At 48.4% G+C, this 126,789-nt stretch overlaps 5 protein-coding genes and 1 long non-coding RNA gene across 11 annotated transcripts; 3 read left to right on the top strand and 3 right to left on the bottom strand.

The window, feature by feature from the left end:
* Positions 1-12,187: 12,187 nt before the first annotated feature.
* Positions 12,188-51,234, bottom strand: Iqgap3 (IQ motif containing GTPase activating protein 3). 2 transcript variants are annotated; one of them, NM_001033484.1, is made up of 38 exons: positions 51,144-51,185; positions 49,218-49,305; positions 46,930-47,086; positions 45,881-45,958; positions 44,266-44,342; positions 43,508-43,575; positions 43,306-43,419; positions 42,920-43,098; positions 42,422-42,500; positions 41,602-41,765; positions 40,737-40,824; positions 38,489-38,652; positions 36,177-36,334; positions 34,797-34,918; positions 34,216-34,379; positions 32,520-32,610; positions 31,641-31,808; positions 31,419-31,558; positions 31,169-31,339; positions 29,093-29,176; positions 28,864-28,935; positions 28,701-28,770; positions 25,516-25,724; positions 24,723-24,875; positions 24,266-24,429; positions 23,740-23,964; positions 23,101-23,241; positions 20,848-20,932; positions 20,406-20,638; positions 20,004-20,136; positions 19,787-19,889; positions 19,186-19,312; positions 18,245-18,332; positions 17,120-17,332; positions 16,290-16,456; positions 15,936-16,037; positions 15,452-15,560; positions 12,188-13,073 (listed from the first exon to the last, which is right to left on the bottom strand). In NM_001033484.1, the coding sequence occupies exons 1-38, from the start codon at positions 51,178-51,180 to the stop codon at positions 12,960-12,962; spliced, it is 4,899 nt and encodes a 1,632-aa protein (NP_001028656.1). In that variant the 5' UTR covers positions 51,181-51,185; the 3' UTR covers positions 12,188-12,959. The 2 variants fall into 2 exon arrangements, with proteins under 2 accessions (NP_001028656.1, XP_006501706.1); XM_006501643.3 differs by having other exon boundaries at positions 12,194-13,073; positions 41,602-41,760; positions 51,144-51,234.
* A 3,697-nt stretch (positions 51,235-54,931) lies between these two features.
* Positions 54,932-63,826, top strand: Ttc24 (tetratricopeptide repeat domain 24). The gene is made up of 10 exons (NM_172526.3): positions 54,932-54,966; positions 57,719-58,415; positions 58,582-58,785; positions 60,151-60,279; positions 60,401-60,513; positions 60,831-60,929; positions 61,890-61,975; positions 62,108-62,205; positions 62,825-62,915; positions 63,128-63,826. The coding sequence occupies exons 2-10, from the start codon at positions 58,313-58,315 to the stop codon at positions 63,207-63,209; spliced, it is 1,005 nt and encodes a 334-aa protein (NP_766114.1). The 5' UTR covers positions 54,932-54,966; positions 57,719-58,312; the 3' UTR covers positions 63,210-63,826.
* A 10,867-nt stretch (positions 63,827-74,693) lies between these two features.
* Naxe (NAD(P)HX epimerase) lies at positions 74,694-76,716 on the top strand. 2 transcript variants are annotated; one of them, NM_144897.3, is made up of 6 exons: positions 74,741-74,909; positions 74,998-75,106; positions 75,205-75,315; positions 75,399-75,512; positions 76,103-76,250; positions 76,460-76,713. In NM_144897.3, the coding sequence occupies exons 1-6, from the start codon at positions 74,746-74,748 to the stop codon at positions 76,660-76,662; spliced, it is 849 nt and encodes a 282-aa protein (NP_659146.1). In that variant the 5' UTR covers positions 74,741-74,745; the 3' UTR covers positions 76,663-76,713. The 2 variants fall into 2 exon arrangements, with proteins under 2 accessions (XP_006501580.2, NP_659146.1); XM_006501517.4 differs by lacking the exon at positions 76,103-76,250 and having other exon boundaries at positions 74,694-74,909; positions 76,460-76,716.
* A 525-nt stretch (positions 76,717-77,241) lies between these two features.
* Gpatch4 (G patch domain containing 4) lies at positions 77,242-90,130 on the bottom strand. Of its 3 annotated transcripts, NM_025663.4 has the most exons (9): positions 90,057-90,130; positions 89,635-89,769; positions 81,947-82,074; positions 81,490-81,563; positions 81,299-81,391; positions 81,118-81,204; positions 78,776-78,867; positions 78,483-78,533; positions 77,242-78,278 (listed from the first exon to the last, which is right to left on the bottom strand). In NM_025663.4, the coding sequence occupies exons 3-9, from the start codon at positions 82,023-82,025 to the stop codon at positions 77,507-77,509; spliced, it is 1,248 nt and encodes a 415-aa protein (NP_079939.3). In that variant the 5' UTR covers positions 82,026-82,074; positions 89,635-89,769; positions 90,057-90,130; the 3' UTR covers positions 77,242-77,506. The 3 variants fall into 3 exon arrangements, with proteins under 3 accessions (NP_079939.3, NP_001273786.1, NP_001104279.1); NM_001286857.1 differs by having other exon boundaries at positions 89,443-90,130; NM_001110809.2 differs by lacking the exon at positions 89,635-89,769.
* A 9,953-nt stretch (positions 90,131-100,083) lies between these two features.
* On the bottom strand, positions 100,084-102,378 carry Gm19439 (predicted gene, 19439). The gene is made up of 2 exons (NR_166128.1): positions 102,200-102,378; positions 100,084-100,967 (listed from the first exon to the last, which is right to left on the bottom strand). It is a non-coding gene; the product is annotated as a predicted gene, 19439 (long non-coding RNA).
* Positions 102,379-105,724: 3,346 nt separating this feature from the next.
* Hapln2 (hyaluronan and proteoglycan link protein 2) lies at positions 105,725-112,678 on the top strand. 2 transcript variants are annotated; one of them, NM_022031.2, is made up of 7 exons: positions 105,725-105,851; positions 106,296-106,351; positions 108,765-108,906; positions 109,118-109,471; positions 109,596-109,712; positions 109,833-110,015; positions 110,411-111,486. In NM_022031.2, exons 3-7 carry the CDS (start codon positions 108,819-108,821, stop codon positions 110,692-110,694), a joined length of 1,026 nt encoding a protein of 341 aa, NP_071314.1. In that variant the 5' UTR covers positions 105,725-105,851; positions 106,296-106,351; positions 108,765-108,818; the 3' UTR covers positions 110,695-111,486. The 2 variants fall into 2 exon arrangements, with proteins under 2 accessions (NP_071314.1, XP_006502211.1); XM_006502148.2 differs by lacking the exon at positions 105,725-105,851 and adding an exon at positions 105,938-106,041 and having other exon boundaries at positions 110,411-112,678.
* Positions 112,679-126,789: the final 14,111 nt, after the last annotated feature.

The following is a 126,789-nucleotide window of genomic DNA, read 5'->3' as shown; positions in this document are numbered from 1 at the left end:
TCCCATGCCCCTCCAGCCTGCTGGGAGTTATCTGTGACCCATTCTTGCATATCCCTTCAGTCTGTCTTGTCTCAACTGGCTCTGTGCTAACCTCTCTGTTCAGCAGCAGTTACTGCTTCTGCTGCTTCTCCTCCTCCCCCTCCTCCTCTCCCTCTTCCTCCTCTCTCTCCTCTTCATATTCTTTCTTTCTTCTTCCTCCTCCTCTTCCTTGTTCTGTTCTTCTTAGTATTATTCTTGTTCTTCTTAGTTTGTTTGTTTGTTTGTTCTTTGAGACAAGGTTTTTTTGTTTAGCCCTGGCTATCCTGAAAGTCACTCTGTAGACCAGACTGGCACAGAGATCTGCTGGGATTAAAGCATGTGCCACGCCCCCCCCCATTCCCTTTCCAGATTCTTAACCCACAAAAAATTATTGTCAAACCCAGCATCAGTGACCCAGGACAACTGAGTGGCAGAGGACAGTTGGATGTACCATGCCTTTGGAGGGCACTTGCTGTTGGCTGCTGGTGGAGTGGTTTTGGTTAGCATAGACACTGGGCCTCTCAGGACTGCCTCTTGGGAACTCTGCCCACATAAGAGAAGCAAAGTAAGGGTACAAAGTTTTTCTATTTCAGGTCCAGCCTTTGTCTGCCTGGTCCTAAGTCCAGTGTAGTTTCTCTAGGAACCCGGTTGAGACAGAAGCAATGCTCCTGAGGCTCCTCCCAATATGATCTGTGTGGGAAGATAGCCCAGTTCACACCTAGGCCTTTTGGGACCTTGTTCCCACATACTGACTCCTAGTACCTTGGCAGGCCCTCCCTACAGCATCACCCCAAGAGTTTCTAGGGTGCTGCTGCAGGGTGGAGAGGAGGCATGGTTACTAAGCAACAGAAAGCATATAGGAGGGGTCCTGGCACGGATGGAGGTTGAGGAGCCTGGAAAGAGATGAGTGGGCCAAGTTTATAGCTCTCTCCTGCTTCCCTGTAGCTACAGAGCAAGGATGACCACAGCTCTGCGAGCACTGAGGAAGAGGGATATGAGCCTTCTCTAGCTTGGTGATAGCAGATGCCAGTCTCAGACACTCACAGGACTATCTGAGGGCCTGGACTGTGCTGGGCTAGGACAGGAGCTGTAAGGTTAAGCTGCAGTAACCTGGTTGAAGAGTGCCTGGGCTTTAGTGTCACTCAGGATGGAGCATTTGCCTATCAAAAGTGGAGACCTCTGTTTAAAAGCCCAAGGATGGCTCCTGGATGGAAGCTGGTGACAGCTGGCAACATCTGGTCCCCTTAGTACAGCATAGACTAGGCTGCCTCTAGTGCTTTTCGAATCTAGCTTCTCTACCACACCACTGCCTTTCCTTAGTTATTATTTTGCTTCCTAACTTAGGGTCTCTCTCTCTCTTTAAAATATTTATTTATTTAATTTTAAGTATATGACTACACTGTAGCTGTACATGGTTGTGAGCCACCATGTGGTTGCTGGGATTTGAACTTAGGACCTCTGAAAGAGCAGTCAGAGCTCTTAACCGCTGAGCCATCTCTCCAGCCCACTTAGGGTCTCTTGTAGACTTGGCTGGCAATGAACTCAATATGTAGTTGAGGATGGCCTTGAACTTTTGACTCTCCTACTTCTCAATTGCTGAGAGTGTAGCAGGATGTCAGTTGTGAGGTTCATTCCTTTGCTTTGTGTGTGTGTGTGTGGGGGTGTATTTTGAAATAGAGTCTTACTCTGTAGCTTAGACTTGAACTCGTAGGAATCCTCTTGTCCCAGGCCTTTGAGTGCCAGGATTACAGATGTATGTCACTACGGCCAGCTTTGTTGCTGTTCTAGGGGATAGGATCATATACTGTAACTCAGGCTGTCCTGGAATTTGTGATCCTCCTACCTCAGCCTTTGAGGTCTAGAATCAAAGGCTGTGCCTCTATGCCAACTCCTATTTTCAGGTTGGCTGCACCGTGCCAGCGATGAGCAGGACCCATCTGCTGGAGGGCCCATGGGTCAGGGCTGTCCTTCCTCCCCTGGCCTTCACTCAAGTGACTGTGTCTTTGGCAGGACTTTGATCCAGGGCTAGCATCACTCTCTTGCTGTGCTTTATTTGTTTTGTTTTGGTTTGGTTTTGGTTTTTTGAGACAGGGTTTCTCTGTGTAGCCCTGGCTGTCCTGGAACTACTCTGTAGACCAGGCTGGCCTCGAACTCAGAAATCGGCCTGCCTCTGCCTCCCGAGTTTGCTGTGCTTTATAGGCTCTGTCTCTCCTGATGAGATTGCTAAAGATTTATTTATTTTATGTATATGAGTACATTGTTGCTCTCTGCAGACACCCCAGAAGAGGGCACTGGACCCCACTACAGATGCTTGTGAGCCACCATGTAGTTGCTGGGAATTGAACTCAGGACCTCTGGAAGAGTAGTCTGTGCTCTTAACCACTGAGCAATCTTTCCAGCCCCCCAAGAGAGCTTTTTTTTTTTTTAAAGATTTATTTATTTATTATATGTAAGTACACTGTAGCTGTCTTCAGACGCACCAGAAGAGGGCATCAGATCTCTGTTACAGGTGGTTGTGAGCCACCATGTGGTTGCTGGGATTTGAACTTTGGACCTTTGGAAGAGCAGTCAGGTGCTCTTACCCCCTGAGCCATCTCACCAGCCCCCCCCCCCCCAAGAGAGCTTTTATTCAACAGGCCTTAACTGAGTCAACCCACTGGTCAAGGTATGGGAGACCCTCGAGGACATACTGGGTGCTCATACCCAGCTGGTTGGCACCTCAGTAGGTTTGTTATACAATGAGATCCCACATGTGGTACCTGCTGGCTACCAGTCTTCTGCCACCCATCCTGGTATGGCCTCTGCCTCCTTACTCTGTAGCTTAGACTTGAACTCCTAGGAATCCTCTTGCCTCAGGCCTTTGAGTGCCGGGATTACAGATGTATGTCACTACGGCCAGCTTTGTTGCTGTTCTAGAGGACAGGATCATATACTGTAACCTCGTGTAAAAGGACATGAAAGCTGAAGTCCTGGTCTCACATGCTCTAGACTCAAGTCGGAGCTGACTGCTAACAAGACATGAGGCAGTAAGAGAGCACTTTATGAAGAGAAAAAGTTGAGGACCGAAAGGTCTGAGTGTTTATTCTTTTCATTCCTGCTTTATGCCCGGCAGCCTTTTGTACCATCACACTGTCCGTGACGGCTTGGAGGTCTCTCAGACAAGGATGCTTGAAGATTATAGAAGCCAATGGGTTCTCTCATGTTCAACAGGCAACAAGTCCTTGTGGGACTGGATGGCTCCTCATGCTTAGAACCCTAGCTCTCCCAAGTGTCATGATTTGAATATACTTGGCCCAGGGAGTGGCACTATTAGAAGGTATGGCTTGTTGGAGTAATGTGTCATTGTGGGTGTGGGCTTTAATACCCTCATCCTAAGCTGCCTGGAAGTGAGTATTCTGCTAGCAGCCTTCAGATGAAGATGTAGAACTCTCAGCTCCTCCTGCACCATGCCTGCCTGGATGCTGCCATGCCCCTGTCCTGATGATAATGGACTGAACCTCTGAACCTGTAAGCCAGCCCCAATTAAATGTTGTCCTTATAAGAGTTGCCTAGGTCATGGTGTCTCTTCTAACTGAGACATCAAGGTTGGGGCAGGAAGACTGCAGAGAGGCCAAAGTTAGTGAGACTCCTGTCTCAGAAAATGAAATGAAACAAAACTCAAAAAGTATCTGTGGGATTCCCATTCAGTACCTCACGTGCCCAGACAAGAGTAAAGGGTACAGGGGAAACCAGCTCAGCTCTCACCAATGCCAAGGAAGAGAGCCGGCACTCCATGCTCACAGTGGCACAGAGTACAGAGAAGATGCTGGAGAAGCACTCAGGCACTTAGAACAAGACCTTACAAGCGCATGGTACAGGTGGGCAGAATGTTTGCTGATCCTTCAGAGGACCGGACTTGCTCAGTTCCCAGGACAACAGGTCACACGTGGTTGTTTGAATGAGAATGTCCCCCACAGACTCATATTTGAATGCTTGGTCTCCAGCTGGTAAAACTGGGAAGGAATAGGAGATGTGGCCTTTCCGGAGGAGGTGTGGCTTTGTTGGAGGAGGTGTGGCCTTGTTGGAGGAGGTGTGTCACTGGAGAAGGGCCTTGAGGTCTCAAAAGCCCACACCAGGGCCAGGCTCTCTCTCTCTCTCTCTCTCTCTCTCTCTCTCTCTCTCACTCTCTCTCTCTCTCTCTCTCTCTCTCTCTCTCTCTCTCCCCCCCCCCCCATATCTTTCCCCTCCCTCTCATCCTGGTGCTTGGGGGTCAAAAATGTAAGTTCTCACTCATCTACTGCCCCAGTCCCTTGCCTTCCTGCCTGCTGCCTGCTGCCTTCCTGCCATGATGGTCATGGGCCCACCCTCTAAATCTGTAAGCCCCAGTAGACTCTGTCTTCTGTAAGTTGCCTTGGTCCTGGTGTCTTTACCACAATAGAAAAATAAGGTATCAGGTGACTCAAAATTGCCTGGGACTCCAGAGTCAAAGGATCCAATGCCTTCTTTCCACCTCTGAGGACAAATACACATGCACACACACAAATTATATATATATAAAATTTTAAATTATATTTTATGTCTATATGTGTATGCTTTCATGTATGTTTTGTATAACACATGCATGCAGGAGTCCACAGAGGTCAGAAGAGGCATCAGCTCTCCTGTTCCTGGAGTTACAGGTTCATTACCATGTGGGAGCTGGGAACCAAACCCAGGTCCTCCGCAAGAGCAACCAGTGCTCTTAACCGATGAGCCATCTCTTTGGGCCCTAAATAATAAGTCTCTAAAAAAAAAAAAAATGAAGAATGCACACACATCCACAAAACCTCCAGTCTGATCCCGTGGGCTCTCAGAGTTGCTCATATGTAGAAATGAGAAGGTTGGGTCAGACCCTTCTGGGATCCAGTCCCAGCACCCTCATTTCTAGTATGAGCTTGGGTGAGTCACTGACTCTCTCTGAGCCACGGTTTCTCTAGTGCTGTGATAAGGAGAGTTATTCATAGAGGGCTGAAAAAACAACAGCAAATAATGTAAACAAAGTGAAATGCCCACCGTTGCCTAGAAACGCCTGTAATACTTTTGCTTGCGCCTCCTGCAGAAGACATGTCACTAAAGTCAGATTCAAGACCTCTTGGTGGAAGGCAAGAGACAGAATATGGAGTCATGTTTGGAGCAAAAGTTCTCAAGGGGGCTTGGAAGCTAGCCTCACCTGCAGGAGCAGATGGGTGCTAATGACCAAGGGTGAGAGCGAAACTCCCAGCTCCTCTTTCTCTGCTTCTGTAAGGCAGATGTTGAGAAAACTCAGAGAAACCAAAAGTTGTAGATATGAGAATGAAATCTGCAGCCCCTTTAGCTCCACGACTTCCTGGCCCAGCCCTGTGCAGTTCCCCACGTGCTATGAGGGAACCTGCCCAGGTGGCCATGTTGACAAGTTCTGCCCTCCTCTTTCCTCCCTCCCCTCTGCTCTCTGCTCCTCCCCTCCCCTTCCCCACCTTCCTCTCTTCTATCTTCTTTCTGTCTATCTCTCTTAGCTTCCCCTCCCTTCTCCCTTTCTCCTAGTTCTCTTGAGATTTTCTTTCTTTTGTGTGTGTGGTGCTGGGAACAGAACCCAGAATCTTGTGTGTGCTAATCAAATGCTTTACCACTGAGCTGTATCTCTCTAGTGGTTTTGTTTGCTTGTTTGCTTGACAGTTTTTTGAGACAGGGTTTCTCTGTGTAGCCATGGCTATCTTAGAACTTGCTTGTAGACCAGGCTGGCCTCGAACTCAGAGATCCAGACTCACCTGCCTCTGCCCCCCGAGTGCTGAGATTAAAGGCGTGCGCCACCTCGATCTCACGTTCTTCTTTTTTTTTTTTATAATTTTTTAAGATTTATTTATTATTATATCTAAGTACACTGTAGCTGTCTTCAGATGCACCAGAAGAGGGCGTCAGATTTCATTACAGATGGTTGTGAGCCACCATGTGGTTGCTGGGATTTGAACTCAGGACCTTCAGATGAGCAGTCAGTGCTCTTAACCACTGAGCCATCTCTCCAGCCCCCTTGTTTTGCTTTCCTTTAATTAAATTTTCTCTTTAAAATAATTAGCCAGGTGGTGGTGGCGCACACCTTTGGTTCTAGCACTCAGGAGACAGAGTTAGGCGGATCTCTGAGTTCAAGGCCAGCCTGGTCTACAGAGCAAGTTCCAAGACATCCAGGGCTACACAGAGAAGAAACCCTGTCTCGGAAGACCAAGGAGAAAAACCATTTATTTAGTGCTGGTCATAGTGGCACATGTCCTTAATTCCAGTACCCAGGAGGTAGAGGCAGGTGGGATTCTGTGAATTTGAGGCCAGCTTGTTCGTATAATGAGTTCCAGAACAACTCGAGTGAGTTTTAGGACTACACAGAGAAACCCTGTCTTGAAAAAAAAGATGATTTTTTTCTTAATTAAAAAAAAAATAAAAGTAGGGCTGGAGAGATGGCTCAGAGGTTAAGAGCACCGACTGCTCTCCCAGAGGTCCTGAGTTCAATTCCCAGCAACCACATGGTGGCTCACAACCATCTGTAATGGGATTTGATGCCCTCTTCTGGTGTGTCTGAAGATAGCTACAGTGTACTTATATACATAAAATAAATAAATGCTTAAAAAAAAATAAAAGAATTTGCTGCTGCAAATGCCTTTACGCCTTGGTCATCACAGACCAAGAGTCACTTGGAGCTCCCTGCCCTGGCTGCCAGCGAAGGGCCCTGATGAATCCCACACTTCTAGTGGTAGGAAAGTCTTGAAAAGCAAACATTGTAATAAGTTATTTTCCTCTGTGTTGGCAGTGCTGGGAAGGCGGAGGTAAGAGAGTCAGGAGGTCAAGGTTACCCTCAGAGACGCGGGGAGGTCAAGGCCCAGCCCGGGATGAATAAGTCAGACCTTGTCTCAGAAATAAAAATAAGCTGGGCAGTGCTGATGCGCATCTTTAATCTCATCTACAGAGTGAGTTCCAGGACAGTCAGGACTACACAGAAAAACCCTGTCTCAAAAATAAAAAATAAAAATTATAAAAAGGTTTAATATTTCTGGGGCCAGCATTTTTGAGAAATGCTGCATGACACACCTGAATTTAACAAGGCATTTAAGTAGGTTTGCTTGTGATAGCTTTTATTTTATATTTCTGGAGAGAGGCTCTTACTGTGGAGCCAGTGAGATGCTCAGTGGGTGGGTAGCCTGAACTACCACCTGAGTTGCGTCCCCAGAGTCCACGTAGTGGAAGGAAAGAACTGAAAGTTGTCCTTTGAGCACCTCCAGGTGCTCATCGCAGCACGCATTTGGCCACCACACAAAATCAGTAACTGGAGAAAAAATAATTCTTCGGAGGCAAAGTTGCACTGTCTAGTCCTAGGTGGCCTGGAACTTACTACATAGACCAGGCTAGCCTCAAATTCACAGAAATCTACCTGCCTCTGGCTCTCGAGTACTGGGATTAAAGGCATGTGCCACCAACACCAGCATTTACTTTTATTTTTTAAAAATGATTTATTTTATTTATATGAGTACACTGTAGCTCTCTTCAGACACACCAGAAGAGGGTATCAGAACTTATTACAGATGGTTGTGAGCCACCATGTAGTTGCTTGGAATTGAACTCAGGACCTCTGGAAGAGTAGTCAGTGCTCTTAACCGCTGAGCCTCTCTCCAGGCCCGTAGTAAGTACTCTTAATGGTTGAGCCATTGCTCCAGGAAACACTTGTTTTTCTTGATCTTGACAGATTTGCTCTCTCTTTTTTTTTTCCTGGTTGAGAGTCCTTGATAACCTCAGTTGTCTACGGCCTGGTGTTTTATCTGGAGCAGCAGAGGCAAGGGGACATATACAACTATGTACATGCCTTGGAATTTATTAAGTGAGTCTAAAAATAGTAAGGACAGCCAAATCACATGTCAGGTGCTGAAATCCTGGGAGGTGCCCATCGCTGAGGCTGGGTGCCTCCCAGCTGGAGTCTCTCACTAGGAGGTGGCCACAGACAGTCACAGCAGCAGCAACAAAGCTAGCTGAGGCCAGCCTGGTCTACACAGTGAGTTCAAAGACAGCCAAGGCTATGCAGAGAAAGCCCATCTTGGAAAAAAAAAGTATTATTATAAAAATTAAGGGCTGGGCAATGGTGGCACACACCTTTAATCCCAGTACTTGGGAGGCAGAGGCAGGTGGATTTCTGAGTTTGAGGCTAGCCTGGTCTACAGAGTGAGTTCCAGGACAGCCAGGGCTACACAGAGAAACCCTGTCTCAGAAAATCAAATAAATAAATAAATAAATAATAAAGTTTTTGTCCTGGGAGGTGGGTGGGTGGCTCAGCAGGTAAAAGTACTTGCTGCCAAGTCTGGTGACCTAAGTTCAATTCCTGCGACCCATGTGGTAGAGAGGATTGATCCCTACAAGCTGTCCTTTGACCTGACAGGAGTCTGCCTCCCTGATCTTTCCCCAGCTTAAAAAAACAAAACAAAACAAAACAAAACAAAACAAAACAAAACAAAACAAAAAAAACCAGAGCTGGAAGAGGGCTGGCTGTGCTGGAACGATGGCTCAGTGGTTAAGGACTCTGGCTGCCTTTGCAAAGGATCCGCACTGAATTCCCAGCCCCACATGGCAGCTCACAACCCTCTGTTACTCCAGGTTTAGGGGATCTGTCCCCCATGATGGCCTCCAAAGGCACTGTGGTACACAGTGACATACACACTGGCAAATCTCAAACACTTAACTTTAAAAATAAGGAAATGTCCTGGTTAGGTTTTGTCAACTTGACACAAGCTAGAGTCACCTGGGAAGAGGAATTTCAGTTCAGTAAACGCCTGTGTCAGATTGGCCTGTATAGGCATTTTCTTTTTTGTTTGTTTGTTTGTTTTTGAGACAGGGTTTCTCTGTGTAGCCCTGGCTGTCCTGGAACTCACTCTGTAGATCAGGCTGACCTTGAACTCACAGAGATCCACCTGCCTCTGCCTCCCAAGTGCTGGGACTTGGAATGTGCCACCACCTAATTTTTTTTTTAATCAAGAAAAACACCAAAAACAAAGGTTTATTGAAGTATAATTAGTACGTCATAATATTCAGCCCTTTAAAATATACAGTTGAGTGATTCAATATTTAAAATGACCAAAGCCAAATAACCTTGCTATAGAAAATATTTTCTCTAAGAATTTGTTCACTATTTTTCTTAAAGGAACTATTTTCATTTTATTACTAAAGTTTGTAGTTACTCTCATTCAAAAAATTTAAATTATAATACTGAAAGGGATTTCTCAACACTGTCTGGTGAAATGTGACAAACAGCCCTGTATCTTCCATTTACAATCTAAATAAAGGTTCATTATTTAGATTGCCATTATCACTATCCAATTACAGAAAAAATATATATATACACACACACACATTTTTCCCCCCCAGTGTCTAGACAAACCTAGCACCATGGGTTAGGCTGGTAATCTCACTGACTCACTGAGCTATAGTTCTGCACGACCCCCTGAGACAGACACTAGCTTAGGCTGGCCTTCTGCTCCTCCTGCTTCGGTATCCTGTATTTGTGAGATTACAGGCTTGCACCACTGAGGCCAACTCTAATTATAAAATGTTTTCATCATTCCCCATGCCCTAGGTGCGTGCCTTCCTTTTCCTGGTGACTTGTCATTGACTTTCTTTTGGTGTCATGGCTCTGTCTGCCTTGGGCATTTCACATGGGAGATCTAACACATGGCTGTCCAGGCTGACTTGATTTGTGTGTCAAGCTTTGTCTGTGCTTCAGAACCCTGCTGCTTTTGATGGCTACTACCCCACTGTGTGGACGGCTCTCCTTGAGTTTATCCAGGTATCAGTTGGTGGATATTTGGAGCTTTTACAAACAATGCTAACATGAATACTTATGAAAGACTTTTGTGTGAATATATGAATGCTCTTTTTAAAGGCTTGCTTTTATTTGATTTGTTTAAGTGTCTTGCTTGCATGTATTTATGTGCTCTGTATCTGTGCAGGCCAGAAGAGGGTACCAGCTCTTTTGGAACTGGAGCTACCAACGGCTGTGAGCCACCATGTGTGTGTGTGTGTGTGTGTGTGTGTGTGTGTGCGTGTGTGTGTGTGCTGAGAACTGAACCCAGGTCCTCTAGAAGTATTCAACTCCTGAACCATCTCATTTAAAATATGTCCTTCCAGACAGGGTTTCTTTGTGTAGCTCTGGCTGTTGTCCTGGAGCTTGTGCTGTAGACCAGGCTGGCCTCAAACATGAACTTTTGGTTCCTCTGCCTTCAGATGCTGGGGTTACAGGTTTACACCTCCACATCTGTTTTTATGCAGTGCTGGGAATCAAACCCAGAGCGCTGTGCTTGCCAGACAGGCTCCCTCCTAGCTGAGCTGTAACCCCAGGTGTTTTCTTCTAAGGGTTTCTATAGTTATGTTTTTTCATTTAGATCCCATGAACCACACTGAATTTTTTTTCCCAACACTGGGGAGGCTAAGACAGGAAGATCACAAGTTCAAGGACAGCTTGTACTATGTAGTGAGACTCTGTCTCAAATAATAGCATTTGCAGGTTAGAGAGATGGTTCTCAAAAAAAAAAGGATACAAGTAAAGATTAAAATTAAGAGTGGGAGAGCTAGAGATGGCTCAGCGGTTAAGAGCACTGACTACTCTTCCAGAGGCCCTGAGTTCAATTCCCAGCAACCACATGGGAATTCAACTACCATCTGTAATGGGATCTGATACCCTTTCTGGCGTGTCTGAAGACAGCTACAGTGTACTCATATCCATAAAATAATTCTTTTTCAAAAGAATCAGCATTTGCATATGTTGTATGACAGGGTTTTAGGGCTCAATGCCATTGTTTTCTAAAAGTGTGAATTTCTGGTTTTTCTCAGGACCATCTACTGAAGTCAACTACCTTTCCTTTGCAGGGATTCAGCCTAAGAACTTGGGCAAACTAGACAATTACCAGACCAGAGAGCCACTAAATTATATACCATTAGCCCCTGGGGCATTGTTTTGTTTTGTTTTGTTTTGTCTGAGACAGGGTCTCATTTACCCAAGCTAGCCTTGACTGTGGCGTGTAGTCAAGGCTGGTCTTAAATATACTGCCTCTACTGTCCTGTGCAGAGATGACAAATGTATGCCATCATGCCTGGACTAGAATACTTTTTCTGCTGGTTGGCACTTGGTATTATTTTTGATACTCCCACCTGCAGGGTATGTCAGATTGGGCCTTGGAAGGTAGGCCCAGGTGAATCAGCTTGGGCTTACTGGGGACTGTTGGCACAAGGCGGGTGTGTGTGTGTGTGTGTGTGTGTGTAGCCAGGGAGTGGTGGAAGGAGACAATCAATGATGAAGTCCTGTGATGCCCTTTACGGCTTAGCCATTGTGACATTTCTCCGTGTGGTGTGTGGGGCTGAGATCGTGACTGCCGTGTATTTGTGGGGGTGGGGTGTGTGATCCTGCAGCAGGGCAGTGTCAGAACTACTTGGTGAGTGTGAGATTTTTTTTTAAAAATGTTCCTACAACTGAGCAGGCAGAGAGACTACGATCCTGGTACATTTCACTGTCACCCAGGGCAAGGCAGCACTTGAAGTTTTTACTGTGACATGTTAAGGAGGAGGAGGAGGCTTTGAGTGAGATTGAATGTGACAAGGACACAGATACTGGGTGACAGAATGGAATGGAGCAGAGGCAGGCAGGCTGTGCCAGGAACATGTGGGCGCCCAATAGATGCTGCTGAGTTCAAGGGTCAGCCAGGTGTCCATCATCGTCCCATCCCCCACAGGCCCCGGTAGATTCCCGAAAGCAGGGAAACTTTCTCCATGGAAAGGGGACAGAAGGAGCTGTGGCTCATGTGGAATGTCCAGGCTTAGGCACGGCACAGACTGGAGCTGTGTACAATGTGTATGTGGGAGGTGGGGTGGGGGGGAGGAGGAGCCGGTACTGGGCTCTTCTCAGCCTTAGCTGTTAGAGTGGCCGGCTAACTGAATCAATCCTGAGCATGCCTTCCTCCTCTCCCTCTCTGTCCCTCTGTCCCCTGTGGTGGAAAGAGAGAAAGAGACGCCACTTCCCCAATGTGTGCAAGCCTGGGCAGGCAGACATAGTGGGCCTGTGCCCATGGCGGGGAGAGGCTGCTGAAGGATGCATCTCCGAATTCTCACAAGCTGCACCCCAGAACCTGATGGCTGTACTATAGCAACAACGCAGGGGTTAACATAGGAAATAACATTTTATTAAGAGGAAATCTAGAGGGCAGTGAGGCAGGAAGATGGGAGATGTGGGGAGGACAGAGATGGCCAAGGCTGGCCTACAGGTCTATGAGAACCACCTGGAAGTCAGCTCTGAGGTGACGAGAAGATGGCAAGACAAGAACTCTGAGTTCAGAAAGTGAGAATTAAAACCATGATTAAGGCCACACAACAATCAGGTTAGAATAAATACCCCAGTGACCCACATAAGAACCACCACAAGTGGGGAAAGGAGATTTGAGGTGTGCACTCAGCTGTCATGGACATCAGCAAGTGCTGCACCAAGTCAAGGCTAGGACAGGATGATAGAGGTGGCTGAGGGGCACAGCACAGAGGGACCTGGGCTGTAGGGGACAGCGACACCCATGGCTTATGAAGCGGAGTTGGGCAGACAGCCTGGCCCGGGCTTTGGAAGCCCGTGGAAAGGAAGGGAGATAAGGCTGCTGGGCAGTGCTAGGACGACTGGCGGACACCGTGGTGACCACACGAGAGCAGTAGCGACACAAAACCATGGTTCTTTGCAGGACTGAGTGCAGGCTCCTGGTTCCCGGGGATGTGGTAAAAGCCACCCGGCCGGACCTGGAGCATGGCCCACTTCAGCCAAGTAGGACAATTCCTCTTGGGCGGGAGGGTCAAGCATTGTGGCCCGAGCTCTGGTCTTCGGAGAAAAGAGCTGGGTAATGGAGAAGCGCAGCAGCCAGTCAGCTGAGAGGCCTCAGTTCCGCCTGCATCCGTCACTTCCGAAGGAACTTCTTGTTGAGCAGGAAGATGAGGAGATTGACGTTGACTTTGGCTTTGTTAAAGAGTTTCATGACAGCCACACCCTCATACTGCAGCTGCAAGAGGTCCTAGGAGGGAAGAGACAGGGAGGGGGAGTTAAGAGCTTCTGGGAGTGGCTCGGCCAGCCCGTGAGATGCTAGTGTCACACAGCCTTACACCTGCCAGAGCACCGGGCACTGAAGCGGGGCGTTCAAAGCCCACTTTGCAAATGAGAAAAACAGGCCCAGGGATTTGAGCCAATGTCAGGCCAAGTGGAGCCAGGACTTGAAAGCGGGTTTCTTACTCAAGGCAAACACCGGAGAATCTGTACTGAAAAATCACGGCTCCAGATCAAGCCATGGTGGCACACACCTGGAACTCCGGCACACATGGGGAGAACGTGGCAGGATAGTTATGAATTCCAGGCCGGCCTGGGCTATAAAATAAGACCCTTTCTCAAAAATAAAGAAACAAACAACAGGTAGGGCTGGAGAGATGGCTCAATAGTTAAGAGCACTTGCTGCTCTGGCAGAGAGCCTGGATTTGGTTTCCAGCACCCATATCAGATGTCTTACAACTGCCTGTAAATCTCGTTCCAAGGGGTCCTCTTCTGGCCTCCCTGGACATCTGAATGAATGTGTGCATACATATACACAAGTAAAAAAATAAAATATATCTTAAGAAAAACAAACAGTAAATATGTCTGGGCATGGTGGTGCCTGTCTTTAATTCTAGCATTTGGGAGGCTAGCCTGAGCTACAGAGTGAAACGTTGTCTTAAAAACAACAACAAAACAAAGGAAAACAAATAAATATAAAAGCCCTGGTTCACATTGGATGTTCACACTGGTGGCGCAAACCTGTAAGCCCAGGAGGCTGAGGGAGGAAGATGGCCTTGAGTTTAAGACCAGCCTGAGCTACAGGGGACATGCTACCTCAAAAAACAAAAAAAGATAGACTGGAAAGATGGTTGAGATGAGAGAGAGGCCTTGCTGTTCAGTCATGAGGAGCAGAGTTCAGATTCCAGCACCCACATCCCACAAATGACTGTAACTTCAGCCGCCAGGGATCTGGTGTCCTCTTCTGGACTCCATAAGCATATAGGTGCAGGCACTCACCCATCCACAAATAGATCAAATATACCCTAAGACAGACAGACAGACAGACAGACAGACAGACAGACAAGGGGTCTAAGGGTGTCTCAGCAGAGATGGCGCTAGTGGAGTGAGAACCCGAGTTTGGAGCTTCAGCACCCACAGTGGTATTCGCTATAACCCAGCACGGGGAGGCAGGGACAGGTAGAGCCCAGAGGCTCCCTGGGTAGCCAACCTACTCAATACAGTGAGCTGGCAAGAGAGAGACAGGTCCACGTGAGCGCATCCACACCCTGCACCCCATCCACATCCGCACACCAGCAATGGAAAACAGGGCTGGGATATAGTTCAGCTGGCAAAAGTGCTTATCAGAGACCTGAGTTGGATTCCTAGAACCCATGTAAAAATAATACTTTAAAAATATGGGCTTGGGGTGTAGCTCAGTTGTCTAAACTGTGTGAAGCCCAGGTACTCCATAGATCAGCTGTGGTAGCACACTCTGCAATCCCAGCATTTGGACAGAGGCAAGATAATCATAAATTCAAGGCCATCCTCAGCCAGTGATGGCCATCCTAGGTGACAGGAAACCTTGTTTCAAGTCAAAACGAAATCACTGTTTCCCCGAACATCAGCTAGGGCTTCGGTCAGTTCCCTTAACCTTTTAGCCTCAGAGACTATAGAACAGGTGAAGGCTGCAGAGTGGGTAGGAGGTTAAACAAGGCAGTGCAGGGAACTGAACCTAAAGCCCAAAGGGGTATTTTGTTTTCCAGTGTTGGGATTTAACCTTTGATACCATGTGTGCTAAACAAATACTGTACAGCTGAGCTATATCTCTAATCCCTAATTCATATTCTCATTCTCTCTCTCTCTCTCTCGTTATATATTTATTATATGTATGTGAGTACACTGTCGCTGTCTTCGGACACTCCAGAAGAGGACATCAGGTCCCATTACGGATGGTTGTGAGCCACCACGTGGTTGCTGGGAATAGAACTCAGGACCTCCGGGAGAGTAGAGAGTGCAGTGAGAACACACCTGACTCTGCCTCCCAGTACAGAATTAAAGATGTGTGGCACAGGGGAAGAGAGAGCTTTATCTGTGCGTGTGCATATACATGTGGTCATTTACGCCACAGTACATGTGGAGAGGACAGGGGACAACCCACCGGAGTCAGTTCTTTCCCTCCACTGTGGGTGGCCTTAGGGATCAACACCCAAGTCATAGGCTTTTTCAGTAAGTAGTGTCATCAGCGGAGCCATTGCCAGCTCTGGGCCTTGAAGTTTTGATCCTCCTGCCTCAGCCTCCTTGGTGCTTGGATTACAGACCTGCACTCATGGGTTCGGCTCTGGCAGGTAATGTAATTAGTGACCTTACCTGGTAGTGGAGCTGAAACTTCTCCATGTCCACACCCAGGAACTTGGCATTGACGAAAAACCTTCCTGCCTCGTCTCCAGGAGTGATGTCAAAGATGACGTTTCTGAAGCTGTGAGGGATAAGACTCAACACGGGGCTCCTCTGTTCAGAGCCCCACCCCCACTCCTCTGCTGCTCATTGGGGCGGTATGGTCCCATACCAAGCTTCTCCTTTGCCAGGCAGGGCCTGCTCTCTCTTCCTCTGGTTTGAGCTCTGCCTGTTTAGTCTTTTTGCGTGGTCCACCAAGCTGTTCTCACCTCCCAGCAGCTTTCCCAGAATCCTTACTAGAGCAGGAATATGCCCACTGCTCTCCGCTCTGCTCCAAGATGCCCCATTTCCCCACCTCCTTCCTTTCAACCCAGTGCCCCTTTCAGAGCTTCATTCCAGCATTGTCCCTCTCTGGAGACAGGAAGAGTCTGACATTCTGTCCCCCAAGGACACATACTGAGAAACAGGGAGATCTTCAATTTCCACCAAGACGCCCTTTTCTAGGAGCTGGGCGGCTGTGTAGTGAAGAGACGGCTGCTTCTTCCCCTTCCCAGAACTCCTGTTTAGAAGAAAGCCCGGAGACAAATGTTCAACACTGGCTGTTGGCTCTTGGTGGCTGGCAGAAGACACCAGGCCCCAAGGAACCTCCCTGCTGTGGGAGGTGATCTGGAACCACAGACACCAGGGTCAGGAGCAGGCAGTACCACACTAGGATGAATTCCTAGCCAGGGTTGGGAGATGGCAGGGCAAAGGTGGATGAGGAGTGGTGGGGAGGGAACCAAGAGCTTAGGGTTGGGTTTCCAGCACCTACTTGGGTTTGGGGGCCAGGTGGTCAAGGCAGGCCTGGATGTATTGGTTGTAGTAGTCACCCTGTTCCTCATAGAAGATGGTTTTTGCATCTAGGCCCTGCAGTGTGGTCCGGAGCCTCAGCATCTCTGCCTTCCGCCGTTGCCGGTGCCTACGCTGGTTGCAGATGTCCTGAGGATGGGGGTGAGGAAGCAGGTCAGCACCCTTCATAAATCCTAGAACACCTCACAAGGCTTACTGTGAGGACATTCAAGAGAAATAGAAAGAGGTTGTGGGGCAGGAGTGGCTTAGGGCAGAATGTCCACCTAGCATACAGGTTCCATTCCCACACCAGGACATGGCCACCCGGAAGGCTGCTTTACCCAGGAGACAATCTAAGCATACTGTACACACCTAACAGCCCAGGCAGGAACTCAGAGCCTCTCTCCAGGTTACCATGTCCCAGGGGAAGAGAGCTGGGAGGAAATCTGTCTGTCTGCTTAGTCCTAGGACCTTTCCTTTAAAAAGAACCCTGGAAGGGGATAGGGCTAGAGAGATGGCTCAGAGGTTAAGAGCACCATCTGCTCTTTCAGAGGTCCTGAGTCCAATTCCCAGCAACCACATGGTGGCTCACAACCATCTGTAATAAGATCTGATGCCCTCTTCTGACATACAGGCATACATGCAGTATAGAACAATGCATACATAATAAAATCTTAAAAAAAAAAAAAAGGAACCCTGGGCCTTTCTCAAGTTGGAGGCAGTTTGGGATGGCACCCACTGGAGAAGACTGCCTTTGGAATGCCAGCACATGGCTTTACAGCAGCCCCACGTAGTCCTGGCTTGGGTTATCACCTTGGCCAGCTCGTCTACAAGTCCCTGGTAGCAGTCACTGGCCCTGACCAGCCCCAGGCCCTGTAGCCGACGCAGGTTCCGCAGAACGCGTTGCTGCTTCTCCGACAGTGACAGGAGACTGTGTGCCATTAGTGAGTGGTGTCGTCGAAGTGGCTCTGGTTTCTGGGTGTCACAGGCTTGGCGCCAACACATCAACCGACGATGGGCTTCTTCCTGGGAGGGCAGCAGAGACGATGAGGGGGTCCTGGGCCCTAACATCCTACTTCAGACCCCAGAGCCTGGGAGCCCTATTCACGTTCTACCTTCCCAGCCTAGGTCCTGGGGGGTGGGGGTGGGGTGGAGATGGGGATGATGGAGAACACACAGGCAATGCCTTTAATCCCAGTACTCGGGAGGCAGAGGCAGGCGGATTTCTGAGTTCGAGGCCAGCCTGGTCTATAGAGTGAGTTCCAGGACAGCCAGGGCTATACAGAGAAACCCTGTCTCAAAAAACCAACCAACCAACCAACCAACCAACCAACCAACCAAACAAACAAACAAACAAACAAACAAACAAAAAAACCCAGACATAGAAGAGTCTTAAGGATCATCTATGGTGGCCCAAAGCATTTGTATAGACCAAGGAGACACTGGCTGCTAACAGCTTCCCAACCCAGCATGGTGCTCTCTGTGGGCATAAAGTGTAGGTGGAGCCTGCCTAACTGTTTTGGGCCATGCCTCTGCCTGCCACTACCACTTTTACTCAGGGAACTAACTCCTGGTTTTGCCCTTACGCCAACCCCTACAGCAAGTCCACCTGGCATCCTCTCTTGCCTCCAAACCCTCCAACAGCCTCCATTTCCAGAGCAATTCCCTTATGTGGTTCTCAGAACAGACTGCCCCTCAGCACTGTCCTAACCCCTGCACGGTACAGGGAGAGACTGAGAGAGAGACAGAGAAAGAGAGAAAGAGAGAGAAAGAGAGAGAAAGAGCGAGCGAGAGAGCTGCTTAGGCTGCTCCTTCAGCTTGTGACCCTTGGCATCAAGGTCTGAGGCTTGGCCTTCTATGTGCCCACTGGTCTCTGTGGCAGACTAAGGGTGAGGTGGTGTCTAAGGCTTAGCTGTCATGACTGTCCTGGCTACTCACATGCTCTCTGGGAGCCGAGGAGGTCAGGATCTCTTCCAGGGACTCCCCAGGGTGGAACTGGATGAGGTCGGCCAGCATCTGTTTGGTGCTGCAGGGAAGGGCAGGGTGAGGACCAGGAAAGGTCTGGACAGGGTAGGCCAAAGAGCCAAGGATAAGTGGATCCTGCCCCAGGTCTGGACTGTTGGGGATGCCCAGGATGCAGAGAGAGGGAGGGTCCAGGGGGAGGCGGTGTCCCTGAGAATACTCTCCCCTAAACTGGCCTCCTCTGATCCCTCAGCCCAAGTATTCACTTCCTCCTGGTAGCCACCCTCATGTCTGCCCTCTCCCTCTGGGAAGCTCTCTGCTTGTGTCTCCAACTCTTGTTGACAGCGACAGCGTGTGAATGAGTGGAGAGCTGGTTCAGGGAGCTGGTGCCGCTAACTGGTGCAGATGACCAGCCCAGCCCGCCGTGCTGCTTCATTCCGACTGAGAGGCGTGAGGTGAATTCCTGGCCTGCGTTGATAAGGCAGCTGTCCGAAGTCTGTGCAAGCCGGACACTAAGTTCCATGCCCCAGACTCACGTAAAGATGGAAGTCATTCAGAAGAACTGAGTGCACAAGGCTGTTCTGGCCTCCACACGTGTGCCGTGTGACATGTGCTCCTCCAATCACACATGTACATACACAGGAGGTCCCGTATCCAAAAGTAAGTGAGCCAAAGCATAGTCTGCAAGCACCCTGCTGCCTCAGGCTCCTGATCGTCCCATGCCTTCAGCTACAACTCCAAGGAAAGGCTGAGCACTTGCCCAAGACTATTCTGAGTACGGAGATCGTGAGCTAGGCTTCAGGGAGAACTTTCTGAAGAATGGCGGTAGGGGAGGGGTGGCAACAAGGAAGTATGACAGCCCTCTCTGAGTGGGGGCCCTGTATAGGGAGGAGGGCTACCTGGGCCTCCACACCCACCTCAGAAGCAGACTTTGGTTGCTGTTGTGGTCAGCATCTGTCTCCAGCCCTTCAAACTTGTTGGTGAGTGTCAGGGACACTTCGAGCCTGCTCAGGTCCACATGCCCGTCTGTGGCTATGTTGTCCCCTGCGATGGGGTGAGAGATGAGTGAGACAGGCACGCAAAGATGGGGGTCACAGTAGAGGTGCTCTTCTGTATACCTTTGAGGAAGCCCTCCCACACTGTCCCATGGGACCATACCATGCCCTCAACCTTGACACCCACGGACCTGAATTACCATCACCCAGCCTCTGTATGATCTCACTCTGGGTACCATGCAGCTTAGAGGTGTTGGTATCATCCTACTGACACTGCCCCTCCAAACCCCTCTCATCCCAAGGTTCCAGAGCTAGACACCTAGACCAGACCTAGTCGACTTTGCCCTCATGTCTCTTCTGATGATTGTGCGGCCATAGCTTGGTCTCTTCTACCATCAACATCTGTGCACTGGCCACAAGGCTGTGAGTCTGTGTACATCAGTCATGGGGAACAGAGAGGGGTACAACGAGCTGCCCATTGACAACCACCCCTGAAGGCTCCAGAAGCCAAGAAGGCACATACCAATGAGGTCAGAGATGGTGGGTGGCTCCCCAAGGTCTTCTAGGAGCTGGTGCAGTGGGTCTTGGTGACCTGGGGCCAGCTGGTCTTGGTGTTCGAGCAAGAGCTGTGGATGGTAGAAGGAAAGAGGGTGCAGAGATAAGCCAGGCTTGGTTTTGGGGGGTGGGGCTCAGGGCTGTGTGTGGAATTCCGGCCTAGCCCTCTGGTGCTGACCCCTTACCCTGTGTGTGCCGATGAGCTCCCCTACAGTGATGTACACCATGGGTTTGGCCACAGCCACCATGTCTGAGTATTCATCGATGGCGAAGCGCTCCTCTGGCTCTGGTACCCGGCAGGCTCTGCAGATGAACTTCCTGTCCCAGAGAGAGGACATGCCAGAGTGAACTGGGATAATGTGTTTACCATGGGGATGGCCACCACCCACATCAGGTCAGTTCTTGGTCCCCGCTCTGCTCTTGTCTGCTCTCAGTGTGCCACCCAAGCTGGCTTGCTGATGCTCCTCTCTGTCTCTGGGAGGCTTTCTGCTGCCTGCCACTACCTCCCATAGACCCTGTGCCTCTGGAAGTGAACCAAGGGAAGTGGAGAGAAGTCCAGGGAGGAAAAGGGTGATAAGAGTTGAGACCTGAACTTGAGATGCAAGTCCTCCAGGTAGTCATTCAGGACTCGAAGGTGCCGGCTCTCCCCAGAGAAGATCTGGCCAGCAGCAGCGTGCTGTAGGAGCTGAGCCACGGCTCCCAGCGCATGGCGCTGTGGGGCGGCCAGGGTGCTGCCTGCCGCCATGGCCACAATGTCAAAGGCATCAGGAGCGACCACAGCTGGGTTCAGGAAGCGGTAGTACAGGAGGTTCCCAACCACCTGAGTGCAGAGGAGAAATTCCAGAAAGGTCTGGAAGCCACCTGGACAGCCGTGGGTCCACATTCCCCACTGGTGGGCAAAGCTCGGGGTACAGGATGGGGCCCAGTTCTTCCTTTAGATACATATGACATCATTTGTCATCCTGTCTGTTTGGGGATCATTGGCAGACACAGGAGGGTCTTGGAGGTGGCAAAAGAGACAACACTTGCCTTATAGATGTCCCTCTCGGTGGCATTGGGGAACTTCTTCTCCAAGGTTGTTTTCAGGACTTTGGCCATATACCTCATCCCATACCTTAGGGACAAAATAGGGAAGTTATGGCTCTTCTCAACCTCATCCCTGACTCAAGGTACGAGAGACTAGCAGCCCCTCCCCTCTAAGCTCAGCCCCTCTAGAGCTGAGCCCACATACATTCCACCTTCTAGTGCTCCCTATGGCAGACCTCTATCTCCTGGTGCTCCCCGTTGCAATCTTCCACCCCTGGGCCTTTGCCCTTCCTCCTGTCCTTATGTTGTACCAGGGACAGGGCCCTAATTGGCCCCCTACAGCGCTCCCTGCCTCCAACTCTTTGTTTTTGAGACAGGGTCTTGCTATGTAGTAGAGGCAGTCCTCAAATTCATGATCTCAACCTCTGCCTTCCAAGAGCTGCTACAGTTGTGTTGTGTGCCGACATATCCAGCCCGAGAACCTTTTACCTGAGACCCTCTTATTTCCCCACTGACCGCCTCTGCTTACTATATACCTCACCATCCCTAGGGAGGCATGCTATGCTGTCTTCTGGGTACTCAACGGCCCAGGAAGCTCCAAGGCAGCCAACTTTGCCAGCTCCCAGAGGTCCTGAGTAGCCTGGGCTGGGGCAGGGCCTGACTGCTTGCCTCCTCCTCTCAGCCATTTCCTTCCCAACTGCCCCTGTCTCCTGGTGAGGAAGACTGGAGTGAGCACTCAGTCTCTCGGGGGTTTTGTCAGAGCAGTGGTGTTATTCCAACCTAATTTCTTTGTCAACTCCTGTGACAGGTTTGCTACACAAACCTAATCAGACTGTGAGGTGTTTTTTTTTTTTGGGGGGGGGGGTTGGTTTTTCAAGACAGGGTTTCTCTGTATAGCTCTGGCCATCCTAGAACTCACTCTGTAGAACAGGCTGACCTCGAACTCAGAAATCTGCCTGCCTCTGCCTCCCAAGTGCTGGGATTAAAGGCGTGAGCCACCACTGCCCAGCCTCAGACTGTGTTAAAAGCTATCTCCACACCTAGCGAACAAATGGAGATTTAAAACTCATTGTGTATCTCTCTCCTTAGACTTCAGTCGTTTCTTACTCCCAATTGCAAAGCCTCAATCCATCTCAATCCAGTTTGGGGCTGTTTCCCCTTTGGCACTCAACCTTGTCCTCAGCACTAAGAACCAAGTCCAGTGGCTGAAGGATCTAGACGATACTCGTTCATAGTTTCTTCTCTATTTCTTCTGAGTCAGGGTTTCTCTGTGTAGCCTTAGCTGTCCTAGAACTCATTTTATAGAGTTCTCTGTGTAGCCTTAGCTTCGAACTCACAGAAATCCTGTCTCTGCCTCCTGAGTACTAAGATTAAAAGCACCCACCACCACACCCAGCTTCAAATAGTTTTCGACAAAACATTTATTGAGTGATTTTGTTTTGTCTTGTCTGGAGACTGGGGTCTCATGTAGCTTAGACTGGACTCTAACTTGGAAGTTTTATTTGTAGTAAGGTTTGTTTATAGCCTGACTCCCCTGCATCTACCTCCGGGTTACTGGCCGATTTTTAAGAAGAGAGCTGGGGGCTGGAGAGATGGATCAGTGGTTAAGACCACTGGCTGTTCTTCCAGAGAAAGATTCCCAGCACCCGCATGGTGGCTCACAATCACCACTAACTCTATTCTCAGGGGATCGCTCTGTCCTGGCCTCTGAAGGCACCAGGTACACACATGGAGCACAGACATGCATGCAGGCAAAACATCATCACATTAAAAGGGCCAGATGTAGTGGTATATGCCTTTAATCCCAGCACTCGGGAGGCAGAAGCACGTGAGTCTCTGTGAGTTTGAGGCCAGCCTGGTCTATAATAGCAAGTTCTAGGACAGCCAGGGTTATGTAGAGAGACCCTGTCTCAAAGAAACAAAGTATGGGAGGGAGGACTGTAACCATGAAGGACGTTACTAGATTGAAATACTAATCTTTGACTTTGTGGGCCAGAGAACCCCATCTTTTCTCCAATTGTTCTCAGACAAAAGTATCTCTCTGTTATTTTGGACTCCCCTTTGACCAGTGACGTAACACCCACACAGACCCATCTGTAGTATCCCAGGTCAGTTTGCTGGCAAGGGCTTCAACATACCTGAAGCCGCTCCAGGCCCCTCTGTCTGCCTCCTTTCCCACCCGCTTCCCTTAGAATATCACGTGTGCTGTTCTCCCCTGCCAAACCAGCCTGGCCCTGGGGAGGTGGTGACACATACGGAATGTGGTCCACAGATGAACTGATGGCGACAAAGAACTTCTCAGTCAAGGTGAGGAGACTGCGCAGGGAGATGTCTAATCGTCTCTGCACTTCAGAGTGGCTCAGAGCCTGCTCAGGGGTGACGTCATAGGGGAGATGGCTGTGGGCAGAGAGATGTGGTAAAGCTGGTGTCCCCTTCTGTTGCCTCCCTTCCCGGGCTTTCTCATCAATTTTTCTATATGGGCTTCTACAGATAGGCTCAAGACAGACCATTCCAAGAGAAGAGCCAGAGAAAAAGGCAGCACTCAGCAAGAACTATAGCAGTGAGGATTCACAGCTTAGGAGGGAGGATGGAGGACAGCAGCAGGGAGGATACACAGGGAGGAGGGAGGACTGCAGCAGGGAGGATACACAGGGAGGAGGGAGGACTCAAGTGCTACCGAGCAGCTGGAACAGAGCAGGGAGAAATGCCTGCCAGACCAAAGGCAGATAGCAAGGTACTCTATCAAAATCATCTTTGTAAACTGTGGTAGCAGAGAAAGTCATGGCCCAAGTCTCCTATAGGCGGGGCATCACCTCTGCTTTCGTATGTCACCTTCAAATATTCCCAGGCTTGCCTACAGAGCAAAGCATGCCCTCCCACGTCCTGCTGGCTCACCTGCGCTGTCCAGTCTGGGCCTCCTCCTGGTTGATCCAGCTCTTATAGATGTGGACAGGGTCTGTGTGGATGCTGACTGACCTGTCTTCTAGCACATCCTGGATGACCTTGCCAAGGATCTCCTGCAGAGCGCTCTGTCCCCGCCCATTGCGGTAGAACCTCACCACCAGTCTCACCACTGTGGGGTTGCCTGTCACCACATCCTGGGGCTGTTCCACCTTTGACCTGTGGTGCAATAGGTCACTGGCCTCATGCCTTTAAGGAGGACATAGCTATCTTTCTTTTGTCTTCCAGATTTTGCCTGTTCAAGCCAACTCTAGTGCCCACCCTAAGAATGGTCCCGCTGTCTGGATGTCATCCTTCCTGCTGACAAGTCAGCCTGCCACCCCTGCTGTGCTGTTGCAGAGCCTTACATACTTCCTATAAGGCGAAGAGTGGACTCCTGATACCATCCTAGGTGTGTAACAACAGCTGCCATCTCTGACCCACCTTCCCTGTCCCCCACACTGGAGTCAGGAGAGCATACTTTATTTCCTCCTGGAGCGCCGTCCTGAACAGCTGGAGCAGAAGGTAGGCCTCCCGACGGTTGGAGGCATAGTTGTACAGACTGAAAATCACACCTTCCATGAACTTGGTAGTTTTGTTCTGGGGCATCTGAAAGATCAGCTTGGCCAAATAGATGGGCTGAGTCTGTGAACGATCAGGGAGACAGAGGGCTAGGAATGGTCTTGGAGAATTAGCAATCAGATGAGTTACAAAGGTTTTCCTGATGTGGAGAAAGTATCACCTTTCCCAGGGCACTGGAACAGGGCATGAAGAAAGGCAAAGAAAAGGCCCTATGCTCAGGAGGTGATGGAGGCTTCTTGGATTTTTTTAATTGCTTTGGATTCTTAGTGTTATGTGTGTGCTGAGCAAGCACTCACCACCGTGCTACCATCCCCCTACACCCCCAAGGCTCCTCCTGGGAAGAACTTTTTGCTCACCTGCAGCAGGTAGAAGAGGTGCTGGTAGGCTTCTAGCTTCTGCCGTTTCTCTCTGCTCAGTGACTTTAATCCCTTCTGTTTGTCCAGGATCATCATGTCCGACAGTTGCTCCTTATTCTTCTTGGTCAGCTTCTTGCAGTGGGAGACTACCTCCTGGATGTGGGTGTAGGGGCAAACCAATGAGGCTGGACTGGTACCAAGCATGAAACATATGGTCCAGACTCAGTGACTGGGAGAGCCAGGGCTCATGAGAGGTGAGAAAGCCCTTGCCACTGCCCACAGCTCCACTTGGCGCCTCTGTTTTCATAGGTGGGGCTTCAGAGCTCTGGGCTGCCAGGCAGAGGCCCTGTGCCTATTGGGGCTTTTCCTTTTATTTCTTATCGACTAATATACAATCTCATGGGGGAAGACGTGACAGCAGCATCAGCCTGTTACTCCACATCTGAATGTAATTTATAGGAGCTTCCGTATCTGTCTCTGCATTCTGCCAGGGAAGAGATCAACTCCTTATTCCAGCGAGCTAAAGGGGAGACAGACTTTGAGGTTAACTGATTGATCTCAATCACCCATGGCCCCAGCACTAGGACTCGGCAGAGCTGGCCGTTCATATTCTACCCGCAGGGTTCTTTCTTCTGCACTACACACATCCAATAGCTGACCAAGGGTGGAGAACCATAGGCACAGGGGCCTGAGCCAGGTGGTAACCTACACACATCTGAAGGACCGACTGAACTACCAGTTGAAGAAGGGGCAGGGCTCTCTCTCAGGAGCGGCAGGTCTTGGGGCAGCTCACCTGCAGGGTGATGCGGTTCTTGACGAGCAGACCAATCTTGATGTCCATGAGGTTGAGGTCCTGCTCCAGCTGCTGGTTAGAGCGGATCTTCCTAACCACTTCCTCTTGGAGCTTTAGCAACTCCGATTCAGCTGAGAAGTCCTCCTGACTCTGGTTCAAGAGGTGAGCGAATTTTCGGACTACACAGAGGGGAGGATGGCGTGCGTGCACTGGCAGGAGGGGAGACATTGGTCAGGCAAGTGTCAGCAAGCCTCTGCCAGCACCTGCCCCATGACGACCCCGTGCCCAACCCCAGGCCTCTCCTAACTGCTAGGTCTACCGATAAGCTTTGTCTCACATCTAGAGATGTCACGGCTGTTCTCTATACCCTTCATGTACCAACCATGCTGGCATCTCTGGTGACTTTTCCCACCAAACCAGGGCCACAACCCTTCTCCATGGTCTGCAAAAGCACCCTGGTTCTATCGCACCTGTCCCCCTTCCTGCTGGCCTGACCCGTCTCTCATGCCCACCCCCCGCCTGTCGTCTACCACATAGCTCTGCCCGCTGCATGTAGCACCTGTGAGGAGTGTCCTTGAGGTAAGGTGGTCAACTTTATAATGAAGAGAAAAAAAAATCAAAACCAAATAAAAAAACAACAACAAAGCCAAACAAAATCCTACAACAAAACTCAAAAAGAAGCCTCTGAATTAAGCTTCGTGGAACAAGATGACGACACATGCCATGTTCACTGTGAGACAGGCAGGGTTCCTCATGTTATCACTGGGTTGGTGCTCCTGTGGTATGATTATGCAGTCCTAGCTAGCCTTGAACTCAGGATCCCCCTGCTCTGCTTCTCAAGCAGCTGCTACCAGGCATCATCTTGTGTGTGTACTTGTGTGTGTGTGTATGTGTGTGTGTGTGTGTCCATGCACTATTCAAACAAAGGCTGGAAGAAAAGCATCAGAACCCTTGGGATTGGAGCTACAGACAGTCGTGGGCTGTCATGTGTGGGTACTTGGAATTGAACCTGGGTCCTCTTGAAGAGCAGCCAGTGCTCTTAATCACTTAATCATCTCTCCAGCCTCAAATTAAGTGGTTTAAAAACAAAACAAAAACCCAACAAAGCCTCAATGGGTCCAGCGCTGTGGCACCCATCTTATGGATGAGTTTCCAAAGGCAGAGAGGGGTAGGTGCCGTGCCCCAGGTTACCCCGCTAGCAATGAAAGAAGCAGTCATGTTTGGAGGCTGAGTGATTGTAGGCTCTGTGGCTAGAGAGAATCCAGTAAGGGATCTAGGCAAAGAAGCCACTGGCAGATACTGCGCAGCTGCTGCTTTGGGAGGGGCCAGCAGGAGGGATCTTAGGGAAACAAAAGTGAGCCTCACTCCTACATGGGAGCAAAGAGGCTGTGCAGTCCCACCTACTGTCCGCAGGGGGGCGGGGAAAGAGCAGCAGCAGGGTCAGAAGCTGGGAATCCAGTAGGCCTGGAGTATGGCACACCATGGTGTTTTTGCTTTCTGTAAATATGATTTGAGTTAGAATCATCTGAGAAGGATCCTCTGCTGAGAAAATGCCAGACTGGCCTGTAGGGAAGTCGTTGGGCATTCTCTTGATTAGTGACTGACGTGGAAGGGCCCAGTCTACTGTGGCCAGGACCATCCTTGGGCAGATAGTCCTGAGAAAGCAAGCCAAGAGGAGCAAGCCAGGGCTGGCAAGATGGCTCAGTGGGTAAGAGCACTGACTGCTCTTCTGAAGGTCCTGAGTTCAAATCCCAGCAACCACATGGTGTCTCACAACCATCCATAATGAGATCTGATGCCCTCTTCTGGTTCGTCTGAAGTCAGCTATAGTGTACTTATGTATAATAATAAATCAATCTTTAAAAATTAAAAATAAACCATCACGTAAACATTAAAAAAAAAAAAAAAAAGAGGAGCAAGCCAGTAAGCAGCACCCCTCCACGGCCTCCTCTTCAGTCCCCTCCTACAGAGTTCCTGCCTGGAGTTTCTGCCATGACTTCGTTCAATGATGAACTGTGGCATGGAGGTGTAAAGATGAAATTAACCCTTTCCTCCCCTGCTTGTGGTGTTTATCATAGCCATGGGAATCTAACTAAGACAAGGTGTGAGAAAGTACAGGAGGATGGGGGGGGTGCGGCTGGAGGGGCTGGCTGGGGGTGGTGCTGTGGCTAGGAGGCTGGACCTCAGGCAACGGGAGCCACAGCACGTTAATGGGACAAGCAGCAGGACTGCTCAGCTACAGTGGAGATGTTACAGCCCCATGAAGAAGTGGGCAGGCTGGTCCAGTCAGCCCTGAGAATCAGGACCTCGACCTCACGGACACCAGAGATCAGCCAATGGGAATCAGCTTAGGCACAGGATTAGTGGATTAAAATGGTTGCAGGGATGACAAGTGACCACCTCTGACAGGAGGAATTAGTGCAGAGGCCACCACACCACACAGTACATACGTGGTCCATTCTGGGAGGATGCTGGGCCGAGGAAGCTGGAGGAGTAACTTTCCCCCAGAAATACTGAGGACTGGAGGGAAGGAAGGAAGATAAAGGGCAGGCAGAGCGTGTAACAGCAGAGGAGATGGCGGGGCGGGGCGGGAGGAAGCAGCCCAAGCTTACAGCCAGAGGGAGGACGACTAAGCGCAAGCCGCCCAAGGCCCCCACCTGAAGCACAGAAAGGAAAGGGTCCTCCTGCTGCAGGAATCCAGAGCAGGAGGTGATCAAGGAGATGGACCAAAGTGCTAATTCACGCCCAAGGCTGGAATTCTAGACTTGCAGGACAGGGACTAGGCTGGGAAATGGGACTCTACCAGAAAGTTCTTGCTACACATGCATAAGGACCTGAATAATACGAAGTGCCAGGTGCAGAGGCACATGCCTGTAATCTCAGGCTGGGAGGTGCAAACAGGAGGGTCCTGGGAGCTGCATAGCCAGTGAATGAGCCAAGGAAAACAGCAAGGCTAGAAGTTCAGGGAGGGGAGAAAGCCTACCACAGGGGAATAGGTATGTTAGGCCTGCTCAGAAAGGACCTGGTCAGAGGAGCCTTGTCTATGACAAAACTATGTGCTACTGGGAGGTGAGGACTCTACACTCCTCAGATAACCTGAGGATGGCCTCACCCTTTCCTGCTGTGCATCCTCAAGGGTGACACAGAGACCTGTCTAGCTCTGGGTTTCTATCTCCCCAGCATACCTAACATCCTGTAGTCATCACGGGCTTTCCTGGCTCGGAAAAATGCTTGAATCTTCACAACGGAGTCAACCTAGCACGAACACAAGGGAACAGGGTGGCTGTCCTTCCGTGCACTTTGCTTTGATCTCTGAGTACAGACAGGTGTGATGGGGGCAGCACTCACGTTCTTCTGGAAGTATCGCAGACGCCTGAGGTATCGCCTCCGTGCTGCCCACATTCGGGCCCAGGCCTGGATCTGAGAGGTGAGACGCTACCTTCAGAACCTCGGGCTGAGACTCACCCTCAGGCCCTAGACAATGCAGCCAACTCCAGAGCCACGGGAGGTGACAGGATGAAAATGTGTTCTAAGGATCCCTCAAGAGAAAGGAATTTGCCCAAACCACCACAGTTACCTTGATTATAGCATCCAGGTTCGCTTTAAAATGCTGCAGCCGCTCCTGGTAAGCCTTCCGTTGTCTATAACCCCGCCAGTGAGCCTGCAGAGCACAAGAGGGAACCTAGCAGCCTCCTTGAGCTTACTCAGGCGGCTTTATTCCGGGCTCTCTAGGATGCTCTGGTGGTCTGAGTGAGAATGGCCCTGTACAGGCTCATATATGTGAATGTTTGGTTGGTTCCCAGTGATGGAGTGTTTAGGAAGGATCAGGACATGTAGCCTTGTTGGAGGTGCTATGTCACTGGGGGGTGAGCTTTGAGGTTTAAAAAACTCACACCAGATTGAGTCTGTCTCCAAACCGTGGAACAGATGTAAGATTCTCAGCTGCTACTCCAGTGCCTGCTCGCCTGCTGTCCGGGCCACCATGTTTCCTGCCTGATGATCATGGATTGACTCTCTGAAACTCAGTCTCAGTAAGCCCCCAGGGAAACGCTTTTCTAAGTTACTTTGTCATGGTGTTTCTTCGTAGCAACAGAACAGAAACTAAGACAGAAGGACGGGGAAGGGAAATCGGCCTTGTTCCCAGAGCTCTGCCGGCTTTATGAGAAAGACTAACTACCTAACTAATACCTCCCCATGGAAACTCAGATGTGAGACATGGACCCAAAAATATTAATAAAGCACAAATGCTTACCAGCTTCAGAGAATGTGCCATGCCCCTCCCCAGCCCCTGCTCACCAGAGAAGGCACCATGCCCCCATACACTCTGTAAGCCCTGACCAGACTCCTGAAACATGTTCACGGGCTGTTGAGATGACTTAGTAGGTAAAGGTGATTGTAGCCAGGCCTGACAACCTGAGTTCAATTTCCAGGACCCCACAGTGGAAGGAGAGAACTCACTCCTATTAAGGTAATCCTCTGACCTCAGGGTATGCCCTGCCTCGCCCTGCCCCCCACATACAACATAGACAAAACCAAAATATTCCCCCCAATCTGGATTAGTCATTAGAGAACACTGGGGATCCAGCAATGGACAGAGTAAAGTGTCGGGGCATCCAGGCTGCTTCACTTCTGAGCCTCACTTTCTCAAAGCTGAGGCAAATGGTCACAGTAGCAGGCCACCTCTGCCTACGTGCATGTGGACCCGAGTCTGGAATCAGACCAGACTGTGGCCTGGGTCACCGCATGACTGAGCCAGTGCTGACACCAGCATCCAAGGGAGCCTCTGTCACACTCAAGGCATATGCAACTTCCTCCACATTCCTCAGCCAATGTGTTAAGCAAGTGTCCTTACAGAGGAAATGAATACTGCAGGGGCTTGAGCAGGGCGCACAGCCCTCAGTCAGAGGGAAGGAGGACGGGGAGGCCAACTCGAGAGTCTGAGCCTTCACTTACTACTGCAGCTTAGGCCACGCCACCCCACAGCTTCATGCTCCTCCCTTCAGGCCCCCCAGGGCTATCAATCTTTGTGTCTTTCCTGTTCCATTGAGTGTCAACCATACTCCAGCATGCCTGCCACGGGAAGGTGTTCCTCATTTCTAGCTCACAGAGGGCTCTGGTTACTCTCCTAGCTACTCTCCCGTGCCAATCACTGGCTGGTCAGCTCCAAAGGCCCCGAGAGCCATGCACAGGCTAGAACTGAATGGAATGCCCACTGGAGAGGACCACAGATTAGTCGCTAACTAACATCCCTCAGGGTGGGTAGACTCCCTTTCTAGCCAACGGCCACTCCTCACATATCCTGCTCCAGGAAGAGTGTCTTCCTGATGTCTGAATCTCAGCACACGCTTCCTTGGATGGTGACAGTGATGTCATAACTGGAACTTTTCCTGTACAGACACTCTAGGCCTTGCTTACTAACCCTTCCTTACTACCCTGTAAGGCAGCACTGCCGGTCCATCTTTTGGGAGAAGAAACTGAGGCATAAACAGAAAGAAAAGCTTACAAAGCCACACAGCTAACAAACCACAGTAGTTTGGCTGCAGAGTCCACAGCTTTCATCACTATTGCCCAGAGGTCTAAAAACCATTCAAACCATCCAGGGCAAGGGAAGGAGGGAGGACACCCAGGCATGGGGAAATGCTAGGGTTGCTACCTGGATCTTGATGACGGCTGGAAGCAAGGTCCTGAAGACGTGGGAAGACTCAGCAAACTTCTGGCGAACAAGGAAGCCACGAAGGCGGGCCTGGAGCTTGATGACAAAGCCAACATTGGCCTTCCAGAGCAGTTGGCGGTCATGGGCAGCAGTGACCTTGGTGATGACTGACTGTGGAGATAGTAGTCCTCTGGTGGGTAGGAGTCTCTTCCCAGGTACAGTCCCTCACCCTGGCAGGAACCCTGCCAACCTGAATCTCCTCCCAGGTTAGATGGGAGGTATTGAGGTGGCAGCCGGAAGGATGCTCCCAAGTCCCCTGAAAGGTCTGCAGATGAAGGTAGTAGGCGGTGCCATCCTTCATGTCATGTTGAACCCAGAAGGCTGTGTCCCCTGTATAGAAACTCAAGTGAGCCAAGAAGGCTCAGAGGAGGCCAGAGGCAGCACAGAGGAAGGTGGAGGCCAGAGCTATTACCAGGGCATTGCTTCTTTGCCGCTGCGCCTTCCAGGGCCTGCTGGTAGCTTTTAGCGCAGTCAGGAACTATCCCTCGGAGGGCCACATTGGGGTTCCTCAACACACGCTCTGTCTGGGCTGCCTTGCCCTCCTTGATGGCCTGGTTGATAGCAGCCACACCAAGGGCTACTGATGGGCGTCAGGAAAGAGAAGTCAGTCCTTCTGGGGTCCTTCCCCTGAGCCCCGTCCTGTCCAGGGGGGCTGGACTCAGGAGACACACAAAACCACCATGGCTGATGGGGGAGATGGGGAGTGTGCGGGGTAACACAGCTGTCCACGGAGGCAGCAGCCAGGCAAGGGCTCCTGTGGAAGGCAGTTCTAAACTTGGGTATTCCCTGCCCAGCTGTGTGTTGGGAAGTCTATCTTATGGTCAAAGCACCCTCCTGCTCCAGTTCTGACCTGTCCCTGTGCTTGTTGGTCTCTACCAACTTGACACAAATCCAGATATATCTGGGAAGATATATCTTAAGACAATGTTCCCACCGGGTAGCCTATCGGCAAGCCTGCGGGGCATTTCTTGATTAACAATTGATGTGGAAACCCACTGATGATGGTGTTACCTGTGAGAAGGTGGTCCTGGGGTGTATAAAAACAAACAAACTGAGCAAGCCACGAGGAGCAAGCCAGTGAGCAGCATCCCTCCACGGACTCGGCCTCCAGGTTCCTGTCTTGAGTTCTTGCCCTGACTTCCTTCAGTGATGGACTGTGATGTGATGCTGAATAAAACCCTGTCCTCCCCATGTTGCCTTTAGCCATGGTGTTTATCCAGCAGTAGGAAGCTAAGATGCTAAGGTAAGATGGCGTGGGGGGCCCCTCCCTGCAGGGTGCCCCGCTGCTTACTTCTCTGAGCCGTGCTTGTGTCCTCGTTGGCTCTGGCCACTCCTTGGCGGATCTCCTCCAGCCACAGCACAGCTCCAGGGTCTCCTGTCACCTGGCAAAATTGCAGGAGAGGGAAAAAAAAAAAGACAAGACCCCAAACTGGTATCTCTGAGCCACCACAAGCCCAGTGGCAGAACCAAAGTACAAGCAGACTCTGGGGCAGTGGGGAAGGCTTTCTCTGCTCCCTACTTCCTGTGGTCTCCTTGGATGGCTGCCAGACACCGAAGGCTCTTTTCTTCCTCTGCTTTCAGAGTCCTCAGCATCGACTCAGCTTGGCCTCAGGGCTCTCTATGGCTTTCATACTCTCAGTATCCAGTACCTCCTAACCGCTTGCTCTCTTGCTAGCCTTTGTGCCTTAGCCATGGCTGGAACACCTACCCTACAGCCCTCCCCAAAGCCCTCTATATCATTTACAGCCCTCAGCCAGATCCTGGCCCTGACTGTACTTCGCCTTCTGGCTACACATTCCTTATCACCAAAAAGTAGTAGGAAGATTGTGTGTACACAGGTCCAGTAAGCCTGTGTGCCTCCTACGGTCAGTCTGAAACCCAACCCAGCTCCACACTTTCCTCACCAGAAACAGACAGAAAAATGTTGTAAAATTAACATTTTATAACATTTTATTGAGCACCAATTATGTGTCAGGTGACTGCTTGTCTTATCTTTTTCTTTCCTTTTTATTATTATTATTATTTATTTTATGTATATAAGTATACTATAGCTGTCTTCAGACACACCAGAAGAGGGCTTCAGATCTCATTACAGATGGTTGTGAGCCACCATCTGGGTGCTGGGATTTGAACTCAGGACCTCTGAAAGAGCAGTAAATGCTCTTAACCGCTGAGCCATCTCTCCAGCCCTGTCTTATCTTTCTAATAGTCAGTAGCCCAAGCCAACCTCAGCCTCTCTGCTGGTGTGAGCTATGGGGTACTATTCCTAAGACTTTTCTTATGAACTAAAAAGGAAAAAAAAAAAAAAAAGAAAAAAGACTTTATTTTTAATTAGGTATCTATGGATGATGTATCAGTGTGGAGGTAAGTACATGTGCGTTTTAGTGCCCTGAAGAGCATATGAGATCCCTGTATCTAGAATTATAGGTGGTTGTAAGCTGCCTGATGCGGCTCAAGTTCAAGCAGTCCTAACCACTGAGTCACCTCCCTAGCCTCACGCATGAATCAATACTTGAGGTGCATCAAGCAATACTTGGCATGGAATGAAAACTCAGTAAGTGCAGGGTGAGCCTGCAGGCTGCAGCTCAATCACAGGGCTTGGCCTCATTCTGCGGCCACACAGCTCAGGGGTGTGTCAGTTCAAATCCCTGTCCCATCCTCAGCTCACCGGATATGCACAAGGTGCAAGGGCAGAGCATGTAGTGTTTTCCATACCCCAGGGGTACTGAGGGGCTACTACTAGGTGATCACTGGGGACCAGAACAGTGAATCCAGTTACCTGCTTCTCAGGCCTGCTCTTTCCCCACAACTGTCCTGGAATGAAGTCCACTTTCCCATAACAGGCCAAATCCTGCTTGTGCCTCACCCAGGGAAGGGTCTGCACCCACTGGCCTGGAACAGTTTCAGAGTTCATGCCAGGCACAGCTCTGCTCAAGGCTGGTCCTCCTGCTTTAGTGTCTAACCCAGCCATCTCTCCCTAACCTTACCCGTGCTTTCTGCCTCTTAGCAGCCACAAGGAGGAGATGGTACCGAGGTGCAACATGAAGGCTGACATCTTCCAGGCCAGCTGCAGGAAGCAGCAGGGCAGACAGAGTCTTTTCAGGACAGCCCTGGTCCAGAGCCTCATTGATGAGGCTGATGGCGAGGACCTCTGAGGAAGAGATCCAGATGAACAGCAGCTCCAAACACAAAACTAGGGGAAGAACTGGGCTGTCTGAGGGGGGCTGTCTGAAGGGAGATGTCTGAGTTGGGGCGGTCTGAGGAGGGGCTGTCTGGGGGGGCTGTCTGGGGGGGAGTGTCTGAGGGGGTTATCTGAGGGGGAGATGTCTGAGGGGGGTTGTCTGAGGGGAGCTGTCTGAGGGGGGATATCGGAGGGGAGTTGTCTGAGGGGAAGATGTCTGAGTGAGACTATCTGAAGGGGGGTTGTCTGAGGGAGCTGTCTGAGGGGGGTATATGAAGGGGGCTGTCTGAGGGGGGCTGTCTAAGGGGAAGTGTCTGAGGTGGGGTATCTGAGGGGGGCTATCTGAGGGGAGTTGTCCGAGGGGGAGCTGTCTGAGGGGGTACTCACGATCAGTTTCTTCCTGGACCTGTTCATTGACCTGGCTCACAGCAGCCTGCAGGTCATTCCAGCTCAGGATGCCTCTATGTGTTCCTTGAAACTGCTGAACCTTCACCAGGGCATCAAAGTAACTAGCAACAAAGAAGAGAAGTGAGCCACACAGCCACCAAGTGGAGAAAGCTCTGAGTTGGTTCCTCCCTGGGACACCATAATTTCCAGGGTCTCTTCTCCCTTCACAGACAGTTACAAGCCCCCTTCCTGTGTGGAGCACAGAGCCCTTCAAGCTCCAGACCCCTTTTCCATCCATGTTCTTACCTCAGATCTCACCCACTCTCTAGACTTAGGTTAATGAACCCCAAAAGCATACGTCCATCCCTCACAGGCCCCAGGGCCTCCCAAGGATTTGCACCCAAATGCCAGTGGAGGTCTGAAACACCCCAGCCTGCATCATCTGAACTCCCAATCACCCTGGTCTGCCTCTGCACCTCAGCCTGTCCCTTCTGGATGAACATCTGTTGAGTCATTTCCCTCTCGGTTCCCTCTGCCACCAAGCCCTGTCAGATCTGCTTTCAGAATACATTCACACTTCACCACCTTCTTCCCACTCCTGCTGTTTCCACCGTGGAACTAGCAGCATGCCTAAAGGCATCCCGGCCGCTCTGCCCGGGCCCGGCCCTGTGGTGGAGTCTCAGCACAGCAGCCAGGATGATCTTGGTAAAGCAGGTCAAATGGGCTTCTTTTGTGCCAAACAGCCCACAGCTTCCTTCCTTGTTGGAGGACACAGGCTGGTTCCTGCTAGCCCACTCCTTCCCTGCCTCACTCTGTTTAGCTTCTCACTACTCTGGCTTCTTGGTAGTCTTTGTTTTTATTTTTGCAACGCTGGGAGGTTAAACTCAGAGCCTCAGGCATGCAAAGCAAGCCTTCTACCATTGAGCTGCTTCCAAGCCCTTCCTGATGTTCTATGAGTGCACCTAGGACAGTCCTGTCCTGAAGAGGATCATGGGACTAACTCTGGCTCCTTGTCCTCCACATGACCTAAAAGCCATCTATAACTACATTTTGTGGCTAAAAAACTGTTCCACACCCACTCTGTCCCGTTTTGTTTGGCCCATCCAGTAGCTGTGTCCATCCAGTTATAAGTCCTGCATATGCATATGCTTGGTTTCAGTCACTGTTTTCAACACCTAGAGTGGCACCTGGCAGTGTGTAGGCACTCAAACATTTGCTCTGAAAAAAAATGGAAATGAAGGGGGATGATCTTGTGCTCCCCAACTGGGGAAGAAACCCAGGAGGGGCAACTTCGAGCAGAACTGTCCACCGTCTGCCCGGTGTGAGCATCTTCATGCTATCCCTTCACTTCTGACATGTGGGTCAAACTTTCTCACTCACCGTTGGGCATTTTCTTCTTCTACCTGGGCTAGGCCAGTTGCGGGATTCACTAGATTGTCCCAAAAGGCACAGACATCTCCAGCTTCCAGAGCACGGTTAATCAGAACCACGGCTGACAGCATCTCCACAGCCACAAAGAGCTCCTCCTGGCCCAGCTCCTGTAGAGGAAGAGACGTGAGGGAAGTTGGTGGACTGTTGCCCCTTCCCTGTTCCATTCCCAAGGGCCAGGGGCTTCATTCACTTCTTTTTTATTTATTTATTTTTTAAAAAAGATTTTATTTATTTTATGTATCTGAGTACACTGTAGCTGTCTTCAGACACACCAGATGAGGGTATTGGATTCCCTTACAGATGGTTGTAAGCCACCATGTAGTTGCTGGGAATTGAACTCAGGACCTCTGGAAGAGCAGTCAGTGCTCTTAACCACTGGGCCAACTCTACATCCCTGGCTCCATTCACTTTACACCACCATTCATACTCAACACCTGGACTGTACCTGGGCCACACCTGAACCACTTCCATCTACCCACAGTACTTATGCTCAACACCTGGGCTACACCTGGTGTGCACCTGGGCCATATTCATCCACCCACAGTACTTATGCTCAACACCTGGGCTACACCTGGTCTGCACCTGGGCCACATTCATCCACCCACAGTACTCTTGCTCAACACCTGGGCTACACCTGGTCTGCACCTGGGCCACATTCATCCACCCACAGTACTTATGCTCAACACCTGGGCCACATTCATCCACCCACAGTACTCTTGCTCAACACCAAGGATGCATTCACTCACCAACATTTATACTCTATACCTGGGGATGTTTACTGTGAACATGATCATGAAGACATCACACACAGTATCATCTTACTTTCCATAACAAGCCAAATGAGGTAGGTATCATTAATATCCCTTCCCTAGCCAAGCCTATCGCTACGAACATTTTTTAAATATTTATTTATTTATCATATGTGAGTACACTGTAGCTGTCTTCAGACACTCCAGAAGAGAGCATCAGATTTCGTTCCGAATGGTTATGAGTCACCACGTGGTTGCTGGGATTTGAACTCAGGACCTTTGAAAGAGCAGTCGGTGCTCTTAACTGCTGAGCCATCTCACCAGCCCCAACGAACATATCTTAAATGGAGCTACAGAGCCCACACTCAAAATGTGACTTCTGCCAGCAGCCTTCTGGTCCCCATGTCCCATCAAGAACTACATTAAGGTACTTGTGGGGGTGAGTGCCTGTGGTCCCATATTCAGGAGGCAGAGGCAGGAAAATCAGGAGTTTGAGGCCATCCTCATCTATATAACAAAGTTAACAAGTTCGAGGCCAGCATGAGCTATGTGAGATGATGTCTGAAAAAGCCAAAAAGGATGAGATGGGGCTAGGGGGAAGAGTCAGATAGACAAACAGAACTGCACAAGGTCCTAGGCAGAGAAGACCAAGTGGCTATCTCATGCTATGCTACACACCATGAGGCCCTGGCTCTATTTCCCAACCCTCTTCTCTTCAAACACCCCTTAGGCTGCCTCCTTTGTCTGGCGCACTCTACCTGTATTCAACAAGGAGAGCTGCAAAGGACAATAACGACTGCTGAGACTTGGCTAGGTGCTTCTCTAGGCACACACACTAACTCACGGAGTCCTTGGGGCAATCCTATGAGATTGCTACCATTTATGAAGAAACGGAGAAGCAGAGAAAGTAAGCGGACTGCCAGTGTCACAAGTCATACTTAAACTCTCAGGTCCATAGCCCTCAGCGCTCTGCTGTCAACTCTTGTGTTTCTGTCCCACGGCTGCTGTCACCATGCCCTTGCTGAAGATGAGTGCTGTGTGCAGGTCGTGTCCACAGTAAATGTTCTATGGAGGGAGTCACTGTGCAGTCTCTTCCAGGTGCCTTCCCAGACTTCCTCTAGCACTGCTTGCTCTATTTTCCTGGTCCTTGCTGTAAAACCTACATTATTCAGCCTCCATCACTTTCTCTCTGCCTCTGCCTGACCCCCTGGGAGCACTCTAACTCCTGCAGCCGACAGGGATGACTCTAAGGAGAGCTCATGCCTCACTATCAGAGAGCTGTGTGGACAGGAGTTAGGTGGGGCAGCCTAGTGGTTAAAGCACATCCTACCAATCAGCTGAGCCCCCTGAGCTCCTGAAGCAGGAAACCAGCGCTCACCTAGTAGGGCTGTTGCTGGCACAGTGTGTGCAGCAGCTCTGGCTGCCATGATTTCTATCATTCCTAACATCCTGATTTCTGGCCATCCAAGGACCAGCTATCCCAGCAGCTGCCTGGGACCCCCCAGAGCTTACCCCCTGTTGCTGCTTCTGGAGGAGAGCCAGCTCTTGCTGGTAAAAAGCAGAGGCAAAGGGGTAGACTCGGGGCAGCTGGGCTTCAGGGCACATGAGCTCCTTCACGGTGTCAGCAGCCACTCCCCTCCGGATGGCTTTGTTGATCCTCCACACAGCCTGGAGCACTGCAGAGGAGGACAGCAAGAAGCCACACAGGCTGAGTGGTCCCGTTATCTCGGCTGTCCTTACCAACCAGGCTCTGCTGGGACCTCTAAGGGAAATGGCTTTGTGACGCTTCTAGAAAGCCATTCTACTAGATTCAAAATGCATTCCTAAATGTTCTGCAGGAAAGGGGGATGGGGCACTTTAAATGAGAGGCTCTGTGTAAGGCAGCGTGGTAGGCCCAGGAGCTGCGTACATAGCTCAGAAGGCAGCAGAAAGTGGCTGTCACAGCAGAGGCAAGTTCCTAAGGCAGCGAGAACAAGATTGACAGGTGGCAATGGCGCAGAACTAAGATGAAGTGAGTCAAGGGGCTCTAGGGACCAAACCCTAGTGACAGTGAGAGGAATAAAGAGCCAGCTCCATTTTAGCTCCATTTACACCACAGCAGGTGGAGGAGGCTAAGAGCAACCATGGCACACAGTGTGGTTAGAGTTTATCCACTCTGGGGCCAGTCAAATACCAGCAGAAATGGACACTGGCTCCAAGGAGCACGCACCCTTGGGAGGAGGAATAAGGATATGAAAGGACACAGTTCTAGAAGCAGCTCCATCCCAGTGCTATGGCCGTGTTGATGAGGAAGGATTCTGACTGAGAGCAAGCAAATGACTTTACTGACGCCTTGGAGACAGCGTTGGAGATGTTTCACCGGCTTCTGACAGGTGAAATGTGGGGGAAATGAGGCCCAGAGGCCAGGGACTGAGAAGGAATCAAGGAAGAACAAGGGAGACCAGGCAGTGGTGGTGCACACTTTTCATACCAGCACTTGGGAGACAGGATCTCTGTGAGTTCAAGGCCAGCCTGGTCTACAGGCTTAGTTCTAGGACAGCCAGGGCTATACAGAGAAACAATCCTGTCTGCAAAAACATGACTAATAAACAGACAAAAAATGAAAAGAAAAAAAACCCCAAAGTGTGGGATAAAGAGTTAAGGAGCCTGCCGGGTGGTGGTGGCACACACCTTTAATCCCAGCACTTGGGAGGCAGAGGCAGGCGGATTTCTGAGTTCCAGGCCAGCCTGGTCTACAGAGTGAGTGCCAGGACAGCCAGGGCTACACAGAGAAACCCTGTCTCAAAAAACAAAAACAAAAACAAAAAAAAGCAAAAAAACAAAAAAAAGAGTGAAGGAGCCAGGGCTGGAGAGACGGCTCAACAGCCCAGAACACTTGATGCTCTTGTAGAGGCGAGGATTCAGTTCCTAGCACCCACATGGTGGCTCGTAGCCATCTGTAACTTCAGTTCCAGGGATCTGATAGCATCTTCTGGTCTCCATGGGTACTGCAGGCATACAGTGTGCAGACATATATGCAAGCAAATCACTTATAGACATAAATATATAAAAGCAAATACATCCTCTTACCACCCCCACCCTCCACGGGGTATCTCTGTGTTGCCTTTGCTTGTCTTCAAACTCAGAGATCCTCCTGCCTCTACCTCCCAAGTGCTGGGATTAAAGACATGCGCCGCCACCCCACCCCCCAAATAAATCTTAAAAAAAAAAAAAAAAAGAGTAGATGAGCAGGTTGGGAGTGGTGGCTCACACCTGTAACGGGAGCACTCGGGAGGTGTAACGGGAGCACTAAGCTAACAGTGTCACTTGTGCTCCAGGCCAGCATGAGCTACACAGTAAGATCTGATCTTATCTCAAAAAACAAAAACAGAACCTAACCAAGAACAGAGAGCTGTACTACTGAGAGATCTGCGCCAAGATCACCCCTGGTGCTCAGGAATGAAGTGAGCTCACAGGACCCTGAATTGGAAATCCTTACCTGAGAAATCACATTTTAGAAGCCAAAGAAATATAAACAGGCATAAACAGAATTAGAAGCCAAGTCCCCAGAAGGAGCCTAGTCCTGATTGACAACAAGATGTCATGATCTTCCCTTCGACGTGTCCCTCCAGGGGGTGCAGAGGACAGAGGGCATGAAGGGTAAAGTTCCTTGTCGGGCTTGGAGCTGGATTTTGGGAGTTTGCGTTGTCCAATACATATGCCAGTAAAGGGCCAAGACACATTGGCAAGGGCCAGCAGCCCCCACCCGGAGATGACTTACTAGTTTGCTCTTCATCCCCCTTCTCATTGGCTACAGCCACACCAGCCTGGATCTCCTCCTTTTCTAGAAGTCTCACCAGGCCCAGCTCCTGCAAGAGGGCAGAGGTGCAGGAAAAGAGAGTTCCCAGGTCATGAATGAATATTGGGACCTGCCAGGCCTCAGTCCCGCCTCTCCCTTCAGGTAGGAGGACCTGGCCTACCTATCTCTAGCACTCTAATTGATTCTTAACCCCGCATACATCTAAAATAACACCAAAGCATTAAGAGCTGGAGAGTCGGCTTCCAGGCTAAAGTGCTTACCACAGAAGTAAGAGGCCTGGGGTCTGAATCTCCAGAACCCTTAGAAACCTTGCCTGTAATTGTAGCCTCAAATGCAAGAGGCAAGTCTCCCGGATCGAGCTGCCTAGCAACACTAGGCAGACTGGTGAGCTCTGGGTTCAGTTACGAGAACCTGCCTCAGTGAATAAGGTGGAGGAGTGCCTGGGGATGACTCCTGACACCAACTTTGGAGCCCCCTATACACATGCTCACACATTGGCCCTCCCTCGTGGGCACACAACTATAGACATACACCCATACCCTGGACATATATACACGAAAAAAAAATGTGGGAGAGGGGTCACAGCATTGGAAATAAAATTGATAAATCAAGATCCCAATTCAGCAATGGGAAGCATATGGTTACCTAATGGACTGGCCTGGTCCTTCCATCTCCCTCTGAGGGACTCTAAATAGACCCAGACAGCCCGCCTGGTCCACAAGGCTTTGCGCAGTGACTCAGTCATTTAGATATGGAGTCAGCGATGACATGCACGTAAGAGGCCATTTCCCACCCTAGGGGGAGACAGGTGCTGGCCAGAGCGGACCTGTGATTTCTGCTCTCGGTCTGAAGTCAGCTGTTCCAGGTACCAGTCAGCAAAGGTTCCTCTCACCCCTTGTAGGGCCAGGACAGGATCGTGAAGGGCCTCAAGCAAGGCCCCAGGGTTCTGCCTCTCCAGAGCGTCGTCAACAACTTCCAGTGCCCCCTGGACTGAAAGACAGAACATCTCCAAGCGTGTGGCAGCTTACCCCTATGCACCCCAGCCACTCCTGGAAATGTACCTTCTTCCGACCTCCTAAAAGTCGTTTCTGTCCTTGACCTCTAACACAGAGGGCCATGTGGGCCAGCCTCTATCTTCCTCTTGCTCTTCACAGCCCTCCTGTCTAACTGTCCCAGACCCCCCGAGAACACTCTGATCCGATCAGACAAACGAGTGGAGCCTTCAGGTTGCTCCTCTGCCCGCTGCCTTCTCTACCCCATCGACCCGCATCCTTCCTTCTTTGCTTTCTTCCCTCTTTCCTGTGCTTTTGAGAAAGTCCCACAATATGGCCCTGTGAGGTCTTGAACTCTGAATCTTCCTGCTTGGCCTCCTGACTGCTGGGATCACAGGTACGTGGTATTATTATTACTGAAGGACCTGAATTCAATATCCACCCCCAGGCCCGGGAGCTGAAAGCCTTGCCCATTAGCCTCTGTCTTAATAGCTCTCCATCCCCACAGGATCTCTCTGGTAAGAACCTCTCTGCTGAGGCCAGAGAGCAGGACACAGCGTCCCTGGCCTCTGATCTTTCCCTAGGGCAGGCTCTGGCTCACATAAGGCCATGAGGCTGTGTAGAGCATCCCAGGCTCTCCCAGTCATCTGTTACCGTTGGCGAGGTTGATGTGGCCCTGGATCTCTGCCTGGGTGAGGCAGGATTCATAGATGTCCTGCTCCTGACCATCGTCCTGCAAAAGCGAGATGGAGAGAGACTTGAGATGGGGAGGTGCGGGGGTGGGGTGGGGGGGTGACAGCACAATCTCTTCCTCCCTATCCTTGTCATTTCTGCAGACTGACAGCCAGCCAGGCCAAGACCAGCCTGCTGAGGACTGAGGAGAACGTGGGGTCTACCCCCAGACACCAACAATTAAGCCAGTCGGCCTGTAGACTCTGCAGTCTGGCCTCAGGGCTCATGTTTCCTTCCAGACCCACTTCAGCTGCCTGAGGCTCATCCCTCCAGCCTGCTCCCTCACAGAGATCACCCTCCAGCTCCTCTGCTCCTTCTCAACGGTCCCCCGAGGCAGGACAAAGCACAGTCCTAGTTCCCGCTTGAGACTCCCTAGGCCTCTCAACTTCCTGGCCCCTATAACCCAAGGTTTCTCCTTACATGATTCCTGGCATTGGCCGCCTTCTCCATCTTGGCTAGGGCCAGCAGCTCTTGGTAGACAGCTGCCAGAGGTTCTCGAAGATTCCCCAGGAGAGCATTGGGATTCTGCAAGGTGACCAGAGTGTCCTCTACCACCCCTCGCTCCACGGCATCATTGATGGCCAGAATAGCTGCATGGACTTGGAGGGGTAACACAGCAAGGTCAAGAAGCCAGAAGGGACCCAGACCAGAGCACAGTTGGCCGAAGCACCAGGGAGCTTGACCCCCTTGCCTGTGGATGAGGTGCCAGATCCCTCCCAAGGGCTATGAAGCTTGCAGTGGCGCCCCCTCCCCTCCATGCTGCCCCATGCTCCCACATCCTACCCAGGGGCAGAGTCCAGCCCTACCTGCAGCCTCATCGGCTGAAAACTCATTGGCCAGGATGCCCCCGATCTTGCTGAAGGCCGGTAACTGGAGGCCATATTTGGCCAGTTCAGAGGCGATGTTGCCGAGTTCCTCAGCTGCAATGACGCCAGGGATGCTCTTCATTAGGCCTAGAACCCCCAAGCCCCTGCTTAGTCTATGGACAAAGGAAAGGAGCTGGCTTACCTGTGAATTTCACTTTCCCATACAGGTCATGGATCTGTGGAGCCAATCCCAGCCGGAAGAGGAAGAGACTGGGAAGGACAGAAGGTATTAGGACATTGGGATGTACTAACCTCCACACCTTGACCACAGGTGTGTAAAATGACGATGGAGACCCAGAGGTGGAGAGCACTTAGCAGTTGCCCTCCAGTCACTCCAGTGCATGGGAATAGCCAGCCAAGAGCCACAGAAGGAATAAAATACCATACAAGTCTCTATAGCTGTGGCAGCTCCACAGAGGGCACGCTGCAGCGGAAGTCACAGTGGAGACAAGAGGAAGATTACAGCAAACACAGCCACAGAGGCCAGAAATGGAGGCAAAGAAGGGTCCGGGAAGAGAGGGCGTGAAGAGGTGACACTGAGGACCCGGGATCTGGCCAGGCCCATTCTATGATTCGGCCAACTGTAATGCCTGCCTGTGAATAGAACCAAGTAGCCTCCCATGCTGGCACTAAGTGGCTTGCACGAGCTGCTCCTGATGGGCCCTTGTTCTGACTCATTCACGTCCAAGTCATGGCTTCATCCTGCTGTTCCTTCATTTGCAAGGCACACACACACACACACACACACACACACACACACACACGTGCTCACGAGCACGCTTATGAACGTAAATACCCAAAACTGCTCAGTCGGCTATCGCCCTCCCTCCTTTCTACAGCATTGATTGCTCTTGGCTGATCCAGGTAGAGGAGCCTGGCTGACAAGTCAGGCTGTCTCACCTGAGAGCGTGAATGCAGTAGATCACCCGAGGCATGTTCTTTTTGTCATAGATGTCTGTGGTCTCTGGGAGGAAGATCTAGAGGAGAAACCAGACAATTGCTGCACATTGGGAAGAGCGGCACCAAGGAGGGCTGTGCAATACAGCTTCCAAGCTGGCCTAGGGAGGGAGGATCATGTTGAACAATGCATCCCTCTCCAACCAGAGCTGGGAGTGCCTGCAACCCAGGCTTCTAAGTCAGTTCCTATAACCATTCCCATTTAGTCAGATGTCAAAAAGGCTTACTAAGTAAGCCAAGACGCAGCCAGTTACATAGTCACAGAGTGTTCAGGGTCAGCTGACCACTAGATGGGACCTCTGGAGCTACAGGATGCAGGCTATAGTCTCCTGTAGGGAAATCAGGTCCCAGGCACTCAGCCCGAGTGAGTCTGGTCCTTGACCGGAGATTTTCACCACATAGATAATGTACTCTGGGCCGTGCGCTTAGGCAGGGCTGAACAAGGCATGCATTGCTATGACCCACAAAGGCACCAAGCATGCCACGCTGTTTTTCAAGCCAAGGGCCTCTGATCTGCAAAAACCTCTAAGAAATGAAACCTGGGGCTGGAGAGATGGCTCAGTGGTTAAGAGCACTTGCTGCTCTTCCAAAGGAAGAGGTTCAACCAAAGGACCCAGGTTCAATTCCCAGCACCTACGTGGCAGCTCACAACTCTCTGTAACTCCAGTTCCAGGGATCTGACACCCTCACAGAGACACATATGTAGGCAGAAAACCAATATACATAAAAGTAAAAATAAATCAATCGATCATAAAACATTATTATTAAAAAGAGAGAGAGAAAGAAACGAAACATAAGCTTAGTACATCCTATGTTATAGTCAGCTTAACAAGGGACCAAAGCTAGAGAGCTGTCCCACTTACACCAACACAGCATACGCCCACCACTGCTTCTGTCTCCTAAAATGTCTCTCTTAAAAAATAAAAATAAATAAAAATAAAAAAAATGGGGCTAGAGAGATGACTTGGTTGTTAAGAACACTGGCCACTCTTCCAGAGTTCAATTCCCAGCAACCACATGGTGGCTCACAGCCATCTGTGATGCAGTCTGGTGCCCTCTTCTGGCATGTAGGTGTACATGCAGGTAGAACACTCATACATAAAATAAATAAATCTTTTTTTTTTAATTTTTTTTTAAAATATGTAAAAGTGTCTTGCTTATATGTATTCAAGTGTACCACATGCCTGCCTGGTGCCTATAAGAGTAGAAGAGGGAATAGGGGTCCCTGGAACTGGAGTTCCAGATGGTTATGAACCAAGTGGCTATTGGGGAATTGAACCCAGATCCTCTGTAGATACAGTAAGGGCACTTAACCTTCAAGCCATCTCTCCAGCTGCCCTTTCACTTTTTTTTTTTTTTTTGGTTTTTCGAGACAGGGTTTCTCTGTGTAGCCCCATCTACACTACACAGGGGCGCCACGTGACAGTACTGATGAGCCTCAGTCCAGGAGACCTTCCCTCCTTTCATTAATAGGGAGGTGACAGCAGAGACCTAACAACCTAGTTCAAAGGCCCAGAGTCCCCCGAGGAACTTTCTCTTAGATCACATGGAGTCTTACCGAAGGCAGACCGATGTGGGCTACCGCAGAGAGCCAAAAGTTGATGTTGTCCGTGTGCCGGAAATGCAAGCCAGTCGCCTGAAAGGGAGGAAAGAGGGAATGTTTTACCGGTCTCAGGACTCCCTATGGGAGGAGCCCAGATGCCAGCTTAAGTGGGGAGGAAGGATAAGAGGATCCAACGGATGCTACCCTGTGGATTCTCTGCCCCATGGAACAGAAAAATAGTGGAAACCACCAGAAATGGTGATCGGGCTGGACAGTGGGGAGGCAGGGACAGAGAGGGCAGTGCAGTAAGGCTTCCAAGCTGGCTCAGGACAAGAGGCTCGAGCTGGTTAGAGCATGAAGAAGAGACTTGGGGCTGGAGAGATGGCTCAGCGGTTAAGAGCGCTGACTGCTCTTCCGAAGGTCCTGAGTTCAAATCCCAGCAACCACATGGTGGCTCACAACCATCCATAATGAGATCTGACACCTTCTTCTGGTGTGTCTGAAGATAGCTACAGTGTACTTACATATAATAAATAAACAAGTCTAAAAATAAAAAGAGAGACAAGAAGAGACAAGCAAGACCCTTCAGGGTGGCAAAGCCCACGAGCCTCGGAGTGTGCAGTGTAATTAGAAAAACCTCCAGCCATTTGTACCTCAGGGCACCTTATGGCCCAGGCAGCAGGGCTCCATGCTGTTAGGGGAGCACCCACATGGCAGAGAGATGCTAGTGAATAGATACTAACCACATACAATTATTTATACTTCTTTTCATCCTCAAAAATGACTGTATATGGACTTTTTTGTTGTTGTTTTTTTGAGACAGGGCTTCTTAGTGTAGCCAGCCCCTGCTGTCTTGGGACATGTTTTGTAGACCAGGCTGGCCTCAGCCTCAAACTACAGAGATCCGCCTGTCTCAGCCTCCCAAGTGCTGGGATGAAAGCATGCATGTCACGGCCAGCTCATATATGGACCCTTAAATGACGTGGTCCCATACCCTTATAGCTGTGAAAAGGGGCATCTTGGTGGGGGAGAGATGGTAAGGGGATAGATCACACTGTGTCCACCTGGTAGCGTAGCTGCTCCACGTCGTAGATCTTCTTCAGGGGGACCACAGAGGGTGCAAAACAGTGGCCCAGCTTGGCCAGTAGCACTCCATTCCGGAGGCTCTCCTCCAGCTCCACAGGGGAAGGAAGCTCCTCCTTCAAGCACACCTCCATCCAACTATGAACAGGAGAGCATGTCTTACCCACTGGCAGGCCACACAGGTCCTTGCGCCTGCAGGATCTGCCCATCCCTTTTGACCTGACACTCCATCCCTTCCCTACCCTATTGGCTTGCTGATCCCCAATTTCCCCAGGCTGCCACAGAGGCCTGAATAGGCCAACCCTTTCCCTCATTCACCTTGGAAAGCCTCCCTGGGTGGCTCCCATACCTGCCTGCTGTAGCTGGTCTTTGCTACTTTACATGTTCTTCTTTTTTTCACCCTTTCTCCCCCTCCCCCTCCCAGTTTGATGGGGGGGTGGGGGAGAGAGATCTCTTAATCTAATTTCTTTTTAACTATGGCTATTAACAAACTACAACCAACCCCCATGAACAACCATCACCAATGCCTCTTAAAGCCCTCACTCTCTGAAAAGGTCCCAGAATTCCAAACAACACGCAATGGCAGAAACTATATGCAGCTGTTGAAACCACGCCTCTGCTAGAGCAGGAGGCAAATCATAGTCAGCTGTTGTGGGCAGTCAAAGCACACCCCCCCCCCCCCCCCGCGCGCGCACGCACGCACGCACACACACACACACACACCCCCCCCCCCACCTGGGATAAAATGAAAGCACAGTCTTACAATATGTCTGTATTTTTATAGAAAACAGCTGAGCATGGTGGGACATGCCTTTAATCCCAGCAGAGGCAGAGGAGGCAGAGGCAGAGGGATCCCAATGAATTCCAGGCCAGTCTGGTCTACAAAGCAAGTCCAGGACAGCCAGGGTTGATTACACCAAAAAAATCCTGTCTCAAAAAAACAAGACCAAACCAAAAAACCCAAAATTCTAAAACTGTCACTACAGCCTGACTTCATGGAGGTATAGCCAGACTCTTACCCTGATGTGTAAGGTAACCTCTCACTTTGTCTGGCTACACACCTGACTCAAACCAAATGGGCTCTGCCATTTCTCTCATTGTTTATGGTTCTGAGAACTTAGGTACAGAAAGCTCATGTCTGATGAAATGATTTCCTCAGTTCACCTCTGAGACTCCACTGCATTCTGTAGAAATGAGGCCAGCATCACCGGTCTTCAGTGGGCAGCTGCCAGGATCAGGGAGCTATCAGTCTGAGCACACTTTGAATATAAATGCATTTTACTGCTGGAGGTTATACAAGTCAGGCACAGTGACTCCCTAAACAGACTCTCCAGATATTGAGGTCTACAGATAGTATGTTTCCAAAGGGAGCCAAGCAGATCTTATTTCGAGCTGTCCTTGCTAGACATCTGATTTCCTATCTGCTTCATCCTATCTTCTTTTTGGAAAACATTAACAGAGACTATTGGCTAAGAAAAAAAAAGGGGGGGTGGCGCTGGAGAGATGGCTCAGAGGTAAAAGGTTCCAATTCTGATTCCAGCATCTGAATGGCGGCTCACGCATCTGTAACTCTAGTTCCAGTGGATCTGATAACCCCTCTGGCCTCCAAGGGCACCAGACATGCACACGGTACACAGACAAACATATAGGCAAAACAATCATATACATTAAGTTAAATTTTAAAAACAAATTTTTTTAAGGAAATAAAAAGGGAGTGGAAAATGACTCAACAGGTCAGAGTGCTAGCCACACAGGCATGGGGGCCTGAGCTCAAAGCCCTGCACCCACATAAAACCCCAGGCATAGCCACAAGTACTGGTGACCCCAGCAGCCTAGCTCCAGGTTCAGTGAGAGACCTTGTCTAAGGAAAATATGGCGTCTTCTATTGAGCCTGAAACTAATCAAGACTTTGTTTTGTTTTCTTTTTCGCTTTTTTTTTTTTTCTTCTTTCTGAGACAGAGTTTCTCTGTGTAGCCCTGGCTGTCAGGGACCTCTGTAGACCAGGCTGGCTTTGAACTCAGAGATCTGCCTGCCTCTGCCTCCCCAGTAGTGGCACTTTACTGAGCCACCTCCTTTGGGCTGACCTTGATTTTTTTTTTTTTTTAATCCTCTTACCTCCTAAGCACTGAGACTACAGGGGTGTGGTCTCATGCATGGCTAGACAAAACTATTTTAACTTGCCCTTTCCAGCAGCACAGCCCCTTGTCTGTTTGCATTTGCTCTGGGGACAGGTGACTGGAATCAGGTAGGAGAAGTGGACCCTGCTTACCGCTTGGCTTCCTCCAGCCGGCAGAGGTACTGATAGGCGACATTCTGTCGCCTCTGCTCATCCATTTCCTCAGCTGTGAGGCGCTCATCTAAATCGTGAGGGGAGACAAGGCAAGGAATGCAGCGTTAGATAGGAAACCCAGCACCCACGCTGGGCTGGGCAGCTCACAACTACCAATGCCCACTTCTGGCTTCTGTGGGCACCCATACACACAAGGTGTATATTCACACAGACACGTGCACATAAATAAAAATGGATCTTGGGCAGTGGTGGTGCATGTCCATAATCCCAGCACTCGGGAGGCAGAGGCAGGCGGATTTCTGAGTTCAAGGCCAGCCTGGTCTACAGAGTGAGTTCCAGGACAGCCAGGGCTATACAGTGAAACCCTGTCTCAACAAAAAAAGAAAGAAAAAAAAATCTTCAGAGACAAGAATTTGAGGCCAGCCTGGTCTACAGAGTGAGTTCCAGGACTACACAGAGAAACCCTGTCTCGAAAAACCAAAAAATAAAAAATAAATAAAAATGGATCATAAAAAAACCAAAAACCAAGACAGGGACCTCAGCTCTGAACATATTCCCTCAGCAGTCCCCTCAGAGCACAGAAACCCTCTCCGTGCCCCAGTTCTTCCCAGTGTACCCATTATCAGGGAGCATCCTGCAGCCTTCTGTACCAGAGACATTTCCTTGTCTCCTATGCAGCCAGTCATCTTCCCATCTTTCTCATGAACCCCCTTCACTGTCATCCTTGGGAGCATGGCTGACATCATCAACCATTAGCGCAGTCATTCATTCATGCCAGACCTTTCTGGGCTACGGAGTACTCCTATTTTGCCTTAGCCACAGTCTTACTACCTCTCTATGTTTTTCATGGGGAACACACTATAAACATAAACACGGGACAGCTGCGCACAGGAGCAACGAACAACCGAGCTCAGAGAATACGCAAGAGACAGCATGGTCTCTCTGTCTTTGACTGGGCACTCCAGTCATTTTTATTCCTTATCCCATTTCCTCATCTTGGATATCCTGCAGTATGACTTCAGGAAGGGCTGGGCTTATTTGAATTGGCAGTTCAACAGACACACGCTTCCAAATACAGATTTGAAAGTGCTGGCCAACAGCAGAAAAATCCCCTGATTGCTCTGAGGGAGTTTACAAAGGAACAAGAGTTGGTTGTTGAAGCATGGAAAATAAACCAGTAAGTGAGTGACATCACCTCAGAGTTATGAATTGGGAACTCAGCGAGGTGGAATGGGAGGGGCCTTGAGCAAGGGAGGCGCTAGCCTCCTGCCTGCACACACGCCCACATACCAGAGTGTCTCAAAAACAAACAAACAAACAAACAAACAGGTTTCCTGGAGCTTCCGTTCCTTCATGAGGTGGATGGACATTGTTTTTCATTCAGATGGTCAGGTGGAATCCTTTCCACCCTCCCCACCAACCCGAGTTTTTCTCAGCCCGAGTTACCATGTTTCAGGTAGCCCAGGCTGTCCTCTCTATACTATGTAGCTAACAATGACCATGAACTTTTGACCTTCGGCCTCCACTTTGCAACTGTTGGAATTACTGGAGTGCGCTGCCAAACCGGCCCTCCGGGTTCTGCATTTTAAAAAAGCGTCCAGGTGATCAGGCGTCAAGTCATTTGGGAGGCAGCGTCTCAATGCGGAATCCCGTCCCGTGGCACTTTTTGGCAAATACAGTAACTGCTGAGTTTTAAGGGGCCATTTAGATCATCTAGACTCCTCCACCCTGGAGCCCCAGAAACTGGGAAAAAGGGAGTGCGCCCTTTGAAGGGTTTGCAGCTCAGTTACCTGGAGCACACTTCGGCGAATTCCCGGGGGAGCAGTGCTCCGGGCAGCCAATCCCGCGAAAACCAAGCCCCGCCAGCAGCACCCCGCTCCACCCTCAGATCCTTCCCGCACTCACAGGCTGTCCGAGCTCGGCCTGCCGCGCACGGCTCCATGTTCCTTCTCCTGCCAGTTTTGAATCTCCCGCCGCTGGGACACCACCCCTCACTGCGGTCACGCCGGGATGGGACGCTTCCCGTTCGTGCCGCAGGGAACCCTGGGTTTTGTAGTTCCTCTTAGAGATCGTGAGCTAGCTTAGGTCAGTTTCTTGATTTGCTTTCTCTAAGGCCCCGCTGCTCATCTGGCTTTTTAACAAATAGTCCTTGCAGCTGCCCTTCCTTTCACTAACCTGTCCTACTTCCTATAGAATTCCTGGGCCTCCCTGTGTGCTATTTGGTGTTTTACTCTGAACTAGATGACAAATGCAGGGATATACATGTTCTAGACTAGTGCTGTTACAGCAACAACAGATAGCACAGTCAAAAGCTTGGAGGTCTATGCCGCACAGAGGGAAAGATCCACTGCAGTGGAGGCAGAGACCTTCCTAGTGAAGGCTTCAGCTGATCTTGAGCAGGACAGAAAAACAGATTAATTAAAAGGGTGTGGGAAGGGAAAGGAGGTCCCGCCACCATGGAGTCTGGTTGAAATCGCCAGCTAAGGGTTGGGGCTGGAGAGATGGATCAGCGGTTAAGACCACGGGCTGCTTTTCCAGAGAATTCGGGTTCAATTCCCCGCATCCATATAATAGCTTACAACTGTCCCAACTACAGCCTCAGGGGGTCCGACATCCTCACACAAACATACATGCAGGCAAAACACCAATGCACATAAAATAAAAGTAACTAAATAAGTCATTTTAAAAAAAAAGAGAGATGGCTCAGCAGTTAAGAGCACTGACTGCTCTTCTGAGCCACCAACCACATGGTGGCTCACAACCATCCATAATGAGATCTGATGCCCTCTTCTGGTGTGTCTGAAGGCAGCTACAATGTACTTACATATAATAAATAAATAAATAAATAAATAAATCTTTAAAAGAAAAAAAAAAAAAACTTCTCCTGGAGTGGCACATTCTTTTAATACTAGGGGAGGCAGAGGCAGGAAGATCTCTGTGAGTTTGAGGCCAACTCTGGTCCACAGAGCAAGTTTCAGGACAGTCAGGGCTACACAGAGAAACAGGGTCTTGAAAAACAAACAACAAACAAAAGACTTCCTACACAACTAACAAAGTCAATGTGAAGATTATTTATAGAGATAATATTCCTTCTATACAGAAATATTTCAAATGACACAATATGAGGAATAAATATGACAACACTTTATACACATATATGAAATTGCTCCTTTTCTCCATTTTGTATACTCCAGGGTCCCCTGTCCAGGGAATGGCCCCACCCACAATTAAAAAGGGTCTACCTAATCAATTAACATGGCCAAGATAATCTCTCACAGGCAAGCTCTTTTTTTTTCTTTTTTCTTTTTTGTAATAGTGAAGGACTGGCTATAGATCCTCTTTGAGTGTCTGGTAGAATTCGTCTGTGAATCCATCTGGCCTTGGATTCTTTATTTAGCTCCTCTTGTCTCTCTAACTTCTGGAGCCATTCTTTCTGATCCTTTAATACAGGCATCTTATAGATTCCCCCTGTAGGGCTGCTTTCCATGTGTGCCAGAGGTGTCCTTGGTTTAGTTACAGGGAGATTGATTGATTGATTGATTTCTTCATTAACTCCAGTGATGAGTTGTTAAATCTCCATGAGTTTGCATATTGACTAGAAATTTTTGGTGTCAATTTCAAGTTTTATTGCATTGTGTTCTGATAGGATATAAGGAGTTATTTCCATCTTCCTGAATATATAAAGACCTGTTTTGTGTCCCAGATATGGTCTACTTTAGAAAAGTTTCCATGCCTGGCTGAGTGGAATGTTCTGTAGATGTCTGTTAAGTCCATTAGATGTATGATGTCAATGAATTGTGTTTCTGTTTATTTTTTGTCCAGATGACACAAGAAGGGTACTGAAATCAGCTATTAATGGATTGAAGATAATTTGTCTTTAAATACAGTAGTAGACTTTTAAAAATGAAATTGGGCACCGCAGAGCTGGGTTTAGAATAGTGACATCTCTTTGGTTAATTGTCCCTTTGGTTAGGATGAAGTGTCCCCCTTATCTCTTTTGACTTGTTTTAGTTTGAGGTGTTTTGTCAGTTATTAGGATATTGATACCTGCTTCTTCCTGGTTCTGTTTGATGGAGTACTTTGTCCACCCTTTTAGCAGTGCCTATCTTTACAGCTAAGATGCATTTCTTGGCAGTAACAGATAGATGGATTTGGGGAGTTTTGTTTGATTATTTTTAAATTTTATTTATTTTATTTATAAGAGTACACTGTAGCTGTCTTCAGACACACCAGAAGAGGGTGTCAGATCTCATTACAGATGGTTGTGAGCTACCATGTGGCTGCAGAGAATTGAACTCAGGACCTCTGGAAGAGGAGTCAGTGCTCTTAACCACTGAGCCATCTCTCTAGCCCCTGGCTTTTGTCAGTCTGTGTCTTTTGAAGAGTTGATTCCACTGGCATTTAAAGTTATCATTGAAATGTATGTGTTAATCGTGACCACGTTGATTGTTGGTGCTGCTTGTATTGTCAGTGATGTGGAAGGAGATTCGAGGACATGGTGGGTGTGGCACTGAAGGGAACTGGATGCTGGTTCAGAATGACAGAGGATCTGGGAGAGAGCCCCTTAGGACCTTGGCTGAGAACACTTTCAGGCCCTCCCACCCCCGCCCCCTATTTTCCTCAAGGAAAGCCTACTGAGTATGGGACCACTCTGTGGCCTACTTGGCCTGGACAGGCTGTGCTAGCACCTCTGAAAGCCAGGCCAGAGCAGAAGCTTCAGCCTGTCTGGAGCTCAGAGATGGCCCTGGGTGCCAGGCCTGCGCAAACGCCTGTGTTGCAACTATGGTCAGTGCATCTACTTCAGGAGTCTGTTTCTGGCAATGGCCCTTCTACTTAAAAAGGCTTTTTCCTAGGCAAATGGGGAAAGGGGCAAATTTCGTTTAGTTGCAGCCACTGGTGGTAGGTTCATGGGTTGGTGAGCTGGTGAGTTAGAGATTCCTGGTGATTGTGGGGCCTCCTGTCCTCTCATTAAACACATCAAACAGAACCTGGAGTTTACAGAGTTTACAGTGCACTCATATACATAAAATAAATAATAATTTAAAAAAAAAAAAGCTTGTAGTCACCCCCTGTAGCAGATGGAGTTCTTTGGTCTGTCATGTCTCTCTCTGAAAGGGAGAGACGGAGCAGGGCTTGGTGGCACAATCTGTGATCCCAGCACTCAGGAAGGAAAGAAGGAAAGAAGATCACCACAAGAACCTACCTTAGAATTAAATTAAATTAAGAAGAGAGGATGGGGGCTCAGTGGTTAAGAGCACTGACTGCTCTTCCAAAGGTCCCGAGTTCAAATCCCAGCAACCACATGGTGGCTTGCAACCATCTGTAATGAGATCTGACACTCTCTTCTGGGGTGTCTGAAGACAGCTACAGTGTACTCACATATAATAAATAAATCTTAAAAAAAAAAAAAAAAGAAGAGAGGATGGGAAAGAACAGATGACTGTCTCATGGTAGTTTGATATATTATTTGAAGGAACTGGAAGGTGTGTCCGCAGGGATGGGGCAGCCAAGCAGGAAGGGAAACAGGTCTTAGGTGACTATGTCTGAGCACCATTAGGGTCCTCCACTAAGATAGGTTACCACAGCTGTCACTCGAAGGATTACCTGGGAGGAAAGGAGAGTGCCAGGTGTCTGGTAACACAGTTCTGCGCTCAAGGCTGCTGGGAAGTAACCTAAGCCAGCAGAACCATTCCAGAAGGCCACTGTGGAGAAAACAGGACAGACAGAGGTAAGAGGTCCTGGAGTGGGGTCCCCAAGACTGTGCAGGGGACAGTCCGGAGCCTCAAGGTGACAGCCTGGAGTGCCTCAAGGTGGGGAGCCTTATGAAGTCGGGATTTTATGTGTTTTCAGAAGCAACTCTTTCTAGTTTTCCCTCCCACCCTCCCTTCCTCCCTCCCACCCTCCCTTCCTCCCTCTCATCCTCTCTCCCTTTTCTCCACCACTAAGCCAAATCCCCAACTCCAGAGAAAATATCTTTGAAAAGCAGAAACCCTTTTGCCCCCTCTCTGTAAAAGAGAAAAAGTGGGGGTTGAGGGGGGGGTCGTTTTTCGGCTTTTTTTTTTTTTTTCAGTTTCCTGGGAAGAGAGGCAGTCCAGGAGAAATGTGCTGATGAGAAGAATCTATCTGAACTTAAGAGTTCTCTGGGGACCAAGGCGGGAACCGACTGGCAGAAAGTAGAGGAGACAATAGGAAGGGCACAGTCAATGCACACAGACGCCTCCTGGACATCAGCCTCTTCCTAACTCAGTGTCTGTTCAGCTTTGAGTGCCCGGGGCTAGTACAGCTCCTGCCACCGCTGGAGGTGGCTGTGCTGAATTCCCGTTGGTTTATAAAGCAGCAGCACGTAGGTCACAAGGCCTTGTGTAAGAGGTGAGGGGAAGCCCTGTGTATCCTGTTTGGGTTTTGTAACCCTGCTGTCCTGGACTCACTATGCAAACCAGACTGGCCTTGAACTCCCAGAGATCTGCCTGTCTTTACATCCTGAGTTGGGATTTTAAAGGTGTGTGACAGCCTTTTGTTTGTCTGTTTTGTTTTGACGGAGATGCTGGCGCTCAGATAAGCTGAGAAGACAGCTCTGAGTACTTTTTGATCTTGCAGAGACCTGAGTTCAGGTCCCAGCACCCACACCGGGCAGCTCGTAACCAAGGATGACCTCAGCTCCATGGGATTCAAAGCCTCTGGTGCACATAACCACATGTGCTCATGTACACACAATTCAAAATAACAAAAATGAGCCCTTTAGATGTTGACTAAAGAGGACCATAATCCCCAGGGAATGACAGATGGGGTGCACAGTTGAGTTCATATAGTGTCACAGAAGTGGACCTTTGAAGATGATTTTAAATTGTGTGTGTGTGTGTGTATATATATATACATATATGTATATATATATATATGTATATAAAACATACATATACATATGTATACACATATACATACATATATATATGTATACATACACATACACACACACACACACATATATATATATGCTTTTCTTATTGCTGGTCTTCCTTTCCCCTGCCCTGAAATAGGGGTTTTCTGTATATCTCTGGTTATCTAGAAGAGCAGGCTGGCCTAGATCTCAGAGGTCTACCTGCCTCTGCCTCCTGAATTCTAGGATTAAAGGTCTGTGCCACCACACCAGGCTTAAGATATTTTATTTTTAAAATGTGTATGTGTATAGGTGTATGTCAGTTCAAGTGCCTGCAGAAGCCACAAGGGTGAGTCACTTCTGTGACTCAAATTTTAAAATTCACTAACCTTTTAAAGAGAGTTTTGTTGTTGTTGTTGCTGTTGTTTTAAGAGTGTGTGTGTGTGTGTGTGTGTGTGTGTGTGTGTGTGTGTGAGTGTGTGTGTTGCCGGGCATGGCAGTGCACGCCTTTGATCCCAGCACTCGGGAGGCAGAGGCAGGTGGATTTCTGAGTTCGAGGCCAGCCTGGTCTACAAAGTGAGTTCCAGGACAGCCAAGACTATACAGAGAAACCCTGTCTTGAAAAACCAAAAAAAAAAAAAGAGAGAGAGAGAGAGAGAGTGTGTGTGTGTGTGTGTGTGTGTGTGTGTGTGTGTGTATGCATGTGTGTGTATGCGTGTGTGTATACCAAAAACTTTGGATTTCCTGGAGTTACAGTTACAGGTAGTTGTGAGCAAGCTGTCTGACCTGGATTCTGGAAACCAAATTCAGGATCTCTGGAAAAAGCAGAGTTAATTAGGCTTAATTACTAAGTCATCTCTCCAGCCCTCTTAAAAAATATTTTTATTTTATGTGTATGGCTGTTTTGCTTGCATGCATGTCCATGCACCGAGTGCATATGATGCCCTCAGAGACAAGGAGGAGTTGGATCTCCTGGAACTGGAATTACAGGTGATTGTCAGTCACCTTGTGGGCGCTGGGATCCAAACCTGAACCCTTTGCTAGAGCAACAAGTACTCTTAACTGCTGAGCCAGTGCTCCGGCCCCAACCCTTTAGTAAACTTTCATTAAAGATCTAATGCCTTCAACTCATTCCCAGGCCAGTGACAGACTGTGATAAACAGAGCATCTGGTGCAGATCAGTGTTGAGTGCTTGCCTTGAAAGTTGGGTTCAATCTCCAATGCTGGGAGTAGACATTAGGGGAAAGACTTAGGGAGGAAGAATCCTGAGAAATTACAGAAGTTTGCAGGACTTTTGATTGGTCTGGTTTTGGTTTTGGTAACATGGGGGATTGGATTCACAGAAGGCAGTGTTCAGAAAGTTACTTGGTCTGAGTCCTGACGAAGAACTTGGGAGAGTTCTAAAGAGAGAAAGTCAAAATGCTGCCCAGTGGGACACAGGAAGCAAGGTAAGAGTTCAGAGGAAAATCCTTGGTCCCTGGAGGCCAGAGGTAGAGCCAAATTTCCCTTAAGGGATCCTATTGGAGAGGTAGAGGGCGAGAACTAAGGCTGACATGCTGACCTCTCTGTTCCTGGCATCAACCCTGGGTCTTCCCCTATCCCTAAGGATAGCCACTGGAAGCTTGAGACTGTGCCAAAACCCTCAAACTGCAGGAAGAAAAAGGAGAAAAAGAAGAGGCTGCAAGAAGAAGCCAAGATCCGGAGCCTCACCAGGGATGGCCACAGGGCCTTGCATGCTGCTCAGATTCAGGAGGCCTTGGGCAGCTTCCAGAAGGCCTTCCTGCTGGCCTCCAAGGCCCCATCAACCAGAGACAGCTCCATTCTTCAAGCCTGTGCCTTTAACTTAGGGGCTGCCTATGTGGAGACTGGAGACCCAGCCACAGGTCTTGAGCTACTTCTGAGAGCCCACCCTGAAGAGAAGTCCGAAGGCTGGTGTCATGGTGACCAGTGCTTCAATGTGGCTTTAGCCCATCACGCCCTTGGTGACCTGACTCAAGCTTTGGACTGGTACCACAGGGCTCTGGTCCATTACCAACCACAGGGCTACCATGGGGAGGCACAGGCAAAAATAGGAGCCTGCTATCAGGCCCTGGGATGGCCTAAGCAAGCAGCCTGCAGTTTACAGGAAGCAAGCCAGGCCTATGCCCATGCAGGCCAGCTCTGGGATGCAGCCTTGGCTCAGGTGGCTGCCGTGAGATGTATGCTGAGCAGTCGGCAGTATGGACTGAGTGATGTGCTGCGGGCTCTGGAGGAGAGCCGCAAGCTTGCTGATGCTGACCGGAGCACCGACCAGGGACTGCTAGGTGAGCCTTAGTAAACAAGGTGTGGGCTCTAAAGAGGTGCTGAGCCTAAGCTCGGTGGTGTCCTGGGGGCTGGGGAATCTGGAGGAGTGAGTGGGTCAGAAGCTATACCGTTACAGCCTTAGCTATGGCCCATCTGGCCATCAGTGACTTTGGTTCTATTCTCCAGGGCCATTCTACAATGATCTAGGCATGGGTTACTTCCAACTCCAACTGTTCCCTCTGGCAGTAGAGGCCTTCCTGCAGGCCCTACCCCTGTGTCGACAGCCATCAGAGCAGGCTACAGTGCTTCAAAATCTTGGAATGACCCACAATGTCCTTGGCAACTATTGGGAAGCCCAGGAGTTTCACCAGAAGGCTGCAAGTCTGCATGGTGGGTCCCAGGGACTGGGGACTGGGGCCAAGACTAAAGGATTAAAAAGAGGTTTCAGGCTTGGAGAGGATACATATACATCATATATGCATGTGTGTGCATACACACACACACACACCACATTTCTGGAGTGCTTGCCCAGCATACACAAAGCTCTGATTTGGTTCCCAGCACCACATAGACCCAGTGCAGTGGTGCTCATCTGCAGTCTCAGTGCTCAGTAGGTGGAGACAAGAGAATCAGAAGCTTTAAGCGATCCAAATTCCAGGCCAGCTTGGGTTACATAGTATCCTGTCAAAAAAGAAAAAGAATAAAATGTTTCCAATGAACGGGGTGGTGTCCCACGAGTTGGGAGGGGACTGAGGAGCCTGGGTCCCGATCGGCAAGGCGCTACACCGGGAGCATGGCTGGCTGAATCTCTGGGACCAGTTACTGGGCTGGGACTACCTGAAATGGAAGAAGCAGACAGAGCAGAAGGTAGTGAGCACAGTGGCCTGGAGCTGGAGGTTGGGAGGCCACAGGTGCTGCCCTGAATCTCCTCCTTCAGCAGCAAACCACTTCCCATCTCTGCCCTTTAGTTGCCACACATAATGATGGTGCTGTGAGGGGCAGATGGGATGGCTCAGCAGGGAAGGGTACTTACTGCTAAGCAAGTTGGCCCGAGTTCACTTCCCAGAACCCATGTGGATGTCAGAGAGCACCAATTCCCGCAAGTGGTCCTGACTCCCTTCTGTGCACAGCCATATACCCACAGAAACAAATATGAAAAAATTAAAAACAATGGTAGCTGAGGGTGGGGCTCAGTGGCAAAGCACTTGCCTGACATGCACAGGGCCCTGGATTCCATTCCCAGCACTACAGAAACATACACACACACACACACACACACACACACACGCACACACACACACACACACACACACACACACACACACACGGTATCCAATCACACAAGTGAGATTGGACCTGGGTATCTATGAATCTATGACCTGGGTGTCTAGCCCTTAAATAGTTTTTGTTTTTTGTTTTTTTTTTAACCTGCCCGCTATGGTGCACACCTTTGATCCCAGCACTCCAGAGGTAGAGACAGATCTCTGATCTTTTATTTATTTATTTATTTATTTATTTATTTATTTTTCCTCAGCATATTAATATAGTCTCTTAACCCACAGGTCCCAACTTGCTAGGGAGGTATTTGGGGTAAAACAAGGTGAGAGGCTCAACCTGGATAACTTAGGTCTTTGTGGGTCACCTACAGGCGCTGAGGCTGAACTTTGGGACTCCTGGGATCCTCCCTTGTTGAGGGCAGGGTTTCATTGCCCCAGCAACCAAGTCCCTACTCAGACTGACCTGTTCTGATTTCAGGCTCTGTGGGCCAGCGGTGGGAGCAGGGTCGCAGCTTTAGCGGCCTGGCATTTTCACTGAGCCAGCTGGGGGACCACAGGGCTGCCTGGGACAGCTATTTGCATGCCCTCCAGGCTGCCCAAGACACTGGTAAGAATGAGAGGGTTAGCTTGGAACTCAGGGAGGGGGACACAAAGACCGAGGGTACACAATGCCTGAAGGGTCTGTGGAACAGGGAACATGAGAAGATCTTTCGAGCTCTCGTCCTTAGGAGACGTGAAGGGACAGTGGCAGGCGTGTGAGGGCCTTGGGGCAGCTGCAGCCAGACTGGGACAACATGACCAGGCCTTGAAATACTATAAGGAAGCGCTGGCCCTGTGTCAGGTGAGACCCTCCATCATGGCCTCTGACTTCCTGCCTTCCCCTCCTCCAGAAGTCTCGGCTGATACTGCCAGTCTTGCTCCTTGCTCCCACCACGTATTTACTGATTAGAAACACCACACCAGGTCCACAGCTGTTACCTGGAGGAAGAGGCAGTCTGCCTACAGTTTTATGCTCAGTGGCATAGTGGCATGGTGGCATGGTGGCAGGGCACAAAGAAAGGGAATCAGACCTCTCGCTCTTTCTTTCTGTCCCTTTCCTGGTTTTGCAGATTCATAGCTCGGTTCATCCGCATTCCACCCCCGTTCCTTTCTCCCCAGCACGAACCAAGTTCTGTACGAGAGCGGCTTGTGGCCAAATTGGCAGATGCCATGCGGACCTTCGTGGCTCAGGAGAAGATAGCCCAGGCTCGTTTCTTGGTAGTATGACACCTAAGACGAGGAGGTGGGAGTGGGGACAAGATGCCCCAGAAAGAATCTTCTCAGGAATGCCACACTTAACCACTCCGTGTTCATTTTCCCCTGGGCTTGCATGAGGGATGGATGTATATAAGGTTGTAGGGGGTGGGGCAGAGATTGTGACATACCTTTTTGTCCACGGGCTGTTTCTTGGGACTTTAGCTGAGGTCACAAGCCCCATTGGGTTAAGGCCAAGGCCTTTCAGCCATTCGTGTGAAGAGTTGGGAGGCTGCTCTTGGGTGCAATTCCCTAAATGGCCACAGGATGGGGGTGGTGCTCCAAGAAAACTCCAGGAGCTGTCTCTTTGGTAGGGCTTCTATGGGTCTCCTTGGACTGTACCTCGAGCGCGGTTTGCTTTCCAGTCTCTCTCCACAGGCCCTCCAAATGCTTTCCTCTATAGGAAATGTCCTCTCACCCCAAGAATTGAAATGTATATTTTATTAGAGGGATTTAATGGGTTGAATGCCCTCTTGTTTTAAAGCTCAGGACACTGTATAATCTTCAGTTATTTCACCTGAAGCAGAGAGGGTGTAGTTCAGATGTAGGATGCTTGCCCAGCAGATGTGAGACCCTAGTTCAGTTACCATACTGGGGGATAGGGGTAGTTATCTTGGAACAGGTAGGGGGTTGGATTAAAAGTCAAAAATCTTGGGCCAAGGCCTTCCACTAACTCAGAAAATACACAGAGGCACTGGGCATCGCATAATGGTCAGGCTATGGCTGGGTCCACAAGCCTGATTTCTGATCTAAGATTTAGTAGGTGAACCTTCAGAGAGCAAAGGGCCTTACTTCAGAATTTGAGTCTCAGAAACCCCCTGGGCTGTCTTCCAGCACGTAAGTCTGTGTGGGGACACTGTGGCTCCCTAAAGGTAGCTGGAAGGGCAGTGATAGCCAGGTGGGTTTTCTCTGTACATTCGCCAGCCCTCTGCTCCTGGAAAGCTGCAGACTTCACGGAAGGCAAAGACCTCAGCCAGGGTACAAAGTAGTGCAGAAGATGCCCAGGAGAGGTGAGTCAGGCAGTCCTGACATGGTAGAAGAGGGTTTGCTGGCTGGGGTAGGGGTGGGGGTGGAGGGAGCTGACCCCAGGGGTGTCCCACAGCCCAGCTACATCCAGTTCTCTGTCCCTGAAAACCTTTCAGTCAGTGGGAAGGTGAAGCGTCAGAAGGCGGCCATGAGAAGAAGGAGATGGAGGGGTTGGTGAACACGGCCACTGTGTTAGGACCTCAGAGACAGAACCGTGAGTGGAAAGAGGGGGTGGGTAGGAGGAACACGCCCCACTCCTGCAGTTGGAACCCTCATCTCACCTTCCTGGTGCCCCCACACACACCTGCCACCCACCTCTGGCTCCCCCTGCCTGCAGCAGCTCTCCCACATTTCTGCTTCTCTCATGGGGGGGGCCTGGCCCATTTCCTCCCAGGCCTTCCCAGATGTGTGTGTGTTGCTAGCTCTCTGTTCCCTAGCTTTCATGCCGTTTCCTAGCAACTTAAACTTTGTATCTTAGCGCCCAGGGTGTGTGAAGAGCCAGCTCCACTTCAGGCACCATGTTAGGCTTTTCTCCTTACTAGGCTGTCCCATGAACCTCTCAAGCTCACTCACGGGGCTGAAGGCCTTGCTATTTGGTGAGCTGGCTCGGATTCCTGGTGTGTTTCCTTCTAGGGACTCATTCCTCCATCACTTAGGGGACTGGTGTTTACCAAGCACATGGCTTGTCCAGGGCATCTTCCGTGAAGTGACCAATACATAGCTAGATATCTGCCCCCATTTGTCCCCACCCCTGCTTCCTCTTTCCCACTGTGAGGTCCTGGTTACGAAAAGGTCTGTGAGAAATGTATCTAATCCCCTCCATCCATGCTTAGGAGCCACAACCCATCTTCCATCTGGAGGCCCAAGTCCCAGTGGAGAGGAATATCCCTTCATCATAGCACCCAAGAAGCTCCGAGTCAGTAGGTGGGTCCTCCGAGGGGTGGGGCCCTGGAGGATGGGCAGCTTGTGGTTGAGGGAAGAAAGCATCTAAGACTCGGCGTTATCCCAGTCTCCTGCAAAGCCTGACTGCTGTAAGAGAACAGCGTCCTAAAGAAAACAGAGATGAGAAGCTGCATCCAGGGAGGCAGATCTCGTGCTTCCACAGTTGCCCCACGCCAGCCCCTCTGTCCCTTTAGGTCATCCACATGGGCCAAGGAAGCCCTCGGCAGGAACTTCCAGAGGACACGCATCCAGTCCGGCCTCTGCAGCATCATGTGATCTATACCTGCTGGCTACAGCACTTACCTCTACAGGAACTTCCCGATAGACACTTGTATGGGCTTTGGGGAGGAGCCTCTTTAGCCGGTATGGACAAGGTGCTCCTGAACAGACAGGCCAAGGACTCTGCTGGCTTGGCATTGAGAGTCTCTTTGCTCTTCTTTGGGGGGGACTTGAACTCAGTAGACAAACGAAAACTGGGAAACGAATAGTGAGCACTGTCCCTTGCTTTTCTGGATTGGGACGTCATGACTGTTAAAACGTTTTGCCAGTTCTAAAAATGACTTCCTAGCTCAGGTGACTTTGGGGTCACTGAGCTTCTCCATGTCCCCTTCTCATGTTGGAGACACGAATGTCATACAACAGAAGATAAGAGGGCACACACTCCAGTTACTGTCCCCCATGAATACCCAAAGTCACACAATAACCGTGATAATTTTTCGACATTTTTCGAGCATGCTTCACACCCTGAACACTTATAGGTATTTCCTCACAGGAGTGCGGGAGGAAAAGAGATGGCTGGGCACAGTGACACGGGCCTATGATCCTAAAGCTCAGAGAGGGCAGGAAGGTCACCGCTTCAAGGCCAGTCTGAGCTACATAGCAAGATGTATCTCAAAAAACAAAACAATTAGAGAGGCCAAGGCTGGCAGATCTCCCTGAGTTTGAGGCTAGCCTGGTCTACATAGCATAATCAGGCTAGCCAGGGCTATATAGTGAGACACTGTCTCAAACAAACAACCCAAAAAACAAAAACAAAAAAATCCAACAACAAAACTAAAATGAGGAAAAGAAAGCTCAAAGGTGAAAAGGGTTAAAGATCCAGTAGTGGGCTGGCGAGATGGCTCAGCGGGTAAGACCTCTGACTGCTCTTCCGAAAGTCCTGAGTTCAAATCGTAGCAACCACATGGTGGTTCACAACAACCCATAATGAGATCTGATGCCCCCTTCTGGTGTGTCTGAAGACAGCTACAGTGTACTTAATAAATCTTTGGGACGGAGCAAGCGGGGCTGACCGGAATGAACAGAGGTCCTAAAAATTCAATTCCCAACAGCCACATGAAGACTCACAATAGAATTCATCTGTACAGCTACAGTGTATTCATATACATAAAATAAATAAATACATCTTTAAAAAAAGATGCAGTCACACCAGTAGGACCTGGAGGTCAAACTGAGTGACACAGGCCTCTGTGCAGCCCCACCCCCGCCCCACTGGCACCTGAGCTGGCCGGCAGTCTGCTGTGTTTTAGTACAAAATGTAAATCTGGGACCCAAGTGTAAAAAGAAGCATTGTTTCTACAAAGCTGAGTTGGATCCTTAATAGACTCATTCAAATTAGGTCACTTTTTGGTTTGTTTCTGTTTATTTTGCTTGCTCCTAGGGACTGAGGGCATAACAGGGCATCCTGGGCTAAGCAAGCACTCCACTGTTGGCTCCAGGCCAAGTCTAGTCATTTTCAAAAGCTGCCATTAGATACAAGCAGTGTGTGTGTGTGTGTGTGTGTGTGTGTGTGTGTGTGTGTGTGTTACAAAGTGGCGCCAATCCTAAGGTTCTAGAGTAATCTGACACTACTTGCTCTGCTTGCTTTGGACGTTGCTGATTCCCCTTAAAGAAGCAAACTGACCCTGGAGGGATGGTTCAGCAGTTACAAGCCCTCACTGGCTGCTCTTCCAGAAGACCTGGACTCATTCCCCTGCACTTACAGGGCAGCTCACAACTGTCTGTAACTCCAAAGGATCCTAATATCCTCACACACATAGGCAAAATGCCAATGCACATAAAATAAAAATAAACTAATCACAAAAAATGCAAACTGGAGTGCCAGGAGGTGGTGGTGCACGCCTTTAATCCCAGCACTTGGGAGGCAGAGGCAGGCGGATTTCTGAGTTCGAGGCCAGCCTGGTCTACAGGGTGAGTTCCAGGACAGCCAGAACTGCACAGAGAAACCCTGTCTCAAAACCTGCCCCCCAAAAAAATGCAAACTGGGGGTGGGAGGTGCTGGAGAGATGGTTAAGAGCATTTGTTGTTCTAAAGGACCGGGATTCAATTCTCAGCACCCACATGGTGGCTCACAGCTGTCCATAACTCCAGTTCCAGGGGATCCAGGGCCTTCTTCTGACCTCTGAGGGCATCAGGCATGCATACGAAATACAGGTGTACACACAGGCAAAACACTCATACACATAAAATAAAATAAATCTAAAAAAATTTTTGTTTTTTAAAGAAGCAAACTGGAAATTGCAGGTGACTGGTAACAGGTAAGGTTTGTATAAAAACCACGTGAAATCTAGCCGAGTGAGGTGATGCACACCTTTAATCCCAGCACTCAGGAGGCAGAGGCAGGTGGAATTCGGAATTCAAGGCCAGCCTGGTCTTCAGAGGGAGTTACAGGACAGCCAGGGCTACACAGAGAAATCCTGTCTCAGAAACAAACAAACATAAATCCACTCACTGGCTCCAACTTCAGGAAAAGGACCCTGGCCCCACATTGATAAGTAGAAAATAGATGTATTTTATTTTAGGCTGCAGTAAAAATAATTTACTTCTAACCATGTTAAAATCAGAAGTAAATGAAATGATTAAAAGGGTGTAGGAGAGAAAAACCTCAATCCTACTGTCTCTTGTTTTCTATTTGTGCCCTGAGTTTTAAATAGACTGAGTCCATTTAACAAGGCTGGGAGTGTAACACTGTGAGACATGAATCTGGTTAATACGGCCAGGAGTACCGCTCTGTGGTCCAGAACTTGTCTACCAAACAAGAAGCTTTCAATTCCATCTCCAGCTTTGTGCAAAAGAGAGGGGGTAGGGAGGGAGTGGGAAAACAATCAGTTTCACGGAGAAAAAAACCCACATTTATCTTTATTATTATTATTATTATTAAAAACAGGTATTATTAAAAACATGGCTGTCCTGGAACTCACAACATAAATCAGGCTGGTCTTGAACTCACAAAGATCTGCCTCTGCCTCCTGAGTGCTGGGATTAAAGGCATCTGTCACCATGTCCAGCTTTCTTTCTTCCTCCCTCCCTTCCTCCCTCCCTTCTTCCCTCCCTTCTTACTTTCATTCCTTCCTTCCTCCTTTCCTCCCTTCCTCCCTCCCTCCCTCCCTTCCTTCCTTCCTTTCTTTTTTGATTCATACAGTATATTCTGGCCATGGTTTCCTATCTCCCAGATTCTCCTTATCCAACCCTCTCTGCACCTTCTTTCTCTCTCTCAAACAGGCAAAATACGAAAACAATAAAAACAAAAACAAAACAACACGTACATGTACACAAACCCATAAACATACAAAACCGGAAACCATAACTTACAAGCAAAAGACCAGCAAGATGAAAGAAGGCCCAAACAAAGCAACACGAAGTCGACAAAACACAGTTGAGTTTGTTTTGTGTTGGCCATCTACTGCTAGGCATGGAGCCTACTGATAAGTGTGCTTTGTATACCCAGTGAGACTTCACTGGAGAAAGCTAAATTTTGCTTTGCAAAGGGTTGTCAATCAGAGGCAACTTCTTGATTAGGGAGGGTTTATGTCCATTTCCCCTCTCAGCCCTTGGACCCTGTCTGGCTTGAACCTGTGCAGCCCTGTGTGTGCTGCCACAGTCTCTATGAGTTCACATGTGCACCAGGAAGACACTGTTTCCTTGGTGCCATCATCAACTCTGGCTCCTATGGTCTTTCTGCATAGCTTGCTCAGACCTGTGAGGGGTTTGAGGAAGATATCTTACTTAGGACTGGGTGTTCCAATGTCTCTCACTCTGTACACTGCTCAGTTGTGGATTGTTGGGAGCCGCTCTCACATTTGCCATTATAAGATGGCGCTGACAGCTGTGTTCTAAGTGCAGGGGCAGTTTTCCCGCCATGTGTTCTGCCTTTCTCGTGATGACAACTGGGCCGATGGGCTGCAGCCAATCAGGGAGTAACAAGTCCTAGGCGGAGGATAATTCTCCTTAAAAGGGACGGGGTTTTGCCATTCTTTTTCTCTCTCTTGCTTTCTTGTTCTTTCTCTTGCTTTCTTGTTCTTGTTCTTTTTCTTGCTCTTGCTTTCTTGTTCTTGTTCTTTTTCTTGCTTTCTTGCTCTTGTTCTTCTTCTTGCTCTCTTGCTCTCTTGCTCCTAAAGATGTAAGCAATAAAGTTTTGCCGCAGAAGATTCTGGTTTGCTGCGTCTTTCCTGGCCGGTCGCGAGAACGCGTGTAAGAGTTGGTGCCGAAACCCGGGACGGGACGAGAAGACCTGGGACGAGAAGACCTAGGACGAGAAGACCTGGGACGAGAAAACCTGGGACGGTTACCATCACCGGCGCAAGGAAGATCCCTCATTCCGGAACCAGAACTGCGGGTCACGGTCATAAAGGTTCCCGTAAAACAGACTGTTGAGAAGGATTCAACTGCATGAATTCAGAACTCTTCAGCTGGGGAATGGTGGTAATGAAGTGTTCCCACAACACAGACTGTTGAGAAGGATTCAACTGCGTGAATTCAGAACTCTTCAGCTGGGGAACAGGGTACCCGTAAGTATAGCTTTACAAGGTAAGTCTGGCCTTGAACTTTCTAACGAAATTCAAGACAGTCTATCAGAAGTAAAGTGGGAAATAGCTTTACAAGGTACGTCTGGCCTTGAACTTTCTAACGAAATTCAAGACAGTCTATCAGAAGTAAAGTGGGAAATAGCTTTACAAGGTATGTTTGGCCTTGAACTTTTTCTAGTGTTAGGAGCCCTTTTGTTCCTTTTCACATGTTATCAAGTGGTTAAGGCAGGGCTGAAAATTCTGGATGAAATTCAGGGCAATCTATCAGAAGTAAAGCGGGGAGAGAGAGTAGGAGCAAAGAGGAAATATGGCACACAAAATAAGTATACAGGCCTTTCCACGGGTCTTGAACCCGAGGAAAAGTTTAGGTCAGGTAAGAATACCTGGGGAGAGATTGGAAGGAAGGAGAAGGAAAAAGAAAAGAAAAAAGATCAATTAGCGGAGGTCTCTAGGAGAAGGAGCCTATACTCATCACTAGATGAGCTCAAGGAGCCAGTTCTTAATAGTTCTGAATCAGATGAAAAGGCTATTAGGGCCTGGAAGGCGCTCTCCCAAGCAGGTGAAGCCACTGGACAACTAACAAAGATCGTCCAGAGACCTCAGGAGTCATTCTCAGATTTTGTGGCCAGAATGACAGAGGCAGCAGAGCGTATTTTTGCAGATTCAGAGCAAGCCGCACCTCTGGTAGAATAGCTTATTTATGAGCAAGCCATGCAGGAATGCAGAGCGGCCATAGCCCCAAGAAAGAGCAAAGGTTTACAAGACTGGCTTAGGGTTTGTCGGGAGCTTGGGGGACCTCTCATTGTGCGTTACTTCCATTCAGTATGAGAATTTTACTAGGGCAGCTAATTTGTCAAAAAGTCTTTCTCAGTATATGTTACAGAATTGGACGGCTGAATTTGATCAGACCCTTCGGGAATTGAGACTTGCCATCATTCAGGTCAACTCCACGCGCTTGGACCTGTCCCTGACCAAAGGATTACCCAATTGGATCTCCTCAGCATTTTCCTTCTTTAAAGAATGGGTGGGATTATTTGGAGATACACTTTGCTGTGGATTAGTGTTGCTTCTTTGGTTGGTCTGTAAGCTTAAGGCCCAAACTAGGAGAGACAAGGTGGTTATTGCCCAGGCACTTGCAGCTCTAGAACATGGTGCTTCCCCTGATATATCTATGCTTAAGCAATAGGTCGCTGGCCACTCAGCTCTTGCACCCCACAGGCTAGTCTCATTGCACGGGATAGAGTGAGTGCGCTTCAGCAGCCTGAGAGAGTTGCACGGCTAAGCACTGCAGTAGAAGGGCTCTGCGGCACATATGAGCCTATTCTAGGGAGACATGTCATCTTTCAAGAAGGTTGAGTGTCCAAGTGTCCTTCTCCCCAGGAAAAACGACACGGGAGCAGGTCAGGGTTGCTCTGGGTAAAAGCCTGTGAGCCTAAGAGCTAATCCTGTACATGGCTCCTTTACCTGCACACTGGGGATTTGACCTCTATCTCCACTCTCATTAATATGGGTGGCCTATTGCTCTTATTAAAAGAAAAGGGGGAGATTTTGGGAGCCGCTCTCACATTTGCCATTATAAGATGGCGCTGACAGCTGTGTTCTAAGTGGTAAACATAATCTGCACATGTGCAGGGGCAGTTTTCCCGCCATGTGTTCTGCCTTTCTCGTGATGACAACTGGGCCGATGGGCTGCAGCCAATCAGGGAGTAACAAGTCCTAGGCGGAGGATAATTCTCCTTAAAGGGGACGGGGTTTTGCCATTCTTTTTCTTGCTCTCTTGCTCTTGCTTTCTTGTTCTTGTTCTTTTTCTCTTTCTTGCTCTTGTTCTTCTTCTTGCTCTCTTGCTCTCTTGCTCCTAAAGATGTAAGCAATAAAGTTTTGCCGCAGAAGATTTTGGTTTGCTGCGTCTTTCCTGGCCGGTCGCAAGAACGCGTGTAAGAGTGGATCTCCATGTTAGTTCCCATCTACTATAAGGTACTATAAGGGGAAACTTCTCTGATGATGACTGAGAAAGACACTAATCTATAGCTATAGCAGAATGTCATTAAGGTAGTCATTTGTTCTTTTTGGTTTTTTTGTTTTGTTTTTGTTTTTTGTTTTGTTTGTTTGTTTGTTTGTTTGTTTTTTGGGTTTTTCGAGACAGGGTTTCTCTGTGTAGCCCTGGCTGTCCTGGAACTCACTCTGGAGACCAGGCTGGCCTCGAACTCAGAAATCCGCCTGCCTCTGCCTCCCAAGTACTGGGATTAAAGGCGTGCGCCACCACGTCCAGCAAGTGCTGTGTTTCTTAAACAGTATGATAGTATTTGGTTTTCCCCTAGGACCATGGCCTTATATAGTCTCAGGTTCTTGGGCACCTGAGCTGTGTCGGGCATGGGTTCTATATTATGTATTAGGCCTTAAATCCAATCAGATGGTGGTTGGTTACTCACAATATGCTGTACCACTATTGCTCCGTGCAGCCAGGCCAGCACTGTAGATAGCAGGTTTTGTAGCTGGTTTGGTGGTTACCTTTCTCCGGTAGTATGCAGTAAGTTCCAGTACCATGAATGCTAGTCAGTAGGGATGAAGGCTCTAGGTAGGCACCTAGCACCTAGCTCGGTTTCTCTATGTTAGATGAGATAGGTAAATATTTTGTTCAGTAATAGATCCTTAACAACAGCTTGTAGAGAATAACCAATAGCTTTGGCAACAGTCCAAGCTGTTTAGGGGTTTCTGTGGGGCCCCTTTGGCCAACAAGTCAGTTAAATGTAACCCATTTCTAGTGCTGAAGATTTCAGTTAGTGGCAAAGATGTCTGGTTGGGCCTTTGTGTCCGCTGTTACTTAGTGACTCCGTTTTGACTTCTTTCATATATGTATACATTTCAATAAGTTTCTAGTGTAGTAGGATTCTATAAGACCCCTCAAATGGCCCCTAGTGTTAGTCGTCCTTCCTATATTCTCTCCCTTAACCCCGTCTTCTTTTTCCTGTTTAATCTTGTTTCTGTCTCTCCCTAGTCTCTCTAAATATATATTCTATTTCCCCTTCCTTGGGAGATCCTTTCAACATGATCCTCCTCTCCTGCCTAGTTCCTTGCTCTATACATAACCTCTGTGGTTATGCTGATATGCCTATTGAAAGCTGAAAAGCTAACAACCACCTATAAGAGAATACATACCATATTTGTCTTTTGGGGGTCTGGGTTACCTTCCTCAGCATTATTTTTTTTTCTAGCTCTGTATGTCCATTTGCTTGCAAACTTCACATCTTTTTTTAAGATTTATTTTTATTTATATGAGTACACTGTAGCTGTCTTCAGTCACACACTGGAAGAGGGCATCAGATCACATTACAGATGGTTGTGAGCCACCATGTGGTTGCTGGGAATTGAACTCAAGACCTCTGGAAGAGCAGTCAGTGCTCTTAACCACTGAGCCATCTCTCCAGCTCCAAACTTCACATTTTTAACAGCTGAATAATATTCCATTGTGTTAATGAACATATTTTCATTATCCATTTATTTGTTGATGGAAATCTAGGCTGTTTTCCAATTTCTGGCTAGTACGAGTAGACCAGCAATGAACATGGATGAGCAAGCGTCTCTGTAGGAGGATGTAGAGCCCTTTGGGTATATACTTGAGAGAGGTAAAGCTAGCTGATTTCTATATTTCTATTAGTGCCACACTAGTTTCTATAGTCACAAGTTTCCTTGGTTTCTTCCTTTTTTATTTTTTAGAGACAGGGTTTCTCAGTGTCCTGGCTGTCCTGGAACTAACTCTGTAGACTGCCTCTGTCTCCTTCACGTGTTGGGATTAATGCCTGGACGATGATGATGGTGATGATGATGATGATGATGATGATGATGACGATGATGATATGATTGAATGTGAGTGTATCTGTGTGTTGTCATTGCATATGTGTGAAAGTGCCCAAAGGCCAGAGGTGTCAGATCTCCTGGAGCCACAAGCAGTTGTGAGCCACCTGACATGAGGTCTGGGAAGGAGCTTGGCTCCTCTGCAGGAGCAGTAAGTGCTTTTAACTGCTGACACATCTCTGCAGCCCTGACTCTGATGCTAACATGGGGTTTCCGCCTCATAGCTGCAGGGGCTGGGGAAGTAGCTCATGATAAAGAGCTTGACGAGCGTACACAAGGCCATCAAGGGAAGAAGGAAAGGGCTGCTCCACCTATAGCACCAGGCCAACTTGAAACAAGCTAGAGTTATCTGAAAGGAGGGGACCTCAACAGAAAATGCCTCCATAAGATCCAGCCGCAGGGCATTTCCTTAGTTAGCATTGGGTGGTGTACCTAGCCCACTGTGGGTGGTGCCATGCTTGGCTGGTAGTCTTGGGGTCTATAAGAAAGCAGGCTGTTCAAGCCATGATGAGCAAGCCAGCACACCTCCATGGCCTCTGCCTTATTTGAGTTCCTCTTCTGATTTTCTCGAGGATGTACTGTGATGTGGAAGTGTGAGTTAAATGAGCCCTTTCCTCCTCACCTTACTTTGTGGTCATGAATCATCACAGCAATAGTAACTCTTTAACTAAGACAAGCATCGTGCCTTCAATCCAGCCCAGTAATAAGAAAGAAGTGGAGGAGATCTTTTAAAAGTACACTATGAAGCCAGGCATAGTGGTGCATTCCTTTAATCTCACCACTTGGTAGGCAGATAGAGGCAGATCTCTGTGAGTTCAAGGCCAGCCTGGTATACATAGTGAGTTCCAGGACAGCCGGAGCTCATGGTAGGACCCTGCCTCAAAAACAAATAAAAAAATCACACAAAATAGCACACCCCTCCAAAATAGTACTCTATAGGAGTGGCTCTATATCTCTATTTGTCTGTCTGTCTATATCCATATCATTTCTGTTCATTAGTGGTGAACATTTAATTAAATGGCCACTCTTACTGGCTGGAGGGAGACGGAAGAATGCTGGGTTTTGTTGTGCCACTCCACAAAGATATGAATATCAGGATCTGCTAGGGAAGGAGAATGGGTTTAGAGGAGCAAATGATGGTGTCTGCCACACAAGAATGTTGCTATTGCCGGGCGTGGTGGCAAACGCCTTTAATCCCAGCACTCGGGAGGCAGAGGCAGGTGAATTTCTGAGTTCGAGGCCAGCCTGGTCTACAGAGTGAGTTCCAGGACAGCCAGGGCTATACAGAGAAACCCTGTCTCGAAAAACCCAAAAAAAAAAAAAAAAAAAAAAAAGGAATGTTGCTATTGCGTCAGGCCCCTAGCCAACCTCCTTAATCTGATTGAATATTCTTATCTATGATAGGCTAAAAATACACTAGGGGTTTGGCAGAATTAAGAAAACCTGAAAGGTTGCATGCTGGCAATAAAGGGGAGGCAGCGATTGTAGAAACAGCTCTCATTGGTTGTCTCCTGAGTTCTGTGGATGGGATATTTTCTGTATTGTTCTATAGTCACAGCCCATCAGAATGAAATCAACAGGATAAGTTGCAGAAGGCTGTAAGGTCAGCCTGCTGAGATCCCAGCTCCACCACCAGCCATCATTATCACTGGGCAGGTGGGCAGGTCTTCCTTTTTTTCTTTTTTAATTAATCTTTGAAACGGGAATACTAAGGTTGCTATGAAGTGAGGTGGTTCATGTTAGCACCTGGTATGTGTAAGTGCTTAACATATTATCTATGCCAAATAAACATATTTCACATTGTGTTTTAGAAATGAATCTTCAGGGCTGGAGAGATGGCTCAGTGTGGTTAAGAGCACTGGCTGCTCTTCCAGAGGACCTGAGTTCAAATCCCAGCAACCACATGGTGGCTCACAACCACCCGTAACGAGATCTGACACCTTCTGGCGTGTCCTGAAGACAGCTACAGTGTACTCACATATAATAAATAAAGCTTTCCACCGGAACAAGAGGGCCAAGAGCAAGCAGGGGGTCCTGAGTTCAATTCCCAGCAACCACATGGCTCACAACCTATACATAAACAAACAAACAAACAAACACTAAACTTAAATAAAGCCAGCTACAGTGGCTCAGACCCAGAATCTCAGAGGATCAGGGATTTAAAGCCATTTTTGCAACGTAAGACATAAGATCCAAGGCAGCCTAGGCCACATGAGACTGCTTGTACTGCTTGTAGTTCTGGGGACCTGACACCTCTGGTTCCCGAGGGCACCTGTGTGACCGCACATACCCATACTCTGAAACAACTGAAAACAAAATCAGCTGACCAAAAATAAACTAACTAAATATTTTCCAGCAAATCTGTAAGGAGCCTTGAGTAACTCACATGCTAGTGAAATCAGAAAAATAAAGCTGGTGAGGTCCTGCGTAAGACCACAGAACCTTGGACTTGAAGTACAATTACCGGAGTAATCTAAAGTTCCTGCCACTATCACAGCCTTAAAAATTCTATTTTCTACATTACATAAGTAAAACAGACAGGGCAGAGGTCCACAAAACCACTTGAAGAGCAAGGGCACTGACAACCTGTGATTGATCCTCGGATCTTACTCTTTGGATGGAGAGATCGGATGCACAGAAATTGTCCTCTGACCTCTATATGTGCAGCAAGGCACGTGCATGCCTCTTCCCTCCAACCCTTGCATTTTTAAATGTTAAAAACAAACAAGTCGGCATGGTGGTGCACGCCGTTAATCCCAGCACTTGGGAGGCAGAGGCAGGCGGATTTCTGAGTTCGAGGCCAGCCTGGTCTACAAAGTGAGTTCCAGGACAGCCAGGGCTACAGAGAAACCCTGTAAAAAGCAGGGGCAGCGAGAGGTCAAAGATACTAATTTTTAAAAAACTGCGTGCAATCACACCTTTCAGCAAGGAGGCAACAGAACTGCTTCAAGATGGTGGCCAGCCAGGACTGCAGAGGGAGCGAAGCACATCTGTTTGGAACTCTGCGACGCCGGGGAAAGGTGAGAACGCAGGGCGGAACGAAGGTGGGCGGAACGCCTGATAGTCTGGGACTAGGAACGGACGGTTAGATGCAGAGGCTCTGGGGCGGGGCGGGCCCTGCGCATGCGCCGTGCGAGCGGCGCTCTGCTAGTCGAATGTCCGGGCTGCGGACGCTGCTGGGGCTGGGGCTGCTGGTTGCGGGCTCGCGCCTGCCACGGGTCATCAGCCAGCAGAGTGTGTGTCGTGCAAGGCCCATCTGGTGGGGAACACAGCGCCGGGGCTCGGAGACCATGGCGGGCGCTGCGGTGAAGTACTTAAGGTACGGCCGCCCTCTCCCGCGGGGGCGGGGCAGGGCAGGCCGCGGCCCCAGCACCCCAGGGGCGGACTCAGGCCAGGACTTCCCTCAGTCAGGAGGAGGCTCAGGCCGTGGACCAAGAGCTTTTTAACGAGTATCAGTTCAGCGTGGATCAACTCATGGAGCTGGCCGGGTTGAGCTGTGCCACGGCTATTGCCAAGGTAAGCGGCACAGCGAGAAACCTCAGTGAGGTGCAGGTGGGGAGGTCCCCGGCGGTGGCGCACACAGCGGTGACTGCCCTCTGCACTTCTGCCTTCAGGCTTATCCCCCCACGTCTATGTCCAAGAGTCCCCCGACTGTCTTGGTCATCTGTGGCCCCGGAAATAACGGAGGGGATGGGCTGGTCTGTGCGCGACACCTCAAACTTTTTGTAAGTATGTGAACGGAGTTTTTTGTGGCAAGGTATGAAGACTCGGGATCGGAGATTGAATGGCTACTTTCCTTTTCAACTAGGGTTACCAGCCAACTATCTATTACCCCAAAAGACCTAACAAGCCCCTCTTCACTGGGCTAGTGACTCAGTGTCAGAAAATGGACATTCCTTTCCTTGGTGAAATGCCCCCAGAGGTAGGTGGGTTGATGCCTGTTTCTACAGTAAGTACTGCCCCTGTCCTGCCCTTCCCATTTTCAGATCAAGCTGGCCTGCCTAGTGTCTGTCTGCCCTAAAAGTGTTCTCTGAAAAAAAGTGGTGTAGAAGCCCCTCCAGACTGTGTGCTCCACGACTTTCCAGGCACTCCTATTCTGCAGCCAAACAACTCCCACAACATGCATCTAACAATAATCTGGCCCTCAGGGCCTCATCCTGAACCTTTTCTGTAGATGCATGGATTAAAGGGTGGGAAGTCAGAAATTAAAACAAAACAAAAACCAGAAAGCCCCAGCTTATTCTATGGATGAAGACACTGATATGCAGAACAGAACTAGTCTCTTCTGGCTTCCAGTGTCAGGAAGCCTGAGACTGGCAGTCACCCCTTCTCACCAGTGACAGGCAGGTAGGTACTCAGGCCTGGATTCAGACTGTCCTGAATGAGCAACTCCTCTTTACTGTGCCTTAGGAACCAGTTATATACATGCTTCTGTGGTCAGTGGGTGCAGGGACAGGCCTCCCTAGGTGACAGCAGCTCCTGACATCCTTTCCCCTTCCCTCACGCTCCCAGCCCATGATGGTGGACGAGCTGTATGAGCTGGTGGTGGACGCCATCTTCGGCTTCAGTTTCAAGGGTGACGTTCGGGAGCCATTCCACAGCATCCTGAGTGTCTTGAGTGGACTCACTGTGCCCATTGCTAGCATCGACATTCCCTCAGGTGCTGAGACTCAGGTGGCTGGGAGACTCGTGCTCAAACCTGGCTAAGGCTGGTACCCAGGGGACTGTCCCACATTAGGGCTGGGGAGCAAAGTTCATGCTGCCTGGCCCTGTGGAAAACCAGAGCCCGATAGTACATGGGACTGAGGGCTTTCCCTCTTCCTTAGGACCAGGCCACCTGTATGTCCTTATACTACTTTCTCTCTTCAGGATGGGATGTAGAGAAGGGAAACCCTAGCGGAATCCAACCAGACTTACTCATCTCACTGACGGCACCCAAGAAGTCTGCAACTCACTTTACTGGCCGATATCATTACCTTGGGGGTCGCTTTGTACCACCTGCTCTAGAGAAGAAGTACCAGCTGAACCTGCCATCTTACCCTGACACAGAGTGTGTCTACCGTCTACAGTAAGGGAGGTGGGTAGGCAGGATTCTCAATAAAGACTTGGTACTTTCTGTCTTGAAATTGGAGTCTTCTGGCCTTAATAATTATCAGTGGGTTGTGCTGTCTCTGGGGAAACAGACCAGCATTTGTAAGCAATGGGAAATAGGTGTTTCACCCAGGAATGATTCTTACTTATTTGTAATAGACAGGGAGGTAGATGATGCCTCTAAACTAATTCAGTGTATCATTGTAGCAAGACCCCCAGAGGGTAACAGGATTCCTTCAAGTCTCCAAATGCCATCTACTTTGTGTTCAGACCTTCTCATGCTGGGAATGCTGACATCAACTGGGAAGGACCTAGAAGCTTGGGGTCCAAGCTCTCATTTCATCATGATCAGAACAGTCTGGGAGGGTAACCCAACCCATACATATAAATGTATGTTTTTCTTAACCTTCATGGTATTTAAAATGAAAACATTTTGTAGGGTATGATAGTGTATGCTTCTGATCTGAGCACTCTTGAGGCAAAGATGCCTGGATTTCTGTGAGTTCTAGGAAAGCCAGAGCTGTATTAGAGAAACCCTGTCTCAAAAACAAAACAAAGACATTTCATGTAAGTCTACATTTTCAGACTTTTAAAAGAGACACTCCAAATATTCCTCCATCCTGATTCCTCTTCCCACCATCCTTTAGCTGGTGAGCTGCCAGGCACCAGGTTTATACTTTTTGGACAGCAAGTTTCACAGGGGACCATGTCCACCCCCTCAGCCAGTATAGAATGCATTGGCTCTCCTCTGCAGACTGGGGCTCCAGAGCTGCTTGCAGAGTGTGCAGAAACCCTGCCCTAAACCAGGCTATCCCTGAAAAGGAGTCAGCTGAGATCCACTTCAGACCCTCGGTCCCTCTTCCGCTTCTTCTTTTTGGCTCTCTCCTTTGGGTATTGCCGACTTCTCTCACCTGCATCCTCTGCTACCCATGTCCCACCATCATCTTTACTGCTTACATCTAAGTCCTCCTCACAGCACTGCTGTCTTTTCCTTTTGTCTTTTCTTCTGACCTTTCTCTCTCCTTTTGTTAGGTCATCCTTCCCTTCTTCCTCTTGGGTATCTAAGTCCTCCCCACACGTCCCTCGCTTCTTGCTGCTTCTCCTGGGGTCTTTGTCTCCTCCACTGTTGACTGCCTTTGGCCGGCTTGTCACATCTCTACCTCCTTCATCACAGACTCCCATCTCCCCGTCTTCTTCATGGCGCTGCTTCCTCCTTTTCTTCTTTTTCCTGGAAGGCTGATCAGATTGCTCTGTGCTCAGTTCTCTGGGCCCACTCTCTCCTGCAGCCTCTTCCTCCTCACTTCCTATAGCCGTTCCCTGTCTCTCGGCTTTCTGCCTCTTCTTCTTCTTCCTGCTGTCCCTGAAGCTCCTGTCCGTGTGTCCCAGCAGCTCGTCACCTAGACTCTTTTCAGTTGTTGCAGCCTCTTCCCCCTCTTTCTGCTTCCTCTTCTTTTTCTTTTTTTGGGAAGGCTCACTGTCAGTCAGTGGTTGAGAGGTGCCCAGAGCCTTTGAGCCTTTGAGCTGAGCCAGAAAGGCCTGCTCTTGGGCCTCCAGGCGAGCAAGCTTGGCCTTCATGGTGATACCAATCCGGGCAGCCCTAAGACAGAGATATGATGGGTCTAAGTCAGCAAGGGTATTACAAAGAAAGTTGGGAACAGAGGGAGGGGGCAGCCAAGCTTCAAACATGAACTTGTGAACAACAGCAAGTATTCCCTTGGAATGAAAATAATTGGGAGGTGGCACAGGCTGTCCTTAAGCATGGGCAGAAAAGATGGGAAACCCAGAAGTGACCACAACTTACTTGTGTGCTGTTCGCCCCTCGCAAGCCTTGAGTAGCATCTCATCAGTCAGACTGTAAGGGCAGATGACAAGTCACAAACTTTTTTCTTTCTTTCTCTAAAAAATTTTTATCTTCACTATTGTTCAAAACCTGGCACTTTTTGAAGTGCTAAGATAATACAAGAATTAGTACAATCTAATTAATTCCACAAACATGCACCTACTCCTCTGATAAGAAAGCATTAGGCTTAGGTTCATTCTCTTAAAACCCCAAAGCATCTCCCACATGCTCTCAGTACCAAAATAAAGTCTCACATCTTTGGGGGCGTGGGCTCATGGTTGTCAACATCACTGCAGTTCCCCAAGTCTCTGTCAGGCTTCTCCTCACCCGAGGTTAGTGTGGCTGTCTAGAAGAAAAGGATCATGGAGACGGATAAAGCCAACTTAATACCATTGCCAACTCTCCTCCATTTCTGAAACTCCTAGGGAGTCACTGCCCAAGGCATGAATTTGACAGCACCCACCATTGTTCCTTGCAAAGTCATGCAGCCTGCGTATTTTAGTTTGGGCAGGAGATGATGGGCCACGGTTATTGGGAAGTAGAGCAGTCAGGGCCTCTGTGGCTCACAGCAGGCTAATTGTAGAACAAGCAGGGAAAAGTGCTCTGAGTGTTCATAGTGGAGTAGGTGCCAGAAACTGACAATAAAGACAGCACCCCTATCCCCTGTTTAACTAGATGCATAACCTATTATGGGCCATGTAGCTGAAATAGATCCAGGTAGATAGCTCAGCTGGTAACAATACTTGCTATGCAAGCAAGAGGACCTAAGTGCAGGTCTCCAGCACTCACATGAATGCTGAGCAGGCATGCTGCTCACCTGTAGTCTCAGCAAGCAGGCTAGCTTGGTAGCTAAACTAGACAAACTGGCAAGCTCTGGATTGAAGTAAGAGACCCTAGCTCAGTATATAAGGTGGAGATCAAAAAGATACCCAGCCTCCATCTGCACACATGCATCCCCAAGCATATGTCAACACATACACACACCAAAATGAAAGAAAGAAAAGAAAAAAGAAAAAGAGAAGAAGAAAAAAATGAGTCCAGTCCAGATGTAACTGCCATTCATATCGGGCAGTTATTATGAATGTTGCCTGTCTCACATATAATTCAGGCCAGGGTTTGGGGAATGGTTTCTAGAGGGTGTGTATGTATAATCTCAATTTGAAAGCAAGAAATGGTTAGCAGGTAAAGGGTAAAGGAAGAACAACTGACAGAGGCAAGGGCAGGTGGGAAAACACAGCTTCTTAAAGGAGAAAAAATAGACCTGCTGGCTAGTGTGTACTGGTCCCAAAAAGAAGTGAGTGAGACCTGAAGCATAAAGGGCCACAGACAATCTCATTAAAAAGGATGGAGCCGGACAGTGGTGGCACGGGCCTTCAATCCCAGCGCTCATGAGACAGAGGCAGGTAGATCTCTGAGTTTGAGGCCAGCCTGGTCTACAGAGTGAACTCCAGAACAGCCAGGGCTACACAGAAAATCTGTCTTAAAAAACAAAAGTAAGCAAAAAGGATCATGATACTATAGCTGTCTTTTGCTACTTTGTGGGTTCTTCTTTCTTCCACCCTTCTCCACCCATTTTCTTCCATCCTTTCAAATCCCCTAACACTAGACAGAAGAGAAGATAAAGAATAGAAAGAAAAGGAAGTAATGTTATTGTTAAAGCATGGGATTCCTTGAGGCAAGTTTGACCTTCACTGACAGGGCATCTGATTCCTTTTTCCTTCTTTGTGTATGACTACTTAACCAACCACAATAACAACCCACAACACCCTTCCTCTGGGGCCTAGCATTTATATACCCTCTGAAAAATCCCCAGAATTCCAAACATCACAGAATCGAAGAAACTACTTGATGCTGGCAAAACCACACCCTTGCTAAAGCATGAGGCAAATCATAGTCAGCTGCTGACTGCAATCTGAAGCAGCCCCCCATATCCCACACCTGAGATGAAAACAAAAACATATGTCCATATTTCTGTGTTTTTCAAAGAAACTGAAGTTCTTATTACATAATACGATGTGTTTTAGAGAGAACCCTATGGATGCTTTGAAGGTCACTGACTGTGGTGGAGAGTGAGGATAGAGGCAGAGGCTCTTAAAGAGGCAAGGACTGCCCGAACCGAGTAGATGTCAAGATGTAGAAACTGGGAGGGGATGCTGTGTGAAGCCCTGCACACAGAATCTGTGCTACTAACTGCCGGCTTCTGTTCTTTTTGCCTTTATTCATCAGCTGTGGGCTCTTCTGAAAACCATTTTTACTCTTTGGTTCACATATGTAAAATAAGGGTGGACCAGGCAACCTCACAGGACTCTCCTGGCTTCTAACTCTTTTAAAATTATACATCAACATATCCCACCCCAGCAGCTCCTAACTAAATGACAGCCCTCCCTCTCACTGTACGCTGCTGCTTCCCCAGCAGATGGGATTGTCCATGAACCTTAACATTTCAGTCTGGGTGAGGGCACGGGCACAGCAAGGCTGGGCACGGGATCTCGGTGTACTGGGGTATCCTGGGAATTAGTTGGACACACAATGCAGTTGATCAGGACCCAGGGAGACAGACGGGAGCAGTTGAGAGCTGGATCTCTCACTCTATTACCTTCACAAACTTCTGATACAGCAAGCTGGGTTTGGGGTGACTGCGCTGGGTGGTCTCCTTGGAAAGACGTCTTATCTGCACTCCATCCTGTTGGGAAATATCGGTGAGAGAGTGGCGTGCTGTAGTGCCCTACCCCACCCCAGGCCTGCAGGTTTCTTCAATATACCCGACAAGTTCATACCTTCCCCGAGTCCACTACCAAGCTGGCGGCAGTCTTGTTGAAGAGATCACTCCACCAGTGGTCTGTAAATTCCTTGGCAGGGTCATGTCCCACCTCCATGTGAACAGTAAGTAGAAGTCACAGTCTGAGCACCGCCCACTGGCCCTCATGGGTCCCCTCTCCCATTCATGCTGACCACCTCCCAGTCTTACCCCATGGTTATCTTGCTTCAGTGTCACCTTGAGGGCCTGGGTAATGCCATTCTCCCTCCGGCCCAGGCCCTTGCCTGTAGAGGAGAGTGAGTGACTTATTTTGTAGCCTGACCTGAGCCCTCACCAAGTCTTCCTGGGCTAACCGCCATTCCTTTACTGATCACAGAGTACACTCTGAACCTTTCAGAAACCTACCTCTCTCCATTCCTTCTAGGCTTACTCAGGAACCCGTCTGAGGGAGAACTATCTTTTCTATCCCCTTGTGGCCTCCTCTAGTTTGTCCAACCACTTGCCCCTCATCCCTCGTTATCCAAAATGAGGATTTCGCCCATTCTTCCCTAATCCAGATGGGTCAGAAAACGTATGCTTCTAAAGGTTCTCTTTAGACTAGTGTCCCCTCTGGCTGAACTGGCATGGGGCAGCAGAGAGTAGGGAGCGGGAGGATATGGAAGAACACCTTGAGTCCATCCATGCTTCAGCAGCTGCTCTTCAGCAAACTTCATCCCACGGCTCTTGACCTCTGGGGTGACACTCATGGCAGGGTCTGTCCTCAGGTTCTCACCAGGGAAAACATGGCACTATCCTCTGAATAGGGAAAGAAAGGACTGGAGGTGCACCTTAGATAGCAGGGTGCTTCACTAGCACACGCAAAGCCCCAGGCTTCAACCCCAGCATCATGTAAAATAAGGCATGCTGGCCCACACGCGTAATCCCAGCAGATGGAATGTGGAGGCAAGAGGATCAGAAGTTCATATCATCTACAACTATACAGAGATGGTTGAAGCCAGCCTGTGCTATATGAGACCCTAAATAAGTAAAAAAGAAAGGAAGGGGTGGTAGTGTGGGCTAGGGCTGTCCTTAGTATGCCTTAGGAGGTAGAATGCTTGCCTAACATGTGTGAGGTCCTGGGTTCAATCCCCAGCATTGTGTAACTAGGTGTGGTACTGCATGCCTGTAATTCCAACTCTGGGGAAGTGGCCCCCGAAGGCTCGGGACTCCAAGGTTGATTGAGTTTGGAGCTCAGGACCAGAATGCTTAAGACCCTGTCTGTGCCTAAAATACATAAAGCTGTTTGTGTAAGACGTTTCTTTTGTTAAAAAAACAAACAAACAAACAAAAGTTTCTGTGTATGTCCAAGTGTATGTATATGCCTTACATGCATGCAGGAACCAGTTACAGTTGTGAGCTGCCATGTGGGTGCTGGGAACTGGATCCAGGCCCTCTGCAAGAGCAGTAAGTGCTCTTAACTGAACCATCTCTCCAGCCTTGAATTCTTCTTGAGTCCTGAGAGACACCAGGAGGACGACTGTTCTTTGGAGAGTCCTCTCTCTGGTCAAAGGGGCCAAGACCCAACAGGAATCAGGATGAAGGAGGGGTAGTGTTAATACTGATACCTAGATGTGTGGCATAAGCTACACTGAAGCCTTACGAACGTGAAAACTTTCATTCAATCTTGCCACCCTACTCAGGTGACAAAGGAAGCTGAGCCTTAAATAGCTTAGGTGGTGACAGTAATATGGTTGGTATTACTGTCAACATGGCAGGAATTACCTGGATGGCAAGCCTCCAGTTGCACCTATAGACTAATTTAGTTAGCCTCTGAACAGGTCTATGAGAGATTAGCCTGTTTAAGTTAGCTGAAGTGGAAAAACCTCAGTGGCACATTCGTTATCCTTGAGTCCTGGACTAAAAGAAGCTACGGCCAGAAAGATGTCTCAGTGGGTAAGGGAGCCTCCTGTCAAAACCGATGTTTAGTCCTAGAGACCTACTTAAGTACTTAGTGGAAGGAGAAAACTGACTTCCATGGGCTGTCTTCCACCCTTCCTACCCATGCTCATTCTCTCTCTCTCTCTCTCTCTCCCTCTCCCCCCCTTACACACACACACACACACACACACACACACACACCAGCTAGACTAAGTCACACAACTAATGTATGAAGAATTCAAACCAGGAAGCCTGTGTGCAGAGTCTGTTTACGTTGTGCAAACAAAGCTAAGAGGTGTTTGGTAACTTGAGCTAGAGACTGGTACTTAAGAGAGCCTAAAGTCTACACCTATTGTCCAACATTTGCACTGACCTTATGAGGGAGCCAAACCTTCCGCCCACATTACTGCCTTATCAGGCTTTCAGAAGCTTCCATTTAGAAACTGTCTAGCATAGGAAGGGGCGCCTAACAGAGCACTAAGTAGAGAAAGATGGCTGCTGTACACTATCACCTCATTGTACTTCAGAGACAGCCCTGTCAATAGGAATCATTCTCACCTTACAAGAGAGGGAAAAAAGAGCCTGGTTTTCTTGCCTCTTCAGGAAATGCGAATACTAGCTCTGATTCTAAGTAGACAAATTTCTTCACAGTAACTCACACATACTTCCCTTTGCCCCAGAATGGCATTCCCTGACTTGTACACTAAATTTACCTCCAAAGTGTAAGATGGCACATCACACAAGACATTGAAAACTTAGACCACTAATATCAATTTGTGCTAAGATAATTTGTTATGGACACAACTGCTTTTTGGTTTTGTTTTGAGATTATGTATCCCTGGCTAGTCTGAAACTCTCTATGTAGCTGGCCTCACACTCACAGAGATCTGCTTGGTTCTGCCTACCAAGTGCTGGGATCAAAGGCGTGAGCCACCACCCTGGCTATGGAAAACTTAAAGCTGATTAGTGTGACTCCTGGAGTAAACCTTGAGCTTCTCAAAGAGGCAGCTCTAAAGGTCAAACTCCCATTAGATCTAAAGTCTGCTAGATACCCTTTATGAAGTCCAACACAACTTTAGGCAATACTCCCAAACATTATATATTAGGTTTAAGAATAAGGAACAGGATTTCCATCAAGATAAGGGCTGTCCAAGTCTCCAAGGAATAGGCCGGGAAAAGGTATTCAGTAGATGTAAGGGACACCTGGATGTTTCTAGGTGTAATAAACAGCAAAGTAAAATAGAGAACTTTACAAAGCAGAAAATAAAAATGCAGAACCTGGCTTGGGAGCTCCTTACTCCTAGTGAGTAGGGATGTCAGCATCAGACAGAAGGAGGCATGGCTCAGCAGAGATGGGCTCAGAAACCTTGCTCTGTTCCTCAGTAATTCCAGTACAGGCGCTTTCAAGAGCAGAAGGAGACAGAATCCTTACAAGAACACTGCAGTGAGTGCAGATGCCCGGCTTTCTCCTGGCGCTGTTAAAACAGCTGTAAAATCATGTCAAGTGCACTCTTGTGGGCTGCACCGCTGGGAAGCACACAGCAAGTGAAGCACGCATGCGGGAGCTTCTGGACTTAAGGGAAGGTCTCTGAAGCATGGAGCATGGATGTGGAAACTCGGTGGGACCAGAGTCTGTAGGGGACTTAAATACAGAAGCCAGGCAGTGTGCTGATGATGCAGGAATCACACAGGCCAGGACCAGCGCTTATAACTGGGAACCTGAAGAGCGTCGCTCTGTCCTGGTCTGCTTTTCTCTCCTTTTGCCTGTCTCTCCCAGAAAACATAGATTAGCCAGGTCTACAGGACCTCATGTGTGGTTCAGGCTCCGGGAGCTGGGATGTCCTTTCTATCTGCTTGTATTTCTTTGTGATCAGCCTTCAGCCCAAACCACCTGGCTCCACAGCCCCTGACTCTCTTATACTTCTCCCTTAGGTTTCTCTGCCAACGCAGGACTAACCACTCATCCTACCCCCAGTTTCTCCCTTTTGTACCGTATTCTGCTACTCCCTGAAGTGAATGAATGGTGCTTATTTTTCTGTTTGGCTATTACTGTATTTCACAGTAGGACTACTCTTTGATACTGACTGTGTAGATGGTATGCTAATTTCTAATCATAAGTCTAGAGGAAAAAGACAGCTTAGCCCTAGAATAGGCTAGGCCCTCCTGAACATTGTAAATACTTCTGAAAGAGTAAAGGTGTTTTTTAAAAATTTTAAAAAAAATAAAGTTTAGTTGTCTGAGTGTTTTGCCTGCATGTAAACGTACCATGTGCACACAGTGCCACCAGAAGCCAGAGGAGGCTGTCCAATGCTCTAGAAATGATGTTGTAAGTGGCTGTGAGCGACCACGTGGGTGCTGAGAACTAATACAGGTCCTCTGGAAGAGAAATACTCTTAATGACCGATCCACCTCTTCTACCCACTAAATAAATTCCACCAATGACCTAATCCCTGATGCGCAAATCTCAAGGACCACAAAACACCAAGGTAACAGAACTCCTCCAAAAGCTGAAGACACCAGGAGATAAAAAGTGGTCAAGACTTTAGGACAAGACTTCAAAGTCACCATGTAAAAAGCCAGGCAATGTCTTTATGAACAGCTTTGACTTTGGACTATGCTTTGCAAAACCAAGATCATGACTTGGCCATCTTATAAGCAGGAACCTCTTAGAAGTCCTCAGAACAAGGACAAGTGGGACCAGCTCTATCCTGGTGGGTTTGTGGATTAGCTGGGCACGCCTTCTTTGCTGTCATTCTTTGTCATAAAGTATGGGAGGTGGCCACATACTCTGGGATGCTTGGATGGAAGAAAAGATCCTCTGCCCTGCTTCCCTCTTTGTTGAAAGACCCAGTTGGCTGTGCCACTACTCTGCCTTTCTCTTCAGTTACTCCCACTTTTGCCTGCAGGAAATGCCACTGTTAGGCCCCTACTTCTGTTTGGGATATATTTTGAGAGTGTCAGGATTAGCAGACTATATACTTGATGCCTAAAACTGTACTCATTACCCTGGTAACCAAGTAAATCCAAATTTATTTATTTTGGTTCTTTGTTGCCCTTTCCCGAAAATAGAATTCAGGATAGCAGTATTCTTCTACGTATTAACAGTTGAAATTTTAAAAAATAAAGAGAAAAACTGTTGGAGTGGCCCATCATCTCCTGGAGTTGGCCCTGCTGACTTTACTCCACTGTAATCCACTGCAGGGCTGGCTCTGATGGTTAAGATGAATCCGCTTCAGTCTGGGAGATCTGAGAGCAGGATGCACCGTGTGATCAGAGCCTTCTACCAAGGTACATTTCCTTGGGATTATGACTTGATAAAACCGAGAGTATCTGCTACAACTCTAGCTTTTTTAGTATAAAAGCTCAAGCCAAGGTAAATGAGGAGGCCCTTGGGAACATAGTGACCCTTGTACCAGGCTAGGAGGTTACAAGCCCCTGAGACTGAGTGTCCAGAATACCAGCATGCAGGTTCTATGTTGAGGTGGGGGTTAACTTTTATTTTGATCACCTTGTAGTCTTTTAAACCCTTGGTCTCTGAGGCCAGGTCCACATCTTGCCTTCCAGTCATTTGCCTGCCCTTCTGTGGTAGTCCTTGTGTTAAGCTGGTAGAATGGAATCAGTCATTAATCTTTGTGTCCTGCCTTGGCTGGGGCCATATAGGAGCAGCTTAGCTCTAAGGCCCAGAGAACCTTTATCCTCTTTCTCCTTGAAGGAGAGAAATTGAACTGGTAAAAACAGCATCCTCTGCAGCATGGGAAGAAGAAAATAAAAATCTCCTTTCCAAAAAAAAAAAAAAAAAAAACCAGGCAAGGTGGTGTGCACATGTAACTCCGTCCCAAAAATCAGGCGGTTAACTCCTGAGCTTGACCTCTGGCCTCGATATGCACGCACCCACCACACACATTTGTTCACATTGACATTTCAAGCAAGCAAACAAACACCCCAGGGGCTGGAGAGATGGCTTAGTGGTTAAGAGCACTGGCTGCTCTTCCAGAGGACCTGGGTTTGATTCCCAGCACCCATAGCACAACTCAGAACCTTCAGTTCCAGGGGATTAGGTACCCCCTTCTGGTCTCCTCAGGGAACCAGTCATACATGTGGCACACAGACATACAAGCAGGCAAAACACCTGTATACAAGAACTCTTTTTTGGTTTGTTTATTTATTGAATTAAGCCACTAAATCTGTAGTAATTTGTTTTGTAGCAATGAAGCTAATGCACAAGAGAGTGGCTGATAATAGGCTATTAGAAGAGAGGAAGTTATTGATATGATGTATAAAACAAGTTTTGGGGCCTGGAGAGATCACTCAATGGTTAAGAGCACTTACTGCTCTTGCAGAGAACACGGGTTTGGTTTTCAGCAAGAACAAGGCAGTTTACATCTCCCCACACCTCTTAGCATCCAGCATGCATTGGATGTACATAATACAAGTAGACAAAAACACTTGTATACATTAAATAATAAATGAATTTTAAAAAATTAAATAGCCAGTTATAGCACACCTTTAATCCCAGCACCAGGGAGGCAAAGGCAGGTGAATTTCGGTGAGTTTAAGACCAACCTGGTCTACAAAGTGAGTTCCAAGACAGCCAGAGCTGTTAAACAGAGAAACCCTGACTCAAAAAAAAAAAAATAATCAAAATAAAATAATAAAACAGTTCTGCCAGCCCTGTATAGTAGTGCACATCTTTAATCTCAATACTTAGGAAACAGACTAAGATCTCAGTGAGCTGGAGGCCAGCCACTTTTACATATGTCCCAGGTCAGTAAAGGGGGCTTTGTAAAAGCCTGTCTCAAATATAGATAGATAGATAGATAGATAGATAGATAGATAGATAGATAGATAGATAGATAATCAGTTCTATCAGTTTCAAAATGTGATCCAGGGCCCCCTTTGGGCTGGGACTTTTCCAGAGGCCTATGATGTCAACGTCTTTTCTCAGAAATCCTCCCACATTATTCCTCCCCCCCTTTTTTTATTTTTTGAGACAGGTTTCTTTGTGTAGCCTTGGCTGTCCTGGAACTAGCTCTGTATACAAGGCTGACCTCAAAGGCATGCACCACAAATGCCTGGCTCCCTCTATTTCTCATGACTGCATAGACTGTGTAGTTTCCCAGGTACCACACCAGTGATAACGATGCTTTGTTAAGGGACTATGCTCTTGTGTACTCTGGTGTCTAGGAATACTCTTCAATTCTGCATAGCTAAATGCCCCAAAGCTCACAAAACCTTATAAAATGGAGGCAGGGTGTTAGCAATCGTGACAGTCGAGTTTAGGAAGAATCACATGTCTATCCACCTTTCCATTAGGAAGGATGATTGCATGAAGCCCAAATGAAACGGAACTGTGAATACAGCAACACAAAAACGGGGTAAAGAAGTGGTCTTCTTGACCAAAGTGTGGACACTTAACCCCTTCCTAGAAATGGGAACAAAACACCCATGGAAGGAGCTACAGAGACAAAATTTGGAGCTGTGACAAAAAGATGAACCATCTAGTGATTGCCATATGCAGGGATCCATCCCATAATCAGCTTCCAAACGCTGACACCATTGCACACACTAGCAAAATTTTGCTGAAAGGACCCAGATATAGCTCTCTCTTGTGAGACTATGCCGGGGCCTAGCAAACACAGAAGTGGATGCTCACAGTCAGCTATTGGATGGATCACACGGCCCCCAATGCAGGAGCTAGAGATATTACCCAAGGAGCTAAAGGGATCTGCAACCCTATAGGTGGAACAACAATATGAACTAAGCAGTACTCCGGAGCTCTTGTCTCTAGCTGCATATGCATCAAAAGATGGCCTAGTCGGCCATCACTGGAAAGAGAGGCCCATTGGACTTGCCAACTTTAGATGTCCCAGTACAGGGGAACGCCAGGGCCAAAAAGGGGGAGTGGGTGGGTAGGGAATTGGGGGGGGTGGATATGGGGGACCTTTGGGATAGCATTGAAAATGTAAACGAGGAAAATACCTAATTAAAAAAAAATTAAAAAAAAAAAAGAAGTGGTCTTCTTGGATTTTTTTTGTTTTTGAGGGCTTACTAATTAGCCTGGCTAGCCTGGGTTACACTGGCCTGCCTCTCTCCCAGGTGCTACCTTGCTTCTTGAAATGGAAACAGAAGTAAAATTTAGATGCTGAGGTCACCATGCAAATACCACTTATTATAAATACCAAATTATTTCTGACTATTTTAACAGTAAGAATAATCATACCCCACACTTGTAGTGCATTGACTCACCACGAACCTGCTATTAACTGCTTCACATGGATTGTCTCATTGATGCCTGCCAACATCTTATAAGAAGGTATTACTTAGCCTTAATTTACAAAGAAGAAATCGAACACTGCTAATTCGAACACCAAACAACTGGCAAGTAGTGGATCCAGGATTGGTAGTGAAGCATTTCATGAGCAACTCACTGCTTTGTACCTTTACAGCTTCTTTCTTCTGCTGTAAGCCTTCCCCACATTCTATTTCTCATCACAGTAATTCAAAACCACACTTCCCGGAAGGCGGAGGCAAGCTTTATTTCCCAGCCCTTGAGAATCGTTCAGCGTTTCTGGACTGAAATGAGTGACACAGTAGGAATCGTTTTTTAACGCACTTGCAATGGGCCGGCGTGGGCAGACGCAGCCTGATCTGCGAAGGCTGCAAGTACACTGAGACGCGGTCTCCTTTCCAGCCAGTTTCCAGGGATGTCCAGAGCCACCCGTTTGCAGCAGCCTAGAGGACCAGCCGCCGCCTTTTCCTCCGGTTATAAATCCAAGCCCCGCAGCCACAGAGTCAGCAGGGTGGAACTACTCTCCGATCTTCGCCCTTGCTCCCGCCCCTGGGGAAAGCAAGCTCCTTACCGTCAGTGTACAGTCCTCTCCGTGGAAGCACGTGTGACACCCGACTTGGGTGCAGCCATCTTCCCGGAAGTGAACTTTGGCCCTTCTAGGATGCAGAAACCATAGAGACGTCCTGACAGTAGCCACTCCCCTGGATGTTTGCCACGGAAACTGAGTTCCAGGCTGGGTGCTAGTTTCCTTCCTGCAGTTGTTGGAAGCCAATGCGCCGCCCTAACCTCTGTTTCGGGTCCCCCACCCCCACCCCCACCCCCGACCCTATCCTGAGCTTTCCGGAGTTAGTGCCTCCCTTGAGGCAAGGACACTCAGGCTCTGCGTAGCGGGATCAGCACTGGTTGCACACTACCTTGTCCCTTTCGTACTGGGAACACAAGAACACTTAAGACTCGACCCTTAACTTGGAGGAGCATGTAGACTTGCTCCAAGAAGAGGAGACGAAAAGGGGTCCAGGGCACCGGAGCTGCAAGTACACCATTCCCACCAGCAGTTGTAGGCTTCTGCGGCCGGCCGGCCGCCCAAAAACAAGGGAAAAGAGCGTTTCATATTGCCTCCCCATATGGGAATAGCCATTTGCTTGTTATCTAGAACGCAATTACGGCAAAGGATATAATAAAGAAAATACACTGAGGGCAGAAGAGATAGCTAACCCATTAAGAGTGTTTCAGATTGAGTTCCCAGCACCCATATGGATTCCAGAGGATCCAACACCTTCTAACTTCTGAACTGCAGATGCATACATGCAGGCAACGCACACACACATATAAAATTACATCCTTAACAATTAATTAAAAAGAAAAGAAATTACAGTGGGGGATCTTCAAGAGCATCCAAGTCTAGTTACCAGTATCCATGTTGGGTGGTGACACATGCCTTTAATCCCAGCACTCGGGAGGCAGAGGCAGACGGATTTCTGAGTTCGAGGCCAGCCTGGTCTACAAAGTGAGTTCCAGGACAGCCACGGCTATACAGAGAAACCCTGTCTCGAAAAACAAAACAAAACAAAAACAACAACAAAAAAAGATGCACAGTATCCATGTTGGGTATTCACAGGTACCTGTAAACTCCAACTCCTGGGGACCCATGGCCTCTGCTGGTATCTATAAACATATACACAGGCCCACTCACAGAAACACATAATTAAAAATGAATCTTTAAAAAAGCAAAACAGAACAAAACAAAACAAAACCCATGATAGCAGAAACAGAGATGCAATGGGTGAATTCTGAAAATCATCCTACTACCCTGACCATGTCAAGAGAACGGGAGTCTTTTGTAACAAAAGAGTTATCTGGTCACATCTGTGTATCATTTGTGTGAGGCCCATATTAGGATAGTGTCTTAATTGTTGTGAAGGAACAACATGACCAAGGCAACTCTTCTAAGGAAAAAAAATTTAATTGGGGCTGGATTACAATTTCAGAGGTTCAGTTCATTATCATCGTGGTGGGAGGCATGGCAGCCTGCAGGCAGACATGGTGCTGGAGGAGCTGAGAGTTCTACATCTTAATCCAAAGGCAGGAGACAGGGACTGCCTTCTGCAGGCAGCCAGGAGGAGACTGGAATTCCACATTGAGCAGAGCTTAATCATGGGAGACACACACATCCTCTGCCAAGGCCACATCAATTCTAACAAGGCCACACCTCCTAATATTGCCATTCATTTTGGGCCAAACATTCAAACACATGATTCTATGGGGGCCAAACCTATTCAAATTCAAATCACCACAGGCAAATAGGAGCATCTCACTATCCTGCTAACCAATACATTTTTATAGCACCTCCTATAGTAGTTTGAGTACAAATGTCGCTAGGCTCTTATGTTTAAATTCTTGGTCCCCAGGTGGTGGAACTGTTGGGAAAGATTAGGAGGCATGGCCTTGATGGAGGAGCAGTGTCACTTTGAGGTTTCAAAATCCAATGTCATTCCCAATACTTTTCTCTCTGTCTTGTGCCTGTGGATCAGACATGAGCTCTCAGCTACTACTCCAGTGCTGTGTCTGCCTGTTTGCTTCTGTGCTCTTTCACGGTGGTCATGAACTCTAATCCAAAAAGGAATAGACAAGGCCAGCATGTCCTTAGATCCAGCTCTAGGTGTTTGCAGAGGGTATCACAGATGCTTGGTGTGTGTTATGGTGTGCATGTGTGCATGCCTGTGTTCATAGCACGTGGAAGGTGAAACCAGGAGAATCAGGAGTTTAAAGTCATACTTAGCTCTTCAGCAATTTCAAGGCCAGTCTGGTTACATGAAAACCGGTCTTAAGGGCAGAGCCAAGCCCATGCTCATGGATCACAGGTCATGTGGAGCCCAGTTGTTAAAGAATCGATCCTTCTGCCTTTATCCTTGCTGTTTTGCCTCTCTATTGGTTTCCTTGTTGCTTTATGAACAAAAGAGTTTTGCTACATAGTCCTGGCTAGCCTAGAACTTACTTTGTAAATCATGTTAGCCTTGAATTTGTAGCAATCTTTTGCCTCTACCTTTCCCCATCACCAAGCCCAGTCACACATTGTGGGTTTTACTGCTGAGATTTTACAGACAGGCTCTCAATTTCCTTCTTTTCTACTGGAATCAGGCATGATGGGACATACTTTATAATCCCACGTGACTTGGGAAGCTGGGGCAGGGGGATGGCTACAATCTCTAGGTTAGCCTGAGGTATGTAAAAAGACTATGTGGAAAGAAAGAAGGAGAGAGAGAGGAGAGAGAGGAAGAAGAAGAAGAAAGAGGAGGAGGAGGAGGAGGAGAAGAAGAAGAAGAAGAAGAAAGAGGAGGAGGAGGAGGAGGAGGAGGAGAAGAAGAAGAAGAAGAAGAAGAGGAAGAGGAAGAAGAAGAGGAAGAGGAAGAGGAAAAGAGAGAGAGAGAGAGAGAGAGAGAGAGAGAGAGAGAGAGAGAGAGAGAAAGAAAAAGAAAAAGAAAAAGAAAAAGAAAAAGAAAAAGAAAAAGAAAAAGAAAAAGAAAAAAAATTGCTGGACAAGGTGGTTTATGACTTTAATCCCAGAATTCAAGAGGCAAAGACAGGCAGATCTCTGTGAGTTCAAGGCCTCTCTGGTCTACAGATTAAGTACCAAGACAGTCAAACTTGTATAGTTAGATCCTATCTTTAAAAGAAAAAAAAAGTTAGGTGCATAGAAAGAAGGTTAGAGAGATGACTGGGTGGTTAAGAGCCCTTGTCTTTCTTGTAGAGGACCTTGGTTCTGAATTTCATTCCCAGCATGCATTTAGTAGCTCATCAACTATCTATTTCTAGAGGACAATTAACCCTCTTCTGGCCATCTTCTGACCTCCAAGGCTAAAACATTCCATCTTACAGCTTGCTAAATCAGAAGGTAAATAACTCAAAATAGCCCCAGGAAGTCCCCAGAAGACAAATGTGGCAAGATTTGTGTCAAGCTGGAGATGCTAACACAAAACTGTTTAAAGCCAGATTGTGTGTTAAAGGGCTTCTTGACAGTCTTAAAGCCTGAGGACAGTTCACAGAGGTCATCCATGATAGAACAATACAGGGGGATCTGATCAAGCCTGTCTCAAGGGTGGATCGTTATCTCCCAGGTTAAGGAGGGTACATTTCTCTCCATCAAAAAGTTATGCTGGGGGTGGAGATGGTTTTCCCAGCCTGGAATTCCCCCCAACAGCCAGGTATGGTGAAAGAGGAGGCAACAGTTACAGAGAGTCAGCAAGTGCAGTGGGGGAAGAACAACAGAGCCATATTCCCCTTTGGTCCTGAGTAAGTCAGCTGAAGTCAGACTGTCTTCTTTTTACCTCCCATCTCTTTAAGCTGCCCCAGCAATTTAACATTGTGCTGTGCCAGAAATCCAAGGAGGGCACCTGGACCCTAACACCTAGCAGAGGGCTCCAAGCCCTCTTTATGTCTTTCTTACCATCCTTTCCTACTTTTGGGACCCATTCCTCTTGGGAGCACAGATGCCAGCCAAGCTCACTATATAGATGAAACAGCCACCGGTCTACCTAGCACCTTGGCACTTTGCGTCCTATGCTTCCATGAATGATGTAAATCCCATGGATGGGGTCTCTGGCCCTGGGGACTTCATTGGTGTTCTCTGTAAACCGTTTGGGGCTCAGATGAGCTTGGCAGGACCATCTGTCTTTCAGGTAGCCACTCCTTCACCTAGCCTTTCTCTCTCCTCCTTCCTAGCTCACCATGTTCAAGCCTTGGACCCTTCCTGGTAGCCTCAAGTCCCTGACAACTTGGGCTCTGGTGACCATGATCATCTAGCACTGTTTCTGAGTCTTTTCAAAACCACTTAATTAAATGGGTAGACCTGCCTGTTCGTCCCTCTCAAGATCCCCCCCTCCACCATCACCTTTCCTTTCCTTATAATGTGAGACCCTGACTTAAAGCATTTCTCCCTGAAAAGTAAAGCCCCTAAACGTTCCCCCAAGCTTGTTTTCCCTGATCTCTAAAAATACAGCCAGAAAGAAGCTCTTTGTTCTCAATAGCCATCAAAAAGCCTTTTTGTTTCTATACCTTACAACCAGAGATGCGATCATTGTAAAAAGACCTAGCCAGGCGCTTGCCTGGCTCCCTGTGCCAAGGACTCGGAGATAAACTCCACAAAGAAGAGCTACAACCCACTCCCCACTCCTCATGCCTTGTAATTTTACCAAGGACACCCGCCAGAGAAGAGCTGTAGCCAAACTCCTCCCAACTCCTCCCAACTCTCCTCCCAACTCCTCCCAACTCCTCACTTTTTCCTTTAAAAGCCCCCTACTGTTACTGCTCAGGGTTGAACTCCCCTGCCCTGCCAGGCCAAAGGAGTTCGTCCTCAGCTAGCTGACAATAAAGCCTCTCGCAGTTTGCATCAGGTTTTCTTTCGAGTTATTGGGGTGCCTGCCAGCTCATCCTGGGACTTGAGCAGAGATCCCCCAGTTTCAGGGGTCTTACAATAACACCCCCAAAAAAGCCCAAAAAACAAACAACAACAAAACCCCTAACATTCCCCTCCTCCCATGTCTGTTTCACTGACTTAGTCTGATCTCCAGACAAGAGGCAATTTCCAATCAACCAGGACAGGCCCCTAACACAGCCAACATGTAGGGACAAGGTATTCAGAGGCTCGGAGGAGGAGGACCCCTCTGTTTCATCTTGAGATTGGTTTTGGGGTTTTCCGCACATCCACAAACCTTGCTTAGTTGAGAGTCCTGGGAACTCTCCACGGGCCCTGCAGGACATGCTCAGGTGAGAAATGAGGGAGCTTTCCCCAGTCTGGGAGCTCTTGGCTCCTGAAAAAATACAGGTCTGGGGAGCCTCCTACTTTCCAGGCTCTTTTGGTTTATCAGAAACTTGAGGAATGCCTCTGGAGGGCTGTTTTTACCTGGTTCTATACCCACCATGGGTTCTAAATTACATAGTGTTAGCCTGTGTGGGGGCTGCTCTACAAAACCTCTACTGGAGAGACAGAGATCAGCCATACTTGTCCCACTCAAGGTACAATTCTGCCTCAGTATACCTTGGCAATGGCCACCAGTGGCCCAAATTTGAAATGTCTTATTTTAATATCTAAACTGATTTAGATAATTCTTAAATCACAATGGAGAATAGTCTGAGGCCCCTCCCACCACGTAACCCCCAGTTCATCCTAGCCCTCTTCCTCCCTTCGACTCCTGCTTGCAACTTTCCCCTAGAGTGCAAACTTAACTTCTATCCGCCTTCTCCCAAAGGGCTTCCCAGACATGACAATGAGCCATAAAGTCAAGATTATGTCCCCACTGGCTTGTCACAGAGGGGGTGACTGCAGGAACCATGGATCTGGAACTGCAAGATGGGAACAGGGCAGTGCCTCCTATTTCTCTGCTCACTCTGAGCATAGTTATTGGGAAGTCTCTAAATGTACTAACCTTGCTTCTCTGTTTTTCCTGCTAACTGTTCTTGTTAACTGAAGTGTATCAACCCAGGACATATTTTTTGTGCTTAAAAGCTCACCCTAAGAAAGGTTCCAGGCTACACTGGGATCCTGAACGCCCAGCTAATAAAGACTTTCTGCTATCTCTTCTTCTTCTTCTTCTTCTTCTTCTTCTTCTTCTTCTTCTTCTTCTTCTTCTTCTTCTTCTTCTTCTTCTTCTTCTTCTTCTTCGTTGTCTTCGTCTTAGTCTTCATCTTCATCTTCTCCTTCTCCTTCCTCTTCTTCTTTGTCTTCTGTCATTTTATGTCCATTGTTATTTTGCCTGCATGTATGTCTATGTGAGGGTGTTAGATCTTAGAGTTACAGACAGATAAGCTGCCATGTGGGTACTGAGATTTGAACCCATATCCTCTAGAAGAGCAGTTGGTGCTCTTAACCAATGAGCCATCTCTCCAGCCCAACTTTCTATTATCTTAAATCCATGTCTGAACAGTCATTTCTAGTGAATACCCCCACAAAACATGGGAAAATGAGACCTTCAAATGTCTGGCCAGATCTGGCTGTATAAGCAAACCCACAAAAACCTCCTTCTTGCCTATAAGAAAGATGAGCTACTCCTCATGTCTCACGTGACAGGGGAATGGATTCTCTCACTTAATGGAGGATCTCAGGGTCTGCACCCACATCCTAAATGTCTCAAACAAGGGAAAAGCAAATAACAATTACTCTGCCCTCGGTATCCCCAGAACTGACATATGGAGATGCTGTGAACAAAGAAACTGTACTGGCTGGTTTTGTGTGTCAACTTGACACAAGCTGGAGTTATCACACAGAAAGGAGCCTCCCCTGAGGAAGTGCCTCCATGAGATCCAGCTGTAAGGCATTTTCTCAATTAGTGATCAAGGAGGGAGGGCCCATTGTGGGTGGTGCCATCCTGGGCTGGTAGTACTAGGTTCTATAAGCAAGCAAGCTGAGCAAGCCAGTAAGTAACATCTCTCCATGGCCTCTGCACCAGCTCCTGCTTCCTGACCTGCTTGAGTTCCAGTCCTGACTTCCTTTAGTGATGAACAGCAGTGTGGAAGTGTGAGCTTAGTAAACCCTTTCCTCCCCAACTTGCTTCTTGGTCATGATGTTTGTGCAGGAATAGAAACCCTGACTAAGACAGGAACCTTGTATATAAGCCCCTCCCCCATCTGACTGGGCTGGAACCTGCATGCTCATTAACTGGTCATGCCCTTTACTTGGCTTTCATTTCTTCCTCTTAGCACAGGCTAAGTCCAGGAGGCACACCCTAGCCACCCATGGTTCCTTATTAGAGGAGGAGGATAGATAGATAGATAGATAGATAGATAGATAGATAGACAGACAGACAGACAGACAGGGTTTCTTTGTGTAGCTGTGCTGTCCTCTGTAGACCAGTGTGGCCTTAGACTGAGATCTGCCTGCCTCTACCTCTTGAGTGCTGGAATTAAAGGCATGAGTATGGCCCCATGACCCGACCCTACATTCTTAACTATACACTCAGTAAAAATTATAATAGTGCCAGCAGTATGACTCACTTTTCATATGTCATAGGTACTGCCTTCCTGGCATAGTGTGCTCCAAAAATGCACAGTCACCAAATGGCTTTCTTGTGTTCTGGATCTTTGTTTTGCTATTTGCTAAGTTTTTTTTATAGTTCCTTAGAGGGACTCTCCTGTGAGATAGTTTATTGGTTGCCCCTCCTACACCACCCTTTTGTCAGATGGAAACAGTTAAGAAATATTAGTGCTCCTAAACCCCTCATGTAGCTCCGATGATCTCCAAGAGGGGTGCTAGGTGATTTGAGACAAGACCCAAAGACACAGGATCAATTAAAAATTTTACCACAAGCCTCCTCCCACTCTGGCTCCTCCCCTTAACCCTTGGCCACTTCTTTTTTCTTATTATCCTCATACTTATGTTTCACCCTGCCCTTTAAACATTTTACTTATGGAACTTCCCCCATACCCAATGAAAATGTACCACAAGCTCTCCCAATGGCTCTCACCCTACAACAGCTCCATTTGTTCCGTTTGATCCTGATTCGTCTGCAGAAAGACCTTTTAGATGGTGTGGAGAGACCCTGGCTGCAGTGGGCCTTCATCCTGTTCACCCAGGCCAGATACAGTTCTGTACATTAGTCTATGTTCTCCTTGTCCTCTCCTCTGATGCTCTGTAGCCCGCAGGTGCTTCTCCTGGCTCACTCTGGTGCAGCACTCCTGGGCTGTGGGACTAATCACTGTCACTCTGTGTCTTAGTCACCACTATTCTATAGGTTGTCACACAAGTGATCTCTAATAACTACACAACAGTCAATATCAGGTTGTCTTGAAATCTCTTCTGCCAATGTCATTAGTCCAAAACTCTTCAATTTAGACTCAGACAGATATTTTTTTTTTAAACAAGGACAGAAAGCAGCCACATTCTTCACCAAATACAAGATCAGTCCCTCAGCCACTTACTAATATTCTTCTCCTCTGAAACTTCTTGAGGTGGGTCATCATAATCTGCATTGCTTTTAGCCCCACTGTCTTCCAAGTTCCTATGAGGATGGCCCACCAAGCCCTATTTAAAGTATTCAACTGCTTTTCTAGTCCAGCCTCCAAGCCTGCCAATGAACAGCATGGTCAGGCCTGTCACATAAATACTCCAGACCCTGATACCAACTTCTGTCTTAGTCACTGTTCACTGCTGTGAAGAGACCCCATGACCACTGCAACTCTTATTAAAAAATAAAATAAAATAAAAAGCATGCAATCAGGGCTTGCCTATAGTTTTAGATGTTTAAGTCCATTGTCATCATGGCAGGGAGCATGGTGGCACACAGGCAGACATGGTGCTGGAGAAGGAGCTGAGAGTTCTACATCCAGATCTGCAGGCAGCAGGAAGAGAGGGAAAGTCACTAGGCTGTCTTGGGCTTTTAAAAACTCAAAGCTCACCCCCCAGTGACATACTTCATTAATCCTGTTCAGAAAGAGGAAAGACCACTAACCCAACTGTTTGGTCAACTTAAGCAAGCTTTATTTTCTATTAGACAGACTATCGCCCTGTTTAGGAGAAGAGCCTCAAACACAGTAGAAAAAAGAAAATTTATAGCCAAAAAACTACAAGGCTAGTTTTTGGTTATGAAGAAACTTGGCAGAATATCTTAAAATTATTTGGCAAAACATCTAATCTTATCAGGTCATGGTATAGAATTTGGAACAAGTCAAATTCCAGAAAATGGGTTGAGACATGATCAAAATTTAAATTTTTACAGAAAATAGGAATGAATTTATTTTGACCTTGTAACAAAGATGTTTTCTAATCTTAAAATGAAGTCAGGTTGGTTCATCAACTTCCTCCAACAAGGCCACACTGTCTAATCCTTCTCAAACAGTGTCACCCCTGATGACTATGCATTCAATGACTAATTGAATGACTAAGCATTCAAATTTATGAGCCTGTGGGGCAATTCTTCTTCAGACCACCACACCTTGAATGGCTATACCTACAGACTCACTGTCTCTCCTGCCTCTACTGCCCCCCTCCGCCTGGGCAGCCTCTCAGCTTCACTCTGTAAACAAATCACACACTCAGCCCACTAGTAATTATTTCTCAAAAGTTTCTCCAGGAATGCATGCGGGCAATTGCATAATCCATCACAGCCAATCAGGTTAAAACTCTCCTCCTGCTAACCGACCAGAGGACCCACCTCTTCAACAGACTCTAAACTAACGTCTCCTGACAATCACCCTCCTCACCATCGAGGCTATGCCTACAAAACTCTCCCTCCCCTAGACCTCCACCCATGATCAGAAGGAAGAAGCTCCCCTCAAAACTGTTGGGGTATGTTAGAATAAAACCTGAACAAACTCTGGAAGACCTGACCACGGCCTTATGTTGAAACTCTAGACCCTCCCCCTCACTGCCTTAGCTCAGTCAAACGCTATCAGCTGCATCCCGGTAGCTGGGGCAAGGCAGTTTCTAAAGATCAACTGACTTTACGTGAACAAACAATTCCAGAAACGTCAGGCTAACATATAGCCCCAGCAGCGGCTACCCTAACTTCCCGGTCTCCAACCCCACTATATAAACTCCTTCCCTCTTCAGCAGACAGTCCTTCCCCACTGTATGGTCAAGATTCTTTAGAGAAACAAAACTGATAGAATAAGAGTAAATCATATCTGATTTATTAGAGTGGCTTACAGGCTGTGGTTCAGCTAGTTTGACAATGGCTGTCTCCAAAGTAAAGTCCAAGAACCCAGTACTTGTTCAGTCCTCGAGCCTGGATGTCTCCGCTGGTCTTCAGTATACGTAGGCTGAAAGAGCAATGAGGGAAGAGCAAGGCAAGCAGGCAAAGAGCGAAAGCGTCCTTCTTCCATGTCCTTTATGGAGTTTGCCACCAGAAGGTGTGGTCCAGATTTAAGGTAGATACTCCCACTTCAAAAGATGCAGATTTAGGGTGGGTCTCTGTAGGAAAAAATGCACGCCTGACCTGGCAGTCGGACTACGAGCACACTGCTTCTAAGAGAGACACCTGGCACACCATGCTCCTGGGTATTCCGAGAGTCAGAACACGGAATGCTGAAGTAGCATCCGTAGGTGGTAGCTGGCCTGCTGATGCATCTGCATTCTCCAAGTCTGTTTGTGTGCTTCTTCTGCACAGAGACCCAGGCAATATGAGTCCAATCTGAGGTAATGTGCTAACCAATCACAGCCGATAGGCTTCCACAAGATAAACAGCTGCTCATGTGCAATACAGCAGAAGCCAATCCCTGAAACTGTCTCCAGAGTGCTTCACCTCCAAGCCCTTTACTGACCCCACCCCCACCCCACCCCCACCATGCAGTCGCATGAGGGATGCTCCAGGCACAAAGCCAGGTCTTCCTGGATTGGATGAAGAGAATTCCTCACAGGTGTGCTCAGCTGCTTGGGTTTAGTTAACCTTGCATGTCACTAAGCTGACAACCAAGAGTGTGAGCTGTCATGCCCATTGCGTCCGCCCTTCACCACTGTGAAATAAACAATCCCATTTGCTGAGGTTGGTTCCTCCTGTTTGGAAGAATGTAGAGAAAAAAAGAAGTAAGATGGGGTTTGCTTGTTTCTGTTAACCATTCCATCCAGCGTGAGAATGAAGGCACCACACATGCAGACCTCACCTCTGGGTTTAAGACTGACCTCAGTGAATCTGGGTATGTGCACCAACAGGCTGGAAAGACAGCCAAGGCCTGAGGAGTGAAGCTGCATATAGTGTCTCAGGTACACTTCAGCTATGCAGGAGACTGAGCCAGGAGGATTTCCAGGTGAAGGCCTGCCTAGCTTCAGAAACTGAGCTCTGAGGCCCAGGAGAACAAGACAGGTTAACAGGGTGAGAAGTCAAGATCTTAAATTATCTACAGGGGCAGTTCAGCAAGAATTTGACTTAAGAGTGGACTGACAGTTGCAAGCAGATGGTGGGTTGACATGATTGTTCATAAGCAAAATTCAGTCGGTGAACCTTCAACAGCCCCAAGAGCTCCTGGTCCTCTCTCTGGATCTCTGCTAGGTTGGGGTGAGAACGTGACATCAGGAAGGTACACCCCCATGCCACCCCTGGTCTTTCCTCCCACAGACTAGTTTGGGTTCTAGATTCTCAGCAGGTATTGGGCAACTCCTACTCAAGGGTTCCAAATAATGAGATCAGAGAGGAGAACAGGTCGCTGAATCCCAGCCAGCACTTCTAGGCTCACAGGGCATCTGCATGGAGAGGACCCTGTCTGTCAGGGCAGCGGTCTCTACATCGACTGAGACTGCGACTGCGCCAGGAGGCTGAGATCCCGCTATGTTTTAGCTTCCTCTCTCCACCTTCCGCCTTCCTTCAGCTGCTAATTAGTAATGACACATCTCTTTGTTCCCCGGGACCCTCCCCTTTGCCCTTCTCATTTTCCTATTTGAACCTTCACCCTAACTCATGGGGGGACTTTTAAAGCGTCCCTGAGTGGAAGTGTGATGTCCTTGTGGCTCATTCTCAGACTCACCCTTTAGTGTGGCAAGACTCAGCCGCCTAGAGAGGCCCCTGGATGCAGCTGTGTGAAAGTCACTGAAACCGATGGGAGCCCTGCCTCTCTCAACCTCTGCAGCTGCATCCTATCAGTCTTTCCAGCAACTTAAGTGACCATCTAGTGGTAAAACTGGGAGGGACCACGCTTGGCTTTACCACAGCCACTAAATCGGAAGCCACAGAAAGGGAGTCAAGTCCTGAGAGCAAACTTCTCTGGGGAAGATGCTAGGCCGGGAGCACCCACCTGCTTCCTCTTCACAGGATCTGGAGACCTGAGTTGAGAGTAGCCTGAGTACACACACCAGCGGCGGTTCACAGCGTACTCTTTCCTCAGTCTTCCTCAGAGGTCTCCTCTAGCAGCTAAGGTAGTTCTGAGCTGGCCAAGCTCAGCCCTCCTATTCTGGAGAAACCCAATGCGCAACTAGAGAAAAGGAATGAGCCGGCTCCAGAGGAGGCGCGGCCCCAGCGCTCTAGACTCGTCCCTCCTCTCTCCTCTGTTTGTCTTGGGAGGAAGCCAGTCAGAGGCACGGGATCAGGCCGTCCTGAACCCTGAGACAGCAAGCTATTTGTCCTTTCACTAAGAAGGGACGCTGCAGTAGGTTCCAGGAGGGGTGGGGGTGGGGCTTAGCAGCAGGATTGGGAGGTGGGGGAGGTGGGGAGGTCGCTTAGAAAAGGACAGTCAACCTGGCCCTGAAGACTATAACCCAGTTGGTCCCTTGTTATATATGCCCAAATGATATTCTGGGGGTTCATCAGACTTAGACCAAAAGAAGAGCAGAAGGGTTAGCAGGAAAAGTGGTCCAGAGCCCTGGCTGCTCTTCCAGAGGACCTGAGTTCGAGTCCCAAAACCACATGGAAGCTCAGAACCAGTTGTAACTCCAGGTCCAGGGGATCTCATGGACTCTTCCGACCTGTGCAGGAAGTAGGCATGCGCCTGAGGCCCAGACACACATGCAAGTAAAACATCAATACACGTTTAAGGGATGGGAGTGAAGAAAGGGGTCAACTGCCTTTAAACCCAGCACTCAAGAGGCAGAGGCAGGTGCATCTCTGTGAGTTTGAGGACAGCCTGGTCTACATATTGAGTTCCAGGCCAGTCGGGATTACATAATGAAACCCATAATGCATACAAACAACAAAAGCGTAAGTCATAGCCCCGCCTTACACAGCAGCATCCTCTTCCTCATCTCAGCAGCATCCTCTTCCTCATCTCCTCAGTGTCTGGGCCCCTCCTCTAAAAATGGATAAGTCTAGAATCCTGAAGTTAACAGGCAGGGTTGTTCCGCAAAGAAAAAGATGGCTCAGAGCAATCTGAAGGGGCTAGAAAGAAGGCTCAGTGGTTGGGAGCCTGAACTATTTATGCAGAGAACCTGAGTTCAGCTCCCAGGACTCACATCAAGGAGTTCATAACTGCTTATAACTCCAGCCCAGGGGAACCTGATGTTTCTGGCTTCCTCAGTAGCTCACATGCACAGACACACACGTGCATGACTAAAAATAACAAATAGCAGCTGGAGAGACTGGAGAGATGGCTCAGTGGGTAAGAGCGCTGACTGCTCTTCCAGAGGTCCTGAGTTCAAATCCCAGCAATCATGTGGTGGCTCACAACCATCCTGGGATCTGATGCCCTTTTCTGGTGTGTCTGAAGACAGCTACAGTGTATTCATATACAATAAATAAATACATCTTTAAAAAAATAACAAATGAAGTTTTGTTTTGCTTTGCTTTGCTGACACCAGGGCCTTGCTATATAACCTTGTCTGTCTTGGAACTTGCTATGTAGATCAAGCTGGCTTCAGACTCCAAGAGAACCTACCCACTTCTACCTTCTGAGATCTGAGATTAAAGGCATGTGCCACCACTCTTAGCTAAAATTAATAAAATCTTAAAAAAGAAAGGGAGGAAGGAAGGGAAGAAGGAGAAAATTGAAGCTTTGAGGGCTTCTAAATAGCTGTCTTGGGGTCAGGTCCTCTGCACTGGCAGAAGCCAAAGCCTTAGTTTTACTCTGAATTGTTGATGGACACCTGTCCATATGCTGTAAACACGTAAAACCATGCCAGGTGTACACCTCAGCTCTGTGCATGTGTATGAGTTGTCACGTGGTCTATGGGCGTGGACTTCAGCGTGAGGAGAGGCCAGGGAGGCTGCAGAGGAAAGAATTTTTCCCCTGAGAGACAAAGGATCCTCCCTATCAGAAATTTATTTATTTATTTATATTCATTTATTTATTTTATGTAAGTACAGTGTAGCTGTCTTCAGACACCCCAGAAGAGGGCATCAGATTTCATTACAGATGGTTGTGAGCCACCATGTGGTTGCTGGGATTTGAACTCAGAACCTCTAGAAGAGCAGTCAGTGCTCTTAACTGCTGAGCCATCTCTCCAGCCCCTTATTTTTATATTCTTTTGTTTTGTTTTGTTTTGGTTTTGGTTTTTCGAAACAGGGTTTCTCTGTATAGCCCTGGCTGTCCTGGAACTCACTTTGTAGACCAGGCTGGCCTCAGACTCAGAAATCCACCTGCCTCTGCCTTCCAAGTGCTGGAATTAAAGGCATGCGCCACCACTGCCCAGCTTTATATTCTTATTATTTCATATGTGTGGATGTTTTCCTGAGTGTGTGCCTGTGCATCATGTGTGTTCCTGATGCCTCCTGTGGCCAGAAGAGGGCATCAGATCCCTCGGGACTAGAGTTACAGCCGTGAGCTGCTGTGTGTGTGCTGGGAATTGAAGTCAGATCCTCTGGAAAACAGCCAGCGCTCTTAACTTCTCTGGCCCTGTTTTTCTTTTTTTTTTTCTTTTTCTTTTCTTTCTTTTTTGAGAAAGGTTTCAACTCCGAAGCCCAAGGCAGACTCAAACTCATGACACTCCTCCTGTTTCAGCATTTCAAGTGGTGGTCCACATCTGTGGCCTCTCCAGAATTTTAAAATGTTATTGTTGTATGTGAGGGACTGTAGGTTGAGTTTCAGTGTGGAGGTCAGAGGACGACTTTTGGGGGTCCATCTTCTCCTTCCACTGTGAGTCTGGTGATTGAATTCAGCTGCCAGGATGTGGTTTTACCTACCAAGCATCTCACCAGCCTTGAAAATGTAAACAAAATCCATCCATGGGTGCAGAGGAAGGAGGAACTGTGAAATCAGATGACTCTATTTTAGAGAGATTCCCATGGTGCTGGAGAGATGGCTCAGGTGTTAAGAGCACTTGCTCTTTCAAAGGACCCAGGTTTCATTTTCAGCACCCAAGTTACAGCTCTCAGGGTCTGTAACTTCTGTTCCATGGTATCTGTTGCCCTCTTCTGGCCGTTTTAGGCACTACAGACATGGCGCACAGACATGCACCACTATAAATTAAAAGCCACACTCATACATCTAAAATAATGAAATAAAAATAGCTAGAGAATTTCCATAGTCCCTCCTTGCTAGGAGTCCCTTCCCAGGGACAGAAGCATCTTCCTGTGATTTCTACCTCTCTAGCAGCAACCCCAGCTGTGCAGCATCACGCATGATCTTTTTATAATCCTGGAGTTTAGAGTACTGAGGGTGCCCCATTCCAGCCTTCTCCTATCCTCTTCCTGGATGTCAGTTTCTGCTCTGAGCCAATCACCCACCCAGGCCTTTTTCCGGTGGTTTGTGCCAGCCTGTCCTGCATCCCACATCCCCAGCTGTTGACATTTCCATGCCATTGCCCAAGGGACGAATAAAGGGCCCCTGTTACCCAACAATAGGGGAGAAGACAGGGACAATGGGAAATTGTGTTTCTAATAGGGTGTGGACAGAAAAGAAAAGGACAGACAGACAGAAAGGGTCAGGGTCCTGAAGCAGCCAGACATCCTGAAAATCTGACTCCCATCTTGACAGCCTCTTCTGAAAGGCCATATATAGCCTGGCACAGAGGGCACAGGTGAGGGCTTTGGTGGGGGGGAGGGCAATTCTGTTGTTTGGATGGGGTCCATATGAAAATACAGAGCTGGATTCACAATTAGGGTTCGTCCCCGCTCCTCCTGGTCCAGCACCCTTGTACTTACAATTGGTCTGTCCCACCCCTGGTCTAAGGACAGAAGTAGCAAGGCCCGCTCTCCACACTCTTTTAGGTAATCTCCAGGATTGCTTTACTCTGCCCCCAACCGGTGTCTTGCCCTGGCCCCAGGACATCAACTGGCACAGATGCAATCACGGCTGACTTAGTGTGCTGCGTGAACATAGGCCTCAGTGCCTTGGCTTCTCTGAACACAGGAAACGAGTCTCTCTAGAACCGTGTCAGAGGAGCTGCAGTCCTGAGGCTCTAGGGTGCTTTGAACCCCCAGAATCCCTAATGAACCCCCACTGCAACTTCTTCCTTCTGCAGGACAGGAAGCTGCTGAGCACAGCTCGATTTGCCTCTGAGGAGAGATCATCTTGCAGGTAGGCAATGGGCTGCTGGCTTTCTATGTGTGGAAATGTTATATGTGTGCTTCTCTTAAAATACAGAACCTTAGATCAGTGACTAAGAGCTCAAGCTGGCCCAATCTGATTCAAACCCCAGTTGAACCTCCTTCCATAGCTCGGTGACTGTACCTGGGTGTTTATCAATGCCTCCCTGGATAGCCAGAGGAGTCAGAACAGTATACCGCAAAGTGCCTAAGTCAGATTGGACTTTAAACATGTCCGTGGTAGCTCAGTCCATTTTTTATTGCACTTTTATTTATTTTGTGTTTATGTGTGGTGTGCCTGTGCCATGCTTGTGTGAATGGAGTCCGAGGACAAGGTGTGGGAGTCGGCTCCCTCCTTTAAGCGTATGAGACCTAGGAAATGAACTCAGGTCATTAGTCTTGGTGGGGACCATCTTTACACATGGAGCTATCTCGTCAGCGCCTAAACATAAAGATCACTCTTATTTACCAGGCTGTCCCATATGGACTCCTGTCCCACATGCTTTACTTGTAATTGAGAAAGGGTTTCTCTGTGTAACCCTGGCTGTCCTAGAACTCACTATATAAACCAGGCTGGCCGCAGACTCACAGAAATTCACCTGCCTTTGCCTCTTGAATTCTGGGATTAAAGACATATACTACTTGACATTTTTATTTTTATTATTGGGAGGTTTTTTTTTGTTTTGTTTTGTTTTGTTTTGTTTTTTGAGACAGGGTTTCTCTGTGTAGCATTGGCTATCCTGGAACTCACTTTGTAGACCAGGCTGGCCTCAAACTCAGAAATCAGCCTGCCTCTGCCTCCTGAGTGCTGGGATTAAAGGCGTTTGCCACCACGCCCGGCTTATTGGGTTTTTTTTAAAGTTGTGTGTGTGTATGTGTGTGTTAGTGCCTGTGAGAGTAGGTGCCCTCAGAGTCCTGAAGAGGGTGCCAGATTCTCTGGAACTGTGACAGACTTAGCATGGGTGCTGGGAACCAAACACTGGTGTTTTCGACCCCTATTGGAAAGGGGAGGGTGTTTTGTTTTGTTTGTTTGTTTTTTAGTGGGGTGGATTTTATTTGTTTGGTTTTTGTCTTGTCTTGTTTGTGTTTGGTTGGTTTTTTGAGATTGCCTGTGTGGCACTGGGATTCTCTCTGTACAACAAGGCTGCCTGCCTGGCTCTGTTTCCCAAGTACTGGGGATAAAGGCATGTATGTGCTAGAACCAGCTGGCAGGAAAGTTCTTAATGTAACTAACCTGTTTCTTTAGATACAAACTGGTCTATCTAATGCCCAGGGCAGTAGATACTCTTCAAGGCCTTTCTTTACCGCTGTCTTCTTCCTTTAATTGCTTCCTGTTAATTCACAGCAAAGCACAGTTTAGCCTTACTCTGCGCTCTATAGCAAGTGTTCCACCTCAGGCACTGTTTTAAGTGTTTTACAAACATATGATGCATTCAGCTAATTTTTGCTGAACTTGCAGGATGCTACAATTATTACTTTACTAACCAAGACACTGAGGCTAAGGTTAAGCTACTCCTTTAAGGTTGTGCACTTAGCATATGGAAGAGCCCAGTCTATAAAATAAATAAAAACAAGGGGTCATCAGTCCACCATTTGTTTTTTGTTTTTTTTTTTTTTAAAGTTCAAGGTAATAAGACTAGAAACTACAAAAAAAACAAACAAACAAACAAAAAACAAACAAACAAAAAAAAAAAACAGGGTAGGGCGGGAGGAGACTCCAGAGCCCAGACAGACAGCTGCAGCTTACACTGTTTTTATAACTTGATGGTGTTATGTATTGTAATTCTGGAAAACCTAGTGACACGGGTAGTTGAGGCGATAATAAGGGTCTGAGAAAAAAGTTCCCTGTTTGCTCCAGGAAACTTCATATGCCACAGTGAGGCAGACTGGAGAGTGAGGGAAGGTCTTCCGGAGGTCAGGCCCACTTAAGTCCAGGATGCCTGGATTCCAGTACAGAGTCGGGTGTGGAGGTCAGTTAGGGGAGACAACATTGACTGCAGGGGAGCCTGGAGCCTTTGAGGTGAAGACGCTTCCACGTTATCAGAGAGAGAGAGAGAGAGAGAGAGAGAGAGAGAGAGAGAGAGAGAGAGAGAGACTCTTCCAAGCAGGGCACATATTATTATTGTATTTAACTTGGTTCTGGGGTAGAAAGTGATGCTGGCAAATTAATACAGAGGTTCAAATTCCAATGGAAGGCCTGGGGAGTAGCTGGGTTGAGGAGTAGCTGGGTTGAGGAGTAGCTGGGTTGGGGGACCCAGAAAGGAGATGCTAGGTCAGGACTTGCTGGCTGGGATGACCTGTCATCAGTGAGGTGAGGCTTGTTGGCTTACAGCTGACAAATGCCTCCATGCACCCAACAGGAAGCCGACCCTCATCTCTGCCCCCCTCTCTGTCCTTCCTTTCAGTACTAGGGAGTGCCCACCACCTGTGCCCTGCAGACGGTGCTTGCTGACACCATCATGCCAAGCAGGATCCCTCTCCCTGCGTTCTGCTGCTTCCTTCTCCCCTGGGCCTTCACCAGCTTTCACAAAGCCCTGGGGAATCCGGGTAAGACCGTAGCCCAGCCCCCAACCAGAACACTGGGGTAGGGGACCAAGGGATGGAGGAATAAAAAGGGCAGCTGTTGAAAGTCCCTAGGGAGTGAGAATCAGTGGGGAGAGGTAAGGCTGAGCCCGAGGAGAGCCTCTGGGGACTAGGTCTGAATGGGCACTTGGGGCAGGGAAGATCAGAAGCCTGCCACTGTGGCCCCTCTGCTCAGCCCCCCATCCGGGTCCCCACTACCTCCTGCCCCCCATCCACGAGGTCATTCACTCTCGTCGTGGGGCCACGGCCACACTGCCCTGCGTCCTGGGCACCTCGCCTCCCAGCTACAAAGTACGCTGGAGCAAAGTGGAGCCCGGTGAGCTGCGGGAAACGCTAATCCTCATTACCAACGGACTGCACGCCCGGGACTACGGGCTCCTGGGAGGGCGCGCCAGCTTGCGGAGAGGGCATCGGCTGGACGCCTCCCTGATCATCAAGAACGTGCGTCTGGAGGATGAGGGTCGGTACCGCTGCGAGCTCATCAATGGCATTGAGGACGAGAGCGTGGCACTGACCCTGCGCCTGGAGGGTGAGCTTTCCTGCGCCGGCACTGAGGTTCCCTAATTATATTGGGGCACCTCACCTCTGCCGGCCTCCCCTGCCCGCGCTCCCCTCCGCACCCAGCTGCCCTGTCCAAGCTCTCCGCTCCCCAGGTGTGGTGTTTCCGTACCAACCCAGCCGAGGCCGCTACCAGTTCAATTACTTCGAAGCGAAGCGGGCGTGTGAAGAGCAGGACGGACGCCTGGCCACTTACGGCCAACTCTACCAGGGTGAGCGGCGGATCCCCGGCTGGAGGCCCCCTAGCTGCACATCGACCCCGGCGAGTTTGCGGGAGCTAGAGTCTGGCTTGTGCTGGTGACTCCCGTCCTCCCCACCCCCTCCTCCGCCAGCGTGGACCGAGGGGCTGGACTGGTGCAACGCCGGCTGGTTGCTCGAGGGCTCCGTGCGTTACCCTGTGCTCACCGCGCGGGCTCCGTGCGGCGGCCACGGGCGGCCAGGCATCCGCAGCTACGGGCCCCGCGACCGCAGCCGCGACCGCTATGACGCCTTCTGCTTCACCTCGGCCCTGGCAGGTGAGCCAACTGCGGGCAGGCGGCGCCCGGCCTGGGGACTCCGCCTGCAGGAAGGGCCGTGTCGGGTCAGAGCCTGGACGAAGGACTCCCGGGCGTGGGAGAAAGGACCTAGGAGGTGGCAGGAGCTGGACTTGTTGGCGGAGCAGGGGCTGGTCAGCTCCCTGTGTCGTGGGCGGGACCAGGAGGAAGAGATGGGCGGGGCCTGGGCCCGGGGCGGGGCCGGTGTCAGAAGCCAGGCAGAGAGACAGCGTGTGGGCGTGGTCTGATGTCAGGGCGAGCGCATCCTAGACAATTTTCCTCCGCACGGTCCTGTGAGGGCTTCTCGGAGCTTCGCGGCCGGGTCCCCGTCCCACACCAGCTGCTTTGGGCGGCCGGTCACCCACTCGCATTTCCAGGCCAGGTGTTCTTCGTGCCGGGGCGGCTGACGCTGTCAGAAGCCCACGCGGCTTGCCGGAGGCGCGGAGCCGTAGTAGCCAAGGTCGGGCACCTCTACGCCGCCTGGAAGTTCTCCGGCCTGGATCAATGCGACGGAGGCTGGCTGGCGGACGGCAGCGTTCGCTTCCCCATCACGACGCCGCGGCCGCGCTGTGGGGGTCTCCCTGACCCAGGGGTGCGCAGCTTCGGCTTCCCCCGACCCCAGCAGGCGTCCTACGGGACCTACTGCTATGCCGAGAAGTAGGAGTGCGACAGAGTGGCGGGTCCCCTCTGGACAGACTAAGGCCCAGCCCTCACTTCTGCCTTCCCCAGGCCAGCGCGGTGCTTCGGGCTGCTGGGCAAAGGGGCGTCCCGGGCATTAACTGACCAATAAAATAACATGGCACCTTCTTTGTTCCATAAGAACAAACATATATTGCATCTATGGCTCAGCAATATACTGGGTTTGTGATTAGAGAGCACCCACAGCACGAAGGACAGAGGAGAGGAAGGAGGAGAGGAAGTCTCAGCAGACCTGGCCATCTACACGGGAGAATACAGGCTGCCCTTTATGTCTAACCAGTCACTCAAAGGTTTCTTATTCAAAATTTCCAGGAACTCCAAACTTCCAGAGCTGTCTGGGCCCTACAAAACAAATATTCAAACTAAACTCATTTCTAAATGTACTTATCACTTCCAAGGTCTGTTTTATTTAGTTTATTAATTTTATTTATTTATTTTGAGACAAGGCCTCTCAATTTTTCCTTGACTGTCCTGGAACTTCCACTGTGGACTAGGCTGGCCTTGAATTCACACACATCAGCCTCCCTCTACCTCCTAAGTTCTGGGATCACATCTGGCTAAAGTCTACAATGAAAGACGGTAAATTCCGTGTGGACTGAGAACTCAGCAGCTAAGCTAACTTGATGCTCTTTCAGAGGACGAGGACCCACAATCATCTGTAACTCCAGTTCCAGGGAATCCAACAACCTCTTCTGACCCCCACAGGCACCAGGCAGGCACACTGTGAGCTTGTCTACTATAATAAATCCACTTGAGAAAGATACAGACAACCATGCTGATAAAGACAACTAAAAGCAAATGAGTCCTTTATTTTTGGCTGTGATCAAGAGTGGCTCTGAGCCTCTTGGTACCCTAAGCTCAGGGGTACCAAGATACAAACCACAGTTAAATCAATGTTAGATGAGAGTCAGAGGAAACTTGCAACATTTGTTTTTGGCAGAACGTAGTAGTTATTTCATGCATAACATAGCAATTATTTTTTACTTATACCTTCTAAACAATAATTATTTTGGTTAATGCATCTGGGCTATGCTCAGAGTCATGGAAGTCCCTGAAGTGTAGACTGTTCGGCGAAAGCAAGGGGTTGAGGAGTATCTAAGCAGACCAAAATGGAGTCCAGACAAGACAGTCTTGACATTTCACTCATCTACTTATTTAAGTTACTTTTAAATCATTGGTTTTTATGAGGAGTAACAATCAGTTAATTAACAATCAGTTCATTAGGCAGGGCCTGATCATTAGACCTAGGAGGACAAGGACAAACAGACCCCTGGACTGTGAATAAGGTCATTGACCATGGAGTCCAATGAAGCCAGCTACGGAAACAGCGACTTCTGGTTTATTTTTATTTATTATTTCTAAGGACCAATTGTTATTTGGTTTATAGTTAGGCCTTAATTATTGAAGAAATCAGGTAAAAAAAAATTAAACCTATTGTGTTTAGCTACAGCAGAGCTAATAAAATCTTGTCAGAGTCCAGTCCCAGGGAGCTGTCCGGGTTACCCCTATAGGAAGCTTTGTGTCTGATGTTAGCATCAATCCAGAGGGAGAATGGAACATCACAATTCCCTGAAGAAATAAACCTCTGCCAGATCCCAACCAAGGAGGTTTCGGTTGTCCTTAGACTTGCTGAGATCCTGACCCTGTGTTGACACCCCAGCCCCTCCCCCCAGCACTTTCACCTGACTCCATCACCCTCTATCACCTGCATCCTAAGAGCCAGGACAAAGCCTTCCTAAAGCTGAAATGGCCTTGTCTAGACGAGCAACTCCAGGAAAGAGAGACTGCAGAGTGGCAGGTAGCCCCTGCAGCTACATTTAACGTCTCCATTTCCAAGCTCCCTATATAAACTCCGAGTGTTCCCCCTCTTCAAAGGCACCCCCTTTCCCTCCGGAGAATGTCTGTCCATTGCTGTTTGAAATAAACAGTCTCTTCTGGCAAGGTCAGACTGGTCTCTTTTTGCCTCTGTCTCCTTATGGCACCTCAGGAATAGCCTACACTGCCAATCCCTATCAGCAAATGTCCATTGTTGAATTTCTTAAGCCTTACTATGGGTTTCCAGGTTTCACAGTTTCTTCCTCATCAGGACCCAGCAATCGTGGGTCCAGGTGACACCTATAACTCAGTGCTAAACGAATGTCTGTAGTTGAGCCTGCTAGACTGACTGGCCCTGAGTCAGACAGAGCCTCTGTCTTATAATATTTGAAGCTCTCTGAGGAACTTCTGACAGAATCAGGTAATTGCCTGTCAGCTAGGTGGAATAATTGAAAGCCAGAGAAGAGGGCATAGCCAATTGAACTAGCATGCAGGTCCCATGCCAGTCAGGTGGCTGGTACAGGCTTCCCCTGTTCACAGCATCCCCACTGGGAAGACATTGAGGGCAGAGTAATTGCTATTTGTCTCGATGTTGCTGGAGACATTCAGGATGTAAATGCAGACTGTAAGATCCTTTGCTGGGTGAGAGTTCATCCCCTGTCCCATGAGACATGAAGGGCCATTCATTTTCCCTACAGATGGGGAGGAGGGTTTCTAGGTCCAGCCTACACGGCCAGAGACAGGAGCATCAGACTTCCTGGAAGTATAATTTCCCACGATGAAAATCTTTCTCCCGTAACGAGGCCAACATGCAATTTACCCTGATGGGGTCTGTGTTCCACCCGAGAAAAAGGGGATGCTTAAATTTAGGGGTGTCCTGCCACTCAAGTGTAGTGTAATTTAACCCGTTTTATTCAAGTTTTCAGATTTTCATAACCAGCTTTTAAAATATACCTGATTTTAGCCAGGCGTGGTGGCGCACGCCTTTAATCCCAGCACTTGGGAGGCAGAGACAGGCGGATTTCTGAGTTCAAGGCCAGCCTGGTCTACAGAGTGAGTTCCAGGACAGCCAGGACTACACAGAGAAACCCTGTCTCGAAAAACAAAAAACAAAAAACAAAAAACAAACAAACAAACAAAAAAACCAACCTGATTTTGAATCTTATTTTATATTAAATAAACTTTAAGCTTACCTTAAAATTGTTCTGAGTTATGTGATTTAGGCTTTACTGACGACATATACAGAAGATTATTCAATGGGAGATACTGAGGACATATACAGAAGATTATTCAATGGGAGATACTGACGACATATACAGAAGATTATTCAATGGAAGATATAGACTGGTCTCTCCCTCCAACCTTGTCTCTGTAAATGAATTACATTTATTCTTACCTTGACAAACACAATTTGGGACACATTAAAGACATTTGATCATTTATAAGATAATTATCTTTGGGGGAGGGGATGAGACAGGGCTTCTCTGTGTAGCCCAGGCTGTCTTGGAACTCACTCTGTAGACCAGGCTGATGTCAAACTAAGCAATCCATCTGCTTCTGCCCCTCCCCCAGGTGCTGGGATTAAAGGCGTTCACCACCATGCCTGGTTTTATCTTCTATGTCTTAATTACCTTTAACTACTTACAATAAATTAATAATTCTCATCAATTAGGATTTTATAATTCTATCTCTAAGATTTTTTAGCCTTAGAAATTACATTTTGTTCAAAAAAAAGAATCTAATTTAATATCAAAATAAACTTTAAAACACAGATATATTCCATGAAGAAACTGAAAAACTTCATTTTTCTAATACTTTTTTTTTTTTTTTTTTTTTTTTAAAGATTTATTTATTATATGTAAGTACACTGTAGCTGTCTTCAGACACTCCAGAAGAGGGAGTCAGATCTTGTTACAGATGGTTGTGAGCCACCATGTGGTTGCTGGGATTTGAACTTCAGACCTTTGGAAGAGCAGTCGGGTGCTCTTACCCACTGAGCCATCTCACCAGCCCCTAATACTTTTTAAAAAAGATTTATTTATTATTATTCATAAGTACACTGTAGCTGTCTTCAGACACACCAGAAGAGGGCGTCAGATCTTGTTACGGGTGCTTATGAGCCACCAGGTAGTTGCTGGGATTTGAACTCAGGACCTTTGGAAGAGCAGTCAGTGCTCTTAACGGCTAAGCCATCTCACCAGCTCCTTCTAATACTTTTTAAAAGAAACTTTTTAAAAAAAGATTTTATATAGATATATATGACAAGTACACTGTAGCTGTCTTCAGACACACCAGAAGAGGGCATCAGATCCCATTACAGATAGTTGTGAGCCACCATGTGGTTGCTGGGAATTGAACTCAGAACCTCTGGAAGAGCAATCAGTGCTCTTAACCACTGAACCATCTCTCCAGCCCTTAAAGAACCTTTTTTTTCTTTGTGAGTTTCCCATCATGCACCCCAGTCCTGCTCATCTCCCTGTCCCCTCATATCCACTTGCTTTTGGAGGAGGGTCTTGTGCTCTGCATATTCATGTGCTGATTTCTGTGACTCTCCTGTATCAATATGGCATAAAGGATGCTCCTCCTCAGTTATCTCTGATTGGTTAATAAAAGACTGAACAGCCAATGACTGGAAAGAGGAGATAAAGACTGGACTTCTGGTCCCAGCCAGGGGTCCCAGAGAGAAGAGCCAGGGAGGAGTCCACCACAGGCAGGTACAGGTCCAGAGGAAGGGACATAGTCGGGTGGAGGAAGAAGAAGGAAGAAGTAGTCTCCAAGGAAGTTCTCCATGAGGACTGACAGCTACTGTGGATGGAGCTAAGGAGAGACTAAAAGCCAGGATCTCAGTGTATGTGGCTGGGAATCGCTAAGATAGCATAGAGGATTGGGGATATCTGCTCAGTTATTGTGCTTAAAGCTTGTTGAATAAATCATGGTCTCGTCTCAATTATTTGGGAGTTAGCCAGGTTAAAAACAACTGCAACCTTTAAATTTCATCCTATACTTTGCCCTTGCAACCTTCCCCCAAAATAAAACAGATACACAAACAAGCAACAATATACAAAAAAAACCAAACAAACCTCAAACAAACAAAAAAAGCATAGATAGTATCTCAGTGTGCGGTTCAGTATATCCCTCTGTCCACACATATTCACTTGTAAATGTTCATTGCAATGAGCATTGATCTGGTTCGGGGTCTCTGGCATCTGTGACACCATCTATATTGGATCCTCACTGGGACTCCTCCCAGTTATCCTGTTGTTGCCCTGTGTCATGGAGGTCCTGCAGCTTTGGAACAGCAGGACTGGCCCTTTCATGCATCCCAACCATTTGCAGATGATATATGTTTTGGGGTTGGCCATCTCAGAGCACTGGGTCTAGGCCTGGGTGGTAGCAGAGCTGGTCAGCCCATCAGTTCTCCCTTTTCCACACCACCAGAAGCTCTTAAGCACTGCTCTGGCAAGCACTGCTCTGGCTCAGTCACCCAATGCTGCTGTCAGCAGGAGACAGGGTCAGCTCTGCTCTCATGCCCTCGGGGCCAGCTCACCTGCACCCACTCCTCCAGAGCCGGCTTCACTGTGCTGCCCTGTCAAGGTGCACAGCCCACTCTCCCAAGTGCTGCAGCCTGTGAGGGACTGGGACAGCTTGCCTGCTCTCAAGTCCTCAGGGCTGGTCACCTGAGCCTTCAACATCAGAGTCAGCTCCACTGTGCTGCCCAGGCGAGGTACAGGGCCCACTCTCCTGAGTGCTATAGCCAGCCAGTGAAGGGGCAAGGCCAGCTCTCCCAACTACCGAAGATGGGGAGGGGGAGAGGGAAGGCAGAACCCCATCACCCATGCTACCTCATGGTAGACTAGTGGCCGGGGCCAGTGGTCCCTCAGGGCTGGCCCACTCGTGCCTCTTGGCAAGGGCCAGCCCTACTGTGTTGTCCAAGTGAGGTTCAGAGTCCACTCTTCCATGTGAGAGGCAGGGACAGCTTTCCTGCTCTATTGAACCTGGGGCCACTTTTCTGACTGCTAGAGGTATGTGTGGGGGGATCACCTCCATACCAGTGCCATCCACAGCACACAAGTGACAGAGTCAGCTCTCTCATGCTCAAGCCCTCAAGACCACTTCACCCACACCCCTGCCATTAGGGCCAGCTCCACTGTGCTGCCTGGGCAAGGCAGAGGACCCACTCTGCTAGCAGTGAGAGATGGGACCAGCTGTTTAGAGCGTGGCATCTAGTGAGGGGCGAGGTCAGTTCTGCACACCCCCGAACATCCATATCTCTCATGGTATTATGACCCATGGACATCAATACTGACCCCTGCCACTGATAGCCATGGACCCAGACTTGGCTCTCAGTGGCAGCTCACCATGGCCCCAGGTGGCAGGGCAGGCCACTCACAACGACAGAAACTTAGCTACAGACTCAAAATGGCTCCTGATTACAAATGTAATCCTGGTAGTTTCTCAGCAAGAGTATCCGGACTTGGTAGGGCAGACCACAAGCATCTCAAGACTCCAAAAGGAGTCTCAAGAACAGATAGACTATCCTATCTCAGAGGAAGAAGGCTTGGAGACTCAGAGGAAATGACAGACAATGGTACCCAGGATAGCTTCTATCTCCATTCTCTCTCTAGAGCCCTACAATTGATAGACTCTTCCATATAGATAAACTTGCATGCATCCTTTGGCCACTCTGAGATGTAGTCCTGGACTCACAAGCCGGCAAGGCTCCAGGGATGCTGGGGTCTCTGTGGAGTTAAAGAATTGGGAAGGCTGCTCCTCCCCTGTCCATCTTGCAGTCCTGCCCTATGGCTCCTGCTGCCACCACTTGCCCTGTGCCACAGGCTGTCTGGTTCCATCCCAGACCTTATCTTGCAGAGATTGGCTGGCAAGATATGGCTTGCCCCTTGGGAGAAGGGGAATGGGAGTTGATCAAATTCAGGCTCTGGGCAAGACCATAAGTGGGAGAAGAGCAACAGGAACGAGTTAGGATGAGACTCTGAAGGGTAGAGAGCTGGGAAAAGCAGGGAAAGAAATAGTTGTAAAGCAAAGACCAAGTAAGGGGAGGGGTAGCCAGGGGATGCACAGACAAAGGCAAACTGAAAGGTGAATCAGGTCATGGAGTTTTCGGTCAACAGAATCCCAGAAAGAGGTTAGCATTACTCCTGTAACGGATGATGGGGCTACAGATTTCTTCCTAAAGCATAAACTGTACCCCAGGTCAGTTTCTAATTGCCACTAAGCAAAGGTGAGCTTAGAGAAGAGTTGAGTTCTTCTTCTTCTGAGGACCAACAGCAGGGAGGGGATAAAACAAGACAAAGATGCCAATAACAAAATATTCCATCAGGCAGAATTTGCCCAGCTTGTATTCAGTCATTCATGGTGTTGGCTGGCCATTCATCCCGACTAAAATCCGAATATAGATCTGTCATAAGAGATAGAATCAGGCTGGAAGGTGGTGGTGCACACTTTTAATCCCAGAACTTGGGAGGCAGGGGTATGTAAATATCTGAGTTCAAGGTCAGCCTGGTCTACAGAGCAAGTTCCAGGACAGCCAAAGATAGACAAAGAAACCTTGTCTCAAGAAATGAGAGAGCGTGAAATGGTCTAGGTCTCTAGAAAGTTAATTACAGTCAAAAGATGTTTGGCTGGGGCACACAGGTGAAGGGATGGCTTACTAAAGCAAACACGTGAAAGACTGTTTTCCTGAAGCAGACAAGGGTGAGAGGATGCTTGGATTTAGCAGACACATGAAAGGATGCTTGATGAAGGAGTGTAAATATGACCCCATAGACAGTGGGAGACGAGCACTGAGTTTTGTTTGCTCCACCTTGATATTCTTCGCTAAAGGCACACATGTATTGATTCATCATATATAGTGTTGTTGGGCTCACCTTGTGATAATGCTGTCACCACCGAGAGAAACTCACCCAAGCACTGCTCTCAAGGTTCCCACGGCAGCTTGCTGCTTCTGCAGCCTCACCTCAGGCAGGCTGGTGAGCCTGGCAGTTTCTTCAGGATTGAACTACAGCTGTCTGGTGTCTGCTTGCTGAGAGAACTGGACTGTAGCTGCTGGTTCATGCATGGTGTCTGCCTGCCTAGAGGACTGGTCTGCAGCTGCTGAGTCATATTTGGTGTTTGCTATGGGGACTGAACTGCTGCCAAAGATGACTGAGCTCGCCCCCAAAGAACTATTGCTGAACAGATCCACTTCCCTCCTTTCCTAGTAACCTTTCTCTTTCACTAAGTCTGCTAGAGGAGAGGCCGAACCCTTATTAAAAGTAGGTTGCAAGCCGGGCGTGGTGGCGCACGCCTTTAATCCCAGCACTCGGGAGGCAGAGGCAGGCGGATTTCTGAGTTCGAGGCCAGCCTGGTCTACAAAGTGAGCTCCAGGACAGCCAGGGCTATACAGAGAAACCCTGTCTCGAAAAACCAAAAAAAAAAAAAAAAAAAAAAAAAAAAAAGTAGGTTGCGCTGGGCGATGGAGGCGCAGGCCTTTAATCCCAGCACTAGGGAGGCAGAGGCAGGTGGATCTCTGTATTCGAGGTCAGCCTGGTCTACAAAGTGAGTTCCAGGACAGCCAGGGCTACACAGAGAAACCCCTGTCTTGGGGTGGGGGGAGAGTAAGTTGCAAAAAAAATCTGCAGTTCTGGGGGGTGTGGAATTAGAATGAGTCAGGAAACCAGGTTCTCTATTAATGTTTTCCCAACTTTGGGTGAGAGGACAGGAAAGGCTCCTTGTCATGGGTTTTCTTCCTAACTCATAAGAATGCACCTCAGAGATGATACACCCTCTTTTCTAAGGAGGCTCCCAAGAGGTCTGACCTCTTATCCCAAAGAAGGCTCCTCAGAAGGCTCCTTAACCCTAAGAATATCCCCAAGAGGCCTGTCCCTCTTGTCACCAAGAAGGCTCCTCAAGAGGCCTGGTTCACTGACCCAGAACTGAACTCAGTATACAAGCCCCTAGGAGTATCAGAAGGGTTTCACTGCCGTGTCTGAGAACTCAGGAACTCATTCCAAACCTCTCTAGGCGCCATGTGAGGCACAAGGTCCTGGAATGTCTACAGGGGCACCTCCCTTGCATCCTCCCCACTTGTTGGGGAGGTCCAGAGTGGGGCTGAGTGCAGTAGTAACATTTTAAATATAAATCCTCGAAGTGGTGCATCCCTCACTACCCGCCCCAATGTTCTGGGTTCCCGAATGAAAGTCGCGAGAGCACACAAACAAACACACACACACACACACACACACACACACACACACACAGCCTTTGTATTCTGATATGCCTTAATCAGCTGAATGGCTGGGCCACTTCCTACTCCACGTGGCTAACCCACCTCCCGGCGATATTCCAGAGTTATTACTTACTAAATCCTATTTTTCATCTTGGCTGCCCTGGACCCAGATGTCCAACCCTCTTGGGCCACTCTTCCCCAGCTTGTACGTGGTGGCTGTGCTCTTTGTCCCATACCTTATCAGGTGAGATATCCTCTCCTCTCATTTTCCTTCTACTACATGACAAATGTCCTTCTCCCTCCTTTCCTCTCTGTCCCTACACAAGGAATCCTAAAAGTCCCTCCTCTGTCTGCCCTGCACAGCCATTGGCTGCTGGCACCTTTATTTACCAATCAGAACCAATTGGGGTCAGGTTCCCAGAAGCTATGTGAGTAGTGTGTACAGATGTTCTGTGCAGTTTTGGAGACACAAATGAACATAAGAATACAAAGAGCCACAGCTGAGTCCTGTGTGGTGCCATCTTGCTGGGGCCTTCCAAAAATGTAATAAGTCCACTCAAGAAAGCTACAGACAGGGCTGGAGAGCTGGCTCAGTGGTTAAGAGCACTGGCTGCTCTTCCAGAGGTCCTGAGTTCAATTCTAGAAACCATGTGGTGGCTCACAACCATCTGCAATGGGATCTGATGCCCTCTTCTGGTGTCAGAAAACAGTGACAGAGTACTCACAGACATAAAATAAATAAATCTTTAAAAAAATTTTTTTTTAAAGCTAAAGACAATCATGCTGATTAAGAATATTAAAAGTAGAAGAGTCCTTTATTTTTGGACTGTGATCAAGAGTGTGTTTGTGCCTCTGAGTCTCTTAGTGCCAAAGATGAAGATCAGAGTAAACTTGCAATAACATTTGATTTTGACAGAACACAGGGGTTATTTCATTCATAATATAGCAATTATTTTTTACTTATACTTTCTTCATTTATTGTGAACATTAATTATGTTGTTTAGTACATCTAAACCATGCTCAGAGTCATGGAAGTCCCAACTGTGTACCCAAGTTAGACGTGAATGTTAGAGGTGCTGGGTAGAGAGCTGAGAAGTGTCTAGCAGATGCAAAATGAAGTCGAGATATGGTGGCACCTTAGTCATTTCACATAGATACACTAATTCACATAAAATAAAATAAAACAAAATAAAATAAAATAGTAAAAGGTAGAAAACCCCAAAAGGCAGTAAAGCCCATCTCTACAAGTTTGCTCGCTCCTGTTCCTGTGATCTCAGCACTTGGGAACTGCCCTCCTGAGATAAGGACTATTTCCTGGTCAGGCTAGCCTGATCTACATTGCAAAGGAAGATATTGTCAACAAACAAACAAATTAACTACCTCAGACGGGAATGTCAGAGAATTAATCCTGCAAAAAGAAAAAAAAAAATAGCACCAAAGTAAGTGAGTGGACCACAGCATCCTGAGAGTGTGGCCAGGCAGGCCTGGACCACAGCATCCTGAGAGTGTGGCCAGGCAGGCCTGGACCACAGCATCCTGAGAGTGTGGCCAGGCAGGCCTGGACCACAGCATCCTGAGAGTGTGGCCAGGCAGGCCTGGTGGCCCAGTTCTTTAATCCCAGTGCACAGGAAATGGACGCAGGAGGATCTCGGTCAGATCGAGGCTAGCCAAGTCTACAGCCTGGGCTATATAGAGACCATGTGTCAAAGCAAAGCAAGAGTGTAGTGGAGGAAGTCAAAAGACTCCACTAATTCGTAGCTACAGTGAAGCAAGGACGGACTGGAAAGGCCAGGACCCACCCTGTGACTACCCAGGCTGCATACATTGAGGTGATTAAGAATAGTTTTCCTGGCAGCTGAGACGGCTCTTCAAGTAAAGGCACTTGCTAATGACCTGACTCTGGTCTCTGGGAACTACGAGAACAAGGGAGCTGCCTCCCTTAAGTTTTCCTCTGATCTCCACACAAGAGTCATGCATGATACACCAAACTCACACGTGAACAAATATAGTAAGACTATTTTAAGTGGTTTTATTTCACTAATAAACTAACTTTAGCTTGCTGCCTCCCCACCCTGTGCCTGTTTGTTTGTTTGTTTGTTTGTTTGTTTGAGACAATCTTATTGTGTAGAACTGAAATTCCCTACTAAGAGGCAGGTGGATCGCTGCGATTTTGAGGTTAGCCTTTTCTACATAGAGAACTCCAGGCCAGGCGAGGCTACATAATGAGACCCTGTCTCAAACAAACAAACAAACAAACAAACAACTCTAACTAAAATAAATAAGCCTCAGTTAGTCCTCAGAGGATCCAGAGGAGGGGACACACTGTTAAGACAAGGCTAGCCTAAAGTTGTGCATCACCATGCCCAGCCTCTAGGGGGACTTTTTTCCACCTTCATAACACTTAGGTTACAGCTCAAATGCACTATATACCAAAAATATTTTATATCCTAGTCTATAACCTTTCTTATTTAATTTTTCATTCTTTAATTTTTTAAATAATAAAGCACAATTACATATAAGTACACATTACCCAGGGCTCACCTGGGGCCAGGTTCATTTTCATCCTTATCTTACCTGCATTTTGTCGCATGAAAGGTCCTGAGGGGCAATAGAACCTGTGCAGCTCGAATCTCCTGTGGTCACAGCGCCCTCTTCTGGATCCTCTGAGAATTAACGGAGGCTTGTTTGTTTATTTTAATTAAAGTTGTTTGAGTTTTTGTTTGAAACAGGGTCTCACTATGTAGCCTAGGCTGTCCAGGAGTTCTCTATGTAGACCAGGCTAGACTCACACCGACAGAAATACACCTGCTTCTGCCTCCTGAGTGACTGAGGCTCTTCCTAAAGACATAAGCTGTTTTCAGAAATGCACTCATGGTAATTTTCCCCCATTTCTCTTTTTCGTCATAAATTTGGCTGTGGCTAGATAGGCTCAGACTTGTAACCCAAGAATTTGGGAGGCTGAGGAGTTAGAGGCTGGCCTACATAGACCCGTGTGATTTCCTGAGGAGAACCGAACAAGCACTCCCGCCCAGATGCGTCACCAAGAACGAAATTCCACTAAAGACACCTTGACAAACCAAAGAACTTATTTTGGTTACTTACAGGAATAGGGACCACTCTACGTCATCCTCGAAAGGCCCATCCCAGGATGTGTGACGAGCTGCACAGCCAGTATCTCTGAGCAGCCTACAGCAGCTCCTCGAGGAGCCTGCAAGTCCCGGTAACCTGGGGAGGGGCCTCCTGAGGGATTTCTTTTTCTTTTCTTTTTGTTTTTGAGACAGGTTTTCTCTGTGTAGCCCTGGCTGTCCTGGAACTCACTCTGTAGACCAGGCTGGCCTTGAACTCAGAAATCCGCCTGCCTCTGCCTCCCAAGTGCTGGGATTAAAGGCGTGCGCCACCACGCCCGGCGAGGGATTTCTGAGATACGTTTACTTCCTGCGTCTCTGAAGCCTCAGAATATTTTAATTCAAAGGAGTTGTCACACAACAGACTTCCTCTCAAAACAAAATCAAACAAACGAAAAACTGACTTTGCTTATGAACAGACAACGCGCCATTAATATTTCTGCCTATTGGGGCCCAGGCATGGCAGTGCACGCCTTTAATCTCAGCACCGGCAAGCCAGTCAGGGTTACATAGCGAGACCCTGTCTCAAACACAACAAAACCAACAACACAACAATAAAAAACTCAAAACCCTTTTCTATCTGTTATGGAAACTCTTCTGTGTTGGAAATATTTTCAATAGTATTGTTGTTGTTGTTGTTGTTGTTGTTAGACAAGGTTTCTCTGCATAGCCCTGGCTGTCCTGGAACTCAATCTGGAGACCAGAGCTAGCCTAGAACTCACAGAGATCTGCCTGTTTCTGCTTCCTGAATGCTGGGCTTAAAGGTGTATGCCACCACTTTTACTATTTTTTGAGACAGCTCGGCTGTGCTCAGACTGACTCTATAGCTGAAGCTGACCTTGAACTCCTTTCTGACTTCCCCAGTGCTGTGTTACAGATGTGTGTCACTGTGCCTGAGTCTAACCGGTGTTCTCAACTCGGTTGTTGTTTTGAGAACATGGAACTTCTGTGTACTGTTTATAGAAGTGTAACACAGTGTGGTAGCTATGGAAACAGCCAGCTGGCCACTTTAAAAGTGAGAGAGAGAAGAGTGTAGCTCAGTGTTTCCCCAGCATTCATGAACCCCTGGGCTTGGTGATACCCAGCAGCATATAGACCTGGTGATCAGCACACAGCTGGAATTCCGGCTGATGGAGACACAGGTGGAAGGATCAGAGATTCAAGGTCATCCTTGACTGTATAGCCAGTCTGCAGCCAGCATGGTTATACAAGACCGTAGTTTCAGGTCGATGGCTGTGTCAGTATTGTGCTATGCTCAGCCAGTTTCCTCTCCAGGGCACTCATATTCTACCCAGAATTCCTCTAGTGCACCAAATCTCCTCATTTCTGAACTTCAAATGCCGAGTGAGATCTGCAAACATCTGCTAAGTTCTTCCTTGAGTTTTCTTTTCTTCCACAGATACCTTTTCTCTCTCCTTCAGCAGGAAGTAGGACGACTCCAACTCCAGCTGAGTCTTATAGAACCATTGCCTTTATGGTATTCATGGCCTGTCACTGGTGAAAACGTTGCTGTGTGGTCCAAGAAGGCACTTGCTATTCAAGCCGTGGCTACACCACAGGCGCCTGGCTGGAGAAAGGCACTAGACAAGGCAGGTGTTGGGAGGATTCTAGCAGTGCAGTTGTGCGAGGACTCTAACAGTGCAGTGGTGGGAGAATTCTAACACTACTTGAGGTATCCTGTGAAATTGCTGTGTGGATGGAGAGATGGCTCAGAGGTTAAAAGCACTTGTCTTTGCAGAAGACCAGAGTTTGGTCTCCAACACCCACATAGCAGCTTCCATCTCTCCTAGACTCCAGTTTCAGGAGGTCTTGTTCTTTCTTCTGGCCTCCGAGAACACCAGGCACACACTAAGTACATATACATAACATCAGGTAAAACACTCATATACCCCGGGCAGTGGTGGCGCATACCTGTAATCCCAGCACTTGGGAGGCAGAGGCAGGCAGATTTCTGAATTCGAGGCCAGCCTGATCTACAGAGTGAGTTCCAGGACAGCCAGGACTTCACAGAGAAAGCCTATCTCAAAAAACAAAAACAAAACAAAACAAAAAAAAAAAACCCTCATATACATAAAATACAAATGATGAATGGAATCCTTTAAAATTGCTTTCCAAGTTGATAATCACTAAATCTTTTTGCTATAGCTACTAAAAAAGAATTCATTCCATGGGACAGTATATAAGGGACAGGGAGTGAGCAGACAGACAGACAGCACCTCCAATAGCCAATAGCAAGTGAAACGCTTCAACCTAATTGCCAGGCTTTGGTCTCCTGGCTGTACTGTGGGTCTTGAGACATTGCACAAACCAGCTAGTAAATTCCTGGGGCACATAGCATCACTAACATCAATTGCTCCTAGCAATCAATAAACACTGACAAGAAGACAGCAGCAGCATCCCCTTCATCACTTTTCAGCCTCTGGGCCATCAGGATTATCTGGACCACTCGGTGCTTAGATCCCCAAAGGCACTCCTCTGGAGGGCTGGGGCCAGGCATGGTGGCTCACGCCTTTAATCCCAGCACTTGGGAGGCAGAGGCAGGTGGATTTCTGAGTTCGAGGTCAGCCTGGTCTACAAAGTGAGTTCCAGGACAGCCAGGAATATACAGAGAAACCCTGTCTCGAAAAACCAAAAAACAAAAAAAAGAAGGTAGGGCTGGAGAGATGGCCCATCTGTAGTGGGATCTGATGCCCTCTTCTGGTGTGTCTGAAGATTAGCAACAGAGTACCTACATATATAAAATAAATAATATTTAAAATATTAGTTTAATTTAATGTTCTAAAAAGGATAAGGAGAAAATAAAATTTGAATACAATTGTAATCCCAGCTCATGGGAGAGAAGGCTGGATCAGAACTCAAGGTCGTCCTTGGGTTCAGAGCAAGTCCCAAGCCAGGATGAACTACATAGAACCTTACCTAAGGAGGCAGTGGGGATTGCTGGTGATGGCTCAGTAAGTGTTGCTTCACAAACATGAGGACCTAGTTCGGATCCCCAAAACCCGCATGAAGGCCGAGTGAGGTGGCATAGATCTCTGGGCATGAAGCTCCCTGCCAGCCAAGCCAGCCACGACAGTGCTCCAGCTCAGGGAGAGACCGTCTCAAAAAATACGGGGTTGAGAGATAGAGGAAGATGCTCCACATGGACTTCTGGTCCTTACAGCAGTCATACATGAGTGCATACATACATGTGTACACACGAGTAAACACATGCCAGAGATGAGAGGGAAGGAAGAAAGACAAGAAAAAAAAAAAAAAAAAAAACAGAACAAAGCTGAGGTATCCCCCCCCCCCCTCGAGTTTCCCATTCTGGATGTAGCCGAGTGTCCTTGCATTCCTCTGTCCCCTGTAACTATATTTAGGAGTTTGATTAAACTCTATTCACGTTTCCCCACCCCAGGAATAGTCCAAAAAATGACATCATAGGCTTCTCTTTTGCCACACCCGGAGGCAGTCTTCACGATGCTGAGACTGACTGGGCCAGCATGCTGGGGATGCTGTCTGATCCGTTCTTTATGAAGTGCACTATTGGAAGTCTCTTGTGGCTTCTCAAATGACCACAGACTTGATTTAAAACCACAGAGGTCAGAATCAAAGTGTAAGCAGAGATGCGTCTCTGGGGGCAGCTTTCCCTCCCCTAAGTCCACACGCCAGCTCTACCACTGTGGTCACTATGCCTCCTCCTCTTCTGTCTCTCAGAAGGACACGCCTCCATGCAGGCTTCTCAACCTGTGGGTCGCGACCCCTTTGGGAATCAAACGACCCTTTCACAGGGGTTGCATATCAGATACTTACATCACGAGTCATAACAAGCAAAATTAACATTATGAAGTAGCAGTAAAATAATTTTATGGTTGGGGGTCACCACAACATGAGGAACTGTAATAAAGAGTCA

The sequence above is a fragment of the Mus musculus genome, chromosome 3 (assembly GCF_000001635.26).
Source record: "Mus musculus strain C57BL/6J chromosome 3, GRCm38.p6 C57BL/6J".
Lineage (NCBI taxonomy): Eukaryota > Metazoa > Chordata > Mammalia > Rodentia > Muridae > Mus > Mus musculus.
Note: the sequence above shows the minus strand (reverse complement) of the source record. Positions and strands in the feature narration are given on the sequence as shown.

Bases quoted from the DNA above. Each gene is read 5' to 3' on its own strand.
- Ttc24 (NM_172526.3), top strand. From the start codon at position 58,313: ATGCTGAGCAGTCGGCAGTATGGACTGAGTGATGTGCTGCGGGCTCTG. The intron at 60,280-60,400 runs GTAAGAATGAGA...TCTCGTCCTTAG, and splicing joins CCAGGCTGCCCAAGACACTG to GAGACGTGAAGGGACAGTGG. The intron at 60,514-60,830 runs GTGAGACCCTCC...CTTTCTCCCCAG, and splicing joins AAGCGCTGGCCCTGTGTCAG to CACGAACCAAGTTCTGTACG.
- Naxe (NM_144897.3), top strand. From the start codon at position 74,746: ATGTCCGGGCTGCGGACGCTGCTGGGGCTGGGGCTGCTGGTTGCGGGC. The intron at 74,910-74,997 runs GTACGGCCGCCC...GACTTCCCTCAG, and splicing joins GCTGCGGTGAAGTACTTAAG to TCAGGAGGAGGCTCAGGCCG. The intron at 75,107-75,204 runs GTAAGCGGCACA...TTCTGCCTTCAG, and splicing joins GTGCCACGGCTATTGCCAAG to GCTTATCCCCCCACGTCTAT.
- Iqgap3 (NM_001033484.1), bottom strand. From the start codon at position 51,180: ATGGAGCCGTGCGCGGCAGGCCGAGCTCGGACAGCCT. The intron at 31,559-31,640 runs GTAATAGCTCTG...GTTTCTATACAG, and splicing joins GGCAAAGAAGCAATGCCCTG to GGGACACAGCCTTCTGGGTT. The intron at 15,561-15,935 runs GTATGTGTCCTT...TATCCCTCACAG, and splicing joins GAAGATCTCCCTGTTTCTCA to CTTCAGAAACGTCATCTTTG.
- Gpatch4 (NM_001286857.1), bottom strand. From the start codon at position 82,025: ATGAGTGTCACCCCAGAGGTCAAGAGCCGTGGGATGAAGTTTGCTGAA. The intron at 81,564-81,946 runs GTGTTCTTCCAT...TCTCCTCTACAG, and splicing joins GAAGCATGGATGGACTCAAG to GCAAGGGCCTGGGCCGGAGG. The intron at 78,534-78,775 runs GTGAGACTTTAT...CTGCCCTTACAG, and splicing joins GAGCCCACGCCCCCAAAGAT to TCTGACTGATGAGATGCTAC.
- Hapln2 (XM_006502148.2), top strand. From the start codon at position 108,819: ATGCCAAGCAGGATCCCTCTCCCTGCGTTCTGCTGCTTCCTTCTCCCC. The intron at 109,472-109,595 runs GTGAGCTTTCCT...TCCGCTCCCCAG, and splicing joins ACTGACCCTGCGCCTGGAGG to GTGTGGTGTTTCCGTACCAA. The intron at 110,016-110,410 runs GTGAGCCAACTG...TCGCATTTCCAG, and splicing joins CTTCACCTCGGCCCTGGCAG to GCCAGGTGTTCTTCGTGCCG.